At 42.7% G+C, this 121,896-nt stretch overlaps 3 protein-coding genes and 1 long non-coding RNA gene across 27 annotated transcripts in view; 1 reads left to right on the forward strand and 3 right to left on the reverse strand.

Moving 5' to 3' along the window:
- LOC140654390 (lysosomal amino acid transporter 1 homolog) overlaps positions 1-17,059 on the reverse strand; it is an 18,462-nt gene extending 1,403 nt beyond the window's left edge. Inside the window, exons 1-9 of one of the 3 annotated variants that reach the window (XM_072867631.1) lie at positions 16,749-17,059; positions 14,010-14,133; positions 12,468-12,578; positions 12,233-12,368; positions 10,855-10,984; positions 9,606-9,696; positions 7,697-7,821; positions 6,697-6,792; positions 5,562-5,747 (exon numbers count right to left, since the gene is read on the reverse strand). In XM_072867631.1, the coding sequence (XP_072723732.1) occupies positions 5,562-5,747; positions 6,697-6,792; positions 7,697-7,821; positions 9,606-9,696; positions 10,855-10,984; positions 12,233-12,368; positions 12,468-12,570 (867 nt within the window). In that variant the 5' untranslated portion in view covers positions 12,571-12,578; positions 14,010-14,133; positions 16,749-17,059. Of the gene's footprint in view, positions 1-5,561; positions 5,748-6,696; positions 6,793-7,696; positions 7,822-9,605; positions 9,697-10,854; positions 10,985-12,232; positions 12,579-14,009; positions 14,134-16,748 lie in introns of all 3 variants that reach the window. The other 2 variants (XM_072867632.1, XM_072867630.1) reach the window with 2 other exon arrangements.
- A 5,719-nt stretch (positions 17,060-22,778) lies between these two features.
- VEPH1 (ventricular zone expressed PH domain containing 1) lies at positions 22,779-120,631 on the forward strand. Of its 22 annotated transcripts, none has more exons than XR_012043526.1 (17): positions 22,779-22,907; positions 23,694-23,815; positions 31,564-31,634; positions 37,604-37,895; positions 39,958-40,173; positions 44,919-45,093; positions 59,061-59,227; positions 60,781-60,990; positions 69,458-69,678; positions 76,368-76,577; positions 77,503-77,897; positions 94,181-94,320; positions 98,271-98,405; positions 103,835-103,952; positions 110,738-110,934; positions 112,951-113,163; positions 115,360-115,496. XR_012043526.1 is itself a non-coding variant. In XM_072868544.1 (16 exons), the coding sequence occupies exons 4-16, from the start codon at positions 37,758-37,760 to the stop codon at positions 120,485-120,487; spliced, it is 2,499 nt and encodes an 832-aa protein (XP_072724645.1). In that variant the 5' UTR covers positions 22,779-22,907; positions 23,694-23,815; positions 31,564-31,634; positions 37,604-37,757; the 3' UTR covers positions 120,488-120,631. The 22 variants fall into 22 exon arrangements, 16 of the variants coding, with proteins under 16 accessions (XP_072724645.1, XP_072724647.1, XP_072724650.1 ...); XR_012043527.1 differs by having other exon boundaries at positions 110,738-110,900; XR_012043525.1 differs by lacking the exon at positions 112,951-113,163 and having other exon boundaries at positions 115,360-115,497.
- Positions 37,628-48,077, reverse strand: LOC140654814 (uncharacterized). The gene is made up of 3 exons (XR_012043536.1): positions 47,911-48,077; positions 43,934-44,040; positions 37,628-37,862 (listed from the first exon to the last, which is right to left on the reverse strand). It is a non-coding gene; the product is annotated as an uncharacterized lncRNA (long non-coding RNA).
- Positions 48,863-54,530, reverse strand: PTX3 (pentraxin 3). The gene is made up of 3 exons (XM_072868566.1): positions 54,214-54,530; positions 53,272-53,805; positions 48,863-50,174 (listed from the first exon to the last, which is right to left on the reverse strand). Exons 1-3 carry the CDS (start codon positions 54,359-54,361, stop codon positions 49,561-49,563), a joined length of 1,296 nt encoding a protein of 431 aa, XP_072724667.1. The 5' UTR covers positions 54,362-54,530; the 3' UTR covers positions 48,863-49,560.
- Positions 120,632-121,896: the final 1,265 nt, after the last annotated feature.

A 121,896-nucleotide genomic window follows, 5' to 3' on the forward strand; every position in this document is an offset into this window, starting at 1 on the left:
TACTACCTCACCCTCATGCTTGCAAGGGTCTTAAGTGTGAAATTTTTAAAAGGAGGTTAATCTAGGAACAATGTGGAATCAAACATATTGCCCTGTACTGCTCCAGCCTCAGTGGTCTAAATACTGCGGGCTGGGCTGAGGGTGGATGCTGGTAAGGAGGGGAAGTTATTAAAAACTTCTCTTAGCAATAGATCAGCAAGGTCTGATCAGAAAGTAAAATTCTCATGTCCTGCAAAATTCTAGGCGGTTTGGTATTTACAAGCACTGGCACACACAACACTATGACTCAATACTTAATGCTGTTTTCAACACAGAATTGTGCAATTAGGCATAATTATTTATTTCTGTTGTAAAAGAGACCATTGGAAATACTGCTGATCTTAAAAGAATTAACAAGGATGTACTTGTCCTTTTTCTTGTCCTTTCTTCCAACAAAATTATTGACATTGAGCATACATAGCCTTTAAATTAAAAAAAAAAAGGGGGTGTGCATTTAGAACGGACGGGAGAGATGTCTTACTCGTCAGAATTTTTGCTAGATAGTTGAGTTTATACTTGAGTACTGAACTTGATACAAACCACTTTGTTTTCTGATAGAGATACCGTTTTAAGCTATAAAGATATCATACAAACCTATCCAGCTATGCCCTTCCCTTAAGTATTCTTTTCTATTGTAGTCTAGGAAATATGCATAGCATCTTACAGCATAAAGATTTCCTAGTCACAGCAAATCGATACGGAAATGCCGTGAAATGCAAAGCAGCAGGTACCAGAGGCCTGCCTTCACAAAGGCAAACCACCACCAGCCAGCAAAGTGGCAATACTCTCTGTACGGCAGGGTTAATGGCTCCTACCTTTTTTTGCTCACTTTGGGCACTTTTTGTCTCTTTTTCTAAAAGATGGAGTGATTTCAGCAGCAGACTATGCTAAGCCCAGCATTACTTGCTATCCAGCTTTGACGAAGGGAGCTTTGAGAAGGGCATTAGATGGGGGGAAGTAGGTGCAGTAGATGAGGTCAAGTAGGGAGCCTCCAACATAAGGATCTGCATGCAAGCACGTCTAAAGGTACGTGGTGTACAAACAAGTGGTCATCTGCATACCCGGGTACCTTGTACAGATTCCAACGTATGCTCATATAAGTTCAGTTTTCATACAGCCTGGATCACCACTACTGTTACACATAAAATCCCATTTTAAAAATGAAATAGTTTCTCTGGGAGGAAATCTGAGACACAGAATTCTAGCAGGAATACTTTAGATCAGTTAAAAGAACTTGGCTGGTAGACAATGGTTGTGAGAAGTTTGAGGCTAATGTATGTAATTATTTATAAAAATAAGGAGAGAGGAAAAAAAAAAAAACTTTCTGGGAGGTCTGGATGAATGGAGAGGAAATTCTCTACATCCTAGGCAGAGCCCCAAGAAATATCCCACCTTCCCAAAGCTTTCCAGCATCCCACCTCTGAGGCCCCCCAACTAAAGACTAGACAGGATTTCCTTCAGAGACAGCAGGTCAGCACTCCTTATTAATCTTTCTATAGTATTATGCGGGGAATGCTTTCTTCTTGGAGCTTAGCAAATTAGTTTTATAGCATATATAGCTACCACTTAAATTTCCTGCCTTTTTCTTTTTTTATAGGCCTTACTGTACTTGCAGCTGAGCACCTCCCCAAGTCTTAATATTTGCACTGGTGGAAAAAGAAACTGTGAACTGGGAATCAAATTTGCTGAAATCATACTGTGGGCTTGGGACAAGCCTGGGCTGTAGCACTGTGTGTTATCACTCTTAGCCACCAAGTTGGCAACAGCAACAGAGCTTTTAAGGAGGAATAAATTATAAACACAAGTTATGTGGAGCTTATCAAACAGTATTTCCAGAACATGTTTTTGTAGCATATGTATGCAGCTGCTCATATTTTTTAAATAAATGCTAAACTGCCAAGACTACTTAATATAGGAACTAACTTGCTGCTCAGGTCTGACTTTCTGGGGGAAATTTTAAGACCTAAGCATGCAGAGAGCCCAAAGTGGAGGAGGCAACAAAACTGACTTCTCAGAGTAAAGTTCATGACAGCCACTGAGCTAGTGTATCAAATTTGTTTCATTAAATTAAACAATTTAATGACAATTCAAAAAACAAAACAGTTTTGAGACAAAAGGGGGTATTTACAGGAGCGCAGAGAAGTTGTTGTATGTTTGGCTGGGAAACTCTCCTGGTTGAATTGTCCGGTCAGACTTATATTCTTTGCACAGTGTAATTAAATTACAAAGCGTGATGTTTTGTACAAGTATATAATGGATTCCAAGTGGTTGCCCAGCAAATCACAAAAGGTGCAAGAGAAGAGTCTGTGTACAACAGCTTGGCTCTCGCTGAATAAACTTTGGCTATCTAGTAACAACCTGGCTACGCTTAATGAAAAGAAGAACACAGTTCTCTGACAATAGGGTGATGTCAAATGAAAAAAAAAAAAAAGGTAAAAATCTTGGTAAAGGGCTTTTTCTGAACTAAACACAAAGCAGAGTTTTTTGGTTTTGGTGGGAGCAGGGGAGGAAGGAAGCAGGGTGAAAGAGGATAGTAGGTTTACAGAAAAGGACAGTTTTCTGGAAAAACTTGCACTAGATTCAGTCTCTCGGAAACTTAGTGATGGCTGCTGCTAAAAGTCTAAGGGCAGAACTGCTCATCAACTGATTTAGTATTTTAAAATATGTAGTATTGCATCCTGGTGTGCAAGTGAAACATGAAGTAATCATGCACATAAAATAAAGCTCTAATAAGGTCCACCATGGAACCTTAAAATAGGCGAACCCGGACTAAGCGTCTCTGACTGACAAGGCGCCCGATCAGGCCCATTTAAACCCTGGGCTTTGTGGTTTCTTGAGAAACTCCAACCACCTTCCACTGCAAAGCAGCAGCTGGAAGGACACATTTCCTGCAAAAGAAAATCGTGTCCAATTTCTAATTCAAATGGGTAATGCTATGAAACTCCTCTTAAAAAGAAAAGGAGGACAATTCATACTTTACAAACAATTGGACACTTCCATTATTTATTGAAAATAACTGGCTAATTGTGCAACCAAATAACTTTGACTTTAGACACCAAGGAAACAGGATGACCGTGTTATCCTGTTAAACTGAGCTGAAACAACTCCAGTGTAATCCTGCGCTAAGTAACGCTGGAGCTGCTGTTCCAGCTACGATCTGGAGTCCATTTGTTTCTAAAAATAGTCAATGCCACCCGTGTCAGATGGAAGAAAAAGAATACTGCAGCAGACACAGAGTAAGTGAACTCTTAATCCTCACTTGGACCTTGAGAAATCAGACTTTACTTTCCACCTAATGAAACTCTGGACACTATCAGGAATAAAGTCTACTAGAATTAGGCAATTTCTGCAACTACTCCTCAAAACAGAGACTGTCTGTTACACAAATGATCAATTATAAAACATCTCCCTCTTAGAAATTAGGACTTTTTGGTTTAATTCCTCTGTTTTCCAAAACCCAGGTGATCCTGTTCTTCGCTTTCTCATCCAACATGACATACCAGTTTGTTAGATTTTTTATTTTCTTGCTTGGCAAGAGACAGTAATGAAGCTCTCTTTAAAAGCATTGACTTCCATACCTTCAGGGCTTCTCAAAGCAGGAGGTCTGCTTTTGTTTTCTCTTGATTACAAATACTTCATACATTTTCAACTAACACTATATACTTGACTAGATTCCTATAAGCTCCTCAACCTGATTTGGAAGCATCTGTTTTCAATATAATTTGAACTGGAGGACTATTAGCAAGATTGGATTCAGACTCCAATCAAGACAGAACCCAGAAATGAATGTCATGTGCACACTGGCACTGCAATCCTGGGGCAGGGTCAGAGAGGGGGGCGGTTTGTGGCCAAGTTCCTTTTCAGAGTACATCATAGAAAGGCATCTGCAAATATGCATATAACAAACTGTAAGGGTCATCAAGATCAAGTTCTAGGGTTTTTTGGGTAAATAAATACTGGCCGGTTTATGTTTCCAGCTGGGGGGCTGAGGGTGGGAGAAAGAGTCACTACTTCGTTCGTGGAACAAAAGGCCTGTGCGCTCAAACCAGCCACATGGGCTAGCAACCCTGAACCCCTAAGGCTGCTCATGCAAAAGAAACTGCATTGTCTCATAAAAGATAAAACTAGAATTTATTTCAAAACGGGCCACGAACCACAGTTTAGTCTCGCCACTGTAGTGAAGTATTATGTTCCCACAATGCCGAATGTTTAACTAAACTGCCCACTTAAATCGCCATGGCTGGAGATGCAAAAAGCACAGATGGCTATTCTGAATGACATTATAATTTAACAGTCCATCCAAAGGCCTGGGTCGGCTGTCCCATCGCTAGTCTAATTGGAGTGGCTTATGAAATTACTTTAATCAGAAAGACAAGACCGATGCCTGGGAATCATAACTTCTGGAACTGTTCCAGGTAAATCTGGTAAAGAACTTCCTTTTAATATGGAATGGATTAACACAATATGCTTCAGCATGGTCCTGAAATCACTCTTCATTTTGTCCTGTTTTATAGGTTGAGTTCATGGAGCTAAGTACCAAGACGTTTTCAGACACAAAACTAAAGAAAAGTCAGAAAATCTCCTCTTTATACTATTTTAAGTGAAATACAAGCTATAGTAACAAGATAAGTGACTATAAACCTACAGCAAACAGTAAGAGCAAGTACCACCACATTACCATTCACTAGGCTTTTAAAGCAAAAGTACAATATTACTCTAAACATTTTGCTTTTAATTTCTTGATCACAGAACGCTAAAGCTCAATCTAGGAAGAGCACGACTAACAATAACTAATATGTTGTGGGCATCTTATTTATGTCCCCTGAATATAAGAATAAAAAATTATAGTGTTTCAATTTTGCTCAGGACTTTCAAGAAACTGGCATGCTAATCTATATAACCGTGTAGTCGGTTAGCCCTTAGCAGGAGTCAATTAGCATAGCTGCTGGTTTTCAGAGGCACTCAGTGTCTCAATACCTCTGATTTTGCCCCGAATCATACAGTTAAGGGTAGCTGCAGCATTTCTTTGTTAAGTACTATTTTCTGAAACTACGTTTGCCAAAACCTCATTGTTTGTCTCTGACGTTAATGCAATCTTGCAATAACATTTACAATTTAACCAAATTCTCAAAGCTATAATTCTATATTTGCATTTAAAAACAAGCAGGTTTGGGGTTAGTTTTGTTTGTTTGGGGTTTTTTTTACGTGTATCGGACAGCAAACGTAAGAAAAACAGCACAATGTACAAAACTCCTCCCCCCAACTTTTAGTATACTACGTATTGGCTACAAGACATAAATTAACTTGTGCAATGTAGCTTTAATGTAGATATTTTCTATAAACTTGTTATTCTTATCAAGAAATATTATTATAAAAAGCATACAAATTATTGTTCAGAAAGAAGTTAAGATTTTATGATCAGGTTAGAATCATACAAAAAATTTTTTATTTAAAAAAAGAAAATCCACTTAATTTCTTATCTACTTTTAACAAGCCTATCCCAAGAAACAGTAAAAGGATACAAAAATGTCTAGAAACAAAACTCCAAAGCTTCCAATGAGCCATGGAAGATGGTGTAAAAAGTAGAGGGCCCGGAAGGATTCAGCAGCTGGCATCTTTAAAACAAGGCTCAGTCCATATGTACAGTTTCCCATCATGGCTAATGCAAACAGCAGGTAAGAGGTGCCTTCTGTTGATCTCCTTCGGAACTAAATACGAAGAAGTTTTTACAAATACAAAGAAATGTTAAAACATGTCTCACAGTAGAGCCAGTTATAGTACAAAATGCCAAAGTCATCTATAACACATCCAAAGACTTTCAGTCATTCTTGTCCATCTCTTCCTGGGCTCTGAATCCTCCGAGCTTAGTACTTTCAGCACATATAACTGAAAACTACAGAAATTGTTACAGTTCTTAGAAGCAGCTCTGGTTAATGTAATCTTTATGTAAGTGCAATCTGCTTCCAAATGATACTTAGTTCTTAAGAAATTTGTTGCTCTATCAGTCTGTTTAGTAGACCTTTTTGAAAATATTGTGGTATTCCAGCTGTGAAGGAAAAGGTAGAGGGGGAATACGAATAGGCTTGGCAATAAACTAATCGCTTCCATAATAAATTCAAATGCCTGTTTACAATTGACAATGTAAAACCTTCTGGGCTTTTGGTAGGTTGTTTTTTTTTTTTTTAATATACTGATAGTGAAGAGGCTGTGGGGGAAAAAAAAGTCAGTAATGGCATCTTTGTGAAAAGGGGCTAAAATTCTAAACTAACTTTCCTCCAATTCTAACTTTTGATCCCATGGTTGGTTACTTAAGGTAGAATAGTTTGGAGAAAGAAAAGGGGAGATATCACTTGCTCATGACAACAACCACACAAAGCATGTTCCTGCTCATATCTAATAAATCCAACTGTGAACATTTCCTCTTCCCCGACCAATCAATCCTCTTCCATCAATCCAAGTCCATCATTTTCCTAAAATTCTCACCATCCTCCTCTGAACAGGAAAAAAACCTGATTTTTTTTCTTTACCATTTTAGTCACAAAAGCAAAGTAGGCTTTTGAGTTCAAGAGGGCTCACTGTTAGGGAGAATCCAACATCTAAAGCAACAGAGAGTATTTTGTAAAATATACAAGTGTACTTAGCCAAAAACCTACTTACATTTTTATACAGCTGAGGAAATCTACTTCCCAAGTAAAACACACAGGATATATAGCCACAAATGAAGCCTGACATTTCCATCATATCAAGAGAGTTCTGAAAAAGAAAGGTACATATATTTTGGCAAGAATGTTTTCAGGCATTTCAGGGGATTAAACTGAGAGTCCACTGGCTGATTTTCTGGACAGGACTCCTTTCAAAGCAGTTCAGTGCTGCTCTTCAAATGACCAAAGAGGGCTAGAAAGGGTTTAATCTTTATCTCACAACAATGCACACTGCTGCGTCATAGCCGTGACCGAGATCAAAACTAGTGCCGGGCTTTAGGATACGACACTAATATGAATCCAGTCCTTCTGCTAAAAAAGCCTGGGCACAATAATTCAAACCAAAACTCGGAACTGTAGCTAGGGCCACTAAAAAAAATGAATCATCCTGTCTGGAAAAAGCAAAATACTCATTTTTCACAGTTTAAGAGTTGTTCGTTTTCTCACTCTAGCTGTGTTTTGAAAATAAGCTGCTTCCCTGCTGGGCAATGTTGCTGGATTACAATTATTTTACTGGCATTAGTATGGAGACCATAAAATTGCTAGAATAGCCTGTGAACTTTCCTGCTGAAATGACAGCAGCAGCAGGTACAATTGTAATTTTCCACTTTTATTGATTTCACTTGTGACTGTGCAGTCTCTACATGGATGTCTACAGTATTTAACACAAGCAGAAACACAACACGTATACATGTTATTTCGCAGAGCAGCACATCCTAATGACCCAAGGGACAGAATAAGCCCGAAACACAGGAAGCTGCTAAAAGCAGCGATCTTATAACTTCTTTATTTTGGGATGTATGGTCCATAGTTAAAACATCCACATAGTGCCACATTTACGATTCCTAAATCATTGTTAAAAACGTCACCCAAATTTCTTTAAAGCTCAGAGTACACAGTCTTTTCAAGACACTTTTGGGGGGGATTTTTTTGAATGGAAGCAGGTAAGAACTTACATTACTCCTTTCGATTACTGTACTCTGGTCTTGGTTTCTTAGTAACAGCTGACAGGGTAAAATAACACAGAGTGCTATACACACCACGATCCAGGTTATACAGCAATTCTTCAGGCTTTTGCTGCCTAGAATGACATACAAATAAATTAGCTGAAAAATAACATCTGCTGTGGATTTAAGGTTACTTTTTGTTTGCAATATAAATATGTAAATTGAAAGGTACAATTTCATGTATCTTTTTCTTGGCAGCAATGTAAGTCCACTTCTTTCTTCTGGGCTCTGTGCCCACCCCTGCTCACTATCATAGCTGTGTTGTGTCTTTGTGCAACAACTGAGGGTAGCAGTGCAAGAACAGGAGGGGAACTCCTTAAATGGGTATTGCTACCAAGAGAGAAAATTTTCATACTTAGCTTCTCTCTTATATTAACTCCTAATAGTCTACTCCTAAATAACAGCTGATAAACAGAAAACTGCTAAGTAGAATAGAATGTAACAGTTTCTTTCAGCACATCTTGATTAAAAATTGCAAAAGCAAGGATATTTGAAATTTAAATTAGCAAAAATATCTTTAAGATAAATATGTAATCTAAGTGCTCTGCTGGACCAGTCTCTATGTCCATGGTTAGCTATTGAGCCTTATCGAGGCTCACATATTCAAAGACACAGACTCCATGTAAGCAAGTCTCCACAGACACCTACAAGGCAACTTGAAAATGGCAGACAAACCTACAGAACTCTGGAGCTATGCTGTCTTCTGTATCTACAAGATGCTGGTAAAGTCCTGCAGTCACTGTTACCAGTGGAACAAATTGCTGTACGGTGTTAGTAAGTCTGTCCTGAAGAGCTGTAGCCTAAATAATGCAGACTTGATAGTGCTGTTCCACAGGCTGCACTTTGAGAGGCAAAATTGACCAACTTGCTAGGGTAACTGCTCCAGAAGTGGGTATTGAAAAACCCTCTTTCACAGCTTTAATCACAGTACCATGCCTCCCTCTCCAGCTATGCAAACCATTGAGCTGAAACAGGCACTGGCAGTTAAAACGTACAAAAGCCTGTGTTTGTTTTCAAGAGTAGCCAGCAGGAAGGAAATATCTTCAGCACTGACCTATCTCCAGGTTTATTATCAGTTCCATATTGAATGAATCTGCTTTATCCCTATTTAGTCTGCTGGGCAGGCATCTGTTTTACTTCAGCTTTTTGTTACCTCTGCTGCACCATGGATTTTCTTTGATACTTTGGGGTTTTTTTTATATTGATGAGTTAATGTTTTTGATTTGATACAATGTGAACAGAGCTTTCTGTCTGCCATTTCAGTCAAAACAGTAATCCATTGGTAGGCTGAATACGACAACTACTGCCAGGATTTTATGAAGCACAACTCAAGTAATTTCATTCCCCTTGAATATGTTTTTTAACTGTATGTATTGAAACAGAACACATGACGATGTCAAGATATTTTATGCTATAAGCAAATAAAGTCCGGTTTCAATCAACATGGAGGAAACTAACTGAACCACACAAAGAAATAACGCTTGCTTTCAGCTTATACATATATTTAGATAGCTGTAAGTAGATAGTAAAACCATGGACTAAGTTAAAATATGGAACCAGATTCCACAAAACTACCGCACTTTGTATGTCTATATAAACTGAAAGTACTACATGAAAAATATTTACGGATATTATGTGGGTTAAGAAAAGAGAAACGTAGGAAGGCAGAGAAGAGAAAGGGCAGGATTTTCACAAGAGCCTGAGAAAACTAGAAGCAACAGGCCTAACAACTTCAACCAGAATTTGTGCACTCTATTTTTGATCCCTCTGAAAAGAATTTATTTAAACACTGTAGAAAATATCACAGTAAAGAGTGTGCTACGTTATGGAGAACATCTTAATTGTTGAAAAACCTTACATGTTGTCATCTTCTGATTCTTGAGCTTATAGTAGACAAATTGTGAAATCATAATTATATCCATGTTAACATAAAAAATGGCAGTGACAATCTGAAAGAGAAGATACATTTGCTTGTTCAGTATATGAATAGATCAAAATACCTTAACTGCATGGAAATTTTGCTTCATAATTGTAATGTGAATGACAAATAGCGAAGCACTGTCAAAAAAAAAAAAAAGAAAGAAAGTGTTTCCAGTACAAAACAAGTTAGACTGCTGCAGATGAATACAGTGTAAACCTTATGCAACAGGGACTTGCTGACACAATCGCAATAGCTGGTCATTTTCCAGGATGCATAGCACAAATTCCTGCCTGGGCAGACTGATAAATCCTTCCTGCCCAGAAGCTTAAGTCTGTTCCACCTAGTTTCCCAGCACTTCAGAAGCTACTAATCTTACTCAGTGCCTCTTCTCTCAGTAAGATTCAATTGACGTTGTCTCTTCCCCATTTCATAATGGGGAGATGGAATGGTTAGCACCACATGTTAAGCTGTAAAAGAGAAGACAAGTCTGTCTGCCCTTGGGTCCATCTCCAGCTTGTGAAAAATTCTGCAAGTGGCTGACACATACCTTTTTCTCCTTTAATTAAGAATCAAAAATAAAAACCGCAGATAAGAAAGTTTCGGACACAATTAAGGTATTGCTGAAAACGACTGTTCCCTTCAGAGAAACCCTCCTCTTAATGAAGAAAATATATTTTCAAATTAGTCAGACGTTAACAGCTTTGAACTGTTGAACAGAATTTCCTTGTTAATAAATAGTTGTCTTAAAAAAACCAACCAAACAAACAAGAGGAAGTTTAAAGAGTAGCTGTCCCAAAACAACGTGATCTATTACAAGCTAAACAACAAAATTTCCTTCCAGCCCCTTCCAGCCCTATTTGCCCTGCAAGCTTACTTTGAAGCTGAAGCTCAGATGACAATTCCCCACTTCATTCATCATTGAGTAACAGCCAGTAAGTCTCTTTGAATGTTAATTACAAGTGTGAAATGGTTCCTATAACATGTAACAGTATCAATGTTCCCAAATGTTTGCGGAAAAAATATTTGGGAAATTCTTACTTATTTTATAGATGGGAGATCAGTGAACAGAATACAAAACTATTTTATTTCCCAGTATGTAGTTTGCCGTGCAATTTTAAGTTATCCTAGAGTTTAAAGAGACATTTTGAAAAGGATAAATCAAAAAGTAGGAATATTGACAGATTACCTGAATTGAGAGTTGATTTGTTAAATAGCAGCCTATGAAATTTGTAAGATCCCCAGCTATCCAACACAGCAGAAAGCCCAAAGAAAGCGCTTGATCCACTCTTCCATTCTGACAGGCAACGTAGATTTGACTGGCAAAAATTCCAGAAGTAATTGTAAAATAACATAATCAAAAAATGTTTAGGAAGCTCAGAAGTACAGAAATACTCAGATTTCAAAATCTGAATAAAGAAAGATTAAAACTCTAACCACAAGAGACCTATCACAGCAATACTCCACTTACCTTTTGAAGAAGAACTCAGTATCACTATAGCTCACCGTGCCTTATTCTAACATACAAAAGACTCAAATCACAACCTCGTTACTCTTTGCATGCACTCCTTTTTTGTGGCCTGCACTGAAATACCATTTTCTGGACACCAGAACTATGCCATAAGCATTTTATATTCATCTGCTGTAAATACCAGGCTTTAAAATACTGAAATAAAAAAACCACCATTACTTAACATAGAAGGGCTAAGAATAAACAAAGCTTCTAAAAGAGTTGACAACTACACTTATGCCTCTAAATTGGAGAACTGTTATTCAGATTCACAATGGGGACTACGAAGCAATCCCAAATGTGAGTCCATTAGACATATCTTGATGAATTCCATGCTTACTAACATGACAGTTTTAATGTAAAGTCCTCTTTCAACTAATATTTCTGAAGCTCAACAGCTTACCAAGAGTGGTTTTATTTTGCTTTATTTCTATAGCTCTTTTACTAGTTCAGTAAATTATATCCCCCTTACAGGGACAGACTTTGGAGTCAATCCCATTTTGTTTCAGGCGTTTTCACCTGCTGGGAGCATTTCTACTTTTCCTTTGTCATCTCCTACCTACATATTTGAAACCTGAAGCCAGTGCCAGCGACCAAACAGCAGCTGATTTAGCACTACCAAAGTGCTAACTCGTGCTGTTTCTGACCTTTTCTTGGTCCAAATTTCTTTGGCAAGAGCCAGCACAACAGTACTGGTGACATAGCACATGGTTTAAATAAACACTGAGCCAGCTTTTGCTGCAAGTGTGCCTGCGCGTGCACACACATCTCAGGGTGGAGAAGATAAGAGGGAAGAGGTGATTTATTCTCATTTGCTCTAAGTGGCAGAGATTAGTGTCAAGTCAGTACAACAGAACAGTACATCAAGCGCATTTGTCAACCACTAAATATTGTTGCAAACATGAACAACATGCTTCTCTGGCATATTATATCTGTATTATGCAGATAGAGAAACATATCCAAGATAAAATTTTTTTAAAAAGGCAGCTTTTGAAAAAGGCTTCAGGCAAGATTACTCATGTTTGAATCTGAGGACTGCTTAAGACTTTAAACTTACGGTAGTGCAGCAAACAGAAAACAGACAATGGAAATCAGTCCTATGACAACGCTCCAATACTCCCACGCATTCTCGACACATTCTTCTAGGAGATGCCAAATCCATGGTGTTCCATTTATGCACAATCTCCTCTTCTCTATTGGGGAGATATTGAAAGCATGTGTATACAGCTGAGAAGCCATCATTCCTGGACCGAGATTCAATTTCAGAAGTTTATTTCTGCCTCCATTTTTACCCCATGCAAATCCGCAAATCCGTTTACCAGTGCTGAATATCCTCTGTGAAAAGACCTCTGCATCCAGACAGATGCTTGATATCACAGTTATTTCCAATCTCATAAACAAACCTGCCAAACGCAAATAAATACAGCCAGTGTGAGTAAGACATTAACTGTACAATGCTTACTTATATTTATTGCTTACAGAAGAGAAGTTAGACTTCCAAGAACGAAAAATACTTTGTGGTCCATCGCATTCATTAGCTCTTGACAAATATGCAACACTCCAGATTTATATCCTATAGCATTTTAGTCTGAGGTTGTGGTAGGCTGAGACTGCCAGTTATACTGAGGTGCCAGCAATCTGCTACAGGGTAAAGTAAACCAAGCAATTTATTTGCCCGTAAGACCAAAACTCTGATTTTCACATTCAACATTATGCCGATAAAGTAACGGTACTTTCTTTAATGGTACTAGCCCAGATTCTGAATGCTCTGCTCACACTTACAAAACATAAATATAATGTTGCTTCCTATGCAACTAATTTCAGGATAATGTTATGAAAAATAAGTCACTTATGACTCAGATTCCAGATGAGCTCTAAGGTCTACCTGAATCTAGCTAGCCCATCAGACTAACTAGCGATTCAACATAGTGTTAAACAGTTTGCATTATTTAATACTCCAAAGCAAAGACAGAAAGCATAAGAAACTTGCACAAGGCAAATGTAGGGTACTCCTGCCCCCAAAATCCCCAGAATGAAACACAATAGTACAATACGGCTTAAATTTTAAAGCAAGGGAGGGTTGGGTTTGACCTTTAAAAGTATTATCTTGTAGCCAGTTATAACAATTCCGGATATTTCTTGCTCCTGCTGAAATATCCATCCTATTTGGAATTTTAATATTTACTTAGAAGGCTAACCGCTGCAAAATTGAAGAAAATTTTAACAAAAATGCAGAATTATCTATTAATATTCCTTGAAACTTCCTGCTGACAAAAACCAGCTGATATCCTATTCATTCTGATAATAATTTAACTCCTCTGAAGGTTAATAATGCCCTATATAAAGGAGTCTAAAATCAACTAGCTATTAAGGAAAAAAGCCAGAGCAAATGCCCTGTTTAAAAAAAACAACAACAAAATAAGTACTATACTAGTAGGTTCACCTGTTTAGTACTTAAAGCCAGATGTAGAACCAGTAACAAGAAAGATGGTGAAAATTTTTAAGACCATTTGGAACATCTCAGATGCACAGTGAATTCAGGAAACAGGAAGAAGTAATACTGAGGTATAAGAGCATCCCTCTAGAAGTGAATAAAATAATGCAGTATCTCACAGACAACAGTCCACAAGACCTGATGTTTGTGGCTGGGATTTTTTTATGTTCTTCACTCCACACACATGGGGACAGGGCTTGGAAAGGCTGACAATATACCCGTTCTGCAATGTAACAGGTTGGAGCCACCCTCATTACACATCAAACTACTTTCAAATCTTGATAAAGTTTCACAAAGTTTGTTTTCATAGAGCATCATTCACTGTAAAGTTAGGACTCACTCTGCTAGTCATTGAGAAACCTGCTTTTTCTTTTCACGAGACTTCAGGTATCTGCGGCGTTAAATGCTGGAACAAGTTTTCTGCAGAAACTGGCTGCCTCTCAAGAGAACTGTCATCATTGGACCTAAACGAATTAAACGATAAAAAAAAGAACATGTATGCATACACTGAGAATTCACCTTAGCCTATTAGTTGCATTCAGCTTATTGAGCTTATACCGGTAAAGTTGTTAGACTTTGTAGCCATCTTTGAAAATAATTTTTAAAGTTAAAAAAAAAGTTGCAAGTAATGTTTCAAGTAAGCTTTCCCATTCTGGTACTCTGCAGCTGAGCAGAGTTCTACCACCCACTAAAAAGGGAGAAACATCAAAGCACACATGCTGCTTAAGGAGACAGGTTTTAGGCATGAACTTTCAACCATTCGTAAACACTGTAACAAAAACCTTATACATTTTATTAAGCTTCATCCCAAAATGCCCGTTTCAAGATAAGCAAAATAAGTCAGATGTAAAAAAAAAAAAATTGAACATGGTATTTTAAAACCATGTCTGAAAAATTAGGTTTAACATGGTATTTAAAATCACATTTGAATATCATAACTGCAGTTGGATTCACACACGCAAAAGTTCTCTTATAAGATCAAGGACTATGTGGCAGCAAGTCTAAACAAGGCAATTCAGACTCAACCACCTGATCTTATGCTACACCCTGCTCCGAAACCCTGCAGCTATTATGGAAAACCAAACAGTTTAAAAAGCCGTAGGAATTAGGCAGGCCACTTACACTTCCCAGATGACTGAAGACTTGAGCTTTGGCCTCCTGCCACACAACACACGTAACACATTTAAAGCATGTGGATATTCTTGGGTTGTTATTACTTAACATTTACGCAGCAGAATAACGTCCTTGTTGCTAGTCCTTCTGACCGTATTTTTCATCTTACTATAACTGCTATTTTTCTTAAATCCTCAGCAAAATACTCTGTCCCAGTAAGAGCGCTATCACCAAAACAAAGAAGACCACCAGTGGCTAGCACAACTGGATGCCATCAGTTAAATATACTGGCCACAAAACCTGAACTCCCCCTGCCATGGCTGGGAAGGCAAAAGGCAACAGTGTCAGTGTTTGATCTTCAGTTATGTTCACACCTGGACTGGGTGTGCCATATTAGGACATACCCCTTCACCAAATAAGCTACATCTTCTGACACCAAACTATTTTATAACTATGTTTTCAACTCAAAAGAATAATGGTGTTTGAGCTAGACCAATCTAGATGGTTTCCTCCCCAGATATATACAGTCTTGCATAGATATAGTCTTGCATTGAATTTTTCCTCAACATTTAAAAAAAAGCTTTTACTTTTCTATTGTTGCATTAAATGCTTTCCACCTGAAAACAGGATAAGGAGATTGCTATGACATTTCTTTTCTTCTTAGAGTATTTAAGCTGTCAATGATGAGAAAGGAAAATAATATTAAAAGGTGATTTATGTTCCTATAACAATTCCTTGCCTGTAGCCTCATATTCTTTCTTAGATTACTGCCCAAATACTAGTTACTACCATGTGGAAAAATTACAGTAAAGGTATTATTTTCACAGAACAGTTAACTTGGAACCTTGACATTGTACCTTTCTGAAAAGGTTTAGTGTTTGTCTAGCTAGAAATAAAACTGTTACGGTATCAGCAGCTTGAGACTCCTGTTTGGACACTCTTTTTCGTATTTTAATCCCTTATTCTGGAGTAAAAATGTGCAAACAGAAATAGTCAATGGTTTAAAAGTGAAATCCACTTCATTAAGAATAGCTTCACAGTGCAGACGAGGAAAAGCAAGCTTTCCCTGGAACTTGGGAGACTCGCCACAGATTCTCTGCCTCTCCAACTGCCAAGCTGCTGTGAACATCCATGCGTTCTGGCTGCTGCGCGTTCCTGGATGTCAAATAACGAGACACTGCTAGTAATGTGTAAAGATGTCAGATACGCGTGATTGGCAGATCTGCAAGTCGTCTAAATAGCAGCTAATAACAGCTTGAAATCCAAAAAGATGTTCAGTTGTACAGTATTCATAATTTAATTACTCATGAGGAAAAGAAAAAAAAAAAAGTGGAGCTAAGCTAAGGAGTAATTCAGGGCTTCTGAAACACTTCCCAATATTAACCTGGTCATCACATTTTGTCTCCAGCTATTCTCTAAACACATTTTTACACAATCCCAGTTGTGAATGCTGCCTCTGAACTCAGAGCTGTTGATAAAGAATGACCAATTTTTACCTAGAAACCAAGCCCAGCTCTAACAGAACACTTCTTATAACTTAGAACACTAACTTAGCTTATAAAAAAACCCCAAAACACATAAGGAAGCGCCTTTCCTCAGGAGAGTCCAGCAGGCCTCACAGCCCAAAAGCCCCCGGGGGAGCACCAGGCCTTTCGGGAAGGGGGGTCCATGAGGGGCAGCAGTTTCATGGCCTTGTGCAGGCCCTGGGCACCCGGCGGGCCTGTCCTCCCGCACCCCAGACGGCGACGGCACTTGGTCAGCAGAGGAGAAAGGGGAATGGGGAAGGCAACGTTAAAGGAATAATAATTCAGAATGACTTTAAGAAAGGGCAGTGGCTCTCTGGTTCCACGCAGATGGCGAAGCGTGCTCGGCAGGGAGGGGGCTGTCGAGGGCCGCAGCCCCGGGGGACCAGGGCGGGCCCGTCTGGGGAGGCGAAGACACGCACCCGAGCGGGGCAGGCACCGACCTGGCGAGGGCTGCTGCTGCTCCGGGGATCCGGCTGGGCGCGGCGGGCCCGCCCGGCGCCGCACACCTCTCCCCACGCCGCCGCCACCGGAGGGCGGTTTCGCCGCACGGAAGACCCTGCGGAGAGCGAGGGGGCCACGCTCCCGCGCACGGCGGCCGCCACCCGCCGGAGGGCGTCAGGGGAGCCCCGCGGCCCCCCGGCACCCACCCCGGCGGCTGCCCGGCCCGCGGCGGGGAAACGGGCCGGAGAGAGAGAGAGGGCCGGGCCGCCCGCCCCTCCCCTTCCCCCGGCCGGCCCGCGCCGCGCCCGGCCCGCCGCCGCCATGAGCCGCCACAGCGGCGGGGCCGCGGCGCCCTCTGGGGGCGGGCGGCGGTGCCCCGCTCCCGCCCGGGCCGCCCCTCAGCCCGGGCCGCCCCTCAGCCCGGGCCGCCCCGCTCCCGCCCGGGCCGCCCCTCAGCCCGGGCCGCCCCTCAGCCCAGGCCGCCCGCCGGCGACCGAGAGCCGTAGCCCCGAGGCCGAGCTCGCCCCGAGGAAGGGGGGCAGATGTTGGCGTGGTGTGAGGAAACGGAGGCTGAAGGAGGCAGCGGCGCTCCGAGTCACAAGGAGCGAACAGCCACACGCCTGCTGTTATGACAAAACTTGGTAATCTTTCTTCTGCCTTTCAGGTGGAAGGCCGGGGGGGCAGCTGACACAGCCCTCTACAGACAAAGGTGCCTGAAGTGTCAGCGTATGCTGACAAGATGCAAACAACTGTGGTATCTTTAAGACCTAGGCAGTTATGTCAGTGGTGCTACCCCTCTTTTATACAAAACCATCGCTTTCAGGCCTGTATAGTGCACATACGCAGAGCAGCCATTGGGAGAAATAGAGAAGCGAGGTTTTGCCTGAAGAAGCCCCTGGCCATTCATTTACCACAGGGGTGAAGCCAATGTTGCCCTTTGCAAACCCAGCCTCTGTTCCGGACACCGGATAAACACCATGGTGACCTTTCCACCGCGGTGTTAGTGCCCACTGACTGAGCCTTGGTGGCTCTTAAATGCCGCCTTTTAATTTGATCAGTAATGGCGGTTAGTGATCCGCGATACAAAGAAGTCTAATGAACAGTCCTGGGATCTTTGTAGGATATGTACCTTTGGACATGAATATTTTGAAGTATTTTGATAGGAAAGAGTGTTGTATAATTTACTGAATTTCTAATATAATTTTACTTTTTATTCTCATATAGGCTCATCATTTCTGTAGTTACTGCAGCCTAGCTAATTAACACAGGGCTGGGAGAATGATTAAAGGAAGGCTCGGGTATCTGCATTGTTCTAGTTTAATTGCTGCTCAAGCGATGATTCAGTGTTGGTTTTTGCAGTTGAGCAGCATTTGTCTGGCACTGTGAAATTCCCTGTTTATGTCCATGAGACTCATCTGTTGTTGATGGGCAAAAGCATGCAGATTTGTAAAATTTTTAGGAGCATACAGACTCGTGGAAAGAATAGATGTTGCTACATGCCTTACAATGTTTTGGCTGAGATGCTCAGGTGGTGCCTGTTGTTGCAGAGCCTGCCAGCTGGTCTCCTCACCTGTGTAGACACAATTGGGTCTCCTGGCTGGTGCAGAGCGGGAGAAGAGGGGAGCAGGCTGGAAGGAGCTGCCTGTGCTGGCAGCAGGACTGCAGAGGACTTGTTTCCTACTGCCCCACTGCCTAAAGAAAAGCCCTCTCAGTGTAAGTAACCCACATGGTACCTAACCCAGAACTGCATGTGAACCCAAAGGATGGAAGGGCAGCAACTGGAGACACCATGCAGTTGACTGAAGGGGATAAAATAATCTGCAAATGCTCCTTGTAACAATTTATGAAGGGTAATGGAACCTGGAAAGTGTTTGTGCTCTGAGGGCACCAATAGGCCTTGATGGCCCTGACCAGCCTCTCCTGGGGCCTCCACCCACACCTGCCCAGGGCCCCAGTTCAGCTCAAGCTGAGTCCCTCAGTCCTGGCTAGACCTCAGACTGATGCCGTAAGCAGCTTGGCTCTGGGATGGATGCTTCATGCAAGCACATTACAGCTTGCATTCAGCCCCGTTTCTTGGACTTTAGACCTATGCTGTAGCCTTGCCACCAGTCCTGTCTCTGGTCTTGTCTCCTTTTGCTGGACTGCCTGGGTGTATCTGGGACTTGGTTCACTGCTTGACTCTCCTGGGACCGTTAGTGGACAGTGTTGCCTGCACTCAGCTCTGCTGGCCGTGTTCAGACCCTGCGAGGCTGAGCCCTGCCAGTGAGGGCACTGCCTGTGCCGAGATGTTTGTCTGCTTGTGTCTTGCCTTACTTTAGGATACCGAGTAAGGAGGTTTGAGTATTTTTATTATTTAAGTCAAAACCCCACATATCATTAAATACATGATGGTAAGTATGCTGGTGATTAGATGTAATTTGTTGACCTCAAATGAGTTAATACATTTAGAAATACATAACGTTAATCGTAAGGAAATAGGAGTAAAGTAGCAATTTATATGTGGAAAAACACTGTAAAGATACCTCCAAAATGCTTCCAGAGACTAGAAAACATTTTCAGAAACAGAGGTTGAAATTCATGGGCTTATCCAGGCCAGTTGCTGGCTCTGTTCCTGGAATGTATGCATCTGCTATGTCATGAACTGCATTTTATGACATCCACTTAAAAAAAAAGTGAATAAAGAGAGGATAATGTGGTGAAAGACAGCCAATTATTTCCTAAATGTAAACTACATTAAAAAGTGGTGTACAACATTATATATTTATGGATACAATTTTGTTCTACTGTCACATAACAAAATGAATAATACATTAGTCCAAGAACTTGTCATTAAGTGAATTTCTTTGTTGCCTTGCCATTAAAATAAAAAAGTCCTTGGTTTGTATATACGTATGACATTAACCCTTTTCTGGGAGCATAATGTAGGGTGGGTGAAGGTACTATTAGACTGCGAATTTGAAGTAGATTTTGTAATTTTTAAGGTTAAATAATGCTAATGAAATTCATCAGAGAGATTTGAAGACATTCAGGAAGGCTTTACAGTTGATATGATAAATGGAACTGATATTGGATATTATTTAGACAAGAAAATTCTGTTCTTTTTTACCCTCCCTATTATCAGAACATTTTTACGGTAACCAGTAGGAAAGAGCTTCTGTGCAAGAATTAACGAGAAAGTGGAATTGGAGAAGATTTATTTAAGCATCAGAAAACTTCCAGGTAAGACTGACAGTTCTGTTTGATCAGTTTTAACTCAAGAATACCAATCCATTTTCTCTTGTAAGTCACTATGTATTACAATACCAGTATCACATTTATGTCTTACTTGTAATGAGGTTAAGCCCAGTTGCGACAGCCATGACTTTTCTCTGTAGTGCCTGCTTATATTGTTCTAAAGCCTGATTCTCAAAAGTAGTGAAAGAAAACATTTTAAAACAATGTGTGTGAAAGCTGAACCAGTGTCTACAGAACTTTACGGATACAGAGGACTTTCAGTGGCTTGTGAGCCAGCAATATGCCCTTGCAGCAGAGGCAGGCAACAGCACACTGGGCTGCCTTAGGCAGAGCATTGCCCGCTGCTCGAGGGAGGTGATCCTTCCCCTCTGCTCAGCGCTGGTGAGATGCGTCTGGAGTGCTGGGTCCAGTGCTGGGCTCCTCAGTGCAAGAGAGACAGGGACATACTCAAGCGAGTTCAGCAAAGAGCCGTGGAGATGATTAGGGGATGGAAGCATCTGATATAGAGGGAGAGGCTGAGAGAGCTGAGACTGCTTGGCCTGGAGAAGAGAAGGCTCAGGGAGATCTTATCAATGTGTATAAATACGTGATGGAGAGGAGCGAAGCAAGACTCCTCTCAGCAGTATCCAGTGACAGGACAGCCTTCTGGGGACATAACAGTGGACATAAACAGAAATACAGCCAATTCCAGTTAAACATAAGGAAAAACTTTTTCCTGTGGGGCAGGTCAAACACTGGAACAGGTTGGCCAGAGGGACTGTGCACTCTCCCTCCTTGGAGATGTTCGAAGTCCAACTGGAGGTGGCCCTAACCAACCTGCTCTGGCTGACCCTGCTTTGAGCAGAGGGTTGGACTAGATGATCACTGGAGGTGCCTTCCAATCTCGACCATGCTGTGATTCTCTGACTCTGTGAAATGGGGCAATGAATAATTAAAAAGAATGAGACTGTTAACTCATGTGGCTAAAGTTAAGTTCAAGGATCTGTCGACTTAAGACCTGGTACCTCCTAACAATGTCTCCTAAGTCCATGGTATCCCCCTCTAGTTTGTACAGGTTTCAATCTTTTTCCATATCTTTCTTTAATTCTTGTCCTTCCAAGAAGAGAGAGGAATATCTATTTACAGTCTGACGAGGAAGACTAAGGGGGCAATCTAACTTGATGATTAGGAGAAAATTGCCTTTATGGTTAAAGTCAGTTAGACTGGATATGGGAATTTCAGGCCCCAGCCTAAGTTCTTGTCTTGCCCCATGAGTCCTGCTGAGGGGAAAAAAAGAAAACCCTAATACAGTTAGATGATGATGTGACTGTTTCAGTGTTGAGCCTTCTAGGTGTTCCTCAGAGTTCTCCATGTAATGTATGTGATGAGTTTGCACCTTTTCAAAAGTGAGATTAAACTTATCTGAAATACCGTTTATCTCAGAATGTGTTAATCTGATTTTTTTTTCTTATTTTCTCCTTTTTCTCTCTAATGTAATTGACAGCAAAGTTGAATCAGTTTACTACTGAGTTGGACTTGAAAGGTGAACGCTAAATTTTCTATTACTTGATTTTAATGCAATGTGTACACCTCACTATTTGATAAATTCAGACCTGCTGGGGAAAAACTGAGAACCACATTTTGGACACAAAGGATCAGATGTTGACTTATGTTGCGGAGACTATTGGTTTAAATTTTTACTTTATGAGAGAAAAATGGTTTCTCTGCAATATGTTTTGAAAATTCAGGGATTCTGTTTCATACTGGAGCCCCTGCTGTTGGCTGTGGGCCATGTCTGTGGAGTAGGAGGTTCTCAAGCTAGGGGGAAATACTTAAGGAAAAAGACAACAGGTGGAGCAGTACCACCCAAAAAAAACCCAACCCCACAAACAAACCTAAACCAACAACAACAACAAAACCAACACAAAGAAACTGAGGTAATGAAAATATTGTGAGGCAAATTTTGCTGAGGCCCTGGCCTGAAGTTGAGCCAAGTGAACAGGGCGTGGAAAAGCACTGGGCGCAACACATGAAATTGCCAGATGTGACAGATAACGGTGTGAGAAGCTAACAGAAGGTACAGGTATCGGGGAGAGCTGGATTACACAGCTAGTTAAGAGGGGTCATTAGAGAAATGATCAAACCTCACAGGTAATTTAGGGGGAGTACTAGGGACCATCTGGGGAGGGGACTCTTGCAAGGCCAGCTATATCTAGACAACTGTATCTGTAATACTATATAAAACTGAGTTTACCTGGATAATGTAATGGAAATACTAGTTTTGTGTATGGAGAGTCATACACAAGGCAGAGGAAGGGAGGATGGCCAAGAAACAGGACAGGGGCTGATAAAGTGTGCTGGCTGGGGGGTACCTGTTGGAAGCCTTATGCTTGATCACTGTAGCTGGTGCAGGATAATAAACCAAACTGGTTGTTCTGACCATGCCACAAGAGTCAATGCTGCTTTTGTGGCCAGGAGCTGGGGCAGGGAGGCTTCAGCTGTGTGCCACCTCCCTCGGCAGAGAGTTGGACAGCTTGAGCGTCCTGGTACCCTGTTGGTGCCCAATCCAGGCCTGCAGGCATCAGCAGCTACCTGCTGCTTCCTGATGGCACAAGTGCCCTATGGAAATGGGCTGAGAAATTCCAGAAAAGAGAAACCAGAGGAGATTCAACAAGAATGAAAAAAAGCAAGAAAATATGAGAAGAGAAGCTGAAAGAGATGTTTGCTCCAAAAGGAGATGTTTGAGAGAGCAAAGAATCATGAAGTCAAACACCATAACAAAACAGTGATCTGTTGTTCTCTGTTTCTAATGGATTAGGAAGAAGTCTTTGGCTACTGGCTAAATTCCTAATTATGAAGTGTTGAAAAGCTTTGCTTAGGGAAGCAAGATCAGAACAAACATCAGGTGTGCCTAGACCTGACAGCTCTTGCCTCAACATCAGGAGGTAGGTTAGATAATCTCTTGAGGACTTTCCAACCCTACATTTCTATGGTTTCATGCTCACTTATTTATATAGAAGCTTTCTTCCACAAATTGAGCAAACAAAACTTTGTCCTGGAAAGGCGTTTACATAGCCATATTAGTGCCAGTATTAATTCATTTAAATAACTTGTCCCATGAGGTGCTTCCTCTTTTTTTTTTTTCCTGCTGACTTATTTCCTTAAGCCTTCAAATAACTGCCAGTACTTAGCTCTGATGCCATTATTGAAATTAGAGTTTCTGGTGAAAGTACTGTTCCTCTTATTTGTCTTTCAAAGCATTGTGCACATCTGTGAGGTACAGCATTAATGATGGTGAGCTTGTTAAGCATCTGAGCCCATGTTTTAGTGTTTTTTCAATACTGGCTCTTACTGTGTCATCTATCCATAGCGAAGAAGAGAACCTGTACACAAGAAAGGCGTGAGCACATTGTATCACTGTGTACTGCTTCTCCTTCTTGTAAGTTAGCATAAATGCCTGTATTAATTTTAAATGTGGGTCTGTGGTACAGATTATCTGGTTTCATGAGTAGCTTCAGAGGGTAGGTGTTTAATATTAATAATCACTGTTAGCCTATAGACTTAATTAGGATGAGAAACAGCTGGATGCTGTGCAGAACCAGTCTTGCCTCCAGACACCGTGTCTCTCTGCAGCAGGCATGCCCTGATTGCTGGGCTCTTAACTCGTGGCAGGTGAGAACAGCATGTCCTCATGGTTACTTATCAATACTGCTTTTCCTTCCTGCTTCTAGGACCCTTTTAAAGGCTTCTGGCTCTTAACCAGAAACCAGGAGCGTGAGCACCTATTGGAACAGTCCCTTGTGGTCAGGCAGTTTTTCTTCTGCATGGGAGTAGCTGCCCTTGCTCTCCCAGGGTAAGTTTTCTTGACTTCTGCTCTCAGGGACAGAATACAAGGGTTACTTGGGCTGGCATCAGCAGTTTAATTTATTTGCCCTGGCTATCCTTAAAAAAATTTTTGCTTAAGCCAAATGCAGATTTCAACCCATTCGGGTATGACAAAGTAGGAAAAACATACAGAAATCTAAGAAGTGAAAAATACAGCAGAACTGTTAAATAAAGTACTGCTCAACTTGCAGAGCTTGTAACTCCAGTGGCACAAATCCAGCACTCGATATTCTGCTTGGTACAGTATATAAAAACGCAGCAGTGGAGTTATGCAGCTCAATTAGTACAGTTCATAAACTATGCAGCCCAATTAAGAAAGCCCTGTATGTGGGAAACAAAGTGAATGGAAATAGATGCCTGAAGTAATAACATCTGCAATTCAATTGGAAAATGATGCAGGTGGGTAACGCAAATGTTATCCGATATGCAGAATGTGTGAGTGTGTGCACATGTATGTGTATATGTAAAAAAATAGACTGAGTGTGTTTGCAGTTTGTCCATCACAGCAAGGGAGGCTGTGGAGCATCTGAAGTACTGTCAGATGGACCTGTAGTGACATTTATTTCTTGCCTATGAGTATTTTGGAACTGTCTCCAAAACAGCAGTGGCTATAAAGAAATGAACATGCAAACTTTTTCTATTTCTGATATACTTTATCAACAAGATGGCACCTAGATGCACAGCAGATGTTGTCTTTTGTGATGCAGATGAGCCTTTTGGAGCAGTGCAGCTGATAATGAGCTCTGTGTATTGTTACAAGATAGGGCTGCCAGGCAATAACCACCTACGAACCCCACTAACGAACAGCTACAGTGCTGAGGCAGGGTCTAGCTCCTCTGAGACGGTGAGTCAAATGCTATAGTTTTTAGTCTTCATTTGGGGAAAACCTCTTTTAGTTTCAACAGGAGCTTTGACTTTGTCTGGTACACAGGATTTGGCCTTTAGAAATAAACAGCTATTCTAAAGTGTCAAACAAGATTGCTGTGCTTTGCCAGTAATTGAAGTGGAGTATAAGCAATACTTAGTGTGGAAAAAAAAAAGAATAGTTAGCAAATAGCTTTAGTAATTAACGTGGAATTTGATCGAAATATTAGGTTGACATCTAACATTTTTTATTTGGCAGGACAGTTGACAATCCTGAATAACCCTGAATAATGAAACTATGCAAGTACGCTAAATATTGGGCTGCTGCCAGTCAAACACATGGCCCAGAAATGCTTCTTGTTACCTGGTCCATATAGAAACCAAGGTTTACTTCATAAATGTCTGTGTCACTGTCCGCTTCTTCCTCTGTGACAGCAAATGGGCATAAGGTAACTTGAGGAAATACCTACTGGGAGAACAAAAGACTATAAATCTTTGTAATGACAATAAGAGTCTCTCTGTTAACTTCAGTGGGCTTTTGAGAGGCTCTGTTATTTCTGGAGTGAAATATTTCATCCTCACAGGAATGGAAACACCAGGATGTGTTATCTGAAGGGAAAAAAAAAATCAAATTTGATACCTCCTATTATGGTAGAGGAAACATTGCATCCAGTTCTACAATTCTTGGACAAAATTCCTAATACATATGTAAAAGTTGTAGCTGTGAATTAGTGAACTATATGGCATGTGATAGATAAAGAACTTGCTTACAAGGGAAACATTTTCATGGTCTACCTTAAAGGTATTTCTATCCTCACTGATTCTACCAGAATCAGAGGAATGCTGCCAAGTTTTAAAAATATGAGTGGATTAGGGGAATATTAATCAGTGTCTTGGCAAGATTTTGAGAGGCATGAGTGCACGTAGTTAAAGGACAGTAATAGGTGGTGCCCCATCGTGTGCTGAATCTATCCTCTGACAATGCCACCACCAGTGACTGACCACCAGGTCCTACAACGCAGAACAGAATTTCGCTATGTGAACTTGTTATTTATCTCAACGCAGACTTTAACTTTAAAATCGGGCAATTATTAGTCAAACATGTAAACCATTTGGAGGTATGATCTGTGATTTCTCTACTATTCTCCTTGGTTATCCATGGCTGACTCTTGGCATACAACAAATTTTTGGCATGGAGACAGACTGCAGGGATGTAAACCTGTTTTTTTCCATTAGCCTTTTATGTTGGTGGGTTGAGAGGGGGTTGGAGTTTTATGAATACCCTAAATTAAAGAGACTCCAGCCTGACTGTGAAATTAATCGAGCTATCAAAAAACCCACTGTCATTATACAACAATTGTTAATTATTTACAAGCAAACTTCTGCAAGAACAGTATTGTAGCTGTCAGCATTGTTGTTATTAAAATTAAAGTGCTTTGTCTGGGTAGAAGATAACACGACTCATTTAGGCTAAATGCAATGAATATGGAATATTCTGTTTCTCTTCACCAATTAGTTGGAGAGAGAACAACAGCATGCCTCTTTCCTAACCAGAGGTTTATTTAAAAAAGTCTAACAAAATAAATATTTTCAGGGCTTTGTTTAAAAAGGACGTAAGTTCATTGTAGCTATTATAACAAAAATTAAACCCAAGTTTTTTCTAGGATGGGAAAAACTATTTTCATAAATTAAATTCTCCTTTTTCAGATAGTGAAATGTGTATGAAGATCTTTTTGCCTTATTATCACAATATATTGTTTTGCCCTTATTATTACAACACTTTGTTTACCGTGTGCATTATATGCTTTAGATTCACGAGTTGCTCAAGTGCTCTTTGCTGTCTCTGATTTCATTTGTCTTTCCAAGCATGTCCTGGTCCAGTGGTAATTTCTTGGTTCTCTGTGTAGTTGATTACGATTTTTATAAACAGCAAGAGGAAAGTCAGAGAACTTTTTAAGGTGCCTGTGCTGGGTGGCTTCAGTCAGTCTTCCTGCTATATTCTTTCACATGCTGTCTTGCACTAGCTAAGATTTCATTGTCTTGGTAATATTAATGCTGTATAGCAATGAATCCGTCAATAAAAAAGAAGAAGCAAAAGAATTAAGGTATGACTATGTCAGGGTTGTAAAGGGTGATGCTAGCATGGCAAAACTCTGCAGGGAGCGTACAGATCGGAAGGGACTGAAGTGCCTAGCTTGGAAAGGGCCACGTCGCTGTCCTTCTCCATGGTAATGCCATCAGTCTTCTTTTCAAAGCTTGTTTGAGTCTTTCTCACCTGATCCTTACTTCGCTGCTTTATATTCCCCAGCCTGCTGTCGGTTTTCTTTCTGACTGTATGGATGATTCTGGAAGCAGAGCGCATTCACTTCAGAGTAAGAGATGTTCTCTGTGGGGACTCCTTTCTACTGTCTACCTCGTGACATTAAAAGAATGGGTTGTCTGAGAAGACAGTCAACACTGGTCTTATCCTTTCAGCATAGTTATCAGAAAAGCTTTTCCATGTAAATCTTCCGAGGACTGTCATTAGCTACAACTGTAGTTGTGTTTGAGTAAGTACAAAAACAGCTTGTGGTTTTACTTTTCTTTCCACATGAAAAATTAAAAGATGGTCAGACACTGGGGGGAAATGTTACTTTGGTTGCTATTAGAAGTCAAAAGTAGGCTTGCCGTGAGTGAAAGAATCAATCTCTTAATTCCTACTGTATAATGACTTAAGTAGTTATGGGATGCAGAAATGAAATCCAAGACCCTCATTTATGCTTTTCTAGTTAGACCATGCTGCCTTTTGAAACTTTTTGTAAAATTTCTTGTTTAGAAAATGATTTTTAAAGTGAGAATAGTTGTGTTCTGCTAACTTCTTGCAAGTTTTTTATGGTCTTGTAGAGGTAGGAGAGAAGCAAGCTGTGTTCTTCATATACATACTAAGTTAAAAGGAAGATGTAGAGAACACACAATTGCATTTTATATAAAAAAAACCAATGACTTTCTTACATCATTAAAAGTATGTGTTCACCCACTATTAATTTTGTATTTGGTTGTAGAGGCCATGGTGGAACGAACAGGTGCAAAAAAGCTATTTGGAGGATTTGCCATAAAAATTGAGGACTTGTACAACTGAATGCGTATTCTATGGAGTAGATTTTTTTCCAACTGTATGATTTATAAATCCTTTCTCTATTGCAAAAGCCCTAACAAGAATGGTACAAACATGCCTCCTTGTTATCTTTGGGCAAACAGTGTTTCTTTTCCTCCAGCAGCTGGCTAAGAGTGCTTGACCTTACGCTTTGCTGTTGGTTCATTTGATATTACTTTGGCCATTATTAGAAAAATGTCAATGCTGGGACACTTCTAGTGTGGGTTTGCTCCTAGGGTCTCCCAGGGAAAGAGGACCTAGCCAGTATCAGTTCCATCAAGATCCTTTGGGCCTGGGTGTGGGGTAGGGTATGTTTTAGTTACGGTTGATTCATTTGGAATCTGGAATTTATTTATCAAAGAAAAGTTAAGGGGAAAAGTATACAGACGTGCTTAATGTGGAAGAAAGGCATGTTCAGCTTGCATGCAGAATGCCGCCGGAATGATTTAGAAATTGTTTCTCTGCTACGGCTGCCAAGCTTTGGAGGTGTTCAGGTAGGTCCTGGGCACTGGTTCCACCTGGGCAGTTATGCTTTCTAAGGGCTGGCTGAAGTTCTGTGATGAGAGATGCAACGGGTGGTAACTGAAAGGATGCATTTCCTCCAATGTCCTAGTCTTTTCTGAATTTTCTTCTGGCTAGTGTTCCTCCAAAGACACTGCAAGGGTCCAGCCTTCTCACCAACTTCTGAGAAGAGGCCCCATAAGTAATATTAACTTCTGCAATTTCCTCGTTACTCTTAAGCAAGTTATTAATTAACTGAATGTACCACTGGCTGTTGATAAATCCTTTTAACGAATTCAAATTCCATATCAAGCTCAGAGCGTTTTCACTCAAGCTGCTGCTGAAGTTAAGCTTTGTGAAGAATTAGTTCTGATCTGTTTTTGAGTGCCAGAGTTGGGGAAAATGGAGAGAAGATATTTGTTTGCTTGATTCCACATGACAACTCCAGGGTAACTGAATAGACTATACGGTTGGTTTGACAAGGCTGTGCACCAAGCCAGCAGCCTCGCATACCAGAGACAGGGGGATGGAAGGGGGACTGACAACTGTAATGGATTTTATCGGAATTTCTCTAAAGAGCGACAATTTGCCTTCAATTATTAATGTTTTTCAGAGGTTTCTCTTCTGAGAGGTATGAATAACTAACTTAAACATGTATTCATGTAACATTTTCAATAATGAATAAATTACTGCATGGAAAGAAGTTGAGTAGCAGATCCAAATATTAAATAATGGAAGAGATTTTTGAGAGTATAGGAAATGTAGTCTTTAATAGTGTGACTGTTACTGGCTTTTCTGTGAATGCAGGAACTGTGGTTATTATATGTATAAATGTATTACAATGATGTTTGAAAAGCATTGTAAGTTAGCTGGAAGTGCCACAGAAAGAAAAAGCGGTGCCTGTGTATTGTGGTGTGTGACAACATGTACGTTAATGCTGCAGTGCTCTTGGCTCATCCTGGGGCTCAAATGCGTTTCACTTCCCCCCCCCGCCCCCGTGCTCAGGAGGCACTTTGTGCTCAGTGCTGTAGAATCGTTGCCTTAGGTTAGGGAAACTTTGAAAATGCAGGCTAGGGAAGCTGTTGGCCCTATTAATAGGGCCATGTACTGAAGAGAAACCAGAGTGGGTTGCCAGGTACCTGGGAGGAACCTTAGGATGTTCAATGATTGTTCAGTGACTGCTATTTCAGGAGATTTTGAGGGACAGGGACTTTGAGTGTATTTATTGCTGTAGTCCCGTTTTCACTTCCAGAGTGGCATTCTTAGAGAGCCGATCCTGCAGTCCCTCATGCTCTGTTCCATTTAGTCTTTCACCCTCTTTAGACAGAAATCCATATTTATACATTTCTCTAAAATATTATAACAAGTTCTTTTCTGTAACATTACTACAGTCTTGAAAACTTGTCACAGCTATGAAAGCTTGTTAAGCAACACTTGAAAATGACCAGCTTTTGGCAGCATCACCATGACAATGAGTGTATCAGTATTTATTACATGAAGCAATTTATTCCGTATTAGCAGTGTGTTGTTTATTTTAGCATATAATTTTAAAATCATGAAGAATATTTAGAAATTGAATTCTTACAAATCTGTCTTACTGATGTTAAAAAATGCTAAGTTTTATGAAGTGTTATATATAGCATTGGTGTGTTCTGAAACAGCAGTGAAATATAAACCTTTGTGATTTCTTATATACTGAAAATTATAGAAAACTGTCTCGGCAGCACATAGGTTATCAAGTAGAGACATATATATATATATATATATAAAATTTGGTCAAGTTATAAACTGTTTGCAAAAGTAGCACTTAGCAAGTTTATAAGTACATTCTTACCACTCTGCATCAGTTGGCTTCTGCATGGATTGTGCAGCCAAAATTGCATCAGAGATCTGTGAAATCTGGTTCACTGGAAGCAGCATCTGACCTCTAAAACCTACTGATTAAGCCAGTTTATCGCAGGGGAGAGTATTTACATGCTGGTTTACACGTCTAGGAAGAACACTGAACTTACTTCAAACTGCGGATAGTAGTATAGCCCCGCAATTCTGGTAAAAGAGATGGATCTTAAAAGAGGCTGTATAATTCCTCTGATTATTTTGCAGTTGCCTCCAATAAGAATACTGCTTCCTTGTGTATAAGAACTGGATGTTGAGAGCAAGTCAGTTCACAGCTCCCAGGACTGCAGCAAGGTGTTTCATTAGCAAAAAACATTTTTAACACTAGCCTAATTAGTAGACTTCATAATTTATTGTTTCATCATCTGGTCCAGCTCAGCATCCATGGGATTTCTAGACGACATGAAGTGTGGAAACCTGTCATGACAGGAAAAAAACAGAGGCTTGTAGGAAACAATGGTTGTCTTGTGGGAAGAGTTTAAATATATGCAGCTGATCCCATGGGAACTGCTGTAGTCTATTCACCCTGTGTGAAAATGATGCTCTTTCAATATAATCTTTAATCCTTTTCTTTCACTGAAAAATGTGAGAACTTTATTTACAAGTTTTGAAAGAGTGCTCTATTTTAGTAAGTAAATGCTTTTCAAACATAAAAATAAATCAAATTACTAGTGTAACAAGGAGGGGAAAAGTTCTCTGAAATACGTTGCAATATTCTGTCCATAAATTGCATATGTGAATGTTCTTGGGAAAGTTTCAGGCTGAAAATAACCAGGAAATGTATCCAGGCTTTCTTTTTTTCCTGGATGGGTGCATGTGGGGAAGGAAGTATCCAGCAGTCTTGGAGATATTACAAACTTCTGTAACTGTTTGAGACATGCTTTTTCTCATTCCACAAAACAGATTTTTTCCTGTGAGATGGGGAGGAGGATTTAAAGAGAAGGGGATTCTATCATATGCACAGAATAAAAGTTTGCTTTGAAGACTATTCTAATCTTTCTCCTATTCATGGAAAAGTAAAATAAAACTAAATATGCAGTTGTTGAAAACATTTGTCCCCACCCCCAGAGAGAATGGAAATCTAACCCTCGCTTTGTTCAGTCCTTGTGTGTGTGAATAACTTCACAAACTCCCACAGGGTGTAGTAGAGCTGCTGTCCTGTTTGTTTTTTATGGGTCCATGTCCTAAATATTAAACCCTGTTTGGTGAAATACACAGTGGTATTCCTGGAAGTATCATGCGGCATATATTTTATAGTCTGCACACAGAGCGCTGAAAAGGCAGAGAGTTATTAATACTATTTTGCTTTTGCTTTCCTATAGCGTCTTTCATCCAAGGCATCCAAAGCACTTCATACGACTCAGTGTATTAAGCATGGCAACATGTCTGCGAGGTAAGGAAATTGACTTTTTTTTTTTTTTCTTTTCCTTTTTATAGATAGAGTAGTCAAAGCATTGGGCTGTGATTTGCCCAAGATCACCATGGTAAAGCCAGGCCTCTGGCCTCCCAGTCCTTTAACACAAATCCCTCCATTTAAGGGGAATTTTCAGATCACCTTCTTCTGTGTAATTTACTTGACATTTAAAACTAAGTTACTTTTTTGCACTGGGTGCTCAGTTTATACCTTTTAGATTTCTTTCTTTAATATTTACGAAAATGAATGTTACCTTTTGTTCATCAAAGAGCTTTGGCATCTGTGGTAGCTTGGGCCCTCAGTACAGAACAAGAAACATCAGCTGGAAGTGCTCCAGTTGGGAGCTGTGATGGCAGCATTTGAGGAGAACCATGGGCGGTACCCATGGCAAACTGAGTGTTACGGAGGAGAACGGGGTTTGGGAAGTGCTGAATGAATTGAGTAACACAACCAGGTCCTGCTTGGGAGCCCTGGCTGCGTGCTGGGTTTGGAGTATCATCTGTCCTCGGCGCGGCCCCAGCAAGGTGATGGTTTGTACTCACAGCCTGTTACCTATTCATGTACTCAACTGCAACTGGCCGGTGGCTTTGAGAGCCCGCAGGGACTATCCCTGATGGTGGTGGGTTATGGATTTTGCTGTGGGAATGAGTTAGCTCAGGACTTAGTACTGTGCATGCTTAACCTCCTTCTGAAGTACAATATTATGTAAGTTCACGTACAAGATTGGTTCAACAGTATAGTAAGGTTTTAACTGCCTCTTGCTTTGCAGTGAGCAAACTAGAAGATACTGTGCGGTTCACTTAACATGAACTCTAGGCGGCCTGCATTTCCTAAAATTCCTTAAATATAGTGAGGGTTTTCTCGATTTACTTTGCTTAGCATGGAACTAGATTAACAATATCATTGCACAGTTCTTTGAAGGTTGAACTTTAGTTTTCAGTGGGATAGCACCATCTGCTAAAATCAAACAACCATACTTTCAAGTCTTTTGAAAATTAAGGAAATTTTTCTAATTTCTTGTAGAATTTCCTTCACTGTAAATGTAAAAATTTTTATCTCTCCCCTTCCTCCTTGATTTAAAAGATTTTTTTTTTTGGGGGTCCTTCTAATGCTATTCTGCAGAATCTGAGTTCCTGATAAAACTGTAAAACTCAGTCTTTTATCTCAAAGTTCAATTGGCTTTTGGATGCCCTTAGGTCCAACTGCCCTTTTATGTGGAATTTTTATTGTTATTCTTCTGTTATTGGGGGAATGATTTTGCAAACAGACCAATTCAATTGCTTCAAGCTCTGAAACCTGTCAGGCTAGCTTTTAGTCTGATTGCTTCTGATAAGGAGCTTCGGTAAGAATGTTGTGCCTCCAGCAAGTTGAGAGACTCACCTTGGAGGGGAACAGCTTCAAGGTCCCAGGGAACGTATGGCTCTTTCAGCTTGTCATGAAAAGGGAAACTAGGTGTTGGAAATCAGAATAAAACCTTTGAATTAGATGTAGGACTGCCCCGTGAACCAGTGGAGATGGCCTGTGTTATAAGCTGAGTCTTTTTTTCCCTGCATAATGATGACTTGAAGTTTGTTACAAGAGCTGGAGTCACTGCCTTGTTTCCCATAGGTTTTGACCATAGGAAGGTATGGATCCCTGCTGCACTGGACACTGTGCCGATGGGGAGGCACACAGGGTGTACAAACTTTGGCAAGACCCTTTGCCTCTTCTCCATTGCTTGTGTACATGGGACACATACAAGTCTGACCTGTCTCAGACGCTGATCTGACAGATACAGTATCTCTATCGTATCTGAATGAGAAGATACTGATAGGTGATGTGGAGACAAGCTGAGGAGACATCTCGGGAACCATACTCTGAAGCAATTTTATCATCCAACCAAAATTATTGTCCCGTTTTAAAAAAGAAATTAAAAAAAAAAGACAACATTTTAGAAGACACATGTATTATGCTTTTCCTATTCTTCAATGCCAGCAGCCTATTAGTAGGAAACAGTACAATCTTGTAGAGAGAAGGAGATGCTTAAAGGACAATTCTCTCCTTTTAAGACCCATGCAAGAAAAGTATTTTCAGCACTGTTACATAATGTAAGTGTTAAGAAGATTTGCTATAATTCCATTTCAAAGAGCTTATAGTAAGTAAATGTTTTTCTATATTGTTCTTAGTGTTGTCTATAAAACTTACATAAAAAGTGTCTGTTCATCAATAGAGAACAGGGAGAAACTTGTCTTCTGCAGAAGCACATCAAGTTAGAGTATCATTTGCAAAAGGCCAAGAAGGGGCTGCTGTGTTTCAGTGCAGCTGATCAAAGGGAGGGTTCAAATGGATCTTCGTTCCTAGAGCATTTTTCTGAATTATGTGTGCAGATTTTGTTGTGCTACTTATGGGAGTAATGTTGAAAGCCAAAGCAAACTTCAGACCCTCTTCTGTATTCATGTAAAGTGTTCCAGAATTTATTCCTTTGGACAGAAAATATCTTCTGTAGCAAGTTTGTTCACTTGTTCTTTTTCTTTCAAACAGTGTGAGCTTACCGAGGTTGTTTTTTTACCTCCTTCCCAGGGAAGGATAGCTTTCCACTAACACAGAGAGTTCTGTTTTCTCTATTAAAAACAACTGCCCTCGAGTGGAGTAGGCTTTGTATTTTGTCCTAGAAACAGAGCATTTCATTCAGAGATAAGGCCTCTCTGCATTTAGGTTCCTTTAGTCACCTGACGGAGCCATTGGTAACTTTTAGGCTGCTTTAGTCTGCATTCCTGAAATGCCTTACTCCTGGCACTGCAATTAACAGCTTCAGGTTCACTGCTTGCCACCCGGTTCCCCAGCTTTCCACTTGCTGTGCCCTCGGATGCTGCCTGGGGTAGCAGGAGAGCAAAGGAAATGGTCAGGCTTTGTTTCCAAGAACGCAAGCTTTGCACCTGTAACCATTGTTGAGGATGTCGTTGTGGAATCGTCAACAGGTAAAAAAAACCAACAGTTTGTGTCAGCGGCTTTTTGAACTTTTATTTCTGAATTTGAGACTTGCTGAGGATGAGTACAATGGGCCCAATCTCCTCTCCTTACACCATCTCCTTCAGTTTGGTGACTGGTGATTTATGCCATAGCAACTGTCAGGAGGATCTAGCCTGTTGTGCTTTGGGGTTTGCAGTCTTATTAGCTCTTTTCTGCTTCTGTCGTGTTGCAAATAATCAAAGTAAAAGTCCTGTTTAATGATATTGATAGATTTGGGAAAACTAAAAAAACCTTACAATCGGGCTTATGGCAGATCAAGTGCAAGGTCCTGTCTATGCTATTAAAAGAGAGATTGCTTTATTGAGTTATTTCCAGAAGGTTCTCAGTGTTTCACATTGGTTTTGCCCCTTATTTGACATTTTGCTTTTTTTTTTTTCTGAAAAATAGCAGAAAATAGAGTAACAGGGATTAAGGATACTCTGTATCTCAAATAATTATTATAAGTGATCTAGTTTGTCACAATGTACTTTGTTCATCAACTCAAGAGAAGAACCTGGAGGAGTTGGCTGAGAATGTACACAGGCTTTGTGGAAGACGTACTTGGTAGATCTCTTCCTAGCCTCAAAACCAGTAAATATTCTGTATTAGACAGATAAGTGAAGACAGAGGGAGAGTTTTCGTTTGTGACATAACGTTTGTATTTTAATACATGTTCTCGTGCCAAGCAACGCCTGGGTTAGATACACATCTGAGCAGAGCTTCCTGCAGGCCACCATGTCTCCAGTGGGCAGGCAGGAGCTCTCTGCCTGCCCCGCGTGGCACGTGCCATCGGGGTGACTGTGGCTGTACGCTGCTACAGCAGGTTCATCTAACGCAACCCTGTGTGGAAGATGTGGTGATGTTTGAGTCCTTAATTTGTCACACTTACCCAGCCTCTTCATCGCTCTGTCCACATTACGAATAGCCTATTTTTCATAAGATGCCCTTTTCTCCTATATTTTACTTCAGCCAATATATGTCAGATCTCAGACACTTCTCTTTCCTCTATATAAAGCTACAGGGAAATTTTACTCATTGGAAACACAGACTAGGTCGTTTAAGTGATATGCACAAAGGCAGACTGATCCAGTTCTAGCAACTGCTTTTCCAGTGCATAACGTTTGAAGCTAACTCAAACTCTTGAATTATTGAGTATTATATTTAGCGTATGCCTACCTTAATGTCATAATTTCATCAGCTAGATAGTCATGTATCTGTTGTATTCCTGCAAAGACAGCCACAGTGGCAAAGCTGAAACTTTGTTTAGATTGTTGCATGCCTAAATGTAAAGGACATACATATACACACGTATATTATATGTATGTCCTTTACATTTAGGTATGTTTACTTCAATTCAGAAAGACATTTTGATTCACAAAACACCAACTAACAACAGCCTACTTTGCAGTTTCTCCAAATGATCCTGTGTGTATCTCCACACGCTTCATTATGGAGAAAATATTGATGATGTGTTGAAGGAGTGAGAATGATCACTTTTGTACTAGAAGATGGCCAACACGGATGCAGTTAAAGCTAAAGGGAGCTTGAGGTGACCGTCGGGCAGAGCTTGTTTGGGGTGAGGTCGTTGAGCTGTGCAGCAGCTTCCTGGGGCACAGAGGCGTTCCCATTTGTAACCTCTCCTTTCATGTGTCTTTGTGTCCTCTTTGCTGGCAGAAGCTCAGTGTGCTTCTGGCCAGCATGGCTGCTATGAGTGCTGGTGAATGCCCTCTGTGTTGTTCACCCCTTTCTCAGCAGGGTCTCGAACAGCAGGCTCTTCCACCGCCCTGCTTCCCTCGCAGCTCTGCCTGACATGCTAGCAGCCCATGGAGGGCCCCGCACTTAGAGGTGCTCTTTGGGGCTGAGAAATTGTGGCTTCCTGGGTTTCTTTGTCACCGTGAATAGTGTTGGTGGGAAAGGATGGAAGAAGTGCAGTACAATTGGGAGCTGAGGGAGGAGGGACTGCCCTTGTCCTGTTCCTACTGGTAGAGCCATCATGGAGACCCTTGGAAAACTCAAGGACAGACATTTTCTGCCTGCATGGATTTGTACCTGCCTTGGCGAAGTCCAAGGAGGGTGTCCAAGCCCCGTGGGATGTTATGGGCCTGAAGGACCCTGTGCTGTTAGTCCCTTTCTCATGTGCACTGAGGCTGGCCATGAAGACCCTTGCTTCAAACGTGTATGAGCAGAGGGGACCCATCAGCACGAGGCAAGTCCTGGCAGTCTTGGAATAACAAATAGCACTTCTGAAATGTGGAAAAACCAAACTTCTCCTATAATTAAGGCAAATGTCTCCTCTGCAGATGCTTTTAAACACCAGAGTTTTGGGGCACAAACGCAGGACTGTCCTATTTCACAAGTGTGTGCGTGGTGCCAAGCCCGGCCCCACTTGGCTAGGCTTCTGTTAAATTCCTCGGCCAAGGTGCATAGTTTCATAGTTTCAGCTCAGCCAAGTGTTTGTTTTACACGAGTTTAAAAGACTGCAGGGACCATTTTGGCAACAAAACTGACTGTTTTTCTAAACAAAAATCATTATCTTCTCAATCTTGCTCATAATGTATTTCTGGAGTCAAGACCCAACAACCCAGAAAACAAACAAAGTGGCTTCACCTGCCTCCTCTAGCTTTGGTCTGCTACTGACCACAGAAAGGTGGTTTGTAATCCTTATCAGTTAGTCCAGTCACCATCCTGCTCAGGTGATATGCATTGAAATGAAAAAAACCTTGGTTTTATTTATTAAAAGTTACATATTGTTTAGCTAATTTTAAGCTATTTAGTTTTTGTGGGCAAGAGGTCCTTCAACATGCAATTCGTGATACATGCTTAAGGATCTCCCTGGATCAGGGCATCCTGTACGCTGTTTACATGCACCATTTAAAAATCTTTCCTAAACTGGAATATGACAGTCAATGCATTTGCTAATTTCCACCCCCCCTCCTTTTCCCCCCCCCCCCACCTTTTAGATTGGGACCAAGGAAGTCTTGAAATATGCCCCAGATTTATTCGTCATATTAAACTGATCACTAGTCCACAGGATTATTTCCGTTCTGTCCTCATCTGAGTCGTTCATGCACATGGTGCATGCAGAGGTCTGGCTGAGCAGCAGCGAACGCAGCCATGCATCATCTATTTGGGCTGGTTTTGGCACAAAAGGACCTTTCACGTGCAGGGGATCTTTTCTCCTTAGAGGATGCTGAAATTGAAGGAAGCCTCTCAGAAGCTCTTGAACAAATAAGAATAATTAGTTCATCTGTGGTAAGTGAAACACTGTCCTTAATCATTTTTCATGAGATTAAATGTACTGTATAAATAAAATATTAAAGACAGGGACATACACAATTTAAGTTTCTGAAAAACTCAAGAATGCCGAGCAGAGTGTAAGGTTTAAAAACGTGGTAACCAAATCCAGTTCCCACTAGCTGGATTTCCTTTAAAGATATTTCAAGTTCATCTTTATCATAATTCTTATTAAATAGTTATTTAAGGCATATTAAAGATTAACAGGAGGTTACAGGTACACTGCATGTATAATGTGTATTCTGCTTGCAGCAGAAAGTGTTCTGAATGATGGTAGGCTCACGAATTTTGGTAAACTCTTTAAAAATGCTGTCCAAGGAGAAAAAAAAAAGCTCTTTATTCTTACTGCTTCCAGTCTGCTGAAGGGAAGGGAAAGTCTTTTTTGAGCCTTAGGGTATTCAATTAGCAACACGTACATGTTCTCACAACTCTGCTTTTCTGGCACTTCATATAGCATGTGATTTTAGAAATCAGTTTTGGCAATGTGCAAACCTCTGACTCTCAGAGCATTGATCACGGCGTTGCCGGTTGCGACAAGAACGGACTCATCCATCAGGACAGCCACTGTACACCGGCTCTTCTCTTTGGTCGTTTCTTTAACAGCAATTACATCTGCACGCTCTTTCAGAACATTAATCGCGTTACTTTGGCCGATGCCTCTGCTGTTTGTGGTGTGCTTTGACTCGCCTAACTGCAGATTATCAGGAATTTGATAGAAATTCCCTCTAATATACTTTGGGAGAGAAAATGCCTGAATTTGCCACAAAACGTTTTCACAAACACACCAGCCTGCATAAAGCGGCTGAAGCATCCCGCAGAGCCATCCCCTGCCTCCCAGCTGCCGAGCGGCCGTTCCCACCAGAGGGCCCTGGAGATCCGGAGCTGCTCCAGCGCTGCCCTGTGCCTGCTGTCTGAGCAGCCGGGATTTGACACATGGTTTTCCCCAAATGTGAGGAGTTTCACGTTCACCGCTCTGCTCTCCGTGTCCACGCACAGCCAGCGACCGTGACTCTTGTCAGGGGTTTGCTCTTGGGCCGTCCCAGGCAGCGGCTGTTAAATTGTTCACCTCTTTATCAATAGGTAGTCTTATACAAAAGAAAAAGTGTGTTTTCTGTTTTTAATAAGTGCGTGGATTTTTCTGTCATGCCAAGCAAAACTTGTAGAGGGCTAGCTGCGAATAAAGGCAGAGAATTGCTTTAAGACAGACCCAAACGTCGTGGCTTCTGCCTGTGATACGCTGGCATACCATGCTGCAGCGCAGAGCCCCCAGACCTAACTCTGGAGCTGCTCTTCTGCAAGCTAGCGCTGAACTTGGCTCCAGCCCTTTAAAAATGACCATGCTTTATCTAGCAAAAACAATGACTTTTGGTTAATGCTTCAGTCTGTCTTTTATCTTCATTAATTTTTAGGGTGGAATAGCACAGGTTAGACCAAGGGACGGTGATTGTGTATTCTGGGTCTTAAGTTATGGCAAAGCGCTGCTGTTTCCTATCCACGTGGCATCGGTGTCAGTTATTACGGGGGATTACAGGATTTTGTGATAAAGCCTATTTAATTAACTTTTATTTGTGTTACATTGATAGTAATTGAAACTAACTGTGTTTACATCAGAGACTTGACATGATGTGAAATATTTGGGACCCTGCATTTGGCTATATATATTGTGGATATAACAATGCCAGTTTCAGTTTTAGGATGGAGAAGAGGGCCTGCGAGAGTGGTTCTAAGGCGTGCAGCTGCAATCGCTGGTCAAGAAGGCCGTGCTTCAAGACAGACTACTAAAAATCATTTGATAACATAATCTATACCTTTCACAATAATGAGAATTAAGACCTAAAACAGTGAATTGTCTATGGGATGACTAATTCCTGTGTTTAATCACACTAAATGTTTGTTGTAAAGGTGGAAGTGAGAAAATGGACATTGAACCATTACAAAAACTTCATGTCTGCAGGTTGGTTTTGTGGGGTCCTTGAAAAGGAGGGGCATTCATTGGCAAATGTCTTTTCATTTGAACCAGGACTACCAGACCAATGACAATGACCAGGCTGTGGTGGAAATCTGCATCACTCGCATCACCACTGCCATCAGGGAGACGGCATCTATAGAAAAGCATGGGAAAGCCCTCGTGGCTCTCTGGGAATCATGTCTAGAACACAACCTGAAGCCTTCTGGAAAAGATGAGGACACGCCACATGCAAAAATTGCATCCGATATCATGAGCTGTATCTTGCAGGTAAGGCTGAGCTGAAAGCAAGGGAGTGTAATGCATTCATTGGCTATTTGGTTTTATCTTTTAAAATGCAGTTGTACTTTATGTTTTCTGAGGGTACATGGGAGTGGTTGCATTTCTTTAAAATGAAGAATATGATCCCGATTGTTAACGGATATTGTTACATGCGTATGGTATCTGTTGCAGTGAATCAAAAGTTTTGGCAGCTTCCTTATCTTTAGAAGTGTCTTGACTGTTTAGTGCCACATTTCATTATCTTAATGCTCCATTAATTCTAAGTATTTGCATTTCATGGAAGTATTAAAGTGGGAGACATAGGACTATCATTTTCTGTGGTTACAGAAAGATTCATTTGAAAGCATTTAATATTAGGGAAGAGGTTATTCTTTCAAACCATTCTGGAAGGCAGCAAAATGCCAAAGAGAGTTTAATGACATGAAATTTAGGTCATTAGATACGCTGTCAAGTGAGGAGGATCTCACTTAACATTTCGATTGTGAAAGCTGAATCCAGGTTACAACACAGAAAACTGACTTCTGAACTAAAATCTGATTGCTACTTCTCTAAATAGAGGACTAGAAAGAAGTTACGCTCTGGCCAGAAGTGTTGGAATAATTTCTTAGAATATGTTACTAAATGTTAGAGGCAGCAACAGCAAGACTGAAAAAGCATTTATGTCCCAAAAACATTTGCTAGAAGAACAGCTGAAGCTGGGCCCTATTTGACCTCAGTAGTCTATGAACTATCGCTCCCTGTGAATGCAAGACTAAAAAGAAGACATCTTGGTATATAGCAGCCTTTTGGGGATAGGAATGGGCTATTCCAAGGCTTTCTAAGAAAGCTGAGGGTGAAAAGCCATTTAAAGGGGGGGAAGGGGGAATCTGGTATTAAATCAGGGTGAGTTTGGGGTTTGGGTTGTTTGTTTGTTTGTGGTTTGTTGTTGTTTTTTTAGCCAGGACTGCAGGCAATATCATTCCTTGTTGGGAAAGCAGTATAATACACTGGAGAGACCCGCAGAGAAACCTATGTGCACAGTCATGTAACTGGAAGCAGAAATCAGGCTTATTTCCAGAGTTTCAGCTGTGGGTGCAATTCATGGGGACCAGCTCCATATCAGATGCTGGTTCTCCAGCAACTGCTGGAGAAACAGTTGCTATGAAGTGCCTTTCCACACAGCCTACTCTGGGGTGATGTCTGCAGTACGTCTGCTGTTTCATAGTTGCTTTCTTTACCTCTGCCTCTAAATCAGATGTGGGGGTGTTTTTGTTCTTTCATTATAAAAATTCAGGCGATAGTGGCACAAGTATGTCACTGTCCCATGAAAGGTACTGCTTAGCCCCTTGTAGGATATATTGTTCCATAGACTTATTGAGATTCCTCATCCAGTTTGGCTGAAAGTGTTTAAAGTCCAAAAGAAGCAAAGAGTTTCAGAAAAAGTAACATCAATGCTGAATTTGCTTCAATGAAATTTTACTTTACAATGGTCGGTTCTGTTTACCTCCAGTCTGTCACTCTGAAGATGCACAAAAAAGTGTATTATAGCAAAATATTAAAAGAAGAAAAAAACCTCCTTTTCTGAAGCCCGGGTTCTCATTGATTTTGGTTTGGGAAGTGTAGAGGTTTAGTCTAGCCAGGCATTTGGTCAAGACTGTGGTGAGGCTTAGCAAGATTTCTTCTGCGCTGCCCTGGCATCTCTGAGCCGTGATCCATAAGCTGCACCCTGGTGCACGGCACAGTAACTCATCCTGTGAAGGTGAGTGGTATATCAGGGGGTTGTGTCCCCTCTGCCTTTCCCTGTGAATGACTGGCTTTGGTAGGGACCGTGCTTTCTGACAGGCAATGCGTTCCTGGAGGTGTTGCCTAATCTCCCTCTCTGTCTTGTGTCCCTGGAGGTGAGACAGTAACTGCGTTTGGATACCAGTAGCAGCACAGCTTCAACTTTCCCGATGAGAGACTGTACATTGTAAAATCATGTTTTGTCTTTGTGGTACTTAGAAATCATGCTTCATGAGAACGCTGAAGTATGCAATGGCTTGTCTAAGCTTTCAGTTTGTGCTGTTGGCAACTGTGTGCCTAAATCAAGCTAGCTCATATCCAAATGTTTTAGGGATTGCACTGTGGTGCAGATTACTTAAAGAAAGGAGTTCATTGAAATGAGAAAGTTATGAAAGTACATTTACTGCTCCCTGAAACAGAGCTATTACCAGCAAGTTCTTTTGCATAAAGAAAGAAGGCATAAAATGAGTTTTTATACAATACATGAGGGATAGTTGAAGTAGTAATGAATATCTGACAGCTGGGTTGAATCTCACAGCATGTTTCTGTTGATATTAGCAGCAGGGAGGTCCCCTAGGTTTGCAAACATCACTATATCATATTATTGAAATCTGTTTTTCATTGTCACCTTCACATTTTCGTAAGTGTGTATTCATGCCCTGATATTTATAATGGAACGAACAAAACCTTTCTCCTTCCATCTGAATTAAAACCTTTTCTTAACTATTTTATCTTTATTGTAGGAAAAAAAAATTGTTCTTTGGAATTTTCTTAGATCTTTTAAATCGTAGTCAGAGGGCCAAACCTTATTTTCATAGAATCATAGAACCATAGAATGCTTTGGATTGGTAGGGACCTTTCAAAGCTATCTAGTCCACCCCCTCTGCAAGAGCAGGGACATCTTCCACTAGATCAGGTTGCTCAGAGCCCCGCCCAACCTGACCTTGAATGTTTCCAGGGATGGGGCCTCCACTACCTCTCTGGGCAACCTGGGCCAGTGCTTCACCACCCTCATTGTAAAAAATTTCTTTCTTAAATCCAGCCTAAATCTGCCCTCCCTTACTTTAAAACCATTGCTCCTTTTCCCATTCCTTCTGCATGGAGTCCTAGAGTATAACTTGGAGGCAGAATTTGGCTCCTACTCAGTAGTGCCTCTCAGCAAAATATAGTGAGGCATTATGTCAACTTAAGCATGCCGCTGCATAAAGCTCTGTTCATTTTAAGGGCTTTTCTCATTAAAGACGCAGTTCTTGGTTGTATGGCAGTTGCCATGATGAGCTATCTTGACACCTAGGAGCTGCTGCAGCCCCTTCTTCCTTAGGGGCTGGCAGAAAGGGACTGTCTTGGAGTGGCTGCAGCACTCCGCTGCCTGGCAGGTCTCTGTTGCAAGGAGACATCCTCATAGCCGGTTAAACTTGGCTCTTTTGCATTGGTTGAGTAGCACAATGCAGCCTTAATTAGGGTCGGTCCTGCTCTCTGTGAGGCTAATGGCAAAGGCAGTTACTGCTGATGGAGGCAGAGCTGGCCTAGGAGGCAATGTAGCAGGGTATATGGAACAACAGATTTGTGTTTTTTCTCAGGTCTGAATTTATTTTTTTCAGTGGTGCTCCAGAATGAGCATGTGTTAAGTCTGGACTGCCTTTCTTTACACTATTTTGTTTCTTTCCGAAACATCTGGGTTCCAGTGGTTGCCTGCAATTTCAGATGCTAATTAAATATAATCATATTGCAGGATTATTTTCAAAAACAATGATGTACTCCAGTTTCAAAGAGATGTTCAAAACTGAGTGAAGATGAGAGAAAAGCACTGATTAAGGAGGCTTCAGAAAGAATGTAGGTCCTCAGTTACGCATAAACATATCCTACTAGTTTCAAGGGCAGTTATGTACGGGAACTTAATGGGCAATAGATGTATAGTGTGTGCACACAATTTCACATATACAAATAGTTGCAGGAAACCTTTTCGGACCTTAATGTCAAAACTTACGTGCACGTGCAGATACCCCTGAGATCACTGAAGCTTGGTGCCATTTTGAGGACAGAAGTTAGCTGTCTTGGAAAATTCCAGTTGACCCCAATGTTCAGAGAAATTGACTGGAGTTTAAGAAAGGAAATCTAAATTATTAGAGAGAAATTGATGATCAATACTAAAACTATTACCCTGTGAGCAAGTCTCCCAGTACACTTACTCATGGGTACTCTTTTCCTCATTTGACTAGTTTGCCTTTGATTTAGTCCCAGTGGCTTAGCATGAGATTCTGTTCTGGGAATAGAGGAGTGCTTTCTTCACGTGGTCTCTGCCAGCACAAAGACAGGCCAAAACTCAGAGTAGTAACGCACTTCAGTTTAGATGAGGGAAGCTGTGACGTGCGCCGGGGAAGATTTACCCATGCTTGAAATTAAGCTTCCCCAAGCCTTGCCTCTGTGCCTGCACGTTGGGCTGCCCTGCTTGGGGCTGGACATCAGAGCGCGGGAGGTTGCTGCGACGTAGGAACAACAGGCAGCAATGTATCTCTTGCTGCAGGGAGCAATGTTTACCAGTCAAGAGCATGAGTGACTGCTCTGAGGTGTTTCCTATGCTTTGGGATGAAAATTACCTACCCTGTGTGGATGATGGATACAGCTTCTGCCATCTTCTCTGGGAGCACCAAACACAAAATGTCTTGTTAGAAATGTTACAGCAGTTAACATTTAACTAGTGCACTTAATAGCATGTTTTCTCCCCATGCAGAAGACCAAAATAGGTGTGTTATTAGCATCTCTTGGTGCAGTACTTTTAAATTTCCTTACTCGCTCTTTCTTTGAATTCTGCCTTCAGTGGTGTTACCAAACCGTAACTTTTCGTGACGTATTTTTTGCCTTTTTTTCCCCTGTTGTTTTGATTTTTGTTTTTCTACTCTGATCAGCAGGAGACTTTATTTCAATATTTTTTTCAGCTGCTTATTTTTCAGTGGTTTTTCATGTTTTTACAGAATTACAACCGACCTCCAGTAATGGCCTTAGCTGTCCCAGTGGCGGTGAAGTTTCTTCAGAGGGGCAATAAGGAACTGTGCAGAAACATGTCAAGTTATCTATCCCTGGCTGCAATCGCTAAAGCGGATCTGCTGGCTGATCACACAGGCACCATTGTCAAAAGTGTCCTTCAAGGTAGGAACACACTGAGATTTTGGATTTAGTCCTGCAGCGTGCCCACCGTTACATTAGTTAGGCTGTATTAGGCATATATACAAACAAACATGTTATATGTAAAAACATGTATGAGGCATGTATGTATAAAGCATACATATGGACGTATCTATAAACATGTGATAAAACATGTTAGACACAATCTAATAACAGACTATATCAAGAAAGACCTTTCAAGAATACATGAATTTACTGAACCTTGTTGACTATGGAAGTTTCATTATAGATTGGATGACCCATAGGGCAGGAAATACATCCGTACTTGTTAGTATACTGTACTAATGGACTTCAAATTATAAGCCATGATATGAGACACGAGTTACTGGGCTCTTATCCTTTCTATTAGTGTCATTGGCAACACTCCAAAATATAAATGGGAATGAAATGAATCCCATTCTGTGGCAAAATAGTCAGATGTAAGATATAAAAGCTTTGTAGTGGTTCTTTAATTTTGCCTACATTAACTTGACATAAAATTTTGTTGCTGAACTCTGTACATTTTACTTTTGTGGTTTAAAAAGCCAAAAATATTCATACCTCTACAAAAGGAAGTCCAATTTAGTTGAAGTAGTAAAGTTCACAGTGTTTGTTGCAATACAGTGCTACTGCAGTAGTAAAATCACTGTTTGCTTTTCTTCAAGTATGGGTAATAGCAATAAGTAGTAATAGCTGTCTAATTATTCCAAGAACATTGTTATGAAGATGTTAAGCCCTCAAATTAAATGTGTGCATTCCGTATTTATTAAAAATAAATGGAGTGTAGTTATTTTTAGGCATTTTATGGAGGGATAGCTAAGCTAGAAAGTAATTTTGTTGTTAAGACATTATGGTAAGAGTTAGCATATTTGTCTGCTTTGTTTATGGACAAATGTGTGATAAATATGATAAATTATAAATATGTATGAGCTATGTGATAATACTAATTGAGTAGAGTCCAAGAACAGAATATTGCTACCAACTTAAAGCCACATGGATAATTCTTTTAAGACTTGTGACATTAGTATTTGCGTGTTAACATCGTGCATTACCACTTGTAATGCAGTGCTATTAATAGAAAAAAAATAAAGTGAAAGAGGTTTTATGGTATAGTCATAGGTTTAGGAAAAGTGATTAACACCCACAACGGAAGGTTTCATCGTGACTGTTCCTGCTCGTTTTTGTGTATTTATGTTATTCTACCAGCAGATGCTGCTGTGGACATCAGATTTGGAAATTCCAGACTGGAAGAGGGCACTCTGAATAGGCAAAGTGCTCTGTTTTCGAATACTGGCTTAATTGCAGTGTACATAATTTGTATTTCACGCATGAAAAGGTTGGTTTACAGCAGGCTAAGAACCGCGCTTAAAGACTGAGTGTTTGCTGAAGGGAGAAGGGAAGCAAGAGGATAAGCTGCTAAGGATGGATTTACAAAGCAGTACAGAGACAAAGGGCCTTGTTCTGGTGCTGCACAGACGGGGCTCAGCCTAATGGCACCAGTGAGACTGATAGTAGACTTTGGCCCGTTGCCTGCGAGTGTTTGAGAGCTAACTGGATTTTTTTATTACTTGGGGCAACTGTTTGGCTGCATAATCAGTTTCTTATCTTATTAGCTAAAAAAGAGCTCTTTAGAAAGAGTGTTTAACTACTCTGTTCCAGTTAGTGTGAACTCAGCTTCTAAACATGCAAATGTCTGTACTGTGCCCACGATCCTGACAGGCCCTGTGCTGACACCTTCCATCAGCATAAGGGATCAGGCAGATTTATTCCTGTTTCCAGGGGACAGCAGCAAAACTACCCTGCAGTCGTTGCTGTAATCTGAGAGTCCCATGGCTGCTCCACCTTCCAGAGGAGCTCAGGCAAGGGATGTGGATGTTGCATTCAGCAGAGGCTTGTTAGAGGGCAGAACTGGGCTCAGCAACGTACTCCAGGCATGCGCGTCTTGTGCTCGCTCCTTCATTTCTATGTTTGCAGTGCGAGAGCAGGGTTGCAGTGCCTTTTCCATATTGGGAGCCCAAACTCCCCCAAAATACTATTTACTTGGTGTTTTCCAAACAGGCAAAGTAACTGTTGACAAAAATATAGTTAAGCTAGGAAGGAAAGAGAGAAGCGTACGGATGGAGGTGACTTGTGGTGCTGGGCAGGAGGGGACTAGGCTGTGGGAAAGCTCTGCTAGTCCACAGAGGTGATAAAGGAAGAGCAAAGCAATTGGAAAGAGGAGAGTTTTCCAGCTGAGTCAGTGAGAATGAAAGGACTGGCTTTGCATTTGGTCATCTGCCAAACCAGAACAGAGATAGGAAAAGGCTACTTCCAAGACAAAGCATTTCAGGTATGAGGTACGGTAGGAAAAGTAGCCAGGAAGGACTTCTGTTAATCTTTTTGAGGATTTTGCTTTTTCTGCTGCATTTCATGGACATTTGTTTTCATTTAATGGAGGACACTGTACGGAAAGAGGATTTGAGAGTGGTTTTGCCCTTGCACAATGTTGGGACCTGGAGTGTTTTTCTTAACTCTGAAGATCTGTTTTCTGGCTGACAGCATATGAACGGAGGTAATCTTTCATTGTTCTGTAGTTAAGGTTATTTGCAGATATTATGTAGTAAGGGATTTTTGTCGTGCTTACTACTAAGCATTTATAATTTAGATACATTTTTATTGCAGGGTAATAGGAGAAACTCCAGCAATTAGAGCAGTGGTTTTTTTTACCTTAAATAAACAGTGTTGCCAAAGCTTTGGAGCAGATCATATACCTTTAGCTATAAAGCACAACCCCCTTGAATGGCATAGTAAAGTGGAAATTACCTTGTCATAGCTTTTTCTTACTACTTTTGTATCGTGGAAGGAAGGGTCTGGTAGCTGCATCATATTCAGGAATAAGCATAGCAGCAATGTGTCAAGAAACTTTTCAAAGTGCGTTCTTAGGACATCTGTAGAGAATAAGAAAGACAAACATGTGAATAGAGCAGAAAGGTGGGCTGCTTCCAGTGGAAATAAGAATTGCTTTGAATAAGACATTCTCCCTGATAACTTGTTCAGAGGCTTCAACAGGTAGTGAGTAATTGCTCTTGTCATAAATGGTTACGTATCCAGCGAATAACTATTCATCACTGTCTACTTCTGCTCTGTTTTCTACACGCAAATCACCACCAGCATCTTGGCTCTCTGCATCTGCTTCTTCTGCGCCGTATCCAGCCCTATGTTTTCACTGCATTTTTGGATAAGCTTGCGAACGTGAGAGAAGAAAGCCGCTACCATTGGTTCTGCTTTGTACGAATCTCCTGTTAGCATCAAACAAGTTGGTCGCTTTGGGTATCTAAATGTATCTTAAAACTGACTATGTCCTTCTCGGATGGCCAACATTATGCATGGGGTACTGATTAATTTTTATTTGGGGATATCTCAAAACCAATCCTTCCTTCAGCCTCCAAGTGCCATGCTAGCACAGCCTCAGGTCAACGCACGTGTGTCAGTATGTCAAAGCATCTGTTCCATAAAAGCAACCATGCCCACATGGGAGAACTCCTAGAGTGGCAGGTCCTTGCACATGGCAGTATTCACAAGAGGGATCGTTACTGTGACGGGCCTTTAAAGCTGTTTCTGGCTAACGCTTGGATTTCGGTCCTCTGAGGGTCTCTGTATGAGAGATTGATATTTATGTTCTTTTTCTATTAGCAGCTAAAACTGTGTGGTTCAAAACATGGAAAAATTCCCAATTGGTACTTTCAGAGTTTCAGTTCATGAGAAGCATGGAAAGTTTTAGTTTAGTAAAGTATCTTTATTTATAGAACAACTTTACAAAAATAATTTCAATAAAAATATTACAAAGTCAATTTACAATATAATACAGCTGCATTTTCCCGAAATGTAACATCAGATTATGATGGGGAATATTACTTTTATATGTTAGGTCAATCTGTGGCATAAATAATGCTTTAAACAAGGAGCTATAGTCTACAAATTACTAACAACGATTAATAATCAACACGTTTCTTAGCTTATGTGGTTCTTCTGTACAATTCACATTAGCACTATAAAAACCAATGACTGGAGGAGCCGGGAAGATGCGCAGCCTTATGTCTGTTGTACAGAGACTGGTCAGCCAGATACCCGATGTGTTTGCTTCAGCAGGGATGCCAGGAGCACCGTTTGGCTCCAAAATGTCCACAGTGGCACTTTTATACATCAGAAAACACTATGCTAGAGAGACAGCAGTCATCTGACCTCAGGAACAACTTTTCCAATGTCAAGCCTTGATGTGTTGGTTTTTTTTCAGTGTTTTGCCAAAACAACAGGCAGAGATCAAATCCCATCTCCACACTACCTCATTTTGTAAACTTGCAATGCTAATCTTCCTTGGGAATTTGAGAGATGTGGGCTCCCACAGCTTGCACGTATTGGCGTTCACCTCTTCATGAAATACATTCTCTGCTTCAGAAACTGCCTTGCCAGAATTTAAGAAACATATTGGGCTCCTCCATATGGCAAAACTTCTGTGACTCCCCACCCGATGATGTTGCCCCTGATACTGCACGCATCTTCTCCGCTCTGCGCTGCTATCTCTTTGGCACTGAGCACTCTGTCCCACATGTTAAAGCCAGTTAATTTTCCGGAGAAGGCTAAAGCTTCGTCAAATCCACCTCCAACACAGCAGCCATTCTTTTCTTGACCGATCTGCAAAATCCCTCCGTCTGGAATAGTGTGAGCGTCGGCAATGTCTGAGGCAGTAGCTGCGAGCTCTCCTTTCACCCACAGAGATGCAGATCCATTCTCTGAGCTCCAGGCACCACAGAGATGGATCCACTTCCCAGGAACAACTACATTTTTGACAGCTAACTTGTGCTGGTCACCGCCAACAACAAGCACTGCAGACTCCTGGCTAAGATAAAGCTGGATTTCATATGGATTTAACTTGGTTCCATAGGAGAAGACAATAGTTTTGTCCAAAGCCTCAGTCACCTTGATCCAGATACAAGCAGTAAAGGAGTGAAGGGTCATTCCAGCAGTTGGGTGAACGCTCCCAAATATCTTTTTCGAACGCATGGGGAATAGAATTGCTGTTTCACATCCTGAAAAAGTTAGAAAGATTGTTAGGTAAATAAAAACTGGTCTGTGTGTACACACACAGTTAAGGCCCTTGACATACGCTCGCTCCTGGGCTTCTCAAAGGGACCTGAGAGCTTAGCTCATCCAGTGGGATGTAGGATGCCTTGAAGACGCTGTCAGATCTGATGGATGAATTTGCTAAACATTATGGCAATGGGTCTAGGGGCTAATCAGGCTGCAGGAACAAGGCTTGGCTTTTCCCTCGCTGCAAAAGTAGTGTGTTGTATAGTCCTGTGCTATGCAAAGTGACATTTAGGTTTAACGCTGCCTGTCTGCCCTGGTGCTTGCCTTGGGAAGTTGGGCTTCCCCAAGGGTCTGCGCGGGGCAGGTGCCTTCTGCTCTGACATGCCTCCTAGGAAAGCTTCTCTTTTGCTGGGTCACCTAGAGAAATTAGCACTTTACGTTAGGTAATTATGCCAGGTAGTCCTCTCTCTGTTTCATTTAAGTCTTGTTTTAGCCTCTGTGTTCTTTTTCAGTATGGAGTGATGAAAACAGCAACGTTATGGTGAGGGGATGGGTTCAGTGATCTAGCAAACGGCAGGTTTAGATACCGTGCCGTTCCTGGGGTAGTAGTGTGAGACTGCTGCTGCGGCTGGAGAAACGGAGCTGCGGGGTAGTTGTGTCACGAGCAGTTATGCAGTGTCCTGCGGTTGTCCCGTGGATGACGGGGCAGCGGAGGAGAAGGGGACAGGGGCTACTGAAAGGAGGCCCGGAGAGCATTGGCAGAAGCATGCTGAGATGTGTTTGTTTATTATAATGACTCCCTTTTCTGACCCTGCCTTTAGGCCTATTGGTCAGTAACTTTCATGTGCACTGGTTAAGCATGGGAAATGTGTAAGACAACTGATATTTTTAAAACAGTTCATCTCCCATCGCCCATTAATCAATATGTTGATAATAGAAATTAGATTAGCTAAAAGCACTAACAGAAGTTTATGAAACTTAGAAAAGTAACTGATGATCACTAAACCCAAGCCATTTTTGCTATTCTGTGTACTGTTCCCTAGTCGTATATAACTTAATATTCTAAGCAACCTTGGGGAAAAAGCAGCCCCCTTCTACAATTAAGCTGGTTCATTTCCTCTTTAAGCAAGCTAGAGGATCTAAAATGTCTAAAATGTGTGTGGAAATTTCTGCTTCGGTGAATGAAGGACTCTTTGTGTCCTCCAGGATTGCGCTGCTGTGTTATTTTGTAGACTGCTTCCTTTCAACTGTAAGCAGATTTTACATTTCTTCATTGGCCCTTTTGAGGAGGGGCAGGAGCAGCAAGCAACTGTTGGGGATACTCCTTAAAATGCTACTTTGGAACACTATTGTGAAAAAGCTTTTAATTAGCAAGCTTTCAGGCTTTATTATCAAGGCCTAAACAAAATTAAAAACAGCCTCACTGAAGAACAAAAAGTGTGATTAGAAAATCCCTCAAGAGTATGGCTGGCAGTAATTCAAGATGTGAGAAATTAAAGTCAGTTGCTAAAAATTCCCTTGAAAAAAAATTTCCAGAGACACACTCTGGAAGCACTTAAAATGCATCTTTTAAATTAAAGAAATAAGAACATTTAATATAAAACTATATAGGAACCAGTGGAAATAATCTGGATTTCCACTGATGAGACTGAGATCCTTAATGCTGATCAAGTTGGTTGTTTTTTTTTTACCCTCACCTAGTGCAGAGTAACTGACTGCGAGGCTGGCTGTGTTACAGGAGAGAGATAAAGAATGAGATCATGCTTTCTGGAAGGCAAGATTCACGTATGTGGGGAAAAAAGGAATATACTGTGCAATCTACTCCCAGTACACAAAGATTACTAAAGTTTTGTGACAAATAAGAGTAAAAGCAATGTACTGAAGCTGAATCCATGTCCTACATGAAAGGATAGGTTCATGTTAGATTGTAAAATGCTTTGATGTAAACTATTGTTATATTGTGTTTGTATTGTAATAGGCTTGTGTAAGTTGTTGCCTTTGCTTTAGCAGTTACAAGAAGCGCTCCTTGCTCACCTGTGTAAGAGCTCACGCCGGTGGTGTTGCTAAAGGTCACTGGCAAGGCTGGTGTAACTGCACCCCTAACTCCCTATTCACCCCTGGGATTCTGCAAGTGTAGATTTCTGTGAGGTTTTTAACCTGCAGTAACTTACATTTGTGGAAAATACAGTCATGAAAGACATGTCAACATTTAGAAGACATGCAGTGATAGCTATCTGGTAGGCAGAGGTATACTCAACGTAGTTATAACGTGCATGTAGCAATTTTCCACCCACACTTTAAATAGATGGGGGTCTGCTCTGCCATACCCAAGTTGCTGTAGCTGCTTTTTGGGTGTCATATTATGGTGCACAGAAAAATTGACAGGAAATTTGAGATATGAGCTCCTCTTTCTATGGCCACCTCACTTGCTGACCAATGCAAACATTTTGGAAGGGGAAAAAAAAACAACCCAATACCACAGTGTTACTAATTTTTCCATGCTTGAGGAAATACTTTGTCCTGACCATTGCATGCAGTGAATGTGCCCTCCCTGCTGCGGGAAGCATGCTTAGCTGGTTGACATCATCAGCATGTCCTCGGATCTAGCTCTGCTCTTGGGCAGTTGGAGTTGGTGAGGAGACGACATTTAGTTTAGGAGGAGGAAGGAGTGGGTACATGCATGAAGGGAACAGGAGAGCTCAGTAACTAGTGCGTATGCGTAGGAGTTACCAGCTGGGAAGGTAAAAGGTGAGAGAATATAATTTGTATGTTTAACATATGTTTGCAGCTCTCTGGCAACCGTTTTGATCTGGGAGAGCCTGCAGGAGGTAGGATCCTAGCTGGCTTTGCCCTGTGTAAGGACATTGATTAAACCCTTCTTTGATCCCACATTTGAAAAGCTCAGCACCTCTTTTTCAAGAATAGTCAATGGTTTCCTCCCTGTACGTACAGACTGCTCAAAGCTGCTGTGCTGTTCATAAGATTGCTTTGGAGTCATATGCAGAGGAAGGTGCTTAAGAGGGGTGCTTATAGGATGTCTGTTTGGACAGGTCCACCAAAGAGCTCTCCAGTAAAGCATAGCATGCATGGACTTACCTGCTGGCAGTAAGTGCTGAGCTGCCCATTTCTGCGATGCCTTCAGTTCAGCTCTGGTTTGCTGTAGCTCTTTCCACAGAGAGTTCAAAATGAGATTGTCTCCTCTGGTGGGACTGAATTTATCCTGCTGAAAAGCTGTCTCCTGAGCTTCTGCCTCAGACCTCCTCAGCCAAGCGCTCTCCAGCCAGCCGAGCCTGCTGGACATGTTGTGGCTCAGCAGCAAAACATGCTCGAGAACCTTTCCTTGCTCAGACTCGTGAAGCCTCTTGGCTTCTTCAGCTTGATCGCTGTTTCTCACAAGCGCCTGCTCTACCTGTGACACGATGTGGGAGGTGACTTTCTCAGCTGTGGCGGCGAAGGTGCCCGCAAGGTTGGTGGTGAGCTGGCTCAGCTCTGCTTTCAGGGTCTGCAGGTCCACCTTCAGGATCTCGTCCATCGTCTGCAGCACCATGTTCTCTTTCATCTGCGAGTTCTCGAGCATGATGAAGAGCTTGTCCCACTTGGTGTGCTCTTGCTGGCAGTTGCATGAAACAGCTGGAATGGAAGATACAGATGTTGCTATTCCTTTGTACTTACATTTTTAAACAGAAGGAGTATTTGAAAAACCTGGCTCTGTGCAAGGCTTACGTGCTCTAGACTGTTAGTGTGTTTCCGTCTATATCAAAAGAGAAAAGTAAAGTAGTGTGTATTATTGCAATTCTACAACTAAGTGTCATTGGCAGTCTTTTTGCAGGAAAACTGAAAAATAAAGAGTATAAAGCAAATTCCAAGGCACACCATCCAAGTGCTTTAGCACTTGCTGTCCATAATAACCTACTGGTACAAGCACATGCTTCTTCATCTGAAAAAAAAAAAATTGGTTTTAATAATAACTGTTACAAGAGCTAGGCAACAAAGAATGCAATTCTGCACTTAACACAAATTTAGTTTAAATGTACTTACTTTCCTCAGTACCAAGAACTGGACTTTCAATTTCATTATCCAGATTCACATACATGAGATCATAGTCATCATCTTCATCCAGAACAGAAACAGAAGCCCTGAAAACACAGAACAGCGTAAGCAGAGAAAGTATTTCTTGGGGCAGCATTCTCTAGCTGCTTCCTGAAAATAGCTGGGCTGTCTGGAGCTAAAGTCGAAGTCAGACTTCAGCGGAGACAAGACTGCGAATGAGATGCAGCGAGCCCCTAATAAATGCTCCGAGCGCCTCAGCTTGAATGAATGAGCAATGCTAGTGCCAGTGTTGTAACAAGAGCACTTCTGGCTGTTGGTTTTGGCCGAGAGGAGAAGGGGGCGTGCAGCTTGCTCAATTCCAGCCTTCCAGGTTTGCACTGGGGGGAGACGTACTGACTCGCGGAGGGGAAGAAACGGGGAAAGCTGCTCTTGCGAGCTGCCGCTTCCCCTCTGAGAGCAGATTGCTGTAACGTGCAGCAATGCGAGAGTGAGAGCGGGGGATGACATCCCTTGGAGTTCTCTGGCTGCATCGGTTATGTTGTGTTGTTTAATTTGTGGAAAGGAAAGTGTTCTCTGCCAACTTATTTTGTAGATGGTATGTGCCAGGGCTCTGGAAAAGATTGGTAGAAAAATAAACGTACCTGGAGTTGGTTTGGCTATACGTGTATGGTTTAACCTAAATATTGTAGCTTTTTTTGGTAGTTAGGTATAAAAACTTCTATTATATACTAACAGTTTACTGCTTTAAGCAATAAAGGAGAACTCATACAGACAGCTTGTTAGAATTTTGCTTTTCTAATTACCAATAACAACATCATAACTATGTGGATAATGCATTACTGCTAGTATCTTGTTTCGGGAGCATGTAGATTAGCAGCTGCATGATTAGAGTTGTTTCTGTTAACTTTGAAAAAACAAAACAAGGCACTCTTGGATTAGACATTAATCTAGTGCTAAGTATTATTGTTATTAGTATGAATCTGTTTTAAATTCTGGAAAGCTTCTCAATTCAATGGGCCATTAATTATTTCAGAGATGCATTGCTTAGGTGAGATTAGGGGTAATATGGTACAAATTAGATATTGGCTATGAAATATTTGGAGAATAGCAAAAAACCCCCCACATAACTGCATCTAACTTGCAATCTGTGTTCCCTTTCCATCCGAGTCTCTGGTTTAGCCCCTTATCGCTGTGCACAGGAGTGTGTAAAGAGGGCCCTGTGCTTCTGTCCTTGCCCATTCTGCCTCCGACACCCGGGCCAGGAGTGGGAGGTGCGGCTGCATGAGGCAGCAGAGATGGTGTGCGTGGCCTCAACCATTGCCCCCTCCTGCAGCAGGGACCTGGAGGGACTTTGCAGGTGTCACCTTTTGCTGAGGAGGCAGGTAAGGCTGGAGCTGCCTGCTCGCCAGCCCGCTGCCTGCTCCTCCAGGCTTGCTCCATGCACCCCAGGGCAGCCCGCTGCTCCGAGGCCGCAGGAGGCCGCTGAGAGCCTGGTGCTGCTGCACCGGATGCCTCCCAGTGCACAGCCTTGCTTGTGCAAACCTGGGCTACCTGCACGTTGGGCTGCTGGCCGCAGTGCTGTGCTGTTTCTACTTGCCAAACTATCTCGCTGCTTCACCCTATGTGTATATGGGGTTCCTGCCACTGTGGGGCCTCCAGCTGCCCTCCTGCAAACGCAAATAATAAATAGTAATGTCAAAGCAACATATTAGAAACCTCAAAAGTTTGGTAAAGTAGAGGTGAACGTTTTTTTGGGAGGTATGTGCCTAACTTGAGTCATCCCAGGGAAAAAAATTAGTCTTGATGTGCATGGGCTTTTATCTTTGAATACTCAGTTTGGAGTGAATGTTGAAACACTGCTGTATAGCTTTGAGAGCTCCTTCTGTCCACGTTACATTTGCAGTGTGCAGACTCAATTTTTTTAAACAAGCTCTCTATGCTGCCGGGCTGGGCAGAGCAGAGGCTGAGCACAAGGCAACCTTTGCAATTCGTGTGTGCAGGGAGCACGGCCAAAGTGTGCCCGGGGCGGTCTGGCACCATCACAGCATGCAGTTGTGGTTGCTCCTGCTGGATGTGCCTCTTCCCTGCCTGACTTGCAGCCAGTGGTGCACAGCCATCGAGTGTCCCCAACTGTATGTTAGTTTCTGCCTGAATTGCGTAATTCCCAGTGTGTGGTCTGCTTGGAAAGTCTGAGAAAATCTAATCTGGAAAATATTGGGGGTAAGGGTGGTAGGGGAATGAAGAGGGAAAGAAGGTAATTAAGGAGTTGAGTATAATGTTTTTCCATTCTCAGACAACAAACATACTTTTCAGGCTCTTGGTTTAGACTGAGTCAGACAAAGCAAGATGGAAAAAAGTGAATTACTTGGGAACGGCCCAAGCTCTCCAAACCAAAAGGTTGGTGAGCTGCATGCGTGTAAATCCCTTGGAAACTGAAAAGGTGTGACAAACAAATGGCAAGAGGTACTCGGAGCTAACTCGAAACATGACAGTACAAGAAAATAGTGAATTAGGTTGTGCTTTGTGACCTTTAAGTTATACAAAGAACAGACACAAACTGTGATGATGTCTGCTTGGATTGTTTACAAGTTTGTACAGCCAGGTTATTCAATTAAAAGCGATTCCATGTCAGTGAGGTCATTTAAATATCACTCCAAAGTGATGGGGTTGCTCCTAATTTGCCTTTGCTTTTCATTTATCTTGATTAGTGAATATAAACCCCGAATGTTTGCTGTATGGTAACCGGAAGATATTGCCCAAATTTGCATTTGTACAAAGTACTTTTGTTCAGAGAAGCTTCATGGCTGCAATCCATCATGTTGTGTCATGTCAGATTGCATCACTCCTCTAATACATCTGACACTTAAAATGCTTGTTTTCTCAGATTGAATTATTAGTCTTACTTTCCAGATACCTTCCTACCTGTGACATCCCAGCTTAGGCAATACCATGCCTCAGGTTAGTGGCTGTCTTTCCTTGTTTGAAGTTGCTAGTTTTGGTTCATCTCTGCTGAATTCCTCCACTCTACACTTTTAGGGCTGAGATGAATTTTGCTAGGAACATGGGAATTTAATCTTTTGCAATTGTTACCATTGCTGAAATTCAACTGGAGCTTAAGGGCTCTGCTCCATATGGGCAGAAAACTTCCAGTTGAAACTACATGTGTGCAAGCGCAAAGAAAGAACTTATTCCTGTAAGCACTAAATTATTCAGAGAAGAAAATAATTTTTAGTGTATTTGGTTGCAAAATTGTTCAGTTTCAGACACAGATGCGAGTCTAGAGAAGTCCAAGTAAATACATCCTCTCACCATTTTCGTTCTAACCTTGGGTGAATTGGTGCTTTTCATGAATCCTACAGTACGTTAGTGATGCTCTTAAAAGAAGTGACACTTTATTTTTTTTTTTTTTTTTTTACAGACTCACTTGTAACATCAGGAAGAGATTTGCACAAAGAATGTGGCCAGAAAATGGCCAGAACTGCACAGCTTGCTAATCTGTTTAGGGTAATTAATCAGCAAATATCTTGCCTTTGCAACTGGCCTTTGAGGTTTATATATAGAACAAAACAAGACAGAAATTTGCCGTGTCTATGGGACTAGAGGTGGGGTCTGAACCTTGCCTTTAGGACTGCAGTGGTTGTACGGAGGGCTCAGAGCTGCCTTCAAGGAGAAGCCAATGATTCTTCAAGCAGAATAAATGCTTGAGGATAGGATGCAGAAGCGTGGCTGGCTGAATAGTGTGGAGGCACTCCTCCGAAGCATAAGGACCCCTTAGGGATCATTACAAGCTGTTTGACTAAAAGTTGTCTGAACCTGCAATGAATTATATGTTAGTTACTTGGCTCAGAGGTGATGTTGCAAGACCTAACAGTGTCTTGGGGTGCATTTTCTGTATCTGGCAAGAGTACAGTGTGGTCCACTCTGACCCATGCATCCTTTTTCTACCATCCATGAAGTGACTTGCTTATCTTCCAAAATTGTAAGGCTCAGATTTAAATGGGAGAAAAAGCAGCAGGCCAGAGTGCTAGTTCCTATTGGAAACCAAATCCAAAGAGACCTTAAGGACTTTCAAGGGTTTACAAAAAGGAGCCATACTACACTGCAATAGGCAGATGTTTTCCATATGTTGTTCAAGTGAAACTTAAATATATTGAGGCAGGCATGTAGAGCAATGTGAAGTTATATATTTTGGTATGAGCCTGGACTTCAAATTGAATTATGCACAGACATCTTAAGAAAATGTGTGAGAGAGGGTTTTGCGTATCTCTGTCTGTCTGCTGTTGACTCTCTCTGGCTCCTTTCTATTCCTGGAAATGGCATCCTTAACTATTTATGTTCAAATTTACTGTCATGCATATTTAGTTCTCTTAATAACCAACTATTCTTTCCATATGCTGCTTATTTAATTTGAAAGTCTGAATCTCAACAAAGGAGAAATATAGCTTTTATGTGCTTTCTAGCCTTTTTTTTTTTTTAATTGAAATCACACTTACTTTGGTCTAGGACTCAACAGAGTACCATCCAAATCTGAAAGCTCATTAAGCAGCCTTCTCATGATACTGTACTTGAGAAAGAAAATTATAATTAATAGGATTTTCTTTTTTTTTTTAACACCTGCGTTGTTACACGTGCAATGATTCGTTCTATTTAGGTTATTTATTTGTCGTCTTGGCCCAGTATATATTTTTCTACAGTGTTTTATGCCTCCCAGTTTTCATACTGATGATTCTTAAAAACGGGTGTCTCCAGGTGTGTGCTAATTTTTTAGGGCCCTCTCCAGCCATAGGGTATTGACCGACAGTAAGTCACTGGCTTCTCTTTTGCTCTGTTCTCAGGGAACTCGATGCTGCTGCGCGTCCTGCCTGCTCTGTACGAGAAGCAACCGCAGCTGATAAACCTCCATCTGAGGGAGCTGGTGGCACTGATGGCTCAGCTGGATCAAGCCGAACAACATCACCTCCTCAGGCTCTTCCAGATCGTGGCTAGGAAAAAAGAACTGGGGGTAAAACCATATTTGGAAGATCTTACTGCTAAATGCTCCACTTCCTTTTGGAGGAGTTTATTTGTTTTAGATGACTTGGGAAGGTCTGTCTGCTAGCTGCTCTCCAAACAGTGAGGAGTCCCGTGACATGCATGACAGTGCTTTCCTACGCTAATTCCCCGTGAATTCTTTAATTTCATTCCAAATTCTCCATCTCATCATAAAGAGAACATAACAATGACTCTGCTGGACCAAAACGTTTGTGTTAAACCAGTTTTCTACTTTTTTGGCTCTTTCCCTGTCAGCTAAGTATGAATTGCCATTACTATGTTTCCGTTAGAATATATGAACTGTATTAAATTACATATCAAGGAAAATCAAAATGAGTTAGGAATTGATGAGGAGTGAGATGGAGATTAGTTAACTAAGGCAAAATATATCATGCTTTGGAAATTGCCTGTCACTGACAGCACCTAGCACATTAGAACAAGGCACAAGACTACCTGCTTTGCGAATTTATGAAATTCATAAAATCTTTGGAAAAGAAGAATCAACAATAGTTAGTATCTTTCCCCAGGTAGCCAAGGAAACTTTGTCGTGATATACAGTCCCAGGTGGAATAGAACTCCTTTCGGAAGCAAGGGACTTGTCAGCTGGAGGGGACTGGGGTGCACCCCTGGCTATTGTGGGGCTCCATGCTGGAGCCGACGTGTCTGAAGTTGCTTTGTATTATCATTATTACTAGTATTATCATTTATTACTACTAACAATTTTTTCAGCCACCCACCTGCAGTATTTTGCCAGAGCAATAGGTATCGGCTTGCTAAAACTGATAATCCTCAAAAAAATAACAGAAGAATGGGTCACTTCATGCCCTGTTTCTGTGTTGAAATGTCTTTTGCACAGATGCAACAGTTTCACCGAATCAGAGGTGTATTAGGGTACATGTGTGTTTATATTAAAAATAATCATTCAGTAGGTAGTTGTATACACTGTATCCTGTTTGTAAAATGATTTTAAGGACTATGCCCTCAGCGTCTTGAAAATTGTGTTGTTACAAGAAATGACAACTTGCCTACAGCATTTTTGTGTGCAGTGAGGATCTTGCCTCTTATTTTTTCCTCTGTTCCAGCTATTAACCTTGTCACGTTATTTAGTTTCCGGTGGAAACCAAAAATTTCTACTAGTACTTTAATTTACTGTATCATTGGGAAAGACTAAGTCCGATGTTGTTTTAATCAAAAAAGTATAGAACTGGCCCAGAGCAAGGGAAATACTTGGTGAGGGTTGTTTTTTTTTTTTCTTTTTTAACAATTGGGCATTTCCTTACTTATATATGCATAACTGCAATATTTCAAGGCTACAGCTTACCCTTATTCCATATGTTGAGCTGAACTTTGATTGACCTCAGCGATAGCTCCATGCAAAGGTCAGCAAGGGTGGAAAACTATTTTACTAAATCAAAGTCTAGTGGTTTATTTTTATCCCTCCAATGGTACAGTACCTCTTTTGGTTATATGTAGTCACAATTAAAAAATATATTCACAATTTGTTTCTGTCTGATTTTTTAATAGGTGTTGGAAGAGTGTATTCCCTTTCTGTTTGGACATTTGAGAGACCCTAACCATAGTGACATTATTCTAAACATACTTATAGAAATATCCAGCTATGAACCAACAGCCTTAGCCACTTTTCTTCCCATGCTGAAAGAAATTGGTGAGAGTTTTCCAAGTTTGATTGGGCAAACAGCAAAGATCTTTGGAGCTGTTGGACATATTGATGAGGTAAGTTTAAAACCAAAAGAAGTTGGTTGGTTTGGGGGTTGGGTTGTTTGGGGTTTTTTTTTTCTAAATCTTATATAAAGGAATACATCTAAGTAGTCCTTTCTTCACAAGTGACCAGAGTGCCCTACCAGAACATATTCCTGGTCATAAGACCACAGTAGGTCTAGACTGTAATGCCAGTATGGCTAGGAGAGCAAGTACCACAAAAATCAGATGTGGTATTTTAGTGACTGAGACTGCACTTCGATCTTCTAACCAAGGAACAGTCACGTAGTAAAGGGTCTCTGCAGAAATGGGCTTTATGTTAGTGGGAGAGAAATAAATTTCTGGAAAAGATTAATGAGAAAGAAAAAGATAAATATTTAAATTCTCATAATTGTAAAGATAAATATATAAAATTTTATTAATATTATTATTTACTATCTGGTCTGTGCACATATATGTTCTGTTTATATGAATTTTCTTTTTATGGAATGGCTAAAACTTCTATTTGATAAAAGCACATAGTTGTCATTATTCCAAGGGCTTAGCTAAGTTAGGTTGCAGTGTATCTATATGTGAAATGAAAGGCAGAGAAAAAGAAAAACATATTTTGCACACCCTTTGTATGATATCATATTTTAGATGCATATAGCCTTCAGGAATGTTGTAATCGTGCAGTGAAATATGAACTTCCTCCTATGGTGTAATCCAGATATTTTGGCTTTATAGCCGTAGTTAATTGGATACTTCAGACAAATGTCTTTATAATGAAAACGCTCCGTGGTGATGCTGGGCTCAAGTCTGTCACAGCAACATCTTGGTTTGGGATCTGACCCAGTGGGAACATTATGCCTAAAAGGGGTTTACAGTGACAAACTCCTAAAAAATTATGGGAGTTTCATGGCAGGGTAATGAATTTGCACTGAAGTTTTTGCTTTAGTCATAACTGTGCGGTCTGGATGCGGGAGCGATGTTCACCTAAGCCAGGTGCCATGAACAGACTCGAACACACTGTGTGTACAGAAACCGTCAGGCAGCTCTCAGGTCCCAGAGCCCTCTGTCCTCCCCAAAATACCAGCTCTGATGAGCAGCCCAAAGATCCCTGCGTCCCCAGCACCAAGGGATGCTGCTCACGAAGATCCGATGTTAGCCCTGTCCCACTGGGACTGGGAAATGCCTTAGACCCCCATGAGACCCGTCTTGCCCTGCTGCTGTCCCCAGCTCCTAAAAATACAGCCTGGAGGAGATTACCACCATGAGCTTGTAAACTATCTGATTGCTCAAGACCTTGGGTGTCCTGAGGACACCAAACTGGTTAGACTTACTTATGACACATCATGATTTTTAATGAGATTTTATTTTCATTCCCAGGTGTGAGCTTATGTGTCTTTCACCACTGTTAATAGACGTTTTCCTTCCACCTTAAATCATGGCTTTGTAAAGGCAAAAATCATGTTCTGCTGAACTCAAAGAGTTTCTGGTAAATAATTCAAATTTTTATGGCTGTGACAAAACTCGATTATGTAGCAGAAAATGAATGGTATGTAATAAATCTAACCCTTTGCTGAAGTGTGGCACTGATGCCTGCCATACAGTAACCTGGATAATTTATTTCAGCAAAGAGCTGAATCCCGTCATTTCCTTGTCCTTTCAGTGATCCTTGAGGCAAAACTTGCACTAAGTCAACTGGAGTTTGTCTGCATAAAGGCTAGAGATTTCACTGTAGGTTTTGCCTTTCTGAATCAGACTTTTTGGTTGCCCTTCCTTTGACTCTGCTGGAGGCCAGTTTGGAGGGAGGAGGAGAGAAAAGTTGCATTGTTTTGCTGTGTGGGGGAAAATCCTCCATATATTCATCTTCTGCCTTTAAGAGGACAGTTCCTCTATTCGCTTGTTTAGATACAGATAAGGATGTGCTCTCATCAATGATAGTGGTCATTGGAGAATCTCCAGAGAGGCTTTTGTCTCCAGAGAAAATACTTTCTTTTGGCCCCTAACCAAAGTTAGTCCCTTAAATCTCGGGAGTGGGTGTTGTTGGGGGGTTAGGCTCTGCACGCTGTACCACAGCTTGCCGGCAGCTGTCAGTGCGTTCAGGCAACAGCTCTGCTCGATGATGAAGGATCAGCGGTGCAACTTGAAGCACGTCACCTACCTCAGTGTAGACACATCGGGCAAACCCATCATAGGGCATCACAGTGTGTTACGCCTTGTTATATGTTGCTGAAGGTAAAACAAGACACATGAGAAATGCAGGGAAGTTAAGGGGAAGTTTTCCTTTGTGCAACCTTTTTAATAATTCAGAATTGTCTCAGTAATACTCTTAGACGAGAAAGTTGCACTAATTTAAATGGATATTGTGGAGCAGGGGAGCCTGGTGGCAGGCAGGGAGGAGGGTCGGGGGGCAGCTCCTCTGCACTCCTGTTGCTGGCATGGATGGATGTCGTGCAAGTCTTAGTTCACTTGTTGCAATAAGGCCAATCCTTTCTCCTTTGGCCCTTAGTTTTGAGTGTGTATTGGCTAGGCGACGGGTGTCTGATTGCTGTGGGTACAGCACAGGAAAACACTACACTTGCTGTTCCTGCTGATCTTGAGCTTTATATTGATTTAAAATGCAATTTATCTTGTAAGAATCAAAACCAGATTTGGTTTGGCTTTGTAAATCTTATTCCTGTTGCAGGGGGTGGGGGGAGAAGCCAAAATCACATTGAAGACTGTGAGCCAAATGAAGTTTGTTGTTCTCTCCTTGTTTACATACATCACCCCAGCAAAATTTACCTTTATAAGAACTGCAGCTGACCACATTTAGTTCTGTGTTTAGTACTTAAGAGTCAACAGCTCCTAGAAGCTTTACAGCTTATAACTAGCTAATCCTCAAATGAGCGCAGAGGGGATCAGAATTTAAGGATTTAATTCTGATTCTGTATTTTAGTGTGTTGAACCAGCTCTTCCCATGTGAGTGTCTCTGAGGCCCCTTTTCTGCTGTGTTCTGCTACTGAAAAGGGACTGTATTTATTTTGCCTTTTGTGGTTGTTATTGTTTTATACCAATACCAAGAACAAGCGAGGAACCAGCTGGACATGTTGTATTTCATCTATTGTTGGAAATTATAGACTACAGTAAAGTTTACAAAGAAATGATTTGCAGAACATTTGCTCCTTATATTTTTTAATCTGTTTGTTTGTGCGGATACACATAGCTACCAAATGTTACACACGTAGCCTTGGGCAAGCTTGCATTGAATAATCTCCAATCTCTCTCTTATAAGTGTCGAGTAACTGGCATTATGTCCTGTGTCATATGTCTTATTTTTCTAAGAAGCTGCAAGCTGCTGACTTAGCAGCAGACTGCATTCCAGCCCGCTCTGCCGCCACGAGCGCTGCGTGCTTGGAGGGGTGGCATGCTTTTCATCTGTTTGTAGTGGGCTCTGTTTTAGTGGCATCTGGGAGACCTTTCACTAGATACTGAAAAACATCGATAAAAGCAACACGCAAAGGGTGGCAGAGGTGAACTTTCTAACGTGAGACGAATGGCTCCTCTCCTCTCTTGTTGTCTAAAAAATATCTGAATTATGGAAGATCTGCCCTGACCGAAATGTGTAAGTAGTTCCAGTGCTCCAGTGACTTTATTTTGTTTCTGCAATCACCTTTGAGCCATGTCGGTCCATGAGGCTCCTGACATCAGTGCCAGGTTTGCACAATGCTGTCACTTGGACACAGGTTACACATGTTGAAACCTCACCACTGGATCTTCTCTGGAGGTTGTCCCCACTCTGTCCGGTCTCCTCTGTGCTGGGCAGAGGAGCCGGGGTGGCAGAAAGAGGCTCTTAACACTGTGGCTCAAGCCAGGGAGAACATCTTGGTGCGAAAACAAAAGCAAGATGTCCAGGTGAGGAGAGGTCCAGGCACAATTTACAGGAGTTTTGGGGCATCCTGAGGAGCAAGTAGGTCTCGGGCACCATTTGCATTGCCACGGCTGCCCCAGCCCTGCCTGTGAGCAGTCTGGCAGCTGCCTCTGCCAGCACCGCTGCTCTCTGCTGGAAGACTCGGTGCCTCCTGCCTTTCCTCGGTGGGGAGCAGTACCTCTGTGTCACTCGTGCTCCCAAAGGGTTTGGATGTGCTTCTGGCAGTGCCACGCTGCCAGTTCAGTTATTCCCTCTGGTATAAATTGTGGAGAAAGAGTGCTTAAAATGTGCTTGGGTGATGGCTGGGCATTGCATGCTGGAGCCGAGGCCAGTCACCAGTTTGGGTGCAAAACTTGTGCTAGAGTTGCTGGGGGGGCTTAAAGTTTCCCATTTTCTCCTTGCCAAATACTTTTGTTTCATGCGGCTTTTGCCTCTTCTGTGATGTGGGATGTGGTCTGCTCCTCGCATCACCTCGGCGTTTTCACATAGCAAGTTCCCACTTCCTTCACAGACATTATAACTAATGGTCTTTCTCTCACCTTCTACTTGCGAGCTTTGTCTCTCTACCATATGGATTTATTTTTTTTTAATTTCAGGGACCTTGAGTGCTTTGTAGCCCACAGTTTTGTGGGGGTATGGGGAGCTGCTTTGGCAGGACATTCGTTGGTCCACAATTGCCTGGGGTTGCATCAGACCGGACGTGGTGACCAAAGGGTCCTTGTGGCTCTTGTGTGTTTAGTAACACAGGGGATCTCTCATAGTCCTTTTCCCTTGTAAAGGTTTTGTTTGCTTTACTCTGGCTGTTCCTTGTGCAGAATTTTCCCCCACCCTTCGTGAGCCACGAGACGGGTCGCGTCTCTGGATGTTCCCATGCAGATCAGGCTTCTTGAAAGGAAACAAAATGCCATGGATTTCCCCGATGTATGGGGCATCACTCACTGCAGTGCAGACAATCAGCCTGCGATAAAATAAGCAGAAACACATCTGGCATCGTAAAAGCTGGACAGATCTTAAAGTCTCTGTATATAACAATGAGTGCACCCACAAGAAAGAATTAAAATAATTCTGTGATCTAAGCGTAACTGCTAAGTTACAAGCATTACTGAAACCAGTTAATTTTTTTAGATCAGGTCCAAGTAGAAATGTGCAAGCAGCAAAATGGTCCCTGCAGACACATGCACTGCTGATGGTCTCGTCTGCAGCCCACCGTGGCAATACCTTCCTGAAAACCTCTGTTGGCACTTCTCCCCCTCTTCCTTTTCCTGTAACGGAGCGTGTTACAGATATGCTGCTGGCTCTTACTTATAGATGTGAATCAGCATCAGCATCCCCTTCCTGGCCAAGCAAAACAAGTGGGAAATGAAACGACAATGGTAGTGTTGGAATTTTATTCATTGACGTTTTGTTTCACTGGCAGTTTACTTGGGGAAAAGAGGTGGCAAGGATTGAGGCTTGGCCCTTTATGGTATAGATTGCAGATATGAGCAGAAAATCCTTTCCGCTGGCTTCTAGAAGCAACCTCTTGTGCTTTCACTGAACTGCACTCTCCACCTTGGCAGTTCAGACAGACCCCTGGAGAGATGAGAGATTTGGCTGAAAAGAGATCCCTTTATTTTAAAGGTTGCCCCCTTGTTTATACACGCCACTTCTGTTGATGTCAGTGACAGTCTCACGGGCGAAGTTGAAATCGGAACTTGTCCCTTAACCATAAATTTGTGCAAAGCAAAACACCATCTTGGGGCATAGGTCAAATGAACATTTTAATCATTTTTTTTCCAACAACTGTATGTTTTGAAGCAGCTGGAAATCGGAGTTACTTCTGAAAGTTTTGTGATCTCTTTTTGTAGTCTCCTGAGCCTGATTTTAAGGTAAAGCGAAATACTTTGCCACGCCTCATTGCTTGTATTTTAGATCTTTACCTACTGGCAGATGTAATGCCATAAAATGCAAGGGATGCTTATGAAAAACTACATGAATACATAAAATAAGCATTGTTAAAATAACAATGGGTTATGTATATCCAAATAGGCTTTCTGAAAATTTTTGGATAAAAATTGTGGCGGGGATAATGACTGCTTTCATGTTGAGCTATTTTGCTGTAATTTTGTTTTGTGTAACAGTTACATATTATGTTACTCAGTAGAGTTTATTGTTCTTTTACCTCACTCCAGGCGAGTAGCAGCATTTCAGCATGGCTGGAGATGCTCCAGCTGGATCAAAGTGACATGAAAAGGGTCAAAACTTCTCTTCCAGTTACGTCTGCTGCAGTTTGTTTAGGAAACAAAAATGTGTTTTAAATGTTAATTGAGCCTGTGTTTATCTCTTGGAGGGAGGATTGTCTTCCAAATAAACTAGTGAATATCCACCAAAAAGACAACCTCTTTCAAGCCATTGAGAAAAAAACTCATTCCGTCACACCATCTCAGCCCATCCGAGGAGGTAGCTGTAGTTTTTCCCCATATGGCTGAAGGGAAGCAATTTGTCTGATACGCTTTTCTCATTTATCTCTGTCATGGCACGGCGTAGCAGATCCTCTTTTGTTTGAAATAAGTTGACTTTTTCTTCAAAAAATGTCTTGCTTGTGATGCTCAGGCCATGTTCTGCCACAGTCCCCCGTGTATTTTTACGGCCCAGCTGTACTTGGAATCAAACTTCCAGCAATTTTTTCTCTCCTGTTACACAGTCCCAGAAGAGAAGAGGTAATAATGGTATTGCCCCGCAGTTTGAGGATGTGTGCGGCACACGACTTCCCCTCCTTTTCTGCTAACCCTTGGGAAGAAGAGAATTTTTTATTTTCTTAAAGTGCCTTTGCTTGCATTTCAGCACAGGCTCTAAAAGCAAAGTATCTCCTAATTTCTGTAACAATCTGCTGAGTACCAAGTGGGTTTCACTGAGTGGAGCCATACGCGCTTACCCCAGTGGAGAATCTGACATGAGCTCCTGAGTTAATTGCTTCTCTCTCTGCTGCTTTTCCCACTTAGATTTTTTTATGATTGTGGAACCTAATACTCTTAGGACAATTACAACAAAACAGAAGAACCCTAATGCGTTTCTTCACCTTTGGGGTTTCTGTTTTAGTATGTGAATTTGTACACGTACATACAGAAATAGTTGGAACTGGAATTGTGTGCCCTTGCCAAGCAGAGATGATAAAGTATCTTTGCTAGAAAATATCTGCATGTTTAATATTATGATCTGAAACAGCCCCTTTAATCCTAATTTGTGGGGGATGTGATCTCACTGATAAATTGGCGAGATCACATCCCCCTGAAAAGTTGGCTAGCAAAACTGTGGCTACAGAGGGCATATCAGACTTCAGTGCATTGGCAGTGATTGATACAGCTGTCAGACAGCGCCTTATCACATGTGATGAGATCTTAAAACAAAATCTCATTTTAAACTTCTCTTTGTTGCAGTGTTAGTCACGGGTCTAATCTGAGTGTTGCTTCTAAATGAATTGCTATGAAAGGAGAGAACCCCTGTGATTTACGAGGTACTTTAACCTCTCGCCATTAGTGAGAAGAGATGCTGATAGTCCCCCCGCTCCTGCCCGCTGCACCTCGCTCCTCTGCCAACACTGAGCCGGAGGACTCCCACTCAGTCTGGGTAGCGCTGGTGACGACAGGCTCTTAGGTGACACTGCTAAATATAGCAAATCAGCAACACCCAGCAGGTCTAGAAAGGAAGTCGTGCTTGGGAAACGTTTTATGGTCTGAAAAATAGATCTTCACTCCTGGCAAAGTATTTGTAACAGCTAATGGCATACGTAGAATTCACTTCAATTGCCTGATGACCCTTGATTCTTTGCAGTTATGGAGTGGAAAGGAACACAGACAAAGCAAAAATCCAGACGTTAGCCCATTAATACAACGAGGCTGTAACAAAGACACAAAACCACAGCTGGTCATGGGTCATGCAGTGCCACAAACCAGTGCAGATCTGAGTTGCAGGGTCTGTTGAGCTGAGGTCTTCTGGAAGGTTGTAACATGTTTGTGTCTGTGCTGCTGCCTCCGCAAGCTCCATGTGCAACAGGTCAGGTACGGACATGAGGAAAAAGACCCTGGGGGAGAAGACCCTGTGAACTGGAGCAGCATGCGTGAGTGCTTGGCCCCTTACAGGAGTTTGCCTGCCACAAACAGCACAGAATAAAGCAAAAAAAGGGCACAGAAACTTGGGTATAGGGAGGTGAAGTAGCTTGGCCACGCTTATAAGGCTCATCAAAGATGAAAGCGGAGCTAGGTATGCTGCTGGTGCTCTGATCACTGAGCCAGGCTGATCTACCACCCTAGAGCAATGCAGGGCCCTTCAAAGAGGCTTTAGGGACTCTGTCTCCAGGTTTGAGAAAGAGACAAGGTGTACTAAAGTTAGGCTGGGTTAGGTAATACCAAGAGGAATAAATGTAATGTCAATAGTACACAAAAATAAACTCTGCGTCTGATGCAATTGCCTCTTTGTTAGTTATGGTGGGGTAGCCGCTATTCCCCAATGATAATGTTTTAATGAGCAGCATGCACACAAACCTCCCTTGCACAAGCAAACAATGAGTTAATTTGTTTAAAATTGTTTTTATCTCCTGGTGTTGTCTAGGAGCGAGCCAGAATGTGCCTGATGTATTTGGTGAACCAGCTGGCCAACATGGAGCACTCATTTCACCATATTCTTTTGCTGGAAATTAAAAGTCTCACTGACACCTTCTCGAGCATCTTGGGCACCCAGAGCAGAGATATCTACCGCATGAGCAACAGTTTCACTGCCATAGCCAAGCTCCTCATCCGACAGCTAGAGAACGACAACACATCTGGAGCCAGGTAAAGCTAGTTTTTATACGATTAAAGCCACAGCCATCTCCATGGCTGTGTGAGGCAGTATAAACTTATATTAAATATATTGAAGTTGTGATGAATGAACAGTCAGCTGAAAGTAAGGTGTACTGCAGTTCCTATAAGTTGCTACGTTGCCATTTTCAAATCGATCTTGATATCCATCTCATATCATTCCAGTATATACTCACTCAGCCATTGGATTGTGCAATTTATAGGGTCAGGTAAGCATACAAAATAGTTTACAGACACCTAATGGGCAACATCCCTGCTTGTAGAAGTAACCTGAGGTATTCATTTCAAATGCAAGCGTAAGGATGATTGACACTAAAGCAGAAATCGGTAATTAAAGGGTGGCAGTAAGAGCTGTAGGTGCACTGCAGATGCCAGCTTCATGCTACCGGGCAGAATGACCTCTGAACATCATACAACAGAAATTGCGTCATTTGGCGCTGAAGAATAAAGAAGCTGTTCAAGTTTTAGCACTTAAAGAACAGGAAGAAGGCCATGTCTCAGATAAGTAGACTAAGGCAATGTAAAAAGCTTCAGTTAAAAATAAATCGGTGAAGTCAGGCTACACAATTATCATTGAGTTTATTCTAGAAGATAATCACTGAAGCTGATGAGAACAATGACTGGCATAGCTCCCTGATAAGGGTTTGCTAAAAAAGTCTGAAAAAAATTCTCAAGCTTGTATAAAAAGATGTTCTGCTCGCTCACCTTCTTTTAAATGTGTATCCTAAGGTTAAAGCATTGGGAGCATTGCTGCATTCATCATAGTAAGAATATAAGCGTTATTTAAATACATGGTGGTAGTCACTTTTAATTAGGGAGAGAGTTATAATTAGCATTGTGTATACTGAAATAGGTCAAGAGGGCACAAAGGAATAGTAATTCTGTGATAAAATTTAACACAGATGTCAGAAAACTCATAACCATGAAGGATAGCCTTGGAGACAGACTTGTGGAGATGGAGCCAAAACATTGAGGTCATTCGAGAAACAATTAATTGGTATCCTGGAGAGAGTTAAAAATGAAAAAGGAGAGGAGCTCTGATACAGTCCCTCATTTTACAACAAGGCTGTAAGAAATGTCCGAACTTCACCTGGTGGCAGAAACCTCTGCTGAAATCGAGCCCTCAGCACTCGTTTTATGAAAAGTTTCATTGAAGATAGTGAAAAAGCCTAAGTGGAGATAGCAAAGTGAGCATGAAATGACATACACGTTTTCCAAACTAGTCAAGTTCAGCTGTGAAGAAGAGCATGCCAAATGTCACTTAGCGAAAGAGACCGGAAGGATGTCGTGTTCTGGGAACTGCAATGAAGCAGTGCAGGAATTGAGGCGTCAGTGACAAAGCATAATAATTATTCATGCAGCCCACCATGTGCCTTCATTTATGGTAGAAAAATTACTTTATTTGCTAAAATATTGTGAAATTCCTGTTCCTTATCTTGTGAACATAACATTTATCGCTAGAGCTGGTAAAAAACAAGAAAAGGTTTTCATTAAAATGTTGTTGCTGTGTTTTTCCATTTCTCTCAAAAATTCCCCTTTGTTAACGACTTGCTTTGCTGAGGAGTAGAAGCTGCTTCATCTGCATGTGTGTGGTTACAGATGCAAAATATTGTTTGGGTGGAGAGTCTGGGGGAGGAGAAGGGAGGAGGTGATAATATTTTTCAGTGGATTTTTCAGAAAACGTCCTTATTTTCCTTCAGGAAAAAAACTACTGAGTATACTGAGTGTGAAAGGAAAAGGCTTTGGCTGTTTGCTTGTTTAAGTTGTATTTGCTTCCGAGTGACAAGTTTGAACGCAGCCGTGCATATACGTGAATGAAAATGTAGCTGCTGTCTTCGGGGTACGAAAGTCGCCCTGGGGTCAGGGGGCCAGACTCTGGAGGGTAATATGTAGGGGCAGACGATGAAAATGCACCCACCTTATCGCAGGGCTGCAGTGGAGCTGCTCAGAGTTTATTCTGGTTTAAGGCAGGGCAGAGTTTGGCCTTGTGTCTGCAGTGGAAGGAACTTAAAATAGACATTCCTCCACGCTGTTTGTTTTGTTGTTAGCAGTTTTTAACATTTATGTAGATAAATTGCTGCTTTTATGAGACGGGACAGTCCCTGTGATGCAGCCGCGCTCGCCACGAGGCGGCTGTGAGCGTAGCCAGAAGCGATGGGAAGGAAAACCTGTTCCTAATGCTCCTCTGGGTAAGGAACGGTGTCCCGGGACGTGTCTGCTGCAGCGGGGTCTGCCCCGCACACAGCTGTCTCGGGCCAGTAGCAGGGCCTGGACCCTTTCAAACAAATCTTTCTGAAATTATTCCTTATTTGCCATCTGCCGGTTGATTTTTTTTTTTAAATTTAATTTTATTTTATTTTTTCCTGCCTAATCCTCTGTGACCCCAGTTCCCTGTACGCTTGCAGCTGCCGTTGTCATCTATCTCAACGTGGCTACAAGAGATCAGAGTGAAACACTGATTTTTCACAATTACAATTTTTAGGTGTTCTTTGAGTTTACATTTCAGGCCTGAATCAAACATAGTATCAGCTAGATCGGGCAAGAACAAGTATGAAGCAGCGGTTAAGGCTAAACTGAGAGTTCTCCACTGATTTAAGTGGAGTTTCTTCTGACTACTACTAGCCTAAGTGGGACTGGCCCAGAAGTCAAAATGGAAATACCCTCCTAGCTCCAGAGCTGCTGCAGTTGCTGAGCTGCCATGTTTTTTAAAGAGCAGCAATCCAGAGTATTTATGCTGTGAAAGGAAAACAGGATTTTAAAATGTGTGGCTGGATTATAACCATTCCTTCCAGAATCATGTGTTTACATAAGAAGAAACTGATTTCTTCAGAGTGATGGCTGGCTTGGAGTTGTTCGACACAGGGAATTTTACATGCAGTTAGTGGAGAGTATAATTAAAACCATGCGATGCTCTGTTGCCCCTTACTGTCACAAAATTGCAAGTTAATTCAGTCTCAGAGGTGCTTTTTAAGAACACATATCAAGTTTTAATGGACTGATCCAACCTAGAAGTATAGCATGGTCAATTAAAAGAAGGCAAGAAAGGAAAGAAAGAAAGAAAATCTAATGACACTTCCAAGCCCTCATTCTGGGTAAGAACCGAGCATAACAGGCTATACCAGTGCTACTCATTTTTGTGTAGTGGCTGGATGAAATTATCTTTTCTCCTTAAAGGACTCGATAGGCCTAGCACATGGCATCGCTGAGCATTCATTTACCATTCATTTGCTTTTCATTTTCTACTGTATTTGTCCTTCTTTAAATTAACATTTGTAGTGGTGAAGAGAGCTGTAATAGCATCTAAGACTTTCCTATGTTGGTAAGGGACTATGGTGTGATTAATTCAGTGCGGGTACTAAGAAGCCTGTCTGCGTGAAGCGTGCACTCCCCTTGCCACTCTGCTGCCTGTGTCTGCCAGCATCACCTATCAAAATGTTCTGGCCTCCCCCATTAGTACCTGCGAGCGCGGAGGCTGTGAGCGGCGTTGCGTGTGAAGTGCCGGAGGATGCAGCCTCCAGCTCCCTGTGCACCTCAGCCTTGAACGATACCTAGCTGATGATGTTTCCGTAATCAGTTCCTAGTAATATGTGAAAGCTCTTGATAGGCTTCCCAACTGCGAGCCAGAGGTTTTGAGATTGCCATTGCTATCCACCACTTGCCTTCTTCAAATCTGCGCTTCCGTCATATTTGGGGAGGTGATTATATCTGCACAGTGACGAACCACAAGGACCTGCACTTGATCCATTCATGTTGCCTACATCCACACAGAGTTGAAGCCCTGGAAGCAATCCTATCTCAAGAGTATTTTTAGCAATTTCTATTTGTCTATGCTCTTTTTCCCATTTTAAGCACCTGACTGGTGATGTTGATAATGCTGCTGGTGGTCTGGAGAAATGCTCTTCAAATTAATGTATCGCTCTTGACTTGCTGACCTGTATATTTAGATCTCTTTCTACAGAGAATTTAAAAGCAGTGGAACGATGAGTAGCATAGCACTATCTTTGCAAGCCAGGTCGTTATGATTTCTTGGTAGGTTTGTGCATCCTTTTGCTCTCAAAACCAGCCTGAGCTTTGGCGTAAGCTGATCCTGCTCCAGCAACCTCAGCAATGTACCGAATGTCTCTTGCCAAGATTTCAAACAATAGTTTATTTTACTGTTGCTGGAAGGGGAGGCCAGCAGGAAGGCCTGCCAGGCATCCTGTTGGGCGTGGGGTAGAGGCTTCATTGAACATTTCGCTTAGGGTATGTGCTTTTGGCTTCATGGGAACTGATGGGAGCGCAAAGCGGGTACACGTGAGAGCAAGTGGTCCCCTGGGGGCATGCCCAGGGCTGAGCGCTCTACGTCCCTCCCGCAGCGCTCGCCGTTGCTCTGAAATCCCGGGCACCAACAGGGTCAAAACGGAGGTGGTGGTCTGAGGAGCACCAGGCAGCGATGAGCCCTGTATGCATTAACTTACTGCTGCTTTACGTATGGCAAATAGGATTCATTAATGTGTTTCTTTAGCAGAAGCATTTTCAAGCGTTTCCTTCACAAAGCCATCAGAGCTCAACAGGAGAATGCTGGACTAAAAGGTGCTGTTATAAAAGGCCATTTTTATTTCCAAACATCACTGAGGCTTGCTGGTTTGGGTCTGTCATTCATAAACCCCATCAGTCCATCAATCCCCACTCTGTAGCCAGAGGGCTTTATATGTATATACGTACGTAACAGGCGTTTTTCTTGGTGCTTAGCTCCCACAATGGGAGCAGTGTTGAGAGTTATGTTGGAGTGACAGCTTTCTAATAAATTAAATCTTGTCCCACATCTCCAGAAAGATTTGTTAGCAAAGATCATACCAAGGTTCTTTATTACAGAAGAATATTTTTTTTTCAGCGTTCTGCATTGTTAATATGAGATCTTGCCGAAATTAAAAACAAAACAAGACAAAGCTTGCCAACTCCCCTGAGAAATATCCTGAACTGCCTTTATCAAAACAAATGAAAAAGTGCATTTTGTGATGCAGTATTCGTGGTTGTTATTTTTTAAACATGCTTTGTTTCCACAATTGGTAATTTGCAGTATTTGGGAGTTTTTAATAGGCTTCCCAACTGTGAGCATGACTTGTTGAGACTCTGCTGCTTTGAAAGCGCTATGTTAAAACTCTCATTTGTGGCTTTCCATATCCATATTTTACCGATTTAGCTATGCAGATGTTTGCTCATCAGGAAAAAAACAACAACAAAAAACAAAACCCAAAGAAACGGTCAGAAGCAAAACGAGCTTGTTTTAGAGCTGTGGGTAGAGTTTAAAAAGCAAATACTGTCGAACACCCCTTAATTCTCAAAGAGATTTCTGATTGTCTTTGTACTGCCTTCATGATTTTTTGGTCCGGTTACTCCATAGTTGCAGGAGTAAGATGGGAACATATAAATCCCCAGCAGAAGGCACCTCCGTGAAGAAGAGAGGAAGGAGCAACAGTGCTTTTGCCACAGCATGCTGTTGGTCCCCTGGGAAATCCAGTCCTGCTGCTGCATAAAGGCCAAGCAGCATCTTCAAGAGAGAGTGTGGGATACCCAAGGTTTAGCTTTCTGGCGAGTGGCCCAATATTCGGAGGAGCTGAGTCTCGCCGCGGGCTGAGAGCTGTGTAGGAACCCAGCACACTCTGTTTTCAGAAGCCCTGTTTTGGGGAATCCAGCACTCAGATTGAAAACCTTAATCTAGGAAACCTGATTAAGGCACGGAAACGGCTGCACTTGGAGTAGGGTGTGACATCGGCGTGCCTCCCCTTGCCCTGGCTTGGGGTGGTGGATCTTTCACCCTGGGACCCTTCTGCAGAGGGTTTGGCTGGTAGCGATCGCTGCCCCTGCAGCAGCACTGCTGGGCCCCCAGTGAAGCCAACATTCTTCACTGGTCAGAGGATATTTTAATCGCTAGAAAGCAAATTTTTACCAGCAGTGTATTTGACAGCAGATTTCTTTGTCCTTTAAGATTAACAGCTTCCCTTCAATTTATTTTAAAGTTATCTTTGAATTTTGCATTAAAAGGTTACATATTCTAAGACTAATGTAACAATCAAATTTAAAATAAAAGAGCTTGTCCTGCAGTCCTACAAGTTCATTTTAACTCTTCATTTTCTCTTTCTCTTTTGCTGAACTTCAGTCACATTGCACATAGAACTTTTCCTGAGACTGTTACGTCCATGTGCTGAGTTTTAAAAGAGATTTTTCTTACTCAGAGTACAATTCAGTAGGAACTGCATGTACTTTCATCAAACCTTTAAAACCACAGAATTCTATAAACTCTGCAATTAGCTTGACTTCTGGTTTATGAAAATAATGTAGTAAGTTGCTGTTTAACAAGCTTGAGAGAATGGTTTAAGTTCAGTTGAAAAACTTTTTGCTATGGGACTATCAGGGAAAGAGTTGGGTTTTGCTTATGCGGATATAGCACGTGCAGTTTCTAATCCAATGTAGTCAGAGATGTTCAATGTTTCTGATCCATCTGACAGAGACATAGATCTAGAAGATGTTTCTGAAAATGATTAATCAACCTCTAAGAGAATCTCTGCTGAAACATAATTATTTTACTAGATACATAATACAGGTCACAGGCAGAAACGCAGCATCAGCATCACTATGAACACAGAGTGCCAGAGTTAAATCTCTGCTTTCTACTTCCTTAGGATGGAAAATGATACTGAAACAGAATCTCCTGTACCACTGGATGATTTAAAATCTGTTATGAATGGAAATGAAGAAGATGAAAAGCTTCAAGTTAAAATACAGGCTTTTGAAGAGAAAATAAATGTTGACAACAGTACTCCTGGCTCAGTGCGGAGATACAGTTTAGGCCAGGTTTCTAAAGAAGAAAGGAAGGATATGAGATTTAACAGGTATGGCTCTGTAAAATGTGTGAGTGGTTTTCATGAATATCAGTTTTGTAATAAAACTTTATCCAAACATTGAGAATTTGGCCTGCTTGCACAATACCTATGGGCATCATAAGTCTAATTTTAACCAAGTCTCATATCTGTGAATTCAAAGGCTGGATAAAATATTTCTAAATTATTTATTTAATCTCTTCTGTGCCCTAAAACAGCACAAGGGATAGGAGAATATTTGCATACAGATATTACTAGAAAGGAAGATACAGAGACCTTTCTTGGGTGTTACTGCTAACAATACGTATCAAATGTTTGAATCAAATTTTGCCTGTGCGCTGTGTGAGATGAGCGCGACTCTCCCGGGACCCTGGGTGAGATAAGGGCTTGGACAGCAACGTCCACCCGCAGTGTCCTTAGGCTGCCTGTGCACCGCAGCTTCACAGCAGAGGTCTTCTCTTCCTGCTCCAGTATTTCCCCTTTCAGTCACTTCACTTCTACCCTTCTTACTCTTACGGGGGCTTAACTTCATCCTCAGCATATAGGTACGGGGCAATGAAGAACTGGAGGCTGAATCTTGGTTCAGTTAAAATGGCTGCTGGATGGCATTTTTATGATGTGATCAATAAACATATATTCCAGTGCTGGGGTTATAAGTTTCTTGCAGATAGGTTGACTAGCTCCGTCCATGGCATGCAGATGTTGTGATATATGGATATTATTTAGTTTCATTTGCTTATTAAAGCTGTGGCTTGAGTTTTGCTTTTGAAATGCATATTTATCAAAAGATACTTGCCTCTGGGTAAGTGAGCCCCACGCTCAGCTCTCTGAAGCGTTACCAGCTGCACAGAGGTAACTTGGAAGAGCGTGTCTTCAGATGATTTTTGTGTCTTACCTCTATTCCAAAACATTTTTCCTTTCCTTAATCGCCTTCCAGGTCCAAAAGCCTCGCTTTGCATGCAGTCCGCATGAAGGGGGTAAACTCAGAGAATGGACAGGATGAGGAGAACGGGGAGATAACTGCTGGTATCTCCTTCACCGAGATCTACGTTAGCCAAGAAAATGACAAATTGCCTTTTAGTGTTGATACTGAAGCAATACAACTGGGAAATTCTTCGGTTTCACACCAAAGCATCGATTACATGGAATCAGCAAATTTGCCAGAATCTGCTAAAGAAAAGGCCCACGAAGGAAGCGCAGAGGCCGTGACGAGCCCCGCGGAATACCAGGACAAGCTCTACTTGCACTTGAAGGAAAACCTGGGTAAAGTGAAAGCGTATGTCACGGAGATGGGGAGGAAAATTCCTATCCCTGATCAGTGTGTAATTGAAGGTAAGAGGTCCGAGCCTTGCCGATTATGAGAACTTTAACACCACACTGAAAGTCATCACGGGGTTCAGGCAGATGGGCAGCAAAGATCCTCTAGCGCAGAGCTCATGGATGGAGAGGAACATTAGTTTTACAAAACAGTGTCGTTCACAAACTGCAGTGTTTTGAAATCTTCCAGGACTGTTGTTCTTTTCCTTCAGGGATATAGTGCAACCCTCGCCTACCCCAGACTCCCATGAAGGTTAATGTGAGGATTGCCTTTTGGCTGTCATAGGGAATGAACCCAGAGCTCTCTGGAAAAGGGCAGGACCTATCACACCCAGCTGAAGAGCCGTGGCTGTTGGCTAGGGCTGGCAATACCTCTGGGCATGTCTGCAGGGCAGGCATGCAAGGGGAATGTGCCTTTCTGCCTTTCTCCTCCTGACTGTCACCCAGCTCTGGGCTGTAAGTTATGGTGCTGCATGAACAGTCATGGAGGGGTTGAGCGCAAGAGTGCACGTGCCGTGGGTCGGACTTGGCCACGCAGGCGTATGGGTAAGCACATGCTAATACTTAAGCCTCCTTCTTGGCCTGCTGGGTTGGTCTAGAGCAAATCTGGGTATCCTTCCTCATGAACACGACAATGTTAAATCAGTTCACTTACCAGAAATACCAGAAATGATGCAGCTCAGGACCCTCAGGTCAGCACATTCCAGCCCAGGCAGAAAGCTCCTTGAAGGCACAACAGAATGAGATCCCCAGTACTTCGGGTTGGGTTGGATCCTATCTCACCACTTCCCTGGGGTTGTTTAATGTTTTCTGCTTTCATCAAGGGTGGGTATTTGTTTTCAAGTTCGAGAAAGTTGGTTTTGTGAGACTGCGGGGGAGATGGGCAATACGCTGCAAGATGGGTCTTTGATACTCCTCTTTGAAGTAAATTCTTTAGGTTGGGTTGTGAGCCTCTTGCTTATACTGAGCAGCAGTCGCTCCCTTTAATGTGAATTTGTGTGCATCTAACCACTTGCTGGTGGTCGTGAGCAATTTACAGCTCAACCTTTCATGGGCCACATTGATTTCAAAGAGCAGCTGACTCAATAAATTAAGGTAATTTGCAGTCACTTAAAGTGTCATCATCTAATACTATGTAACTTCAGGTCCATCAGATATCAACTTTTGTTGATAAAACATTTTCTTGTTTACTTTTTCAGTGGCCAAGAAGTTGAAAAGCAGTTTCCACTCATCAAAGGGATATAACTATATTTTTTAAAAGCTTATGTTTCTGAAGAATTTCCTACATATTTTAAATTCCAGGTTTACTATTTGAAATAGTTATTTGGTAGAATTAATGATAAAACTTTTGTTTCATAAAATCACAGTGGAAACATAAGAGTGAACAATCTGGCTTGAAGCGCTGAATGCTATGACCTTGCATTAATCAAATACAATACGTTGACTAATTTTAAATGTATTGCTCAGTTTCCTTTCTGAAGTACCTATTATGATATGTTCTAAGCATGTGACTATTTCTAAATTCATTCAAACTATTGTAATTTCCTGAAAATCTTCAACTAGCATTCTTAGGGAAATTCTTTGAGTAGGGACACATGTGCAGAACAGGAGATTTATATGACTCATTCTAAATAAGTTGAAGAAATGCAGTCTGGCTCATTACGCAGGGGACAGCTTTGTTAATATCTCAGATATTACATAAACTGCTCCATCAAAAACCTTGTAGTTATTGGACTTCTGTGATTCCCACACACTATAAAGGCCCATTCAAATGTATCTGGTTTACGTTTCAAATAAGACGTTTAGAAAATAGTAAGAAAATGTTAGAAAATATTAATATACTTAGTTGGCTAATTTTATGTTGGTTATGTAGGGGTTTGTTGAACTGGAAACGTAATATGTAAACCAGGAAAATATGAAAAGATAGGCACTTCAGGGCAATCTCCCATGAAACAGAGCACTTGAAGGAAATAGTGGCAAAATGTGTTGCAAAATAGCGCTGCAGTTTGCTAATAATGGAGAGGGCAGATTTCCCCACATACCTCTTCATTAGTCATGCCTTTCCTGGGCTTTCAAGTGGCAGCTCACATGCAGGTCAACAGAGCGTTGACGCCAGTTGTAAGAATTTCTAAGTAATGATGGGCCAAATTCTGTCCGGTTCACTTAAACAGAATTCAACCCCCTGCTTGCATTTCTAAGGATGATGATGTCTACCCTTTGGGCAGACTGTCTGTGAACACGGCGAATTCCTTATTCCTTAAAACTGAGACTGGGTGGCATCCCCAAAAGGATGTTGCGATGACGTGCTGGTGAGGACAGAAACAGCTTGCATGCCTTTGGATACATCCAGAATGAGTGTGCACGGTCCCTGCCAGACCTGGAACTTAAAATATTTAGGAAATTCTTCAGAAACATAAGCTTTTAAAAAATATATATAGTTATATCCCTTTGATGAGTGGAAACTGCTTTCAATAATAGCAAGAGCAGTAAGAATGAAAGCAGGAGGCTGCTGAGGTTTTCCCAATACGGAGTCGCTGCCTTGCAGAATGGCAGAGGACATTCAGTTCAGTGCTCAGCAGCCAAAAAAAAAGCAAATGGACAAGAGAAGAATTATTGAGAGAGAGAGATATATCAAATGACATCATTATGTCATCATCTGCATTAATTGGAGCCTGAATCTTGAAGGACAAAGGAGACCAGTAGCAGGAGTATGAGGATAATCAGAGACCTCCATATGAAGAAAAATGGACTGGGACTCCACAGTCCAGAAAAGAGACAGCTGATAAAGACTCGCAATATCATGAATGACTGAGAAGATTAATTGGGAGTGGTGGCTCTCTGTCTGTCCTACTACAGGTACTAGAGAACATGTAATGAAGTTGTCAGGAAGCAAATTCAAAATACACAAAATAGGCACCTCTTAACACATAATGGGATACATGTAATTAAATGTCAGAACTGATTGCTACAGTACATTAAGCATGCTGAAAGGGTACCTGGTTTCAAAAGTGATTAGGTAAATTCATGGATTAGAGCCATTCAAGGGTTATCAAAATAATACCACCCCTGACTCTGGAAACACGGGAGCCACAGATGGAGGTACCAGGAGAGCAGGAGGGAAATTACTGCTGTGTGCTTGTTCTGTTCTTGCACTCCTCGCTTACAGCTCTTTTACTCGCCCTTTGTGAGCTAATACCAGGATAAGGTACTGGTGGGACTTTCTGACTCGAACCAGAATTGCCCTTCCAACATCGCTCGAAAGGACGAAAATTGAGAAAATTTGGTTTCTTAACCAAAGTAGGAGAAAACAGAGGGAGGACTTGATAACAATTTTCAGCTATGTGCAAGACAGTTGAAGGAACAGCCCATGCTGGACAAGGCAAGAAATAATGAGCTTAAATACCAATTAAAAAAAGATTCAGCTTAAACAGTAGAAAAAGCTCTCTAGCTTGCGCTGGCAGAGGAGGTTGTGGAGGTTAAAAGCACGTTAAAGAAACCTGGAAAGCTGGCCTAGGCAAGGAAAGGCTGTGAGGTTTGACAGATCTGAAGAAGGGCTGGTGCTCCCTGAAATATTTCTGTTTTTTCCACATACATCAGTTGATTTAATATAAGATTTTATTTCTTCTGAAGCTTGCCTTACGCCACCAGCCAGCTGTACTGCTTCTACAACTCCCAATGTCGTAGGCACTTTTGCCTCTGAGTGTGGGTAAGGGGGCAGATCCAATGACCGCTCCAGGTCCCCTGCATGTCTTTGATTGCATCCTCTGCTCTGTAACATTGTCTGTGTTTTGCCAGTTTTCTTTTTTGCTCTTGAGTCAGACATTTGCTGTGTAGGTCTTAGCCCTCACAAAACATTTTTGCTTCACAGGGTGTGCTTTTTCAGTCTCCTTATTGACTTATAAGCTCATTCGAATTATACTGTATGTCAAAATTTAAGTAATAATAAGTGTTAGATTTTACAGCTGTGAAGGGATACAGGTTAAAAACTGTAAGGATGGATCCATGATCTGTCTGTGACAGTTTGAAGATGCCTCCTATACACATTGAAAAATTGACACGTCCTCAGCTCTGTTATCTCATTTAGTATTTACTATTTTTGGCTGCATGTGTTTCAGGCAGAGGAGAGCTGTGAACTGGGTGATGATACTACAGCAGAAGCAGGGTTAAGACTGAGCTGTTGGCCAGAATGTCTTATACTAAGAAAATGGTCAAGTTAAGGGTGTTTTGAAGAACAGACAAGCTACAACAGCTTACCAGATGAATGTGTGTATGTGCATAAGTGAATCTTTTGGAACTAACACTGCAGTCAGAGAGGAGATTTAAACTGGGGCAGAAAGAAGGCATCCGAAACCACAAAAATCCATGTATTTTCACTTGTTTCAGTTTGGGGATGATGGTTTGGTTCAGTTCCTGCTTAGTTTGAACCACTTTGCCCAGATTCACATCTCTGCCATACCTTAAGCCACTTGAGGCATTCTTTTATGTCATGTTCATCACTTTAATCCTCTTAATCCTGTGGATCTTTTCCTAAAAAAAAAAAAAAAAAAAAAAAAAAAAAAGCCACCATATTTGTCAAGCGCTTTAGCTTTCATGGAGCTAAGGAAAGTAGTTTTCATCAGCCCATATTTTTCCAGATGGTTTGTGATCTTATATCTCATCGGTACCTCCACGATCTTGCAGATGGCAGTGGCCCAGACTTGTGCGTTTATAATTTCCTGAATGCTCCTGAGTTTGGTTATTGCTTTTCAGTGTATGCTGGGTAGGATTTCCTCTGCCTCTGTGTGGCTGGGGTCCTAGTGATTAAGAACAAGAGCCCCTGTTCAAGACCCCTGTGTTGCATTTGCGGTTTCTCCACTGGCTGCAGTAGGTGCTCTCTGAGAGGTCCTTCAGCCTTTCTGCTTTTCTAGGTCTCCTGTACCCTTCTGGGGAGGCAGGGCTGGCAGTGGTTTGAGTAGGTTGCTTTGAAAGGCTTAGGTGAATGATGGCACGCCTGTATTAGGCATTATTGGTGTTATGACCTGCCAGAGTTGGCTTCGGGAGTGCCACAATATCCAGCTGAGACCTGAGTCCACTCTGTTTAGCGTAGCCCCAATTACCCCGGCATGCAGCACAGGGCTCTTGAGCAGCTGGCAGGCTCCACCTGCTCTAGCCTTGCTGGGTCTTACCTTGAACCTGGCATCTTGGATGATATTTGACTTATTCTTCTTGTTTCCCAGAAGCGTAGGGATGGTGGAGCAAATGCATGGCCATGTGTATCCTGCCTCTGGGAGTGGCTGGTGTCAGATGGTTCCCAGACACAAGCCTGTACGGCTGCTGGATTTGGTTATAACTTGAGGGCAGGTCCTCGTTTTCCACTCTAGTTCTACTTGCTCTTTAGATAATTGGGATAAAAATGCCACCATTAATGCCTACAGCTCGGAGCACTGAGTGTCAAGTGAGCTGTTGGAAAGAAAGCATTTGATAATACATGTGTGTAGAGGATACTGAAGGATTTGCACATCTCCAGCCTGCCTAGCCTCCTTTTTAAAAGGATAGAGCCCAGGGAGATCTAGTGCATCATTCAATCCTTGGTCACCGAAGCCACATTCAAAATGCAATGCCATCCAATGAAAAATATAACCATTTTATAGTAGTAAGTCACTCCTGGCTCCTCGGTGCCCTACAGGAGGAAATACAAACAGCAAACATTTTGTGGGATTAATGACAGAATGCTGAAAGAGGAGGAGGCGGCAGGGGAAACAGGTTGCAGTACGCTGGCCCTAAATCTGGTTGTTATTATGTTTTATGCTGTACTGAGAGATAATCGGTACCATATGACGGCGTAGATGGAAAAGCTCATTGCTCCCCTGCAGTGCTCACCCCTGCACTGGGCTGATAAATTCCAGCATTCCATAAGCCAAATGTTGATTTGGAACAGATGGACCTCTGCTCCTTCAGTGGGACCACAAAGTTGCATAGGCTCAGGCCAGCATTTCTAGAGATGAACTCTGCTGCTGCTAGGCCAAAAAAAAAAAAATTAGTTGGCATTTTATTCTACGGGACTGGTATTTCAAATGCATCCCAAATGTGAGGGCTGGCAGCGAGAATAGAAGTGCGAATTCACAGGATGGCCATCGCACTCACGGTGATCTGCGTCGTCAGACCATGGAGAAACTCCCAGCGTGATGGGGAGCGTAATAGGAACATCAACGCACTCATAACTTGCTGCCCTCACATACGTGATAATAGCAAATCCTGTGTGCTTTACACCTAATCTGGAAGCATCAGTTTAAACAGGCTGGTCTCCAGATGCGCTTTACCTGGTAGCTGGGAGATTCCCAGCGGGGTGCTGTTATCACTCTCCTGCAGGGAAAGCCAAACCAGAGGACTTTGACTTCTGAGCTTCTGGGTTGGAGCAGGATGGACCTAACGGTTCCTCCTAACGGTTCCTGTGCCCGCTGTGCAGGCAGGGTGAGCCAGCAGCCCTCTGCCAGGCTGGGCGAGCTGGGCAGAGGCGGCCGAGGGATGCGGCTGGGACACAGAGGAGCCAGGCAGCGGCCGGAGTCGGATGTTTTCCCAGGACACTGCTTTCCTGCGCACGCCTTACGGGCTCTTTGCGCTTCAGTCATGGATATAGGCAGCAGAAAGGTAAAAGCGCTTTTGTTTCTGAAGATGGGACAATGTGGCAGAGATGTTTTACTGTTGTACCTTCCCAAATGACATAGGCTATTCATTACCCCGATGGCAAAGGGTTTTATAAAGTTAAGCTCATCTGTATGTTCTCAAACGTGGCTTTTGCCACTCAGGTTTGGACTCGGTGTACTGAGTGCGTTGTAGTGGCTGTCGAGACCCCATTATAGTCATGCCTTCTCCATTAATTTTTGTGTAACTTACTGGAGGTGAAATCTATTGGACTGACTTGTGGCATGCATGCAAAGCTAGTAGTGGTAAAAAAATATACATTGGCATTTCTTGAAGCTGACTGCTTTAGAAATTACCCTTTTCTCCTATAAACATATTTATTGTTTGCATACTTATTTGTAATCCAAACTCAAGAGATCAGGAAAAGGAAACTGAGGAAGCTCAAAAAGGATTAAAACTGAAATTTTAAAAGTTCTATAAATTTCTTATTCTCTGGTTTCATGTTTATGGGTGGGTTTGATTCTATTTGGGAATTTTATGAGCATACTTTTACTCCTATTAACAGATTTTATTTAATAGGAAAGGATTACCAATATAAATCAAATAATGCATTAATTGTTCCCAGAACCAGTGACTCTGTACCTATTTGCCTACGTCCCTCCTGGTTTATCCCAGCATGTTAAGCTGGAATAAACAACAATTAACAACTCTACTGACATTCTTTTGTTTAGATTTTTTTCTTTTTCCCCAGGCACAACCACTTAGTAGTGAACTTTAAAATTGCAACATATATTCTCTTGTTTCCTGTAGGAAAAACAAGTTGTTGCTTATTCTCTTGCTAGAAGTTTGAGACTTGCCAACAGATGTGATGAGAAATGTTTCTTGACTGGAGGAGTGTTTCCTTGGGATCTTGCTCAGCCTCTGCCATCTGCAGCATTTGGTGACTATGTGGGGTTTTGTGCCTTGCATTGCCTTTCACACGTTCTTCATGTTTTAAAATCCTTTCCTTGTGTTACTCGGACTCTCCTGCCAAGCCAAGCCAAAGCCAGGCTGAGGAAGGAGGAGAACTCATCCTTCTTTATGGAGAAGATGTGCCCAAGCGTCGCCAGCTGCTGCTGCCAGCGATGCAGGAGAGCAGGACACGGGCGCAGCTGAGTACGATGCCCGGGGGAGGCTGAGATGAGGAGCTGCTTGCATGGAGGGATGCACAGAGCTCTAAAATATCTTGGCTTAGGTTTGCTCTTAGGTGCTCATCAGTAGGGATAATTCATAGTAACTGGATAAAACAAGCAATTGTTCAGTCTGTTCCGTGTGTTACCCCAGATAATCAGCAGCAGCAGGTATTTCTTTGCTGCTAATGAGATGAAGCAGAGCTATGAACTTTTCTCCTTTGCTGAGTTAACTGAGCTGGTGCTTAGCCTAAACAAAACTCTCATCAACATACACAGACTTCTCACCTAATAAACCTGCTTTGCACCAGAGCTCACTGGCCTCTCCCTGCGTATGGGGTAGATCCAGGCTAGCCACCTTTCCACCTGGGTGTGGGGGCACAGGCTGAGATCCCAAGTGCTGAGAAATTGGTTTCTCTGCCGTTACCAAAGGGAATGCTGAGAAGACGTACAAAATGTGCCGTAATTCTCTCTCAAAGTCAGTGTGGCTCAGCCGACAGCAGCTCATGGGTGCGTGAGAAGCTAATTTTTCATGCAAGTAATACAGCAGCAGCACGGCTATAGGGGTGACTGGCATTCAGACCAAGGCGGTGTGTGCATTTACCCGTGACTGCCTATACTAAGTCAATGCCACAATGAAGACGTACCTGGTGTCGTATCATCTTGTCCCTGAACTGTCCCTTTCCTCGTGCAGTATCTTTTGACGTGTTGGCCTGTACAAGGGATTTTCCTGGCCCAAGCAAAATGATTGTATCCATCATCCAGCTCCAAGAGCTAGTACTCTTAAATAGTGCTAAGACAAATCTGTCTCTGGGTTTTTTTCTTTTCTTTTTCTTTTTCCACAGTCAAAGCCTCTATGAGCCCGTGCAGTATAGAAGTGCTATTAGAGTCACAGATCTAGTGGTTGAAATGGCGTTTCCATACATCCTAATTTAGGTCAGATGGGACAGGTTACTCAGTGAAATAGAAGTTGGCATAAACACCCTGCTTCAAATTTGCTTTCCACACTTAGAAGTGACAGTAGTTTTTAAAGTACAAAACTGGTTCTAGAGTCTGTAAATGTGTAGCTTAAATGTGACCAAGGTAATAGGCTTAATGTCCACAGGGAAATTAGTTAATTTTTTTCCTTCCTCTCTCCCTTACATACTTTTGACCAATTATTTTAAAGAGTTGCAGATCCATCTTTGCCATAATTTGAACTTCATTGCTTTAAATCACATCAAAAGGACCTTTAGTCAACATTGGATTACCAGCATTCGCCAAGACGTGCCGTGTGCTGGGGGAGCTGTTGCAGAGCAAGTAGGTTTTGTTGACAGGAATCTCCTGTGTGTTGTATCTTACTGGTATCCTGAAAGTTTCTTTGGGGCTAAATTCATCTTTCCTTACCAGGCAAAGTCAGGGTGAGTGGTTACGTGTTTCCACACGGGGAATTACACAGACATTCAGGGAACTGAGTTATCTCCACCTTCGTAGGCTGAGACTGGTTTCTTTTCACCTTCAAAGCTTTTTTGCTAACTCAAGCCTGCAAGTGATTTATTTTTTTTTCTTCTTAGCAAAAATTTTTCCTTTCCTAGCTAAACCTACAGACCTGATCCCTGCTCACTCATCAGATTCCCCTTTGTCAGCTGCCGTGCATTGCCAAGTGCAAATGCAGGGAGTGTTTTTCCCTAGAAATGACTGCCTTCACGTTTCACAGGTGTGAATAGGTCTTGCTGTGTTGTATTATCTCTGCTTTAACTCCTCTGAAATCCATTGGGATTACACAAGGTTGATATTTGACTCATAGTATTTTATATAACATTGCAATGATGGACTGGGAAAAGTATGCAACAGAGCTTACCTAAAGCTCAGCCAATTTATGTACGTGTTTTTTAGGAAAGCCCAAAATGTATCATCTTAAGCTGCATATCATACTGAGTACACAAGTACATGCAATTCGTAAATACTACAATGATTTTAAAAGCACCTTTTTCATTCTCGGTTAGAGTGTGTCTGAGCACGAGTATGAACACGGATGTGTTACACGCATGCTTTGCTCCTAAATGATCCTGCCACACTTCTAACTTATCCACAAGGTACAGCAAAAATAACCTCCTGTGATGGACATTTTAAGGTTTAAGTAATGGTTCTTTGGGATCCGTGAATAAGATAATAAGTGCAATATTATACTAGAAATATCAAAACCCATGGTGAACGTTATTACTCTGCTACAGTGGGATACCGTGCATAGACTTTGAATCGAAATTGCTACATGAGAGGGAAAATACTTATAGAGAGTAATGTGTCATTTCTAGAAACATTCACTGCTTTGGTTTGGCTTCTTAAAAATGAAAATGTAGCATACAAAAGTTAGTGTCTAACAACAGCTGGGTATCAGGATAACGCTTGCCATATATAATACAGACATTTTGGGGGATATTTTGAGCACAACAGACTCTGATAACCTGTTGAATAATATTTGCAAGATCTGCAATATTTTAATATGGGATGTAGCACAAGAGAACTCTACTGCCATGGTTACATTTGAATAAAAGTTTAAACGTATTTTATTATTCGCAATGCTAGAAAGAGAAAGCTGCAGTGGTTAAAGATCTCTCAAAACTTTGGCCAGACACTTGAGCGCTTGGTTACTTGTGAGCAGACGTGTACGTTCCTGGGTGGGAAGTGCTCCAGCGGGCAGTACTGCAGGAAGGCAGTGCCTTCAGCTGCCCCTTCACCTTCAGTGGGTGCTGTCAAATTTTGGAAGACTATGACTCAGCCTAGGTGACTATTACAATTCGTATTTTTAGTTAGAGGTCTGTCTCTGTGCGGGAGTTAGTGACACAATGGGCCACTGGTTATTCTGCAGTGTGTGTACGTCCAGTGTGCCAGCCTCACATGCTGTGGGTCAGTCTCCGACAATGCTATTAATTAAAATGATCAGGTTTTTTCCATTTTAAGCATTTTATGAAATGGCACAAAGTCGATATTTTTCTGACACATCATTTTCCTGAAAATGTGCCCAGCTTCATTCTGGGCGGCTTCATGTGCCCAGATGATGACAAGAAACTAATTTTGCCTTGCCTATCTATTTACAGGGCTCCCATGACCATAAAAATGAATTCCCATGGTACTGGCATGTTGGTTTGCACTTGAGTGAAATACAGTGTAACAGTGCTAGATATGGATCAGGGTCATTGTAGTCTTCATCAGAATAGGTTTACTATTTAAATACCACTTTCCACTGACTTTGGGATAGCTGAGATTAGCTGTTATATGTTGAAACTGGTAGTTCATTGCAAACTATTGAAAAGCACACGTAGTAAACTGGCTTGTTATCAGACATTGCCAAATTCAGCATATCAAATGCAGTAGAAATAGCTATGAGTAATCGCTCATGTCTGAGTAGGAGGCTTTTTTCAGTTGGTATTGACAAATGAATGCTGCTTTTTTCCAGGAACTAACTTTTTGTTCAGCCAGCATGGACTCCAGTGCTCGAGCTGACATTTATTTTGGCATGTATTATCAGCCTCAGTATTTTTCTCAGTGTCATCCACAATATCTTGCTAAGCAATTTGTTCGGTTTTCATGTCTCTCCATATATCCCTTGCAATTTTTTTGTTCTGCAGTGTTTGGGAACCTCCTTCACAGTCCCATCAAACACAATCCCATCTAGCACTGGGCACCCTTTCTTAATTGCTAACCAGGGGCTGGTATCCTGGAGCTCTGGCACCTTCTGCTCGCAGCTGCAATGACTTCTGTGGGAGACTGCCCAGGTGGGATTTAATCAGCTTGATGTGGACTTACTGTGGGTGACAACAATCCTAACTCTGGACTCTGCTGCCTTGCACGGTTGTTTAATGCACTCCAATGTTTGCCTGCAGCCTTTAAACTCCTCTCAGGTTTCTCGTCAATTCATACATTTGTAACTGGAAAAATAACCGCCGTACTCACTGAAGAGGAAGGCATTGACTGCCAGCTCCTTTTCGCAGTGGCAGTACATGGCTTATGGTCACTTTTAGCAAAAAGTGATTTCTCATAATGAAGCACTGAACTTTTCACACACATGGACCAAGGCCAAGCCTCTACTTCTGGTTGAATGTATTGAAGTTAAGGTTTTGTTAGCATCTGTGATGCATAAACCAGGGGTCTTTAGTCTGGACCATGCTGTTGGAAGAGCATTCTGTCAGCAGCCTCCTTGGAAACATCATTTAGTTTTGTGCTTTAATACGTCCCAGGACTTAAGGTCGCTCTAATTAACCCCTTCAGTTTCTCAGACTCCTTCTTTATATTGAACATGAACACTGACAGGTTTGGGTATGAACCAGTAGGTTTGGGTAGTTAGGTTAAACTCAAATTTTCCCCATAGCCGCTAATCCAAGAGTAGTAGATTTTATGCCCCATCTTTTTCCTGCTAAGGTGAGTGTGTTGCTTATGGGCACGATGTATCTGTGATCTGCAGCTAAGTTAGTTTTCTTTTCAGAACTGTTATCTCAGTTTAGCAGCATTTGCATCTTTGTTGGTTTAACTTTAAGCCCTGGCTTTCTACTGCTGAAAGCTTACAGTCACACGCACGCTTCTATTATTGTAGAATCTTAGAGTATTTAGATCTTAGAGTATGTTTGTCCTCGGGCGATTGACATGACCCAAACAGCACTTCCACATTCCACAGGATTTAGTCCATGTTCACAAATCAATATTGTCTTCTTCAAAGAGCAGCCTACAAATGCCCAGTGCTTGGCATCAAGCTACCATTTCATGCGGATTCTTCCCTTCCTCAAGGCAACATTCTCCTGTAACATATTCCTTTTTTCAGGCCTACGTAAGAGGAAGGAGTGCCGTATTTCCTAACGTCAATGAGTGTGCCGCTTTTTTTGGTATGTTCAGTGAAGCCAAGAGCAGTGGCCCCACTTCAGCTCCTCTTTCCATTGCTGTCTCAGAGCAAAGGAAATACCTTCAAAGTTGTCCTCTGGTAAACGCACTCTCTAGAGACAAATACGGATGGGTTTTCTTGTTGGCTCACCTGTGGTTTAGGAGAACCGGGGCTGGTCTAGGTCCTTCCTCCTGTTGGTCATTTCGCCTTTGGAGGGGAGTGATGCAGATGATGGCTGTAGTCCTGTTCCGCTCAACATCATTTTGACTTGGTTCATGAACTCCCTGTCTGGGAGGAAGCTCACCGCCTGGTCCGACCCTCTGACCTCCTGGTGCCTGTGCCTTTTCTTCTGCTTTCTCCTTCTGGCCCCGCATTGGCTTATGCACCTGCCTATGATTAAAGATTAATGAACACCCCATTGGTTTCCAGATAATCCAAGCTTCATCTGCTGTAATGTTGCTGATTATACCATGTAAAGGATCCTCTGAGGAAGGAGTGCTGTTATCATCCTTTTCTCTACAGTCGGTACAATCTGGTCGGGTTCTTGTGTTCACTTCCAAATATTATGCATTGTCTTGGCTTGTGTGTGTTTCACCACAGTATGCGTAGTGACTCTGCTGGTTTTTGTGGAGTCTAACTTTAATCTTCCCGTGCCTTTACATCTCAGATATCTTCTCTTGTGCTACAGTGGAGTCTCAATGAGCTCTGCAGTCCCAGCTTGACACTGGTGACTTCCTTTCCTTGGCAAATTCAAAAAGCTTTGTGAAAGGGTAATAAAGTGGTTTCCACTTGCTAGCTTCTGAAGTTTTTTCCCCCAGCCGAACAGCCATCTGGCCTCTCTGTAGCATCATTGGCATGTTCCAATATCCCAGTTTTGAATTTTCTGCATTTTTAGTGACAACGTGATCCATTGATTCTTTTGCTCAAGGGACCCATCCTTTTGTACCTCTGGTAAACTCATTCCTCATATGTGGTGTTTTTATGTGAAATACAGAATTTATTCCATTTCTCCCCTATGCTTTCACATCTTGCTTAGATGAAAAATGTTAAAAACCCCAAGTATTTCAAGATGGTCTATTGTGGGACAGAAAGGCTGCCTTCTGATACCAGTCTTCCTTGTTGCTGGCTCTCATTGTCAGTAGCTCCAGAAGGCTGTGCTATTTAAACTGCCTCCCGTTAGCCATATTTTCTAAAAAGTTACAACTCGTTTTTCCAGTTAGGCTATTTTCTTACAGCATTTTATTCCTACACCTTCACTGCACGGTGACTCAACAGGATAGCACGAGACTCTGAGTAATGCTCCCTGCACAGCTGGCCCGTGTCAGCCTTCTCAACTGCATGATTCATTTTGTGGACGCTGCACGGTGAGACCCGGCTGGCCGACTCCGCAGGAGCCTAGGCTGCTCTCTGTTCTCCTCGAAAATGCTTTGGCTTTGACTCAGCAGGTGCTGGCCGGACAGGGCCACAGGAGAGGTGAGCAACAGTGGCTTCGTGCATGGATCAATCTAGTGGGCTCATCAGCCACCGCAGGGAGGCTTATCTGTCTGTCTGTCATTTCTGCCTTTAGCTAGGAAACAAGTGCAGCAGCAGCAGCTGGTGGGACTGGTTGTTCCCCTCCCCTTCCAAGTTCAACTCTCCAGCTGGGTGAAGAGGGTGCAGCTCTCTCCGGTGTTTGCATCAAGGTCATCGTCTAGGGATCTCCGTCTTTTGTTTTCCATGCCTTTTTACCTTGGATAGCCGCTTTTTCCTGTTCAAAGGGGCTATAAAATGATACCGCTATTTTAAGTTAATACAGAAGTCTGATTGGGTTATGCCTAACATGCTGTTATCATTATGAGTAGTCATCCAAAGACAGAAAATGAGGGTTCAAGGTCAATATTTTGCAAAAACAGAATCATGCATCTCAAGGGCTTCATTTCCAGTTAAAACCAGTTCAGAGTCAGATAACATTACATAGCTTATAGCTTTTGTACTGCACTGTTGATCCCAAAGGACACCTTCAGATTGCATGTAACCCCTGCGGGATTTTTATCAACAGACGACATGATCACAGATGGCATAAATAGGCGGTGTTTGACAGAGCAGTGAAAATTGGAGACGCTTTGTCTGTGTGCACCGGAGCTGGGACTGTGAGTGACACTGAGTCACAGCCATGAACGTACATATCCAACCTTTCCTGGTGTGTAACTCTGAATGCATTTGCAGTCTCTTGTCCGGTTGGACCTGGAGCTCCACACCTTTTCCTTCTCCGTGTGTGGTTTTGCTGCAAAGTCTGTGGCCGTGCTGGCAGTTGTGGCCCGCGGGCTCTGCCAGCAGCTGCCCTCACACTGGCTTGCTGATTTGAACAAGTCACTGTGTCACCTTGTCCCTTGCAGTATGGCAGCAGCAATGACTCCTGTCCCTTGTGTGTTGTGCCTCTCAGAGAATGGCTGCAAAAGCTGCAGCTCCCTGGCTTAGTGTGTAAAAATCAGGTATGACCAGCAGACTTGTAGTATATATGCTTGATAAGAAGGGGGATTTGTAGGACTTGGAGCTCCCAGAAGCCAGGCTGTAGGCAGAGCATCTCTGCACGGGCAGGTTCAGGCAGACCTGAGCTTGGGCTGGGGCTCCTGGGTGGACGGGGAGAGGGGCTGCGGCGGGGAGCCCTCGTGGTGCGGGGCAGGACCCGGCACGTCGGCTCCCCGCTGTGTCGCAGGGCTCAGTGAATACTCACTAACGCTCTTCTGTGAAACTGTAGTATTTCTGATGCTGAATGTATAAGATGGCCTGTACAGCAAACATGCTACATGCACAGTAGTGTTGTAAATCAATTTATGCATCTTTTGGCTCCTGGAGGAACCACTGCAAAGAGGGGAAGTACTGTGGCTTTTACCAGCGGCTGAATGAGCCCGTTCCTGGCTGGGAGCTGGGCGCTGCACTCCTCCATCCCTACAGACACCAGCTTTCAGCTGCGCAAAGTCTCGGCAAGGATCCCACAGATGTCAGGCCCCCAAATGGCTGTTTCCTAATATGGGATATTTTTTCCAACAAACTCTTTAAATAAGAAGAAGTGATGCACAGTTTTGACAGATCTGTCTGGTTTAATAAGCTAAATGACGATACTGAATGCATGAGAAAGCACAAAGAAGATAAACAGCCTGACAGTGCACTGTCTTACACCTTTTGCATTTGGGAGTAAATGATTACTACGTAAGATTTAAAGCACTGGAGACTAAATTTCTCTAGGACTGTCAGATGGCTTGTGTTTAATTTAAGGGCACAGACACAGCAATGCCCTTCTGAATGCCGCAGGAGTTGACCCAGACTGAGATGCTCCCATAGGGGAAATGTATGCCCACGCGCTGCTTGATTGGACGTACACTGGTAATGGAAAGTTGGGTTTCGGTCTTTTCACAGAATCACAGAACCGTATAGGTTGGAAAAGACCTTTAAGATCATCGAGTCCAACCGTAAACCTAACACTGCCAAGCCCACCACTACACCACGTCCCTGAGCACCTCATCCAAACGGCTTTTAAATACCCCCAGGGATGGGGACTCCACCACCTCTCTGGGCAGCCCCTTCCAATGCTGGACAACCCTTTCGGTGAAGTAAAATTTCCTAATATCCAGTCTAAAGGTCTAGTTGATTTTAATATTCTGTATATTTATTTCTAGATACTGTTAGAAGTTGTGTAGCAAAGCTGTTCTTCAGCTGTCCCCTGAAGGGCCATTACTGCCTGTACAGTAAATCCAGTTTTACCCTCATCAGCCGGCAGCCTCCACTGTGGATCCATATCATGTTCCTCTTTCAGCAGGTACGTGCAATACAAATCAGTGGCACCTCTCTACTGTTAACTTTGCACTTGGAAAAAATGTTTTAATGGTTAATCTCTTTAAATACGCTTCTAACCCACAGTGCTTTGTGACCCATGTGATTTCTCAGAAAGTCATTATAGTAGGTTGAAGTGATTTTGGAGTTTATAAATTTTTATATATTTCTATTAAATACAACAAATTCAAACTGCCTGGAGAGATTCCAAAGTAGGGGGATAAAAATGTGGGACCAAAGCTTATTGTCCTTATTCAGGCAAAACTTCCAGTAGGTCCCAGGTGCCTTGCAAACGGGCAGGAGCATTGCAGTGGATTTGTAGGGGACCAGAATCAACCCTGAGGCTGCAGGTGGCGGCCAGAGGTGCAGCACCCACTGGCATTTTTTACTGCAGAAGTATTAACTGAGCAGGATTTGCAAATCTGATCAGTGCTGTTCTCCTACCAACCCTAAAGCTATTTTCTCACGTTTAATACCATTTCCAAATACAGCCCAGTATTTGGACATATGTGGGATTTCCTAATAGGTTACAAATAGTATGAAATTGTAAGAGAAAACCCTACATTCATACTTCAAGATGAAACAGATGGCTTTTGTGTTTAAAATAGTAAGGTTCAGTTCCTTAACCTACGCAGAGCCGTTCACCACAGTTCATCCCACCCTAATGCAACCTCAGAAATACAAAGGATTTATCTGAAATTTCAAACATGCATAGCGAGTTATGCTGTGAATTTAACAGCTCAAATCACTCTTCCCTGTGTTTGCTCCTAGAAATAAATGCAAAAAGTGTTTTTCAAAAATGCAGGTCAGTAGGAATATTTGGGTGCTTCAGTAGAAGAAGGGGTCTCCATGTGAGCTGTTTGTGGGGAGGGGGGCTTTGCTGTAGATGAGGAACGAGGATGATCAAGAGCCGAGCTGTGAGGTGGTCAGGGAAGGAGAGGACGGTGACAGAGCAGAGGCAGAAACAGGGGTGAGAAGACAATATGAAAAGCTGAAAATAAAGGTCAATTACTCTGTAAATGAAAACCTGAAGAAAGAGGTTGAATTTTAACAGGACCTAGAGAGAACAAATGAATTATATTACAAATGTATCATTTTATTCCTGATGAGAGGAAAACAGATGTTGAAAAATATGGACAAAAATACTAAAACGCACAAAAACGAGAAAGGGGGAGCAGAAGCAGAGGAGACGGGTGGCAGAGCTGGCACGCCTTGCTCCCCGCTGCGCAGCCTTCACCGCCCCTGCCGCTGGATTTTAACACAATGACCTCTGCTCTGTCTGTGGTTCATGGTTTGAATCAGTTGCACTGACAATTTAATCACTGATCCACCTTTAATCCCTGGTGCCTAGCCTTTTTGTGATATATTTTTCATTGAAAAACCTCTCCCTTTAACCCCTTCCCAGATTACTCTGAATTTGGCCCTACCAGTTCCATCTTTTATCAGGACTATGGAGCTTCGCGCAGTTCCCAGCTCCCAGAGGGGATATTACTTTCCTTCCCCATTCCTCCGCACTCGGGTGCCCATTGCCCCCCTTCCCCATCCCCGCGTGCCCCTGCTGGGTCCTGCTTCCTTCGGCCGCTGCCCCCAAACGCCGGTCCCCCCGTTTCCCGTGGCTTTCCCCTCCCCGGGCTGGGTAATTGCATTTGTCCACTGCAGCTACTCTTTCCAAAGCTTTGCTTTGATTCCCTACAGTCTTGCCAGTTTGCTCCGGCTGTGCTAGTGCTACCCCTGGCCCCAGGCTCCCGTGCCAAGGAGCTCCCAGCAGAATCCCCCGCGCTGCCGGGGCTGGGCTCGAAGAATTGCAGTTTAGTTTGTGTCTTTGCAAACATGCTGTAAACGCAGCACTTACTGTGCTTTTTTATGGAGGAAAAAAAAAAAGGTTCCTCTTGTGTTGCAGCAAGTGTTCAAGCCTGCTGTGCATCAGGATGGTGTTTAACGTCAGATAATTTATGTTTTTCTTCTGTTCGAAATCCTAAAGCTTTTAAGTACTGGATATATAAATATTATTAAATTAAATACAGGGCACTAAATTCAGCTCTGGGATAGTGTTATTTAAGCCTGTGAAATTGTACAAGAGATAAATTTGACATAAAATATATTTATAGTGTGTTAATAATGAGTTAAATGAAAGGCTGGTGATAAAAATGTAGTTTTCGGCAGATCTGTCATAGATTCACAGACAGGCGGCTAATATACAGTTTCTGAAGATTTCAATACCAGTTACCATATTTTTATTCCTCTTTTTACCAGTCGCTCCATAGTCTGTTTGACATTGCATTCTGCAAATGGAAAGGCAAGAAGAGAGCCTTTTTCTCTCAGGTGTATGAATTTCATGACCCTGCTTTCTATTTAATTTAAAAAATATTAGTGAATAGTTATATCATGTTTCGAAACCCTTGGATGGAAGTTGTGAAACAGCAAATTATAGTGGAGGGCAGTAGGAAGAGAAGCGTATGTCAGCGGAGAGCTGAGAAATTGTCTTACAGTTAAGTGATGATTAACAAAAGGAACAAAATTAGAATAAGGGGTGATGATAGAGAGGTTACGTGATAGACAGGATGTTGAGTTTCACAGGTTCATTCATTAAAATCATCCTCTAGTGCTATATGATTTATGGTTTAATTTCCCTCATCAGGTGGGACAGTGTCACGCCGCTGTGGTAGCACCAGCGAGCAAGGGGCTGCCTGACGTGTCCCCTTCTAACACCTTCCCTAGAGTCGCTCACAAATTTGCCAAACACAAACTAATTGGGCTGCCATTTTCTCCTGCCAGGTGGCTGCCTGGAGCTGCCTGCTTCTCCCTTCTAATTTGGACAAAATGATCCGGCTGTTTCTGACAGCTTAGCTGGAAAAAATGCATTGCCTCAGCCACAATAAAAATTCCTGGTTTGAGTCTCACTGAAGTGTGTCAGTTGGATGCCAGACAGTGCGATTAGGATTGTTGGGTCTCTCCTTAGAAAGGGAAGAAGGAATGTCCATCCAGGAAACCTACATTAAAAGGACATTGTTCGTATTGCAAAATCAAATACTTGAAATACGGAAAATCAGATTTGTTTGTGTACTCTTAGCTTGGCTCCTGCATGCAAATGCATTTTTTAATTACAAGATCATGTAGCAGATATAGTAGAGGCAGGAACGCTAAGCTCTCTCAGTGCAGTCGTGTTCTTGTAACATTGGCTTTGTGTGCAGTTTGTATGATGAAGTACTTAACACTGTTGAAATACTAGAATAATTCAAGGCAGCATAAGGTCGTGTCCTTGCTGTCCTTTCAAATAGGGAGCTTTGGAGGTGAGAGTGCCCAACCCAACACAGGTTTCGTCTTGTTTTGTGAATGTTCAGGGGATGAAAATTCCTGTACTCTGCCAGCAAAACCTGTGTGGAATGTGTTCTGTGGAGTTTTTTCTCTTGCATTTCATCCCGCTGTCTGTCCAGTGCAGTCGCAGACATTGCGCTGTTACTCTTCCCCACACAAGGAGCGAGAGCTGCAGTCAGGTCCAAATAAACATATACAAACCTGCAGCGGTGCTAAGCATCTCTTCGCATTAACTGGCAAATGACCTGTCTTTTCCAAAAAGATGTGTGTCGCTGAGATCTACGCCTGGTTCACAGAGGCCAGGGCTGCTAACATTTTGATAAACTAGCATTTCAGTACCAAAATGACACGCAACTCGCTATGCGTAGTGGTAGTTAATAGATAATCTTTGGTAAGCCACAGACCTTAAAGACATGTAATGTACAATAAAAAAAGCCCCGAAGGAAATTAAATACTTGAAGATTTATCTAATTGTGTGCGTATTGATCCATCGTAACTCCTTACAAAGGAATGAACTAATCGCTGGTCATTCGCATGGCTGTCCCACTGTAAGAACAAGATGCTCTTTGTTAACGGCCAAGTAAAAAGTCCTTGAAATCCTGTTTTCAACATTTTCTTCAGAGCTTGTTTGCAGAACCTTTGTCCATACACAGTAATTCTGTGCAAGTCCTTAAGGCCCTGTGGGAGAAGACACAGCTCAAGGGGACACACAGTTTTGAAACTGCCATGATCCAGTCTACATTTCCACACCAAAAGGTAAGCTTTTTTTTTTTTCTCAGAAAAAAAAATAGTAGAAGAACTTTGCCCTGACTTCTAGAACAGCTGTACAAAGGCCTTTACAATAGCTACAGCAAGTCTCTGCTGTGCTCAAATCATGAAAAACAAAACCCCTTTCTCTGCCCCTTCCCCTTCTTTGCCTTAGCTCTGTCGTCTTCTGAGCTTTTGTATTTATTGCCATGCTAAATCCTCTTCTCCTGGATGGCCATACGATGATCCATAGTGCGTGCCTCTGACCTCCCTTTTATATGAAGCACTCAGCTTATGGGGATGTTGAAAAATGTTCACCAGCCATTATATTTTCAGCCTCCTCAGTGTTGTTTTGTACTGTGCTTTGAAAGGTCTCCAGGCTTGTTCTCCATCCCTTCCTACATGCTTCCTGTGGATTGTTCCCAACGTGATGAAAACTAGTGATGCTACATATGGATTTTTTCCTGCTCGCAGTTTCAAACTCTAGATTCAGTTTAGCTGCCACTATGGACTGTTTGGCGGCCACTTGGAAATTCACCTAGTTAAACGCAGGCTTGGATTTTATGGAAATGATCGTTTGCACATGCACCATTAGTTACCCTCATCAGTTTAAAAGATTACTCTTTTCAAAGCTGTTTACTGTCTCCAGGATTTCAGCAAACGCTATTTCAAAGCTATTAATCAGGCTTCTTGGAAAAGGACGCTGTAGGACTTAAAACAAATATCTGTTTATTCCTGAACATCTCCATCCAGCTCAATTGGGTGAAATGAATTGTCAAACATGATTTTAAAATAGTCTCTCTCAGAATATTGTACGCATGAAGATGTCTGACTGAATAAGATTAATTTACTAAGGTTATGGCTGATTTAAAAACAGGAGTTTTGTTAGAAACACCTTCTGAACCCCCAAGATAATGTTGCGTTGAAGTGGGAACTCCTGCTGCAGCTTGTAAGAAAAGTAGGGGATCCCCACATTTGAGACCCAGCTTATGGGCCAGTTTTACTTAGACACAGTGGAGCTTGCACTAAGTATTTTAGCTGCTAATGAAATCCTAGCCTGACTCATCTGAAGGCATTAGAACGGCTTTTGTGTTCAATACTGGCTTAACTTGAGCCCGCGCCAAGATCTACTAGTCAAAAGTCGGAACCGGTGGAGTGTAAAAGAGTTTGGGGTGAATAAAGAGCTTAAGGAAGAGCATGCCTTCATGGGTAGGATTAGATGGAGTACATCATGCACACAAAGTCTACAAAACATGTCCAGTGCCCTAGAAATGTGATTAGTCTCCAGCACATCTGTTGCATAATCCTACTACTGCTCAGATGCTAGCATTTGGCCTGTTTTGGGAACTTTCATCACTCCATGACAGCAAGAGTATCTTTGAGTTCCCAAAATAGCAGAGCTGGAAAATGAGATACTGCTCTTCACTGATTTAATGAATTAAGCAGTGAATTGAAGTTTGGAAACTCCAGGAGCTGCAGATTGCCTAATAGCCTTCGGAGGCTGAAGACAGTCAGGCAGATGTAATGCATCTGAAATGGTAAAAGACTTTAATATTCAGTCTTGGTCTCCGCAGTACGCTGATGATTTACGTTCTCAGATTTGGTTTTGCTTATTAATACAGAATGTGCGTTTGTTTCTAGTGCAGTTTCCATTCAGTTTACTGAGAAAAGTCCCACTGAGTTTTCTGGGAGCGAGACCTAGGCCTGCCGTAAGGAAGGTTTCCCTTAGCTTGTACATTCCCAAAAAATCTAGCCAGAGCGTTCCCAGCATAACCTAGTCCTTACTTTGCTTGACAGACTAAGCTTCTGCAGTAATCTGAAATTTTTGTTGCAAAGTTCTTCCCATTGCTAATAGGACTTCAAATATTGTGAATGATTTGACAAAATTATTGTAGATGTCAATGTTAGTCCTCTGCCAGTAGTGTAGGAAGTAACATTATGGGTGTGTGGTTGTTTCAATAAGCATAGCACTTTTAATTTAAAATATTTTGAAATCTGTTGATATAAATGCAGTGTCAACATCCTGTATTATATTTTATATTAAGTTTTATGCGTCATGTGACAGCAATGTCTGAATGCTTTATCGGAACTGAGGAATTTCTGTGCTGGGAGCACGTGGGAAAGGTCCGACCCCCAGCAGCTAACAGGAACCACAGCGAGGTCCGTGCTGCAACACTGCTCTGCAATTGCTCCGCTTTTGCCCTGTGACCCTGCGGCTAATCCAGAGTAAATGAATTTAGACTTCTTTTCAATATGTATTCTAAAGTATTTTGCAAACCTGGGGAAAAATCTATTACATCAATGATTTATTCCAGAGGAAATTCTGAGAAATAGTTTCAGATTTACGTCACTGTAAACGATTTCCGAATTTGGCCCAGGATGCGTGTGCAAGGAATTGCAGCGAATACCTGTCTTACAGAAAGCATTTTGTGTTTCACTGGGCAGCCTGTTCGTGCCACAAAAAATATTTATATAACACGGCTTAAGATGTGCCAGAAGTAAAGCATTTCCAGATGTACATCCTTACAGATTTCCGTTCGGTTGCTTCATAGTTCTTTATCAAAGTACACGCAGGCCACGTTACAAAAACTAAGCCGGTTTTGAGCTCGTTGCTGAATTCTTTGTGTTGACTCATGCTGTGTCAGAAGAGTGAGATGGTGACTACTTTAAGAGCCCCATGCGATGCCTTAAGAGAGTCTTTTGTTGAGCAGCATTGCGAGAGAATAATTAACATTTTTAAGCCATTGTTAGTTCTGTTCTTCCCTTTCCTTTGTCTGCTGTCTCAGTTTACACAGCAGAAAGAAGCACCACGTTTTCACAATGGAGTCACTGAAGTTTTCAAGATGATGGAGCACGGGATGAGATGAATCTCTCCTCTCCAATTAGGCTTTTACCCTGTGCTTCCCCTCCTGAAATGCGGCTTATTGCAGATTATTTCAAGCGTACTAGAGTACAGAGTGGAAGAGAAAGATTGCTGCATTGCTATTTCAGTGATATTTGTTCTCTTGCAGTCTCGAGTTGGCTCATTGCAGCCACTAAAAGATTTTTCACAGGATGGAGAAGCTCCTAGGCTTTTTGTTCAGCGTGATCCACGTGCCCTTATAATGTCCTGCCCAGACCCACTGAGAGCAGTACCACCGGTATTCTGCCCATCTTGTGTCCTCCCAGATGCCACAGCAGGAGGAAGATCAGGGCACATCGGGGCAGGGCACATTGCTGGCCGTGCTCTGCTCTGCTGTCCCCTGCTCGCAGGGACATCTGCCCCTCCATCGGGAGCCCGCAGAGGACAGGAGACCCTGGGTGGCTGCTGTGGTCTGTCCCTCCTGAGGACTCAGCCCTCCTGCCCAGGGAGGCATCTTCTCAGGATCCCACACCACACACGAAGTATCTGAAGGGAGGCAGGGAGCCTCAGACTGTCCGATCCACTACCCACAGACCGGCGGGAGAAATATGGAGTGAAGCTGCACAGCACTCCTGCTACACAGCACAGCAGCCAGCTAATTTCCTCGAATGTATAGAATTCCTCTTTGGGGAAAAATAAGAACCTCAGCAATGTATAAAGAGCACTTACAGAGCAAAATAATCAAGTTTTACCCACGATCCCCAGTATAAGCCAGTTTGAGCGTGCTGGGGCAGGGCAGCCCAGCAGCCAGCTGCGCAGAGGTACGGATGCAGCCCTGACCCTGGCGAACGGGCACACGAGGCATAAGGAATTGCACAGCCGAGCATTACGAGGAAGCCCACCGTGGCATCCAGGGAGTGCGGGGGACCTCTCTGCTGCAGCCTGGCCGCTTATCTCCCATGCAAGGGTGGAGAGAAGAGCTGGCCATGGGGCTGCTGCCCTGCAGCACCCTCTTGCAAACAAAGCCAACGTGTGTCCGGGAGCTTTGTCGTGTGATCATTGTCTTCCCATGTGTTGTAAAGCCCATTTCTCTGCATGTTGCTGCTGGAAATGGAAGAAAACCTTTGTTGTTTGGAGCTTCTCAGGTGATGGGAGTCATGCTCCCCGCTCTGCCTTGCCATCTTTCTTTCAGACAGCCTAAAATCCATCAGGAGATGGCCTCCAGCATGCAGAGGGTGTGGGCATCTGAGAGCCCCTGTTAAGTTAAAACTCGGCGTTTGGCTCAGCTGAGTTTGTTAGCTGGGGCGATGGCCAGAGGTCTGAAGTGGTCTCCGGCATTTCGGTTCTCATGAAAACAGCTGTTTCCTGGCCATTTCCCACGTTGAAAGAGGCTGTGGAGGAGAGACGCCATGCTGCCAGGTCTCCTTGAGCCAGCCGGCCTCCTGCTCCCTGTCCTTCCCTAACGCTTGTCTTAAAAGGCCCGAATCGAACAACTCTGTCCTTTGCACAGCCTCGTTCAATGCGTTGAACTAATGTCCCTGGCAAGGGATGGTATTTTCCCCACTGACTGCGTAAATTCGTGTTTTCTTTGGGCTGCTGCGTGCAGTGTTGCAGATCTGTGAAGACCCCATGCAAATAAATAGGAGTGTTTTTGGAGCGGTCCTGGCAATTCCCTTTCTGTTTGCAGTGAGTAACTTGATTTAACACCAACGTTTGTTTTAAGTGGGAGATCACAATCTGTTTGAAAATTAAATAACAGGGTTTCAAATACACTGAATTATACAGGGTTATTAATTGCCTCAAAACCAGTACCCTCTGGCTTTTCTCATACCTGAAGCTGCAAGTACACTTTCTGTAGGTTTCTTTGATCAAGTCAGACGTTCAGTTTACTTTGCAGATGCATAATCCTTACTTCCCTGGCTTGTCACTGGCAGAATAACGTCACATTTACCTGGGTGTGTTTTGTGTGAGATAAATCAGCCCTGTTGTTGCTGGGGTTTTGGAATTCTTCATATTAACATTCACATTAAACATCTGTGATAGTGCTTCTCACAGGCGGCTGGGTTCAGAGCCTCTATTCTTTCTTTAAAAAAAAAAAAAAGAAAAAATAAAAATAAAGTGGTCCCCAGCCACTAACTCTTGCTCTGATGGGGGATCCGGTTGGACAGGAGGAAGTCCCCAGCACTGTAGCATGTTAGCAGAGACCACTACCTTGTGGATCATTGAAAAAAATCCTGAGATGAGGGCTGGAGGTAATCGAGGTGCTTCAGCTGGTGGGAAACGTGCTGAGCGCACTGCTAGCAGCAGTGTTCAGGAGGCAAAAAAAACCCCCAGACCAGTCCTCTGCCTCCTACAGACTTGTTTTATATATATATTTTTATAAATATATATATGCAAGCTGCTACTGATGATGGAGAGAGATATACATCCTGCTTTGCACGTTTGCCCTGGCAGGTTCTTTGCCCACAGGACACATGTGGAAGGAGACACTCATTGGCGCCCGCTGTGCATCCCTCTGTGATCTTGGGTTACAAGCTGTTAACCGTACAGCAGTTCACCTTGTGAGTGAGTTTGTTTTTTCTCATTATTGGCCTAGGACCTGGACCACGTGCAGATGCACCTGGAAGAAGTGAGGTTCTTTGATTTATTCGGCTACAGCGAGGAAGCAGGAACTTGGCAGTGCTTCATGTGCAATAACCCTGAAAAGGCAACAGGTAAGTGGTCTGCCTTCGTCGCTGGTGGGCTGCGCGTGGTGGTGGAGCTGGGGTGGGTGGAGGATGGAGCGAAGCTCACAGATAACGCTGTGTCGCTGGTGATGGTGGCAGAGGTTGGGGAAAAGGGAAAGCAAACTTTCCAGCATAGCACAGGCAGTGTCTATTTTAGTTGGAATTCTCCATTAAACTCCTCTTGTCTCAGCATCTCTGGTGAGATACAGTGTCAAGCACAAACCTTATTTGGTGTATGCTTAGAGGGATACAATCCAAAATTAATGTAGACTCATAAATCTGCGTGACTACTAATGCCTGGGGAGTGGGAGGGATCTGCACCCATCTTGCAGTGTCCAGATAAAGGAGCTGCATCTGCTGGACCATGTCCCAGGTCCTCTGGAGACTGCACAGGTGCCACATGTCAGGGGACATTGGCCTAGATATGACACCCGATTCATGTCATCTTTGTTCTCAGAATTATTTGCTTTAATTGAATCTGTAGTACGTGTCGTCTTAGGAACAAGGCAATGCTTAAGAACAGCCATAATACTTCAGCTATATTAGAAAACAGGGTGAGTGGAAAATACTTTTTCCCAGGTAAAAGATTCTAGTGACCTTTTTTTTGAAGCCTTCTGATACCCATGTGTTTTAGATCAGCGTACTGAAATTCAGAGGAATGGCCTTTTTCTTAGATGTTTTTGCCACTCTGTAAAAGCCTGCACAATTCTGGCCAAGAATTTTGAATATTTTGGCCAAGCCTTTGAATAATTGGCTGTTTTGGCTATTTATTTTAACAGCTAGCATCTCTTTATATTTCATCAACCCTGAATTCAGTAAGTCTTGCAAGAGTGGCACAGCCTCTGCTGCAGGCTGGGCTGCCCATGCTCATTTCATGGGTGTTTGACCATCTTTCTCCTTCCACAACTCTCGTGGGACTCAACAACCATAAAAGAAATCACGCTTTGAGCTGAAATTTCATCTCAGTACTGTGGTCTTGCTGTAGTTTGTCCATAACATCAGTGATAGACGTATGTCAAGCTACAAGGAAAAGGAGTCTGTCTTGCTTAAAATTTCAAAGCTTCATGAAATAGCTTTGGTTTGAATTTTCAAAGACACTTAACTAGTCCAAAAAGGGGAGTGTTTGTAGCAAGCTGTTAGTTATGCTGGGAGGACAGCTGTATTGGAGCCAACAGACCAGATGAAGGTGGCAAAGGCAAACCTTGGGGGTGACGAGGCACCATTTCCTTATCGATGCCGTGGGCTTTGCTGATGACACGAGTCTGGAGACACCAAAGGACAGCTGACGCCTCGCTTCCCTGTTGCTCTCCTGCCAAAGCGCCGCGTCCTCCACGGAGAGGTCTAAGAAGGGCTGGAAGCAGGACAAGGTGCGGGGAGGTCCGTGTCGCACAGCACCGTGGCGCTGCTGCCAGGACTGGGATCTGGGACAGGGATCCAGACCCCACCGGTACGACCAGTATAGAGCTGGTATTTTCCAATGGGTCTGAACTCAAGGCAAATGGCAATAAAAGACTGCGACAGCAGGCAGCAATTGCCAGTGAGCTCTTCAGTGCTCTTTGGTTACTCAAAGACCTTATGAAAGCGGGGACCGTCTCTGTACCGCTGACAAGAGTCTCTTGAGTCTGTTTGCAGAGCACTTGAGCTGACATCTCGAGTAGGGTAAACTGTATGCTCTGCCTGACACTAATGGTCTTCGGGAAGTGGGAGCGCAACGCCTGCCATGGAGCGCCTGCGGCGGGGGGCCTGGCACGCCGCCTCTCGCTAATTCATTGTTGTTTCAGGCTGGTGAAAAATCACATCGCAGTGTTGTAGGTTGTAGATTTGGTGTTGCAATATCCCACAGAGACGAGGGAGAAGGTCACGTCGCTCCCAAGGGTTCACCATTTCCCCTAGCTGCTTGAGAAAAGGCTGCAATGAAACGCACGCGCTGATCCCACTTCCCTGAGCATGTAAATACGGTTCTCCCTTTACACCCTGGGGTCGAGGGAAGGGATTATATCCAAAGCTCTGCCCTCCAGCCTGAGCGGTGTCCATGCGGCAGCGCAGCAGTTCTGCCCTTCCCAAGAAGTGCCAAAATCCACTCTGCGTGGAGATGTGTGAGTGCAAGAGCACTTGGCCAGCTGGGCGAGGGGGGGTCTGCCCTGATCAAGGTCACCCAGCAGGTCCGGGTACAAATTAGACTTGCATTCCCATATGCTGGTACTTATACAGGCCCTTGTAAATTATACTGCCTCTTCTAGGAGTGGAGAAACAAATATTTATTTTTTTTTTTTAGATTTACCTTTTTTCTAGCTTGTATCTGTATGATGTCAACTAAAGCCCGATGGAAAAAAATGCAAATACAGCACTAAGGTGTTAAATGAAATGCTACCTTCTCAGCAGATTCAATAACTTGAGACTTTGCTTGCTTTTTCTCAAGTACCACGAGTACTCAAGAGCACGGAGGATGCCTGGACATTTTGGAGAAGGTTTTTCCTCCTCAAGCACTGAAGGGACCGAGGGTGGTGCCTGGAGTTTGCAGGGTTATCGCTGCCCACAGGTTTCCAGCCTGTCCTCCTCCCTGCCCAGCCCAGCCAGCGGGCTGTCTCTGCTGCCGTAGCCCAGGAGAGGAGGGAGGAGACTTTAATAAATGTCAGCATCTACGAAATCACCATTTACCCTTTGTTTTAGAGCCAGGGCTGAGAGTTCGGGGACGCCTTTGAGGATGGTCAGGAACAGGGGGAAGTAGGCACAGAATATTTTTGGACTGTAACTGTCCTTTTTATGAGCAATTACTCTCTTTGTCTCAGTTTAAAGAAAATTTTGCAAGAAAGGCACATTGTGAATATCATTATTTGCTCCTCAGCTCTAAAAGCCTTTAGAAGCCGAAGAAAATAAAGTATTGTATGGGTCATAAAAAAGTTCAGGTGTAGGAAAGGAACATGGAAGATAGTGCTCAATGGAATAAAACTCGGCAGGTGAATGACAAATTCACCTTAGTATCAGTGATGTAGAGCTGTGGCAGCTGGGAAAAGTCCTACCAGAGTGGGAGACACTCCAGGGTCTTTTGGGGTTTATAAGATCTGAGACAAGAAAGAGGATTCAGAGGTCTCCTTGAATAGGTAAGAAATGTAAAGGCTGTAAAATATCTTTTATTTTCATTCCACAGTGGGACAGACCCTTGGAAATCTCAAATACTTTTGAAAGACAAGAAAGTAATTTCTCTCTCTCAGCAATGCTGTTTAGCAACCAAATTCTTCTTTAAGAAGGAATTCAGAGGCAAATTCTTTTTCTATTACTGTCTTTTGTTTTTCGTTAATGTTGGGTTTTGTTGCATTGTTTGGATGCCACATAGCAAGATGCCATTTATCCTCCAGACTTAGGAAACCATTATGCCTGAAAGCCTCGATCTTGCCTTAGGATGCCAGATCAATGATCTTTTTTTTGGATGTAGCTGGGAGGATTTTTGGAGCCGGACTACACTTGGAGACTGAGTTTGTGAGGAAAGAGGCAGTTATGCTTAAGCAATGCGGTGGATGTACTCAAAGTGGCAATTAACCCAGAGAAAGTCTGAATATTTCTCATGCATTCTTCTGACTGCAAAGCATTTCTTATACAACCGCACTTCTCCAGAAGTGCTGTTAAATCATCTTGAATTGTTTTTTCCTGCCACCCAGGAAGAGCATTCCCACAAATCCCACTCATCTGCTCAAATACACGTATGTGCCCTGACTGTGTAGCTGGTCTCAGAGCTAGGAAAACCAGGCTATGCTTTTTTTTTTTTTTTTAAATGACAACCATTCAAGCACAGATACAAGGCATTTGAAATTTTAGTAAATGCAGTGTGTGCCTCTTGTTAGGAAAAACTGGCCTTTAAGAGCCTCATTTCAACATAACCTCCTGTATTGACAGTTGGCTTCACAAGCTCTTGCACAAAAAATTTAGTAAAACCACTTGATAGCTGGAGAGAGAATTGCAGTACATTCCCTATTCTGGAAGCTTACAAAGAAATTGCAGTAATCCCTGTGGGCTGCAGAGAGACATTGTGCCCATGGGCAATGATTCGGGTAAAACTGAGGGGTTTTTTATGAATTCCTTTTTAAAAAAGCAATTCACTCAGAAGAGCCTACACCATATTAACTTCTGAATACATTTATCTTCTGCTAGCAGTGGTGATTATCTAGTGAACTGAAATACCCCAGCTATAATGCTTGCTTGAAAATTATAAGAAGTGGCATTCAGTAATGTGTCCTTTTCCAGGTTTTCAACAAAACCAAATGTGATGATTAATGAGAGAGAGTGAATCCGTATTCCTTTAGGTTAATTGCATTTATCTTTGTCTGCTTGCCACCCACACATTCCATTCTTTCAAGTTAAGAGCAGTTTATTATCATTGAGATCATTCACGACTGGACTGAATTTTTGTGGATGATTTTATGTTTCATCAAATGCAAGATTTAATGCTTTGGTTTTTATGTCTTGAGTTCATCTTGGAAGAGCTTGGAGGGTTTTTTACTTTTTATTCAGTACCCAAACTACTTAAAGCTTGATGCATTGCAGTTCTGCAAAGAAAACAAGATGCAATTAATAAAAAATAATTCCAATGCACACTTACATCAACAGGTACTATTCAGGGTTAAATTGATTTTGGAGTTAGTGTCTCTATATTGAGATGGTTTAAGAAGCAACAGATATTATAGTAAATAATTCTTCATTTTGAGTTTGGGTAATATTTTTAGCTTTATTGTGTGTTCTGCAGGAAAAAAAAGTAATGACAAATATATAGTAAGTATAAACTTTTCAATCCTTTAACTCTTTTTTTCAAGCTAAAGATCTCATCACACATGTCAGCATACCACCACACGGTGATTTCAAACCCAGAGATGATGTGATCACCTAGTTTGACCTTCTATAAAACAATAGTCAAAGAATCTAGTCCAATAATGCTTATATCAAAGAAATGTTTTCTCTTTGATCCATATTACTTTTGCATATTTTTCTAAAGATGTCTAAACTTGATTTTTAAAAGTCAAGTGAAGGAGAACCCATGACATGCCTAAGTTGTTGCTCAGGTAATTTAACCACACTCTTAACATGTGGGTTAATTTCTAGTCTATCTCTAAACATTGCATCACATTATGCCCTTCCCTGCTACGCAGAAAATGTCTATTTGTGGACTTCATCATGTCACATCTTGATCTTTGCTTGGGCAAATGAAGGAGAATACACTTCATTAGTTTCCCGTGATATGAATAATCATATGAAAATCAGTCTTAAATCATTCTTGTATCACTGTTCTGAAGTCTTTTCATTTGTCCTTATTCATGCAAGGTGAAGAAATCAAAACTAGACATAATTTTCCAATAACTAATAGGTGTATAAGGAATGTGCACACCCCAAGTGGCAGCTGACTGCATTTTAAAAAAAATCTTCTAACTGTATCAGAAGTGCAGATGCTTCTTTCATAGAACGCTGCTCTGCCATGGAAAGCAGCGGGGGTCACCACCTACTGAATTTGGTTTTGGGAAGAGTTCAGACAGAAGAGTCAAGCTCTGCATTTCTGAGGCAGTATGGATTTACTCATGACGCCCCTTGCTAACAGAGCTCCATGCACTTACTCCTACTTTGCACACAGCAGGCATTCAATGGCTACAGTGGTGACTAAGTCCCAATAAGGACTGGGACAGGCTCCACCAAGATACTTGGGGGCTGAAGCTCTTGCCCCGTGAGGAGGGGCTGAGGGACAAGGGCTGGTGCAGACAGAGCTCAGGGGGGTCTTCATAGTAGTCTACATAACTACAAGGAGGTCACCAAGAAGACAGACCCCGGCTCTTTTCAGTAGTGTGTGGTGGGAGGGCAAGAGACAACAGGCATAAATTGGAACAAGAGAGGTTCAGACTGGCTACAAAGGACAGCTTTCCCACCATGAGGATGATCAAGCATTGGAACAGCTTGCCTAGAGATATTGTGGAGATTTTCAAGTCCCGGATGGATAAATTCATGAGCAACCTAGTCCGACCCCATAGGTGACCTTGCTTTGAGCAGGAGGTTGGACGAGAGACCCCTTGAGCTCCCTTCCAGCTGAATTATTCTGTGATTCTGTGAAGTTAACCGCAATGAAAATAAGCAAAAGAACTTAGAAAAATATTGGAAAAGAGCTTCATTCTTATCTTTCATGAATCTTTTTCTTCTAATCAGACCCTCAGACATACTGGCATCAGATTCATTACGATGACTTTGGAAGCTGACATCAGAATTCCCCATGGGCTTCTTTGTGGATGTACATGAGAAGTGCACTGTTAGCATTGCTTCCAGCCACCGGGTGCTTAAAGAGAGATCAGCATTTCTTTAGTAAATCCTGGTTTTGAAAGATTTTGGCCATAAAAACCCACTTTAGGCCAAAATTGCACATTCACTTCCTTTCCCACGTTGCATTCCTGACCACCAACCATCTCAGTATCTTCTGGTCCCCAAACTTTGTGTGCTTTACACCTTCTTAGTTTGGGTTAAAGCATGTTCCTACTGCACTGGAATTGGTATTGAAGCCATTCCCATGCGACCAGGAGCCATGCAGATGCACAAGACCCAACCACTGAGCAATTGTCTTTTCATATCAAGTCCTACTTTTGCTGTATCTAGATGTTTATGCAGCTGTCGTCATGCTCTGAAAGTCACTGTGCACATTATGAATTCTTTATTGTTATCGTGTAGGAGTAAAACTTCTTTTCCTGTCCTATCTTTGTCATTTTTTATTAAAGTGAAGTTCTCTCCTCTTTCTTTTATGCACACTCCAGGACAGCCTGCTACTTGGTGCTGCTGGTTTGAGTTTCTCAGATTCACGGCTTTTTGCTCTCTGTCTCTCACTGGGTAGACTTCGTCATAGCGGTTCTGACACTTCATCTTGGGAGACGATATGGAGCCATGCCCTGTTATTATCACCCACATGCGACTGCGATGGTAATTTCCTGACAGCAAACTGCATATTCTCATGGTGAGAAAACATCCTCCACCAAGAGAGTGCACATGTGAATGGCAAATTATGGGAATAACAGGGATATTACCCTGTACATTGTTAAGTTAGAAATTTGATGGGGCATTTGCACAATAACCAAATATCAGCTTAGATGCTGTTTAATTATAAAAATTTAAAACTTTTAATCTGTTCTCACAAATCTGACAAATTATAATGCTGATTTTATAAATGGGATACAAAGTCACCAGAAGATGAAGTGGCTGGTAGGAGAGCATGAGGACTTGTACTCAGGCCTGCTAGACAGCTGCCGGCCCTGTGGGACTGTCCTTTTGCTCAGCTCCCAAAGAGGAATGACTCTTAAGGATGACCATTATGGGTATCCCAGCAAATCTCAGCTGCAGAAATGCCTCATACTACCTGATACAGCCTTAGAAAGCTGTTTAGAAAGAAAGACAGCCCTTCTGTTCCCAGTACGTTTCCCCCGTGAAGCTGCTGTTGGCAGACGGTGTCCCCTCTAACAGGACACCAGCGCAGCCACAGGCAGAAATGACCGCACGGTCCTGCTCGGGTGAAAAAGCCAAGACTCATCTCAAGTCTGATGGACCCAGTTTTTTTGCAGAAACAAATTTATCTGAAAAAACCCCAGCTTTTTTCTTTGCTCAAAATGGATTATTATTTTCTCCAGTACTTTTTTGTTCAGTGGTACTTGATGATATCTTGTGCGCATCTTGTTACCTGTGTGAGCTGGATTTCGGCTGCTTTCTGCTCTGTTTGAACAGGGTTAGTTGTTATTAGGGAGCTTTGCCACAGGATATTGTTTCTCTTGTCTAGAAAATGGGGCGTGTGCCTATGCAGGATTTTTTTGCCATCGCTTCGTTGACAGTTAATTCTACATCTTTTATATGAGCGTAAATTCAGCGTAGACCGCATGGCACGAGGCTCCTTCACAAAGGCATCTGCCCTGGACCGGTGCTTCAGAAACGCACGTCAGGGATGCGCAGGGATGTATGGAGTTTGGACATTTTGGTCTGCCCTGTTTTGGTTTTCCCTGCCACAGAGCAGGGAGATTCCCCGTCGCCTTTTCCACCCCCCCTGCACAGCCTGTTCAGCAGAGGGTTTAAAAAGCCCCACCCCAGACGTAGTATCCAGCCCCAGATCCATCATGTGGAGCGTTGCTCCTGTGCACATCCCCGGCAGCAGACCAGGGCGCGGAGGCAGGACAGAGGCTGCCGGCGGCCGCCCTCACCAAAGAGCTATCGCATCTTTGCAATAACGTCATAACATCCTCACGGCCAAGGAAGACTTTAAATCCCCTCAGCTTTGCATTTTCTTGGTCCCATTTTCACATAAACTGAATATTGGCTTGAAAATGGCCCCCACCTTGACCACGCTTCTCTGAAAGGCTGGGGAGAAAAGATTGTCAGTTGAGGAAATTTCTAAAGTGAGTGAAAACGTGTATCTGTAGTAGTTCTGAGAACAATATTTAACACAATTACCAAGTTTTTGTTAAGGGGCACACTGTAAAATGTGGCTCTGTCCTGCTAAAGAGTGTGCTGTGAAATCGGTGGAGCCCCACACCAGCTTCCCTGTAAATTTGGGCCATTTTGCAGTGATAAAAATTATACGGGGAGAAAGCAAGCCTCTATTTTACTTTGTCCTGGGCCGGATTGGGTGGTGTAACGCATCGGTGCTGGCATGAAAATATACAGGAAAGAGCTGCTGCGTCGAACTAGGGATGCAGCGGGCTGCGAGGAGCAGAGCACGACCTGCTTTTATCGTGGAAATCACAGCTGCACTTTCCCATCAAAGCCGAAACTTGGCCACCCCCTTTTTCATTCAGCCCACCTCCTTCCAAAAACTCCCTATCTACAGAGACAGAAATATTTATAGACTTTCTTGCGGAAATTGAAATAGTACACACTGAAGACCCCCAAAGCCTGCCTCTCTGCCAATATAAACAACGCTGGGGAAAAAATACACTCTTTATCTAAATCTCATTCACTGTATTTGTGGTGTTTGTTTTTCCTCTACCAGACAGGAGGTAGTGAAGGGAGGTACGTGTCCAAAAAGCTATAAAGCCTTTGAAACCCCAGGTGCTACCTTTGGTGGCTGCGCTTGGCCACCCTGCTCACCTCGCATCCTCAGCATCACAGCGACCTACTGCGTTTTGGGCTCTGAAAGGCTCATGCACAGACGACAGCAAACGCTTTCAAGCAAAAGCGTTACTGGATAAACTTTCATGCTAAGGTATGCAAGTACGGCCAGCCAGAGGATAACTGACCATCTGACAGACGCTGGGAAGGGCTCCAAATCAAACATCACGTCAAAAAACATCCATTCTCTGACTGCTTACGCCTTGGACTGCTCTTCAGTCTATCTGATCCATCATGTCCTGTCTATCAGTGTAAAAATGGAAGAGAAAGGAAAAGGAAACCCAGCCGTGGTGTTAGAGCATTTTTAAATTGTTTGCTCTGTACGTGAAGGGCAGTGGCTCGAGGTTGCTCTGCGGTCGTGGTTTAAAGCCCGTGGTGATCCCCTTGGTTGCTGGGCTTTTCTTGTGCTGGAAAATTCCTTTTCGCGTGAAGGTTTGGGAACGCTCTTCCAGCTCCCGAAACCTCGCACGCTTCCAGCCGAGGTAAGTGCTGGTCACAGGTGAGCACCATGGCCACGGGGCTGGCGGTAGAGGTGGCCACAACCTTATAAACACGCTGTAAATGAAAGTGCGAGGCTTCCCAATATTCACGCAGAGCTTTGAATTCTGAACGTAATTTTAAATATAGCAATAATTTTGCAATAAGAGAAAAAAAGGGTTTCTTTCCCTTTCCTAGAGACTTTATTTGGTTTTTATTTTTAAGGGAGTTGATTGAAGGAAAATCTATAGTGACAAACGTAAGTTATTTTTCTAAGGCAAACTGAAACCACTTTTCAGACCGCTATAGAAGATGAGTGGACTGGAAAGTGGCTGAGCTGAAGGTAAGGTAGCCGAGCGTGCCTGTATTTCTGCTTCCGTGCCAATTACAGTCATTACCTTTATTGAACTCTATACTGTACACTATGTATTTTTAATTACATTTTAGATTATTCTTGGGCAACGCACTATAGCGCAGGTCATTGGGGGGGACAGAAGCTTTTGTGTCTCTCCTTCTCCTCCTTATCTTTGGCTTGGACAGAGCTGCCCATCTTGTATTTAAAGTAGGCTCAGCGAGGATGGCATTTAGGCACACGCATGGCAGAAATGCCGCTTTAGCTCTTACCACCCAGGGTACAGGCGAGGCAGTGTTATTGGCCAATGACACGCTAATAGTTTGTGAGTTAATTTTGCCACAAGATGGTAAAAACATCGATGTCCTCAATGGGTAACATGATGAAAAGACCCTGACTGTTCCTGAGGGAGCAGGACAGACACGGGGTCTCTGGGGGCCGAGCTGTGGGTTGCTCTGGCCTTTGGCAGTCCAGATGTCAAAACAGTGTTATTTTAGAAATGCAAAAGGAATAGAAAGCATCACATTCCCAACCGGTCAGTGCTGTGAGATTTACAGGACGTAAGTGACTCTGGGTTTGTTGTAAGGATTTTTTTTTTTTACAAAATAGATTGCTAATGTTAAATGACTTTTGAAATATTCCTGAAGAGAGAACTAGAAAAGATAATAAAGATGTAACAGGGAGTGACCTCTACAAAATGCAAGGCTAGGTTATTGCTCGAACGCTTGATAAGGGAGGGTTGATAATAAATACATCCCTTTCCCAAGGGAAGATGGAATTGTGTCTTGGGAGGGTGAGGAAGGGAAGGGTCGTGCCTGGGAGACAGAGCCCCGGGACTCTCCAACCTCTTTCTCAGCAAAAAATCACGTTTCTGGGCTGGAATTACCTATGAGAGGTTGGCGCTCGTTCCCGTGGGGTGGTGCTGAGTCTCTCAGCCCCATGTGGACATCCCGCTTCTGGCTCTTCATTCCTTCTCCATAGGGCTGCTGCTGCAGTGCAGCAAGCTGTTGCAGCTAATGGAGAGTGATATCCTTAAAATATTCCTGTCCAAAATACTGCACAGCAGGAATATAACTGTACTGAACTCTGTAGTGTGGATTAAAGCCTCAGAGACAACAAAAATGCCTATTTTCAACTCCATGAAATCATAAATTATTATTGCAGGGCTGAGGAACAATTGGGAGGTCTAATGGTGGGGATAAGTATGTGATGGCTAAAGGAACAGAAAAAGTGATGGACAGAGGAGTCCGAGCTGTCAGCTCCATCTGCAAGGCCTCCCAAGCAAAACATGACTAAGGGCTGAAAAGTCTTTCTGAAGTGACAGCTGAATGCTTGAGGTCGGGAGGAATGTGGTCTTGGAGCTGACACAGCTAAACTGCAAAAAAACCTCTTCTGCATCGCAGCAAAAGCCTGGCTTTGGAGGACAGAAATAACCCCCTCCTTGTGTGTTCACCTCCCCAGTTGTAAATCAGGATGGCCAACCTCTGATTGAAGGCAAGCTGAAAGAGAAGCAAGTCCGGTGGAAGTTTATCAAAAGGTGGAAAACTCGCTACTTCACTCTGGCTGGCAACCAGCTGCTTTTTCGGAAAGGAAAATCCGTAAGTCAGAAGACCGTCAGTTTGATTTCTCTCTTTCCCTCCTCCCCAACACCATTTCCCAGAGGTTTTTACCACTCAGCTTTGCCCGTGGTCTCTGTACGCCGCATGGCTAACTTCAGCCAAGGGGTTGCTCCCTGGCTTTAGTTATATTTTTCTCTCTGGATCAAGAATGTGCGATTTTCGAGACTATTAGATTGGTGCTGCTCTTGTTCAGGCAACAAATGCCCAGGGCTCAGCACTGCGACTCCCGTGTCTCAGTAATTTATACCCTACTAGCTGGTGACCTTGTGCCTGAGCATCGTCCCCTCTGCCTCGAGGCATCCCAGGGTCACCTCTCGGATATTGCACAAGCTTCTGTTCCTGAAGGAATTACAGTGGGTTAAAAAATAGCTTCCAGTCTTGACCAATGAATCTTTATTTCCTTGAATAAACACAAATTCAATAAATTCTGCTCAGGTAAATATATTTTTTCCACTTGCAAAGGGTATGGCATGGGACAGCAAGGTAGGTAGCAGCCACAGCCAGCATGCTGCAAGCGAGCTGTCATTTCTGGATCCCCAGTTTTCATAGGACCAGCAGTGTTTGGGGGGGAGATGGTTATGTTCAGCACATCTGGAAAGTCAGGCCCTTCTGAACACCCCAGGGCAGCCTCCAAAACCAAGCAACTGTTCACCCTGTTTGAAAGTCTTCCCTGCTTTTGTACATTAATAACTGTTCTTGAGATGACGGCATTATAATGGTGCTATTTGTGCAGGAAGTACAAGTGTGTTTAAAGCAAGGTGATGCTAAAATGCTTTTCTCCCCAAGGAACGGAGGGTTTTTTGCTTTCACTTCTACCCTCATCTAAATTCAGAGAAATTCTGCTGAAATTTCTGTGAAATTGTTTGAAATTTATACCGAGGGGGCTCAGAGACAAGTGTGTCCCAGGGCATGGAGGAGCAGGTAATTGAATTCAGTCCTCCTCAGTTATTACTTCTCGGTTATTAGAAACTACTTTTCTTCAGCTTTTCACAATGAGAATTATCAAACATTGTGCCAAATAATCTATTTATTTTTGTTACAAGAGCTCTCTCTTAGATAATCCAAAAGTAGCAGCATCTTCCAACTATAGCCAAACCTTAATATTTCTGTTATCTTTATTATTTCTATAATAATCTTTATTATTATAGAAACCTTGTAAAGCTCTTTAAGCTGCTTAAATGGCTTCCTGAGCCCTTTGCTATGAGAAATACAACAGCGTGTCCAGCCGAGGAGGAACACGTGCCTTTCGTGGGGCAACACAATCCTCCTGAACGCAAGCAGTTCATGAGACGGCCTTTTCTTTACTTTCTAGTGACTTTTTCTGGTGTTTTGGTTGAGATTCTGAAGACAGCTTAATCCATACGTGTGCCATAGCTGCAGCTCGGTACTGGCTGATGTTCCCTTTTGAAAGAGTGCCAGAATAATTGTTGGTTTTTAGCAAGTCGATTGGCTTATAGAAACGTATTTAGCGGAATGGCTTTAATTAGCTCTCCAAACAAGCCAGGCATAAGGCACATCAGAATACCTTGATTACTCCTGGGATGCAATTAGCACGCAGAAATCGCCTCCTTGGATTTGCATTCTCAGTGCTCGCCGTGTTCACGCGGGGAACGTGCAACGCGTGGCAGGCGGGTGAAGCTGGCAGATTAGATTGTTGAACAGCAGATTTTGCTCAACAGTGTAATTCATATAGATTAACTTTCCTTTTCTAACTGGCAAACCCAAGGCTTCTTTGCTTTTTTTAAAAGTTGAACACAAATACCTGGACTGGTTTGTCAGTATAGCAGGCTGGCGTCCAGCCCCCCGGGGACAGCAGTGGGGTTATTGCGCCTGGGTAATCAGTCTTTCAAGCTGGTGCGTTATATCCTGTTATTTCTACATTTTTGGCCGAAATTTGAGAGTCAAGTCCTGCTGTTAACCATTGCCTGGGTTGTAGCCTGAAGCAACCCTGAGCCCACCAGTTTAGGCTGCGCACGTGCCCTGGGCTGACTATTGCAGACACCAAACAGAAAATTTTAAGCCCTTTAAGCAGGGCTGGAGGTGTGAAGCCTCACATAAATGGTTTGGACGATAAAAGTGTGACTTTTAGATCTGCTGTGATCTACTCACAGGAGGTCTGCTCCTGCTCACCTCCGGCACCCGGCGGGAGGACCAGCCCCACACCTCGCTGGCCAGGTACCGGTGCCAAAAGCATTGCAAGATGCAGGGCTACAGCCTGTGGCCGGATAAAGCGGTGGTAGAGGCTCCTGCCCAGCTGCATCTGGTGCTTGTTTCAGTCTTCGAGGCCGGACGGTGCTTGCCTGGCTGAGCATGACAGCTCTGCCCCGTCATCTCTGGCATTGTGGAGCAGGGCTGGGTGCTGTGTGGGCGTTTGGACTTTACATGCTGCTCACTTAAAAATACAAAGCTAACACAGAGGAGGTATTGTGAGATGGCCAGCTGGCTGTGCCTGCTTATTCCTGGAGCCCCACCATGAACCTTCCCTTTGTCAGAGTAACCATGTGGACAATATTTGCTCTGTGTAAGCAACTGTATGGGCAGTGGGTAAAGGGGAGGCAGGAGAAAGCCAAAATATAAGAGGTCTGAAAGCAAGCCACATCCTAAACTCCTGGAAAATTGTGGTAAACTCCTTCACAGAAATGTGCCTAGGGTACAATCAACTTTCTTTAGCAACTTGAGGTCAAACACTGTGTGGTAATGAAGGGAATATATCATTTTTGCTAGATAGGCTTCTAAGTCTAAGGGTCTGGCTCATGGGGTGCAAAGGTTTGGTTCTCAAGTCTGTTGTTGCTTTGCATTTTCTGTGATAAAATTCTCACAGTGTTTATCCCAAGTGCAGAGCCAGCTTAATGCTATTGATAAAGCCTTAATCAGTGTTTGTGGAAGCCGGGGAGCGTGGGCCACTGCTGTGGTCCCGTGGTCACGCACAGGGAATCAATGATGGCTCTGGAAACATTCGTTCCCACGTGAAGTTGGAGATGAACTTCATTGCTCATGGAAAGTCATTTGGTCAGAACTGAACATTTCAGGGGGAAATTATCCATTTAAAGAAAACTTCTCAGGTCTGGAATGGGGTCCCTGATAAAAAATGAATGAGTCAAATGTCCCATCCCAGAACGAGCAACAGCAACACCAGGGGATGGAGATGTGCTGGGAAGACGATGGCTCTGTGCTGTCGCTGCCATTCGCAGCCCACAGACCTCCCGTGTCCCGGAGGGGTCTGTCTGCTCACCCAGCCGCTGGCCCTGCCGAGGGGCTCGTGCCAGCCTCTCTTGCCGGAGAGCTGCTCCGGTCAAGGGATAGACTTCAATGCTGGTTTGAGTCACAAAGGAGGGGATTGCCCAAGGATTATGGCACTTCAGGAATGTAGGAGACCTTGACTGTAAATAATACTTATGTACGCAACACAGAGGAGCTCTAAAAGTTGGGAAACTCATCCTGGGTATTCGCTATGGATGTGGGAAAATGGCAGATCAGTGGTAAGGGTAGGGGACTATCAAATCCCAGAGAGGAATCACAGCCATTGGGCTTGGGACTTCTTTTGGATTGTCTTTTCAGATGAGCTTTTCCTTAGAACAGTAAAATGTTCCTGGTTCCTTCCCAGAAAGACTGAGACATTATTGCAGAAGTCTCCCTGCCCAGTTCTGGTCCTGCATTTCAGGCCTGGCCTGCTGGGAGAGCAGATGAAGCCAGGGCCGGCAGAGCAGCTCTGGAGATGGCAGCTCCCACACCACAGCCTCTCCCGAGTTGTGCTCAGCTCCTGCAAGATAATTAACTACTAATTCTCAATCAGATCGGTCCAGACCTCTCCTGTATGATAGGAGCAGAAAGCTTTTGGAAAACCTCTCTTACTCCTCTTGGTAAAAAGTATAAGAAGCTCAACAGGAGAAACAAAATTTTCTTGAGGAATCAGGGCCTTGGGCTTAAACTTCTCACCTGGAGACCCAATTTGCACATTTTTTATGAGCTCACGAATCTCTTCTCCTGCAGGAAACTTCCATGACTTGGTACAACTATCTCTTACACTCCCTGCATCATATTTCGTACAATGACACTAAGATTTCCTAGACATACCTACTTTATACATTTTCAAACAAAATTGCAACTGAGCTATCCCATATTCTCCATTCCCCACTGAGAAATGCCATGATTTCCCTCACGTTCCTGGGTCAGACTCAAGGTACCTGTTCTGTTTTCAAAACCAACAAAAGGAGTTGCTGCTTCCGTTTTCAGGTGGAGACTCTGAGGAAGGGAACAATTTATCACTGCTTAAGGGAAGAGACCTTTCTTGAGTCCCTGAGGACTGGCTGATTTTTATACTCAGGAAGCATTTGCCATCGGCACAAGTTGTGCGTGGCTCCGTTAACAAAGATCACCCTTATTAAAAGCCAGAGAAAGGAAAATCCAAGCCCATATTAATAGCTGAAGCTGGAACTACAAAGTGCAGATGCTGAGGGGGGTGAGAGCTCATGGGCATTGCTGTGGACCCTTGGCCATTGGGTGCAGTAGACCATGAGACCCCGTGAAACCCGATGGTGTTGAGCAGGTGAGCGTGGCACTGTGTGGGAGGGGGGTTTCTAACTCCCCTAAGGCTCTTTTGGGAAGTCCCCATCAGTGCATTTGCCTGCACGAGCGATGTTTACAAGCCCAGCTCTAGAGACATCAACTGTTTATTAAGATGGTGGAAGCTCAGCTGGATGAACTTGGTTCTGTTTGTCTTCCCTGTGTTTCAGAAAGACGACCCGGACGACTGCCCCATTGAGCTCAGCAAGGTGCAGAGCGTTAAAGTGGTGGCAAAAAAGCGCAGGGACCGCAGCCTGCCCCGGGCCTTTGAGATCTTCACCGACAGCAAGACCTATGTTTTCAAGGCCAAAGACAAGAAGAACGCCGAGGAGTGGCTTCAGTGCATCAACGTCGCCGTCGCGCAGGCTAGAGAACGGGAGAGCCGAGAGGCCACCACCTACCTGTAGAGCTGCTGGCACCTCCGTGGCCGTGCCAGCAGACCAAACGTGTCTGGGACCGCTCTGGCGCAGAGCATCCCACTGCCATACCGTGGACCTCTTTTACCTCCAAAATAGGGCCATGGAAAACCGTGGGGGAGACCATCTGTTGGCATGGACCAGGGAGAGCTTTGTGCAGCACGAGAGGTCTAACGCCTCGATGACGCTACCAGGTGATGAAGTGCCACCATGCGGGAGCGCTCCCTGGCACTGGGACGTTTGCTGGTGTAGAAGCAGCTTCCATGTCCACATGTGAAATGCAGGTTTTTCTTCAGGCTAATGGCCTGCAAGCCAGGAGACGTGGTTAAAAACAAACCTGGACCCCAGCCCCTCAACCTTTGCTTCTGAGATGCACAAGGTCTCGGTGGCTTTAGACACTGTCAAGAGCATTCAAGTGTGCAAGGGCTTTCTGCTTTCCTCAATCGCGTTCTGTCTGTAAAAAGATAATTTTCCTTCTTATTTTATCTCAGTGTACTTTATCCTTTTACTGTTTATATGTGTCTGTGGAAAAAACCAAATTTGCTGCTGCTTTCACGTTTGAAATGGAGCAGTTTTAAAGATTTAATACTGCTGAAAAATAATTTTAAATATTTAACTGTTTTGATTTTCCCCTTTTTCCTGCTCTTTCTCCCCCTTGAATGTAATTTTAAAAATTTATTTTCCTTTGTTTTTTTAATTGTCTTCTCTGTTCTGTAACTTTTCAAAATTTCTCCAAAACTGGAAAATTCCCAGTTTATTTGATTTTTCTTTGTCACTCTCAAATCATTCCAAACTGGAGGAAGCACAGTAGGAAAGACTGAAAGCAAAAAAGGAAAGGGCGGGGGGGGGGGATTAACGAGAAGTCTGCGGGTGAAGAAATTAACTTGGAGATCATTCAAGACTGAGGAGAAATAAAATTTGAAATTTCCCAACGTAGAAAAATGTATCTTTTGCAAAAAGTTGGTGCCAAAAAGGGAGAGTTAAGGGGGTGGGGAAAATCAGGAAAAAAATTAACTGTAATGTCTTTTACTGTAATACGTATCTTCCATTCAGTAGCGGAGGGAGCCCACAGCATTTTTGAAAGTCCCTTGCAGAGCACGGCATATTAAAAAGTCAGCAACGTAATCTGCTTTCTGAAATATTCTCGTGCCGACTTTCTTGGCCGTCGCCTTTGGCTTTGGCTCTGCGGACAGGAGGGCAGCAGGGGCTGGTGAGGCTGGCAGCACTGCTCGGGCGGCTCTGACGGCGGGGGCCTGCTCGAAGAGCTTCGTGAATTGGCAAGAAAACTGAAGAGCGATTAGAAACACGGGCAACATTTTGTGTCACTGAAAGCGCTTGGGGAACAGGGAGCAAGAGGAATGACCTGGGAAATAAATGCAGATTAAAGTCTATCGAGTAAA

The sequence above is a fragment of the Ciconia boyciana genome, chromosome 7 (genome assembly GCF_034638445.1).
Source record: "Ciconia boyciana chromosome 7, ASM3463844v1, whole genome shotgun sequence".
Classification (NCBI taxonomy): Eukaryota; Metazoa; Chordata; class Aves; order Ciconiiformes; family Ciconiidae; genus Ciconia; species Ciconia boyciana.

Bases quoted from the DNA above. Each gene is read 5' to 3' on its own strand.
- PTX3 (XM_072868566.1), bottom strand. From the start codon at position 54,361: ATGCTGCCCCAAGAAATACTTTCTCTGCTTACGCTGTTCTGTGTTTTC. The intron at 53,806-54,213 runs GTAAGTACATTT...CTTCCATTCCAG, and splicing joins AGTTCTTGGTACTGAGGAAA to CTGTTTCATGCAACTGCCAG. The intron at 50,175-53,271 runs GTAAGTCCATGC...TAACTTTTTCAG, and splicing joins TCAGCACTTACTGCCAGCAG to GATGTGAAACAGCAATTCTA.
- VEPH1 (XM_072868544.1), top strand. From the start codon at position 37,758: ATGCATCATCTATTTGGGCTGGTTTTGGCACAAAAGGACCTTTCACGT. The intron at 76,578-77,502 runs GTATGGCTCTGT...ATCGCCTTCCAG, and splicing joins AAGGATATGAGATTTAACAG to GTCCAAAAGCCTCGCTTTGC. The intron at 98,406-103,834 runs GTAAGCTTTTTT...TTATTGGCCTAG, and splicing joins CTACATTTCCACACCAAAAG to GACCTGGACCACGTGCAGAT.